Below are 143,495 nucleotides of genomic sequence, written 5' to 3'. Positions count from 1 at the left end.
AGCAATGTGATGACCAAGATACAGGAAAAGCATGATAAATATGCTCACCTCGCTTTTGAAATGTCTCGCTTGAATTCTAGTCGTCAGGCTGCTGAAAAACATAACAATTATCTGTAAAACATTAAATTTAGCATATTTTGGATTTTAACACAAAATAGGGTTACCGAAACACAATCGTGGAAAGGCAATAGCTACACGTGCAGCTGGGAATCTTGCAATAATGTTGGTACTGTTTCATGGACGAAACTCAGGACAGGGATGGAATACTGTTGCTTAGATACAAGTATTGCATGAGGAGGAGACAGGAATGCAAAATAGGTGTTCAAAATGGTGCCAGCATAGGTTAGACGAGTCTGTATGTGATAACGTCCAAGTGACCTTGTATGCGATATTGAAGCCTGTCTCACAGCCCTGGATCATACAAGTTTCCCAGGTATGAGCAACGGTGACATAGATATTTTATCAAAGTTTACGAACAGTTCTTGCAGTTTTGTAATTACTAAAAGAAGTAGACTCGATGTATTGCCCCTGAGTTTAGAAGTTATTTCTATCCAAATTATGTCTTTTCAGTCTAGTAGTTTTGTATAACACACTGTCAGCAACAGAACAACTTTACGCATGCGTGTTGCAAATGGTCACGTCATATGTCTGGTGACAATTCTATGCTTACAATCACGTATACTTTCAAGTCTCAAATAAGGTTAGTACCAATATTTCATAGCGTATTTTTGACTACTAACGACTTAGAACAATGTGTGTAAATCGTTATGTGTGTGTTTCGTTAAACATTGATTTGAGGCACAGTAAAGGACGTTATCCTACATGCATTTACAATAGAGTGGAAAGTCGGCCATGTTTGTTGCATGCAGAAACATGGGATTGTGCACTATTTCAGAGGATCAGTCGGAACCGTACAAGACAAATTAGCTCTTGCCATCCAGTATGATTATGGATGGGTTGTCACCTTCCTAACACCTAAGTGTTCAGGGGTCACTCTGGAAAGGGTTGTTAACAAGGCGTGAAAACTGAGGGGCCACTGTGTTTTGTTTCTTCAGTGAGTCAGTATGATTGCTGTACAATTCATTGGTATAGGTATACACGTCTTTGTGTTATCTCTGACTGAGACTGAGTGAAAACGCCGTTTACCTGATGTGTAATGTACTCCACTGATGGCGTCACATGGCGCGGATAACGTTAGTTAATTCTGGTTCAGTTGATTCAGTAGGTAGACTGAACTGAGCAAGTAAATGTTACACATATTTTATTTAGTCCAGGTCCTGGTCATGTTTGGGTCTACCAAGACGCCGGATGTATACCTAGCTTGACATTTTTCAAACCAGATTAATATATACGTACACCCAAGAATGGACAAATATATTAGCACATAGCACTAGACATGAATACTATGCACGTTTAAAGATTGGCATTGAAGCAGGGAAATAAGTGTACATTTGCAAACGACCTTGCTCGTGCTCAAGGATGTACAAGGCTAAATATTGATACATTGAGACCTCATAAACTTGCAAAGTCTGAAATAGTATGTACAGGTAAGTTAAACAATTTCGACGATCTGTACCATTTCACTCTTATATGTCTATCTTTAAATAACGTTCGACAGCAATACATACCAAATAAACATTTAATTTAACCTTCAGCACAACAATGCATGTGCCCAAGGTAACCACAATTATCAAGATTTATGATTTGTTATGTTATGCTTCAAATGTGCCTTTAAGAGCACAAATGAAATGCTAACCTTTTGTGAAAATATTGACGCATATGCATTTCATGTATATGGGCCTATGGCCTTTGATACAATAAACTTTCGATGACAAGGCGATGATCGGTTGTTAGACTGATAGCGCGTTATCGTGTTCCTATCACCGGTTTATCTGGTCTGGATTTACTGACTGAAATGCTAAAATTTACTCACTCACTCACTGTTCCCCCTTGGCAATATTAGTTGGTTATTGTGCGTATTTGCCTCTACTTCTTTAACACAGATACAACTCGATTGGGGTTTAGGATGAAGAATTACGGAAATAGGGGATGCAAAATTTTACAATATAGAAACAACTAAAATATTCGAGATTACAGTGCAGATCATTGGTGCAACACGTTTCTTTTGGTTTCAGAAAGAGATGCGACGTTGTTTTGGTGACAGACGAAGACAAATTAGGAGTGTGGAGAGAGAAGGAATGCTACACCTGTAAGAGATGGTATAAAGCTACCACAGCCTGGTGCCATCTGCGGCAGGAATAAAGTTGCATCGGATATTGAGATGGACAGAGGTCGGGGTGCTGGTGTCTCCGAAACTGAGAAGGAAAGAGGTCGGAGTGCTAGTGTCTCTGAAACTGAGATGGAAAGAGGTCGGGGTGCTGGTGTCTCCAATACTGAGAAGGAAAGAGATCGGGGTGCTGGTGTCTCTGAAACTGAGAAGGAAAGAGGTCGGGGTGCTGGTGTTTCCGAACCTGAGAAGGAAAGAGGTCGGAGTGCTGGTGTCTGGGAAACTGAAAAGGAAAGAAGTCGGGGTGCTGGTGTCTCCGAAACTGAGCAGGAAAGTGGTCAGGATGCTGGTGTCTCGAAAACAGTGGACAGAGGTCGGGGTGCTGGTGTCTCGGAAACTGAGGTGGAAAGAGGTCGGGGTGCTGGTGTCTTGGAAACTGAGAAGGAAAGATGTCGGGGTGCTTGTGTATTCGAAACTGAGAAGGAAAGAACTCAGTATGCTGGTGTCTCAGAAACAGAGAAGGAAAGAGGTCAGGATGCTGGTGTCTGGGAAACTGTGGACAGAGATCAGGATGCTGCTGTCTCGGCAACTGTGGACAGAGGTCAGGATGCTGGTGTATCGGAAACTGAGAAGGAAAGAGGTCAGGATGCTGGTGTCTGGGAAACTGTGGACAGAGGTCAGGATGCTTCTGTCTCGGCAACTGTGGACAGAGGTCAGGATGCTGCTGTCTCGGAAAATGAGATGGAAAGTGGTCGAGGTGCTGGTGTCTCCAAAACTGAGAAGGAAAGAGATCGGTTTGCTGGTGTCTCTGAAACTGAGAAGGAAAGAGGTCGGCGTGCTGGTGTCTCCGAAACTGAGAAGGAAAGAGGTCGGGGTGCTGGTTTCTCGGAAACTGAGAAGGAAAGAGGTCGGGGTGCTGGTGTCTCTGAAACTGAGAAGGAAAGAGGTCGGGGTGCTGGTGTCTCCAATACTGAGAAGGAAAGAGGTCGGGGTGCTGGTTTCTCTGAAACTGAGAAGGAAAGAGGTCGGGGGTGCATGTGTCTCTGAAACTGAGGAAGGAAAGAGGTCAGGGGTGCTGGTGTCTCCGAAACTGAGAAGGAAAGAGGTCGGGGTGCTGGTGTCTCCAATACTGAGAAGGAAAGAGGTCGGGGTGCTGGTGTCTCCAATACTGAAAGGAAAGAGATCGGGGTGCTGGTGTCTCCAATACTGAGGAGGAAAGAGGTCGGGGTGCTGGTGTCTCCAATACTGAGAAGGAAAGAGGTCGGGGTGCTGGTGTCTCCAATACTGAGAAGGAAAGAGGTCGGGGTGCTGGTGTCTCCAATACTGAGAAGGAAAGAGGTCGGGGTGCTGGTTTCTCGGATACTGAGAAGGAAAGAGGTCGGGGTGCTCTTGTCTCTGAAACTGAGAAGGAAAGAGGTCGGGGTGCTGGTGTCTCCAATACTGAGAAGGAAAGAGGTCGGGGGGCTGGTGTCTCCAATACTGAGAAGGAAAGAGGTCGGGGTGCTGTTGTCTCCAATACTGAAAAGGAAAGAGATCGGGGTGCTGGTGTCTCCAATACTGAGGAGGAAAGAGGTCGGCGTGCTGGTGTCTCCAATACTGAGAAGGAAAGAGGTCGGGGTGCTGGTGTCTCCAATACTGAGAAGGAAAGAGGTCGGGGTGCTGGTGTCTCTGAAACTGAGAAGGAAAGAGGTCGGGGTGCTGGTGTCTCCGAAACTGAGAAGGAAAGAGGTCGGGGTGCTGAGGTATCCAATACTGAGAAGGAAAAGAGGTCAGGGTGCTGGTTTCTCGGAAACTGAGAAGGAAAGAAGGTCAAGTGCTTTTGTCTCTCTGAAACTGAGAAGGAAAAGAGGTCGAGTGCTGGTGTCTCCCAATACTGAGAAGGAAAGAGGTCGGGGTGCTGGTTTCTCTGAAACTGAGAAGGAAAGAGGTCGGGGTGCATGTGTCTCTGAAACTGAGAAGGAAAGAGGTCGGGGTGCTGGTGTCTCCGAAACTGAGAAGGAAAGAGGTCGGGGTGCTGGTGTCTCCAATACTGAGAAGGAAAGAGGTCGGGGTGCTGGTTTCTCTGAAACTGAGAAGGAAAGAGGTCGGGGTGCTTTTGTCTCTGAAACTGAGAAGGAAAGAGATCGGGTGCTGGTGTCTCCAATACTGAGAAGGAAAGAGGTCGGGGTGCTGGTTTCTCTGAAACTGAGAAGGAAAGAGGTCGGGGTGCATGTGTCTCTGAAACTGAGAAGGAAAGAGGTCGGGGTGCTGGTGTCTCCGAAACTGAGAAGGAAAGAGGTCGGGGTGCTGGTGTCTCCAATACTGAGAAGGAAAGAGGTCGGGGTGCTGGTGTCTCCAATACTGAGAAGGAAAGAGGTCGGGGTGCTGGTGTCTCCGAAACTGAGAAGGAAAGAGGTCGGGGTGCTGGTGTCTCCAATACTGAGAAGGAAAGAGGTCGGGGTGCTGGTGTCTCCGATACTGAGAAGGAAGGAGGTCGGGGTGCTGGTGTCTCCGAACCTGAGAAGGAAAGTGGTCAGGATGCTGGTGTCTCGAACACTGTGGACAGAGGTCGGGGTGCTTTTGTCTCTGAAACTGAGAAGGAAAGACGTCGGCGTGCTGGTGTCGTGGAGACTGAGGTGGACAGAGGTCGGGGTGCTTGTTCAGCTGGTAAAAGGAAAATATACAAGGCTTTTGGAGAGGAGCAGGGAGAATGTTTTGGTTGTGGAAGAAAATGGAGGAGAGATCAAAATACTATTGGAGGTGGAAATAGAGGGGACATTGATGATGAAATTGGAGGAGAAGACGTTGTTGATGGCAAGCAGGGAGGAAGGTGGAAGGGATTTCAGTATATGACTGGAGGTGGCGTAAGATCAGTTCTTCGTCGAGGAAGAGAAAGACGAGACAAAGATCTCACTGTTGATGGAAAGCGGGGAGAATATGAGAGGTTTGGATCAATATTGGAGAGAGAAGAGTACATCTTTGGAGGTGGAGGAGGCGCTGTTGTCGGTGGAGGAAGAGAAAGAGGGTTCAGAGATGGCTCTGTTGGTGAAAAACAGGGAGAATATGGTGATGGTAAAATATGGAAGAAATACCATTACAACACTGAAGGAATGGATAAAGGAAACGATGACGTTTGCGGAGCAATAGAGGTGGTACTCGGAGATGGTGCTGTGGTGGGAATGCAGGGAGAATGTGATAGCAATGAAGACGAAAGGAGAGGAGATCGTTGTACTGGAGGAAGAGAAGGAGATGGCACTGTCAAAACAGCGCAGCAACAATACGTTGATGGTGGCAGAATTCGGACAGGAGATTACATCAAAAGAGAGAGAATTACGAAAAGACAGGACAGCGAAAGAGGACAAAGACTGAGCGTACATGATGGCGACAGACACAGGACAGATGCTGTTGATGGAGATGGACAGAACATGATGGTGGACATCGTTGCAGATGTTACCGATGTGCAGAACGGCCTTTCCAACATCATAGTACATCAAACAGTACATGTCAAGAATCTGATTGGTATGTAATTTCGTAATGATTTACCGTATGCGTTAAATTAACGTTAATTCTCTTTATATGATACATGTTATTAGCGCGACAACAGATGTTCAGAGTGTTAATATTTTATAATGTTGACGGAAATAACCTGTTGAATAGAATATCTGTTCATCTAGACCCATATATTTCAGATAGCACATATGCTTTTCTCCTTTTGATATACAAGAAATGCGTTTCGCTAAAAATGACTTAACAATTTTGAAATTGTGTAAATCTGCTTGTTTGAATCTCTGGATGTGTCTTTACTCAACATCTTCTATGAATGACATTGTGTTGATGGAAAGGGTCATACATGGTAGAATTGTAATTACTCAGAATTAGATTTGAATGCAATTACAAACAAAGCCAGGGGGTTTAGATAGCCTAAAGGTCCTCTGTTGATTATTGTTTCAGTAATGCCAAGACGTGTTGGAAGAAGAAGGAAGCTTCGGCCAAGGTCACGGAAGGTAGCCACAAGATGTACACAGACTGTTGGTGAGGGGGCCAAGGTCACGCGAAATACAGAGACGGTTGGTGAGGTGGCCAAGGTCACGCGACGTTCACAGACTGTTGGTGAGGTGGCCAAGGTCACACGACGTACACAGACTGTTGGTGAGGTGGCCAAGGTCACGCGACATATACAGACTGTTGGTGAGGTGGCCAATGTCACGCGTCATACACAGACTGTTGGTGAGGTGGCCAATGTCACGCGACATACACAGACTGTTGGTGAGGTGGCCAAGGTCACGCGACATACACAAACTGTTGGTGAGGTGGCCAAGGTAACACGACGTACACAGACTGTTGGTGAGGTGGCCAAGGTCACACGTCAAACCAAGTCTGTGAGGCGCTACTTGAGGCCACACGGCCAAGATCAGAAGGTCAAAAACAATCTCACGATTTGGTTCCACGTTTTAGTTCAAATCGAGATCCTAGTGGTCCCGATCGTGATGGTGTTCATGCAGCATTAATTCAATCCTAACATTTGCTGCATATAAACGCGTGCGCAGGAGGGTGTATAACAATTCAAGAGTGTGTTATATGCCAGAATGTGTGAACAGTTGTTTCAACTGAAATAGGTATACGACACGTTGATTTTGCAAGTAATATTATAAAAATAGAATTCAGATTGAATTCATACCTTCCGAAAAAATATGTATGAGATTTATGTTCAGCTAAGTGATCTACCTATTTGTAAACAACATTTTCAAGTTCAACATTTTGCCTGGATATCTTCCAATGAAATGTTAAACTTGCAAATATAGTTTACAAATACGTTAGATCACTCAGTTAAACATGAATCTCGGAAATATTTTTTCAGAAGGACAGAGTTCACTCTAAATTCTATTTATAAAATATTAAACAAAATCAAAGTCGCACACCTATTTCAATTAAACAACTGTCGATCGTTCCCGGCATCAATTCTGCGCACGCCGGGGTGGGACGAGGGAGTGGGTGGGTTGGGTGGGATCGGCTCTTGTGGGTCAGGGAGGGTGGGTTAACATATTCCTGTATGGAATACAAGTGTAAGCCGCATCGGCTACATCACTGCGTGTGCAGTACATTGTATTCCTATTGTTAAATAACACATTATTTAGCAACGGAACAGATTCCGTATCCTCAAAGAGGAATTTTGTAGACACGTCCACTTGTTTAGCAAGTATTTTTTCATATCTACGTGCATGTACTGTTATCAGCTTGTCAATGAACAGTATATTGTAACCTTTTATACTGTTGTACCTCACAATAAAACAGTCGAAGAAAGAAAGCCTTTCTGTTTGTGATATGTGTATGATAATATTTAGATATGTTTAAGGATCTCTCCATATGAATAAACAGAGTAATGCATAACAAAGTCTGGATTCTGTTTCAGTGGCGAAAAGATGCCGTCATTTGGAATCTAAAACGTCAAAACAGATTTTGACAAACATGGCGGCATATCAGCTTCACGTGTCAGCTGCCACTTAGTCACGGTCGTTTGCCTGTTTTAGTGAACCTCGTGACCACATGCATGGTGGCGACAAACTAACCAAGGATCATAATCAAATCAGGGTTCGAACTACCAGTATGGACTTGATGTTCCCAACTGTTTCCCCTAAATACATGCGTCATTATCTCATGATGTCAATCACAGGATTGTCTGGTCCAGCCACGATTATTTAGGGAACGCCGTCAACCAGCTGTAAACACACAAACACATATTCATCATATAGTCAGAAGTAGCAGAACTTTTTTGGTGGTAAAGGGATTTGTCACTTTAATTCCTTATATGGTTGACTGGAGCTGTGATTTGGTGGACAGAGCTTCAGTCCGGAGAACAGGATGCCGCTTGCTCGAAACCCGACACATTGTACCAAACACTTGATTGTACTGGAACCCGACCTTAAGATTCGTTTGACCACCGACCCCTGAACACAACTCTCACCCTCACCCTCCTGGGGGTGTTAGCTAAACGTTCTGGTCAAAGCTTAAGTCCATGTGAAAGGTCACCTTGACCCAACTTCAAGACGCGGAATGACAAGTCGAGCCAGATCCAGCACCGAACAACGCTGTATCTCAGCTCCTCCCTATCAGTGCATTGATCTCAGGTATCTGTACCACTCCCGGATGAAACTTTGTAAGCGGAACGAGACGATCGGGTGGTCATGTTTGCCAACATAGCTAAAATGTTCCTATACCTAACAATATACGTAACGAAGCATAAACCAGACGCACTATTATGGCAAGTGGAACCACCACCCGCTACTGGCTCCGATATAACAAACTCTCCCACTGACCAATGGGTTAGGTAAGTTCCAGGGCTGGGACGAGTCCAAATTTTCACCCGTCCCAGCCCTAGTAAGTACGACATCTGTAGGAGTCTGCCAGTCGCATCTTGTCGTCGGGATCGTTTAGGTAGTTATTGTCACCGTGCCCAATCGCTCATATTGTCAGCGTCATAGCTAATACTGTCAGTCATACTGAGACAATTAATAAACAAGGGATCAAAACATTCTTGATGATGTTACTGATCTACAGTTCGTTATATCCGTCGGTTCGTTACAAACGAAATTGATTGTACAGCCAGGGGAGTCCTTTAAAGACACCACAACCTTCTAAAGCCCGTTGAGCATGTGTTACATCTACACCGATCTACAGTAATTATTGATTGTGACTAGTCATTGTTGGTAAAGTATGAATAGATGGTTGACAATGACACGTAAGGCATGACAATAATATTTCCATGTTGAATTGCCGGCCCTTATGAAGCTTGAGGCGGATAGCATCACGTGACTTTATGTAAACGTGCACAGTAACACGCACACTTCGGAATGCACCGAGCTGATTGGTTGACAATGACGTAGCTATTGGAAACAGTACAGTATATAAGAGCTGACATGATACTTATTGCGTGTATATTTTGAAATTATTTAATACGGGGTTTGCAGCTAAGGTTGTTTCGACCAGGCACTGTGGTAGGCAGGACAGGTAGGTGTCATTTTCTTCACTTTACTTTCCTGGCTTGTCCAAGGCAGAATCCGTCATGAAAATTACCTACAAATAATCTACAAGGTAACACACAAATATTGAACATCTACAAAACAATATTTCAGTTATTCTGTGGACATTCTCCAAAGGTTGACTCCACCTAACGACCATAACAAAGGCATTTGTCAGTGATTCACTATAAAAATGGGGGCCCATTTCTTGTGTCCCCGCCTTGATATTGCTTGCATACTGCTACAAGCGGCGTAAAACTGCACTCACTCACTCACTCAAATTGTGTTGGCACATGGCGTTTGCCAGTGTATCCTGGCACCCGTCACAAACACATGCGAGGACGTGGCAACTCTCAAATACCCACGTATACATACACATGTAGCGTTACCGCACAACTCAAATCAATATGTATATTGATTCACCCACTGCAAAGGCTGTAGCAAACAGCTGGTGAGGTGAAACCATGAATGCAGCTCTCTGTCTGGGTTGCTGCCTATTTTACATGTAAACTATACAGGTCAAATTGGATGTGTACGTTTTTATTAAGGGTAAAGGGCATTTTTCAAATGCGGTGTTTCACATTGGTAATTCTTGTTCTTTCGGTTGACACGTACGTAGATTTCTAAGATTAATAGAATAACTTAGTTCAATCAGAGTACTGGATGTGCTTCTCAAGACCTCTCTGGCTCTGGTTTGCAATATAAGTTACTGGGGTCTAGGACAATTGCCACCCGGACAATTACCACCTAGGACAATTGCCACCCAGGACAATTGCCACCCAGGAAAATTGCCACCGAGAAAATTGCCACCCAAAACATAAAAACATAATTCAGTTTCTCTACCAATTTTTATTGAGTTTGACATGGTAGTTCATAACAAATAACAACATATTCTTTCATATAACCAACTTGACAAATCTTGCACAAATCAATGCCCAATTACATTTTTCAATTACACATTTCTTATAGTGACAGCCTGACATGTTGCTTTAGAGGCGCCGGTGCCAGCCCTCAAGGTGATTGTTGGTTGATTGTTGGTAGGCCATCCAGTGTTCTCTGGTGCTGGTTCTAGGATGGGAATGGGAACAGTGGAAGGCGCTGATCTCTGCGTTGTGGGCGTCCAATGTATGTGTCCTCGAAGTAATCCACTACTGGTTGGAGTTCCTCAGGCAGGTGCTCTGTCAGTGACTCGAATGCTTCAACCACCTCATCTTCCGGAATAAATGCCAGCGCAGAAATCATTCGGGATTGTGTTTGAAGCTCAGGTGTTGTGGCGTATTCTGCTTGTAGGCCAAAACTCCTACATCTCCACATCGGGGAACTCTGCCACAGCAGCATTCCAAATGACCATCTCGTAGTCCAGCATGAACGAATCAGGGGCACAATCACTAAAGTCCTTCACCCGTGAAAAGACTTCCCTGTAGGTAACCTCCTGCTTGTTAGGCAAGAGGGCAATATAAGTTACTATTCTATGAAATCGTTTTAAGATTTGTCGTTTGTAAAGCTGATATAATTCTTTCTACATTTCATCCCAGAGACAACGGCGAGTGGTGACATACGAACCAGGGATTTGTTCAAACTCCGGGGCCATGTCTGAAGCTAGGGGGGCATACCACGTCGCACCGTCTGGCTTTCAGACGAACAAACAATTAAAGTACATTTATCAGCATATGAACGCCCAGAATACATGTCTTTCACGGTCAAAGAAAGGTAGAAAAGGAAAGTTGAAACATGCCAACCAGTCTTTAAATCTGACCGAAAACAAGACAGCTGTAAGAAGCGTCTCTGTAATCGTCCTCAAATCGATATACGGCGCATTGTACAAATCGGGCACAAAAACACCATTTATTTTATTCAAAAGAAAGATAGCAATACTAGTGATAGCAATGAAACAATTGTACAACTCGGAGAGAACAACATCGTAAATGTATACTTAGGTGACAAACTCCCTACGAACATACTGCTAGGAAACACGGTCGTCGTGTACGTCCCCCCTGGGTGTGACGGCAGGCCCCGGGTGTTTGTCTGCGAACAGAGAGGACCTGACAACCAGATCGTCACCCATTGTCGCCACAAGTCGCCACGGATCTTTGAACGACAGACATTCGACAACGTCCGGTCACGACACTGTCACGTGATCAGATCTGTCCTGCTGCCAGCTGCTTCCGGCTCCAGTAAGAAAGGTAATTGTTGCCATGGACGGAGGGCACTTTGGGTCTGGCGTTGTCAGTTATGTTACATTGTTAGTAAAGTAAAAAAAATCATTATCAAAGGCTAACGACCCAAATACAGTGTAGATACACGTATAAGGGGGGACACAATAACAAGATATCGAAAGTGTAGTTAACATTCAGTTAACATTATAATAATAAAGAACGTAAGGCGATGACAGCTCAGAACTATTTCGCACATAGCTGTAGTGTATGCGTCTATTATAAATCATAAGGCTTTGCATGGTTTCCCCGAGCCAAGAACGTGACAATAATAAGGATTTCAGTCTTAGAAGTTTGTAGTACGTTCTGAGAGAGTGTACATTTTTTATAGAAAATAGTGTTGGAAAAATATTAATGTGTTAAAACATCATACATAGGGCACAGTTACATAAAATGTAACTCGTCTTTATAACCTTACATATATTTACTGAAAGGATAACATGTAATGTTTCAAGCAATACCCTCCTCCTTAGCTTTTGTTTTCCTAGCTTAAAATTCTCCAATTCTTAATATTGATAACATTAATTGCAAAACTTGAATTTAAGAGTAGAATAAAAATCAAATGTAATCATGTATGTCATGGTAATCCAAAACTGGGAATTGATTCTCATATGATCGACCATTGATTTAATTCAGCTTTATCCCACTCACTCACTGACTCACTAACTCAAGAAGAGTAAAATATATGAACACTTAACCAACATAATAGACATTGGTGTGTACATTGAGTTTTTTCAAATTGTTTATAAACATGTTTCCATTCTGTCAGCTTCGGGCCGTCATAAGCCGTTGACTCCCAGGGACTTCGATGTCGTGACCATCAAGCATGGTGGCTCTCACACAAGGAGAAGAGTAAAGCCTCATTGCAGGAAGTGCACACTTCTTCATCCCATCGGGGTTAAGGTCACCAGAAAGTTGTGAACCCTGTATGCCTGAGGAATCTCTTCCACGTTTTGGCTATATAAGTAGACAGATTCTCAGGCAGTTTCGAAAAGGACGCCTATTCCAGTTAGGGATACCTTGTAAGCCATATCGGTTCAAGTCTAAGACATTTGTACATTCTCTAGGCAGAACTTGCAATGCTAGTATATATGTATATTGTACTGTCAGCTTGTATAACATATACACATGTATATTAATTATATACCATGTGATCCTGTAAGCCATACTGGTTATATCAACGATAGCTGTACATTCACTGTACATAACTTGCAAAGTTAGTACATATAGCGCTGCCAGCTCGTATAACATACACTCATGTTTAATTATTATATACTACGTAAGCCATACTGGCTAAGGTCTAAGTCATGTGTACATTCACTAAGCATAAATTGCAATGTTAGTATAAATATATTGCACATGTATATTTATCATATGTTATGTACCCTTGTAAGCCATATTGGCTACATCAATAACAACTGTAAGTTTAATATGCATAACTTGCAATGTTAGTATATATTGTACTGTTAGATTGTATAACATATACACATGTATAATTATTACATACCATGTATTCCTGTAAGCCATATTGGTTATATCAATGAAAGCTGTACATTCACTTTACCTAACTTGCATAGACGAATGCATGATATACGTCTACAAGACATACATGGATATTTGAATATACCACGTTCTTTGTAAGCCATATTGGCTGCAAATAGTCTTGTATATCGTATCCACATTTTTGTAAAACACACACATTTTTATATTTAATATTACGTTGTACCGCGGTAATTAATCAGCACTGGCAGGCTATGCACAAATCTGTATGTTTTGTATGTAACGGATATCACTGTAGTTCTAGCCTTGCCGTATTAAAGTCATTATGATATGCAGTTTACCACTGTGAGATTGACGGCCTCATGGTGATCAGGAGACAACTGTATACTTAATATGTACATCATATCACTGCAGTCCGTATTGTGAATAAGTCAGGATAAATTAAATCAAACGTATGGTCTACTCGTACCAATTCACTTGAAATCTTTGTAAATTTGTATTTCTCCGTATTCTATAAGGTGTACGTACTGAAAATGTCGTTAAATGGGAGGGGTAGGGATGGATAAGGAGCGGGTGGGACTGGAGAAGAAGGATAAAGAGCGGGCGGGAGGGGAAAAGAAGGATAAGGAGAGGGTGGGAGAGGAGCTGATGGATAAGGAGTGGGTGGGAGAGGAACTGATGGATAAGGAGCTGGTGGGAGAGGAGCTGATGGATAAGGAGCTGGTGGGAGAGGAACTGATGGATAAGGAGCTGGTGGGAGAGGAACTGATGGATAAGGAGCTGGTGGGAGCGGAACTGATGGATAAGGAGCGAGTGGGAGAGGAACTGATGGATAAGAAGCGAGCGGGAGAGGAACTGATGGATAAGGAGCGAGTGGGAGAGGAACTGATGGATAAGGAGCTGGTGGGAGAGGAACTGATGGATAAGGAGCGGGTCGGAGAAGAACTGATGGATAAGAAGTGGGTGGGAGAGGAACTGATGGATAAGGAGCGGGTGGGAGAGGAACTGATGGATAAGGAGCTGGTGGGAGAGGAACTGATGGATAAGGAGCTGGTGGGAGTGGAACTGATGGATAAGGAGCGGGTGGGAGAGGAACTGATGGATAAGGAGCAAGTGGGAAGGGGAGGAGTGGGGGGAAAGTTGGTGGGATTGCTTGGGTTGGAGGGTGGCTTAAGGTGGAAGAAAGACGTGTGAGCTTTTACTGTAATAAAACATTTACTAGATAATGTTTTCGTCTCTATTTCGCCACTCCATGAGTTTGTATTTCACACGCACTACTAAGTAAGACTGAAATCATGCCTACCCATTGACTGTAGGTGCAGTGATCTTTGTGCTACAGACGTTGTTGTGGATAGTTCATCCAAGTGAATATGTCACTTATGATCTAATACCACCAACAGTATTTCTCATATATTCCAACAAGTTGTTCGCTAAAACTGTAAGATGCCAGCGTCACGTAGGTACTAGTTCTTTTGCAAAATCCACGATCACAAAGATAATGCTGACCAAGAGAAAGACATAATCCTGGTGAATGTGGGATTCGAACCGATAACCAAGTACCTTGGTGTCACGACTCCGACAACGGACCAGGTGTACAGGTAAAAATTAAAGTGATGGTATGCATACCGCCCTTTTGAATATTTTAATTAGCTATTTGACATCTGAAACTATTCTGCCTCGTGCGTCAAAACAATGGTGTTTGCAGTTATGGTCAAAGAGTGATAGTTTGGGATGAGTAATCCTCTCCCTTTTTAAGAATGCCACGTCTGTCTAGTGGTCACAGCTTCTGCCAGGAGAGCTGGAGGTCAGTGAACTGATTTCCTGACCGTGTCGTACCACCCGATCGTTAAATTATGGCTCCTGTGTAACTTCTTATCTTGCGTTCAGCAAGGGCCGGTCGACTTTGAGGCAGTATACAAAGTATAGGTATGGTTTCCATGCCGAACTGGGACACAGCATCTCGGTGGGAGAGCATTAAAAAGACAGCATTAGTCTGCGCTAATACAAGCTTTCACACTGACCTGTATACACAGGTGAAAGGATTCTGAATGCGACCTAAAACCCACCAAACAGTCAATGAATCTGTCTCAGAATCGGACGTGAGAAGAATCGTAAACCGCACAACGTAATGGTGCTAATAGTTGTCTCCCATGGGGAGATATTACATATGTATGACACTGTATTTGTATTTGCTGCATATTCACGATCAAACATAATTCATGTTCCAGTGGAAAGCACTTAATTATCAGTCATTTACATTATTGCTAATGAAATGAAAAGCAATTACATTACACCCAGGAATGTAAACACAGTGGGTTTGCCTGGTATCCATTCGTCGCCACTCGCCCCTTACCGTAACCACCAAGAGGACATTCGACTTGTCGCTCAATAACATGAATTGGTCATGAATGCCTGATAACCGTCAAACACGCACTGAGACTGGCTTGGTGGTCCACCGTAGCAAATGGAGCCAGCACTTAACAAACTAACGAGCACTGATAGGTAGAAGGTATCTGACCCTATCACTCTTCTAACCATTAGAGCTTTAATCAAACCCATCTGGGAGGTCGTGCACATCAACGGGGATACATATCACATGCATGGATCGTTGCTTATACTGCCAGCCATTGGCTTGCAGGAATTATTTGCCGGAATGTAGTACAGTGCAGTGAACAATCAAGGTAAGATAACCACTTGTCACTAATCTGCTGCATGTAGGGCAGCTCCCTACTTTCATCGCACTCTGCAGAGTTTGTTCAACATGCATTCGTCCATTTGATCTACATGTATATGTGTTTAGTTGAGACAAATACAGTTCCCTAGATTGAATATTTATTGATGTTACTGAGAGCAAATGATTTAATATCCCACTGTTAAATTGCCAGCCTCTAATAAGCATTTGAAAAAACACAACCACGCCGCCTGAGGTCAAAATCAGTACGTGCCAGTTTGCCTGATAAAGAAACACATTTCTGAATGCGCATAACCGATTGGCTACTGATTGTGTTGCCATGGGGACCTTGACAATATTAAAGAGCTGCCGTCCCGCTATTCTGGTGTTCATGCACATGAACTGGGTTCACAGCTGCAGCTCAGATGCCAGGACAGGTAGCTTCAATTAACTTCTTAGTGGTGCTTACTCGTAGGATGTTCTGTGTTCATATACTCAGTGCTTCATGAATCCTTACTTATATAAACCCGAATTAGGAGGTAAGAAAAATATGAATCAACGAACCCACGAATAATGAAGGAATCCCCAAGGTCTTATTTGAGGAAACTCTAAACAGCTATGGTAGTAACTGTCGGTGACCTCATTACTAGAATTGGGATTGTCGAAACGAGATGAAAACGTCATTAAACTCTTATCAGCAAGTTGACCTCAATATGCTTATGACTGAATACACCCTTGCGTGGTTGCCATTTTCATGCAACGTGGCAACAACGAACCATATGTATGAGTTGACCGAATTATTATATCTGCTTCTTATAAACATATGCTATTCACAGTGGAGTGTGCTCAGCAACATTAACGACTTTAAGACATTCATAAATATTCTGTTCGATATTTTTAGATGTTGGTAATCAATTTTCTTGAATTCCATGAAATCGTTTCAAGCTTTCTCTTTTGTGAAACTTGTGTTCTTTATACTAGGACATTCGATCGAAGAATCAGCAAACACTCGGGGCCATGCCAAGCTCCCAAAACATAAATCAACTCATGAAGGGGAAGTCTGAAGCTGACAATACGCAATTTAGCTGTAATAAGCGCTTAGTGTATCACTATGTAATAGACAGATTACTCAAATTGGGCACGAGAAAAACACAATACCTTTTTCTGCAAAAGAAGAATATGAATTACTCTAAGAGAACATTGTCAACTACATTTGTTAGCAATGCAACTCAAGGTAGAAAAGGAATCCTGAAACATGCCAGCCAGTCTTTACAATCTGACCAAACGCTAGACAGCTGTAAGAAGCCTCTCTGTAATCGTCCTCAAATCGATATACTGCGCATTGTACAAATCGGACACAATTCAAACACCATTTCTTTTATTCAAAAGAAAGATAGCAATACTAGTGATAGCAATGCAACTATTATACAACTCGGAAACAACAACATTGCATATGTATACTTAGGCGACAAACTCCCCACGAACATACTGCTAGGAGACACGGTCGTCGTGTATGTCCCCCCTGGGTGTGTGACGACAGGCCCCGGGTGTTTGTCTGCGAACAGAGAGGACCTGACAACCAGATCATCACCCACTGTCGCCACAAGTCGCCACGGGTCTATGAACGACAGACATTCGGCAACTTCCGGTCACGACACTGTCACGTTATCAGATCTGTCCTGCTACCAACTGTTTCCGGCTCCAGTAAGAAAGGTAATTGTCATGGACGGAAACCACTTTGGGTTTGTCGTGGTTAGCTTACTTATATTGTTATAAAATACATGAACAGTTCTTACCTCAAATATCGTGAGTATTTCCAAACACCTGTCATGGAGAGGTCCTTCAGTTGTGGTACAGTGAAGACTGGTTGGAAACCAGGATGTGTCCGTCAAGATATATATGTGCAGTATATGTCTGTACTTTCAGCTGTAGGCCGTCATAAGCCGTTGCCTCCCGGGTACTGCGATGTCATGACGATCCAGCATGGTAGCTCTCATCGGACTCACGCAAGGAGAAGAGTGAAATCTCATAACAGGAAGCACCTGCTTCTTCATCCCATCGGGGTCAAGGCCACCAGAAAGCATGGCAGCAAACCCTTTGTGCCTGAGAGGAGCAAGCACCGCGACTGAGAGGGTTGTATTCCTTCCTTGTGTTAAGGAAATTGTCCCAAGACGTGTTTCCTTAATTTAAGGAGGGGGGACATCTTTTTGAATATCGTGTGTGAAGGATACTGCACCTTCTCAAGCAGTTTCGAAGAACTTTCCAGTTAGGAATACCTTGTAAGCCATATTGGTTCAATATAACTTACAATGTTAGTATATATATGGTACTACCATAACATATACACATGTATATTTATGATATACCATGTATTCCTGTACGCCATATTGGTTGTATCAATGACAGCTGTATGTTTAATATACATCATTTGCAATGTTAGTATATAGAGGATATTATATGAGTGCCCATGTTATACTATGTTTACGACACGAGTGCCTAAATGTTGGTATTTCCCGAGCGAGAGCGAGGGATATGCCGATATTTAGGCACGAGTGTCGTAAACATAGTATGATATGGGCACGAATATAATATTCTGTTTATTACCGAAGTCGTCAAATTGAGGAAAATAATCCCAAATCTACTTTTAAACACAGGCTGGCTACCCGTCGTCGCCGCATGTAGGACGCAACGTCACAGAAGAAACGTGACGTCATAGCCTTGTTCATGATGTCACGTCACTATGACAAAGTGATATTTTGCCCTAGGGCATCGTATGAAAAATATGAACCCCGATATGTTCTCCCCTCGTAGGTAATAAATATGGATATTGTACTGTCAGCTTGTATAACATATACACATGTATATTTATTATATACATGTGATCCTGTACGCCATATTGGTTGTATCAATGACAGCTGTAAGTTTAACATGCATAACTTGCAGTGCTAGTATACATATTGTACTAACATATGCACATGTAAACTCACGGGCGAAAGAAACGTCACCAAAATGATATTTTTATCTTTTATCGCACACTAAGTGATTATTCATATCTGTAGTTCACATTTTCATCATTCAGAATGTTGTAAATCCATTAATTCTCCACATATGATTTTTAAATTTCCCAAATCTGAGTTTGTTGTTTTGTGACATGTTAAAAAAGCGAGGTGACGTTTCTTTCGACCGTGAGTGTATATTTATTACATAAATTTGTTCCTGTAAGTCATTTTGGTTATTAGAAAAGTATAATACTTTATGGATAACAACTTCTTCATTTATTATGATGCAACGTTTCGGTATAGCTTCTTATACCGTTGTCAAGCAAAAGTAAAGTAATACAGCACAGAACCGACTTATATCCATATAACAGGGATTAAGTAAGACAACATGGGGGAGTACATCAAAGGGAGTAACAACAACAACAATGAAATAGGTAATAATGCAATAACAAAGGGAGGAAGGCAGTGTTCAGGAGGCGGAACAAGGGATTAAGCATATGGGATTAAGTAGCAATGATGGCTGGAGTGCTCTGTTCTATTGTTTTTATCAGTTCATTGTAGGCGGATGGAATGGGGTATCCTTGGTCTCTGTTGATTGAGGGCTTGTGTCGGCGGATTTGAACTGCTTCTGTCAGTTTTCTTTTGGTGAAGTCCTGGAGGTTTTTTAATAATATTTCCACATTGTTCCATTCGATGTTGTGACTAGGACAGTTGATTATGTGTTTTTTTTAATTCTGAGGTTTATGGGACGGGACAAGCGTCCGCATCCGCCGACACAAACCCTCAATCAACAGAGATCAAGGATACCCCATTCCATCCGCCTACAATGAACTGATAAAAGCAATAGAACAGAGCACTCCAGCCATCATTGATATACCGAAACGTATAAATAATAAAGAAATAAAGAAGTTGTTATCCATAAAGTATTTTCTATCATCCATCAACTTCTAAAATGCCAATCAAACAGATCATATTGGTTATGTCAGTTTAATACACATAACTTGCAATGTTAGAATGTACATATTGTATTGTCAGCTTGTATAAGTTTAATACACATAACTTGCAATGTTAGAATATACGTATACATATTGTATTGTCATCTTGTATAAGTTTAATACACATAACTTGCAATGTTAGAATGTACATATTGTATTGTCAGCTTGTATAAGTTTAATACACATAACTTGCAATGTTAGAATATACATATTGTATTGTCAGCTTGTATGAGTTTAAGTATTAGATATACCCACACTTTCCGAGGTGTGTCGCTCAATACTCCTACTGTTTGAGTCGTGTGGCCTCCGAGGCGCTAGCCGAGGAGACCACGACGACTCAAACAGTAGGGTATTGAGCGATTGACCGAGGAAGTGTGGGTATATATTGACTTATACCTCACTTCTGGTCGAGATACGAGTTTACTATAACACTTTATATTCTAAGAATGACAAAAATGTATTTGTTTTCCATCTGTTTCATTTATTTTAGCCCACTGGTTAAGACCCTCAAATGTCCCGCGTCTATAGTCTGTTTGCAGTGAAAACGTACCGATCAATTTCACTTTAAACAAAAAAGTAATCAAATAAAGTGAAATTAAGATTGTGAATCTCATAATCTGACCTTGGCAAATGAACATTCCAGAATTATATTCAACTAAGAATAAAATTTGTTTAACAAATGATCATAGTTTCAAATCAATATTATTGGTTTGTATTACAATTTTAAGGGGGTAAGCGCAGTAGTTGGAACAGTGAAACAAATGCCCGTGCGGTACGTAATGAGCGTTAACTTCGACCAAACCTACATGTTATCGGTGTTTCATTTAATGCGCATACCCCCTTGTAATACAAACCAATAACAGCGCTTTGAAACTATGATCGTTTGTTAAATAACTTTTATCCTAAGCTGAATATAATTCTGAGATTTAAATGTTCAATAGGCAATGTAAAATTATGGGGATTTGCACCTTAGTTTCACTTTATTTGATTTACTTTTTTTAAGTGATATTCATCGGTACGTTTTCACTGCAAACAGACTATAAGCAGTCGATTGCACGTGCATGCACGGGCTTGCACGATTTCACACGATTTTAAAACCAGTTCGGGCGCGAGAATGATTTCAAGTAGCCCCAAATATGCGAAATATTACTGATAATTGACATTTGTATGGGGCAGACCAATGCGCATGCGTTCTCTGACTCGCATGTGGCATAGAAAACATTTGGAAGATCACACGTTCGTCGGCCATGGATGCTGAAGAGTGGACAGAGGATTTTCTTTCTCAAATTGACAGTTCGTTAGTGTCACATTTCGACCTGGATGATAAGGAAGATTTTGAAACAATCGAAATCTCAATGTGAGTCCATTGAAATAAAATTATATTTCGCCGTTTGTTGTGTCTTTATTGCTTCGGTATACCCTAGTGAAAAAGTGTAGGTGTATCATTGATACACCTACACTTTTGACAGGTGTACCGGTCAATACACCTACACTTTTAACAAAGGAAACCATGGCAACGAGACCGGAAGTGGGGTATAATACACATAACTTGCAATGTTAGAATGTACATATTGTATTGTCAGCTTGTATAAGTTTAATACACATAACTTGCAATGTTAGTATATATGTCAACTTAAAAGGGTAATTTTGCTTGTTGGGACCATGAAATTATATCGAGACATCCGTAACGAGTTAAAAGAGCTTGAATAATGATAAATTATGAAGGATTTTGCCGGGGCCGAGATGTTATATTTAGACAACCGAGATATCGAGTTATCAGAGTTCCACACAACGGTGCTCGACTGTATTTTGTCCTGCCAGCTTGTACACCATTTAAACATGTATAGTAATTATATACCATGTGTTCCTGTAAGCCATATTGGTTGTATCAATGACAGCTGTACATTCACTATACCTAACTGGCAATGTTAGTATATATGTATATTGTATTCTCAGCTTGTATAACATATAGTCATCCATATTACTTATATACCATGTGATCCTGTAAGCCATATTGGTTGTATCAATGACAGCTGTAAGTTCACTATACCTAACTTGCAATGTTAGTATATATGTATATTGTACTATCAGCTTGTATAACATATGCACATGTATATTACTTATATACCATGTGTTCCTGTAAGCCATATTTGTTATATCAATGAAAACTGCACATTCACTATACATAACTTGCATAGCTAACTTGCATATTTTAAAAATAGAATTCAGATTGAAGGCATACCTTCCGAAAAATATTCACGTACAAATAAGTGAGCTACCTATTTGTAAACCATATTCACAAGTTCAACATTTTGCTTGAATATCTTCCAATAAAATGTTAAACTTGCAAATATAGTTTACAAATAAGTTAGATCACTCAGTTGAACATGAATCTCGTAAATATTTTTTTCTTCAGGACAGAATTCACTCTAGATTCTATTTTTAAAATATTAAACAAAATGAGTGTGTCGCACTCCTATTTCAACTGAAACAACTGTCACTAGTTCCCTGCATCATTTCACCTGCGCACGCCGTGGTGGGGACGAGGGAGTGGAGTGGGTGGGGTGGGGACGAGGGAATGGGTGGGTTTGGGTGGGATCGGCTCTTGTGGGTCAGGAGGGTGGGTTAACATATTCCAGTATGGAATATAAGTGTAAGCCGCATCGTCTACATCACTGCGTGTGCTTGCATTGTATTCCGGTTGTTAAATAACACATTATTTAGCAACGGAACAGATTCCGAATCCTCAAAGAGGAATTTTGTAGACACGTCCACTTGTTTAGCAAGTATTTTTTTTCATATCTACGAGCATGTACTGTTATCAGCATGTCAATGAACAGTATATTGTAACCTTTTATACCGTTGTATCTCACAATAAAACAGTCGAAGAAAAAAAGCCTTTCTGTCTATGATATGTGCATGATAATATTTAGATATGTTTAAGGATCTCTCAATATGATGAACAGAGTAATCTTTATTATGCATAACAAAGTCTGGATTCTTTTTCAGTGGTGAAAAGATGCAGTCATTTCGAATCTAAAACGTCAAAACAGAATTTGACAAACATGGCGGCATATCAGCTTCACGTGTCAGCTGCCATTTAGTCACGGTCGGTTGCCTGTTTTAGTGAACCTCCTGACCACATGCATGGTGGCGACAAACTAACCAAGGATCATAATCAAATCAGGGTTCGAACTATCAGTATGGACCAGATGTTCCCAGCTGTTCCTCCTAAATACACGAGTCATTATCTCATGATGTCAATCACAGGATTGTCTGGTCCAGCCCCGATTATTTACAGAACGCCGTCAACCAGCTGTAAACACACGAACATAATTTACACAGACTTATTCATTATTCTTTATAGTCAGATGTGGTTTAGCAGCAGATCCTCGGGTATCTGTACCACCCCTTGGTGGCAGGATGAAACTTTGAGCGGAACCAGTCGATCGGGTGGGTCCATGTGGCACACGTTTGTAGACATAGCTTAAATGTCCCTATACCCTAACAATATACGTAACGGACCATAACCCAGACACACATTATTCCCAATACCCTGCAAGTGGAACCACCCGCCTCGGGCTCCGATACAACAAACTCTCCCACCGATCAACGGGTTTGGTAAGTACTAGGGCTGGGACGAGTCCAAATTTTCTACCCGCCCTATTACCCTACCCTACCCGGATACCCAATATGTTAATTCCTGACATCAAATTTGTCAGAAATGACAACATATTCTTTATCTCGGAAGCTAAAATTTCGAGTTTTTCAGTATTTTAATCATGTATTATATTCAAAACTAGTGACTGTAAATAATGTCTAAATGTTCAAAGACAATACAGACTTTCGATAATGAGAGAATAACATATCACATTGTTTAATCTATTCGTCACATGATCATAACGGGTCCGGGTATGGAGACGGGTACCCGGGTCCAACTCATTACCCAACCGTCCCAGCCCTGGTAAGTACGACATACCTAGGAGTCTGCCAGTGGCATCTAGTCGTCGGGATCTTTTAGATAGTTACTGTCACCGTGACCTATTAAGTGTCATCGCTCATACTGTCAGTCAAACTGTGGCAATTAAAATGCAAGGAATTAAAACATACCAGCTTTTCTTAGTAATGTCGCTGATCTAATCGAGTTTACTACGGTAATAACAAATAGGGACCACCTCCTAGTTCGTTCGTTATCTGCATTCCGACTGAAGGTACAGCAAGCATCCGGGACCCCTAAAAGCAAGGGCAGTCCTTTAAAACACCACATGTGTTAAATCTTTACCTATCTCCATTATTTACTGATTGTCACTAATGTGTTGCTAAGGTATGAACAGAAACGACAAGGACAAATGCAGCATGACAATACTGATTATGTTCAATGGCTGGCATCTGCGAAGCTTGAGATCGATAGCATCAGGTGACATGTTGCAAGCCTGCACAGTAACACGCACACTTCGGAATGCACCTAGCTGATTGGTTAACGATGACGAAGCTGTTAGAAACAGGACAGTATATAAGAGCTGACATCGCACTTATTGCGTGTTTTATTCAACACGGGGTTTGCAGCTAAGGTTGTTTCGACCAGGCTCTGTGGTAGTCAGGACAGGTAGGTGTCACTTTCTTCACTTTACTTTCCCAGCTTGTCCAAGACTGAATCCGCCATGAAGGTTACCTTCAATAATTCTACAAGGAAACACACAAATATTGAACAACAGCAAAACAATATTTCTGTTATCCTGTGAAATCTACCCTAAGGCCGACCCCACCTTATCACTATAACAAGAGCATTTGTCAATGATTCGCTATCAAACTGGGGACGACTACAGCGTTCACGCGGAAGGCCCGATTCCCCATATGAGTAAAATGTGTGAAGCCCACGTCTTGTGTTCCCCGCCGTGATATTGCTGGAATACTGTTAAAAGCGGCGAAAAACTAAAGTCACTCGCTCACCATCAAATTGGGGACGATGGGGTAGCCTACCCGGGTTCTATTCCCCGCATGGTAACAACGTGTGAAGCCCGTTTCTTGTGTCCCCCGGTGTGATATTGCTGGAATACTGTTAAAAGCGGCGAAAAACTAAACTCACTCGCTCACTATCAAATTGGGGAAGATGGGCTAGCCTAGTAGCTAAAGCTTTCACGCCGAATACCCGGGTTCTATTCCCCGCATGGTAACAACGTGTGAAGCCCATTTCTTGTGTCCCCCGGCGTGATATTGCTGGAATACTGCTAAATGCGGCGTAAAAGTAAACTCACTGACTATCAAGCTGTGTTGGCATATGGAGTTTTCCAGCGTATCCTGGCACTCGTCACAAACACATGTGAGGACACGGCAACTCTCATATAGCCACGTATACATACACATATAGCATTACGGCATAACTCAAATCAATACGTATATTGATTGACCCACTGCAAAGACTGCAGCAAACAGCTGACGAAGTGAACTCATGTCTGTCCTGGTTGCTGCCTTTTTAACATGTAATTTATACAGGTCAAATTACGTGTGTACGTTTGTATTAAGGGTAAAAATGTACGTAGATTTCTAAGAATTATAGAGTGACTTACTTCAATCAGAGTATTGGATGTCCTTCGCAAGACCTCTCTGGCTCTGGTATGCAATATAAGTTACTATTCTATGAAATCGTTTGTAAAGCTGATATAATTCTTTCTACATTTCATCCCAGAGACAACGGCGAGTGGTGACATATGAACCAGGTATCTGTTCAAACTCCGGGGCCATGTCTGAAGCTAGGGGGGGGCGTACCACGTCGCACCGTCTGGCTTCGAGCCAAACAAACACTTAGAGTGCAGTTCTCAGCATATGAATGCCCAAAATACACGTCTTTTACGATCAGAGAAAGGTAGAAAAGGAAAGTTGAAACATGCCAACCAGTCTTTACAATCTGACCAAAAGCCAGAGAGCTGTAAGAAGCGTCTCTGTAATCGTCCTCAAATCGATATACGGCGCATTGTACAAATCGGGCGCAATAGAAACACCATTTCTTTTATTCAAAAGAAAGACTCCAATGCTAGCCTTAGCAATACAACTATTGTACAACTCGGGGACAACAACATTGTATATGTATACTTAGGTGACAAACTCCCCATGAACATACTGCTAGGAGACACGGTCGTCGTGTACGTCCCCCCTGGGTGTGACGGCAGGCCCCGGGTGTTTGTCTGCGAACAGAGGGGACCTGACAACCAGATTGTCACCCACTGTCGCCACAAGTCGCCACGGATCTGTGAACGACAGACATTTGACAACTTCCGGTCACGACACTGTCACGTGATCAGATCTGTCCTGCTGCCAGCTGCTTCCGGCTCCAGTAAGAAAGGTAAGTGTTGCTATGGACGGAGGGCACTTTGCGTCTGGCGTTGTCAGTTATGTTACACTGTTAGTAAAGTAAAATAATAAATCAACAAGGCTAACGGCCCAAGTACAGTGTAGATACATGTATCATATACGAAGAGGTGGCACAGTAACAAGATATTGTGTAGTGTTGCCATGGACGGATGACATCTTAGAACTATATCGCACATAACAGTAGCGTATGTGTCTAGCATAAAACGTTTTGCATGGGTTCCCCGAGCCAAGAACATGACAATAATAAAGATATAGAAGTTTGTGGTAATGTTCTGAGAGAGTGTACATTTTGTTTTTAAAAATGGTATTTGAAAAATATTTGTGTGTGAAAACATCATACATAGGGCACACTAATATAAAATGTTACTGTCTTTATAATGTATTTTCTAAAAGGATAACATGTAATGTTTCAAACAATACCCTCCGGCGAGCCAAGCTTTTGTTTTCCTAGCTTGAAATTCTCAAATTCTTAATAATGATGAGTATTTTGTTTGGTCTTTTTAAACAAAGTCTAAATACTTTTAGTAAAATTTCAATCATGTCACAATACGTTATCACTGAGTCTGCTACTAGCCGGGCTGTTGTATCATTTGCATTTTAATTACTGTAACAATGTCATGATCATGATACACAATACAATAACAGTAACCGAATTACAACCATGTTACAACATTGTATTAATAATGCTATTTAAGTGTTTGGGACCCCCATTTTGTAGTCCAGGACCCCTGAAAATTCAGAGTATGAGTCCAAGGGACCCTCAAAGAAAATCCTTGTCATGGTAATCCAAAACTAGGAATTGATGCTCAGATGATCGACCATTGATTTAATCCAGTTTCATCCCACACACTCACCCACTAACACTCACTCACTCACTCACTCACTCACTCAAGAAGAGTAAAATATATGAACCATTAACCAACATATAGACATTGAGTATTTTCAAATTGTTTATATACATGTTTCCATCTTGTCAGCTGCGGGCCGTCATAAGCCTTTGACTCCCGGGGACTGCGATGTCGTGACCATCAAGCATGGTGGCTCTCATCGGACTCGCACAAGAAGAAGAGTGAAACCTGATAGCAGGAAGTACCCGCTTCTTCATCCCATCGGGGTCAAGGGCACCAGAAAACTGTGAACCCTGTGTAATGTGTGAACCCAGTGTCCATTTAAAATGGACGCATATTCCAGTTAGGGATACCTTGTAAGCCATATTGGCTCAAGTCTAAGACATTTGTACATTCCCTAGCCATAACTTGCAATGTTAGTATAAATATATTGCACATGTATATTAGCATATGTTATGTACCCATGTAAGCCATATTGGCTATACCAATAACAACTGTAAGTATATTATACATAACACCTTGCAATGTTAGTATATTTTGTACTACCACCTTGTATAACATATACACATGTATCTTTATCATATACCATGTGTTCCTGTAAGCCATATTGGCTATATCAATAACAACTGTAAGTATACTATACATAACTTGCAATGTTAGTATATATTGTCCTGCCTTATATAACGTATACACATGTATATTTATCATATACACTGTGATCCTGTAAACCATATTGGTTGTATCAGTAACATCTGTAAGTTTATTATACATAACTTGCAATGCTAGTATGTGTATTGTACGTCTAGATGACATACATACATATCCTGTATATACTATGTTCCCTTGTAAGCCATAATGGCTGCAAATAGTATTATATTCAATCTTATGAAAGACACACACATTTCAATGCTTAATATTACACCGTACCACTGTAGTGTGTTACATCGGTAAGGCACTGATCTGGATGTTAACGTCCGCTGTAATTTAGTCGTATCGTGAGACAAAAACCTGTAAAATCATGATGATATACAGTTTACCTCTGTCAGATTGAAAGCCTCGTTGTACCACTGTCAGATTGAAAGTCTCGTTGTACCACGGTCAGATTGAAAGCCTCGTTGTACCGCTGTCAGATTGACAGCCTCGTTGTACCACTGTCAGATTGAAAGCCTCGTTGTATCACTGTCAGATTGAAAGTCTCGTTTTACCACGGTCAGATTGAAAGCCTCATTGTACCGCTGTCAGTTTGAAAGCCTCGTTGTACCACTTCAGTTGAAATTTAAGTCACATAGAGAACATGTGTGTCACCATTTGCACATGTGGCACACATTTAGACATTGTGTACATGAATAAAATGTCTAATGAATCTATATCATTGTTATTCTATTATTTAAAAATATCTGTATTGAGACATATAGGTCCAAGTCCTTTCAAACAAACATCTTGACATTGTACCTATATTGCAACCACACAGTAGAACATCGCATTGTACATCTTGGGTATATATAACTAACGGTGCTGCTAAAACCTTTGTATTTGATCGATATCTCACTGGATATATCTCATATATCACACATGCTGCAAGCTAAAAAGTACTCATGGACCGATAAAAACGATTGTCTGAAGTATCCAAGATAACTCCATCACAGCTGTTTTAGAGACATGTCCGGGAAACTATTTCGTTGGTTTGTTGGTTCGTCACACTGCACTCAGCAATATCAATGCTATATGAGGGCGGTCTGTACATTATCGTGTCTGGGCCTGACAATATCGTCATCATCATCATAAGCATCAATCTACGCAATTGGGATACGATGACATGTGTCAACCACGTCAGCGAGTCTGACCACCCGATCCCGTTAGTCGCCTCTTACGACAAGCATGGGTTACTGAAAACCAGTTCTAACCCGGATCTTCACTGGTTCGGGTAATCAATAATCCTGCAGAGTGAAACACAAAGGAATTTTTTTTATCTACATCAGAGCATATGCTATATAAGAAGCATTATCTGATGCCATCTGATACCAAAACAACAATGGTATTTTTGGAATCATCAGTACTCATCAACGACCAAATTAATAACCCACCATAACTGTTAACTCTTTAAAAAAAGTCAAAGCCAACTAAAAAACATTATGCAAACTTGCTGCATGACTGGAAGAAATAGAATCGTGGCGAGAGCATTCGGTGTGTCTACACTTTGGTAAGTGAACCTGTGGCATGGTACGTCACGTGACCGACCTAAATCAGACTGATCCCGCGTCACAACGTCATCCTGTGACAACCCTATCTCCACCATGGCTACACAGCTGAATCATCGACTACAGCAGATTCTGGGATTGCCAAAGACATCAAACCAGACATTGGTGAAACACCTTGGAGAGGTTGGGGTCAGAGCCAGACCTGCTGTAACACGTGTACCGTTGTTCAGGGTACATCTTTACCCTATAAGGCTCTTTTCAGTAGAACTTATCAACGGGTTGTTTTGAGAACGTAATGACGAGAATTATGTGTTTCTTTCAGTTTCATTCAGCTTGATCTTAAAAGGGTTTGTAATTGCAATTTTCATACGAACGTCCTAAAAATAACAAAGCATGATGCATGTTATGTTCCATATATTTTAGGGCGGAACAAATATTTTAAAATATTAAATTTCATACAATCATGTCTTGCATTGCCTTCGTTAGTTGCATATATTCCGTAATATTTCAGTTAATCCCCAAGTTAATGTACAGAAGTGTAAACGACTACCACCTATCTGAACCTGCTGCTGAATCACGACGAATCATAATCAGTTCCAATCTGGGGCTCGAACCCATGACAAGAGGCCCAAATCCAAGCCCAGTTTAATACAACAAGTCACCTATCCTCATCGCACTACTAAGTCGGTGGTGTAACAATAAATGTTATTGTGTCAATGTGTTCTTTCTTCAAAGACTCCATGGTGTCGGTCGGTTCCACCTGGCCTTTCTTAGCCTGACTGCAGCACACCACACTTCCAAATATAATCAGTCCAAGGAGCACCGTGCTCCCGAACCCGCCGACCGCCACCAGGAACCCGCTGCCAAGAACGTCAGCTGACTCCACCGGAGTTGCAGTTGTAGTCGTTGACGTAGTTGTGGGGAATTTGAACATGAACACGGAATGTTTTCTCGTCCTTTCCTTTATCGTTGGCAGCCTGAACTGTCCATAACCCGTCATAAGAAGCCTCAGCAGTCAAAACAGTGCTGACATCCCTTGTTGTCGTATACCGGGGGTCGAAGATGGAGACACTTGAAGCTGAGATTATGGTCCCGTCGGGTCTCATCCAGGTCACATTCGGAAACAGATCACCCTCAATCTGACATGAAATGTGTAGAAGATCTCCCTGTTTCACGGTATAGAGATCCCCGCACTTTAGAATTTGGGGGGGGGAATACAAGTGAAGTCCTTATCTTCTGCATGGTAAATCGTATGGTATTTCAGTACACTTGGAGCAGCGCATACCGGAACATTGCCCGAGTACACGGAGTACATCACGCTCTGGTTGAGGTTCTTCAGCCACTGAATGTCGCATGTACATCTCCAGGGGTTGTCTGAAAGATGGATGATCTGCAGCTTCTGGAAGATCAGCTCGAACAAATCTGGAATAGTTGCTAATTTATTGTCGTACAGATCTAGAGTCTTAAGGCTTGTCAAATGTTGAAATAATTGCAAAGATACCTTTTCAAAATTGTTTCCATGGAGATCAAGGTTTCTGAGATTTGTCAACCCAGTGAACATGGCACTGGAAGCACGTCCAAGGTTAGGGTCACCCAGAAATAGATCATGCAGGTTCTTCAAGGATGCAAATGCGTCATCGGCGATCTTACATCCCGTGTTTCCAGTCAGATCCACGAAGACAACATCATTTCAGCCATGGAAGATGCCAGTGTTTATCTGGGAGATCTTATTATGTTTCAGGGCAATGCGTTTTAGTTTAGTCAATCCTTGGAACAAGTATAGTCCAACTTTGTCACCTCACTGTAAGTAACGTAGAAATCTTCAAGATTCGAGATCGCTGACAAAGCTGAGTGTTTCAATGTTGATACATGTCGGTGTTGAAAATGGGGTCTTTGTTATTGTAACGATTTTCGTGTCTCGAATCTACATAAATAACGTTTGCGTACACGGAAAGATTTACGAAAACTGTCGATGTTTACCGAAGAGAGGCCAGACATTTATTCAAAGCAGAGGGTAGTGCTTATGCGAGGGTGAGTGTTCAAATATCAAAAGCGGGTAGACAAATTGAATACAATGAGCAGAAAGGTAAAAGAATAACCTACAAGCTCAAAACAATGTTTTGTGAAAAACGTAAGTTTTGATTGCACCGCACGTTAAAATAGTCGGGCTGTCCGGTTTTCGATAAGTCTTTGAGCATCGCGAGTGTCACCCTTTGAGTATTGTATGTAATGAGTGTAGCGGTAGAATTTTCTTAAAAATTCATTTCTTCACAGATCTCGTTCAAATTTGAAATATAGGTTATTTATAACATAAAAAAGAACAATATACGATTGCAAAAGTCTAGATTTTTATTTGTATTGTCCAAACAGTGATTCGAACTCCTGTGGTTATATAATGCATACTATAATCAATATTTTAACAAAGCGCGACACGCGACAATGTGACAAAGCGACATTTCATCAAAATGTTGCATTATCGCATTGGCGTGTCGCGTTTTATTAGTTACCGCGGAATTTCAAAATTATAACTAAGGATGATTATGTTTAGATGTTTTTAAAGGGCTAAGATACACAGGGATGGAACTCAGAGTAATAATAAATGTGGCCGTGAAGTCTGTGGGTTAAGAGTTCTTGGTTAATGGAATGGATATGTTGAAACTGGCCATTTTGCTGAAAATTATTTTGATTGAGTAGGTGTATGTTTGAAACGATACAAATACATGTGTATCGCTTGGTATATTATTATTATTATAAATAATATAGGATTCAAATAGAATTCAAAAACAGACATCACAACACATTATTGTAATGAAATATCTTGCTAATTTACCAAGTTCACTAAACCTTGAGTGAGTGAGGAGTGAAAGTGGAGTGGAGCGGAGAGGAGAGGAGTGGAGTGGAGTGGAAAGGAGAGGAGCGGAGAGGAGAGGTGCGGAGAGGAGAGGAGAGAGCGGAGAGGAGAGGAGCGGAAAGGAGAGGAGAAGAGAGGAGAGGAGTGGAGCGGAGAGGAGAGGAGAGGAGAGGAGAGGAGTGGAAGAGAAGAGAAGAGAAGAGAGGAGAGGAGAGGAGAGGAGCGGAGAGGTGAGGAGAGGAGAGGAGAGGAGAGGAGAGGAGAGATGAGGAGAGGAGTGGAGCGGAGAAGAGCGGGGTGGAGAAGAGCAGAGTGGGGCGGAGTGAGAGGAGTGAGAGAGGGAGGGTTGGTTTCTGCCACTCCAAGGGTACGCAACTCTGCTAAGCGATTTCATCGTTTCTAATACCATAATGATAATAGTCCATTTGTATGGCGGTTTCCCAAGTAGAATATCACGTTCAAAGCCGACCTAAACTGTCTTTGAGGTGCTGGATGGTTAAGTGATATTACCATCTCATTCTACCTGGTATCCATCCACTGCTGGTTGAACAGAGGCAGATGTCGGACAAATTCATCAGCGTCGGACAGGACTGTACCAAGAAACTCTGTCAGGAGCCACACTGTCGAACATAGTGACCCATTGGAGGACTTCACCTGATGTTTATGCCGATGTGGCCTGAATTTTAACAATATTTGAGTTTTTTCACAACCTGTGAGCTTGATATAAGTGAAATGTTCAAAGTGATGAATATGTATGGTGCTGGGACTCGAACCTATGATCATAGTTATCTAGTGTGACTAAGAGACACAACCCTGCATAGCAAATTGCCTCGCCTTGAATGACAGGGCCACCGTGTGCCGTGATTACAATGAATAGTAGCGCTAATAATTTGTCTGGCTGCTGAAACACACTTGATTGGCTAAACACAGTTACAATATATAAAATAATGAAGCAACAATGAAAGATTTCCATTAAGTTCAAGAAAAGCAGCCCCATTGCAATTACGAGCACTACTACATTGTAAAAACCATTAGAGGTAACAAAAGGCCAGTGAAGTCTGAAATAGAGTATAATATTGTCTGCACATGCGTAGACTAATTGACTTTCTACACATGCACACCGGTAATCGAAAGGGCGAAAACGCGATTGTCGCGACAATCGCGACAAATATGTCGCATTGTCGCGTCTTAGGCATGTTATAATACATACTATACTCAATAACAAAGACGACACGCACAATGCGACAACGCGACATTTCATCAAAATGTTGTGTTGTCGCATTGTCCTTTTTAGGCTGTTTTACACATCTTACATAGGGCGATGCGCGACAATGCGACATATTTTGACCTTGAAAGTTGTCGCTATGTTGCGTGTCGCCCTTTGGAGGAATGAAAAATATATTATTCAAAACGCGACACGCGACATCGCGACAATGCGACAAATGGGCGAAATGTTGCGTTGTTGCGATGTCACATCGCGCGTTTTGTTTAATTTTGCTTGTATTTGAGAGGGGCGACAACACGACAATGCGACAACGCGACAATGTCCCTTCCAGGATTCCATACAGAATCGCAAAAGCATTAGCTTCAACTTGTTATGTACTATGTCCAGATGTACAAAGCACACGAAAAAAGACAATATAAATCGTTTGTTTTTCATCTCAAAGAATGACAGTTTGAGTGGTGCGCTGTCATAGCTGACACTGCTAAATATATTGCAAGGAATATTTGTTTAAAAAATGTCTTCATCGGGTTCTTATGTTGTAATACCCCCATTTCACTTGGCTGCGATCGGTCCGATTGCATTTGTAAAAAAAATCGCCAGCGATTGCATAATGTCGGAAATATACCTGGAGTAGTCGGCAGAGATAAGCAAGATACGTGAGTGTGTCTGCATAGTAAGCGTGAACGAGTCCTACCATTATTGAGAGGCAGAAACGGCCACGTGTCATCCTCGTAATGCCAGGCTTCACACCCGATCAACCACGATTAACGCCTAATACATCTCCAACATGGAACCGACAAGCTGATTGCCTAACAAAGCAGAGCTGTCAAAAGCCACGAATCAGCACGATTCCTCCCAAATAAGACAAGGTCCACTTACATAAAGTTCAGGCTATACTCACGATTTGCACGATTCACATCAGACTGACAGAAAAAGTATAAAAGCACAGGCGATAAAAGTCAACATCACTCCAATTGCAACTGCTGTAATGGAAACTTTGAAACATGGCCAGAACAAAGAGAACAGCCAACAGGAAGAGGGTGAGATCGCCCACCCCACCACCCTGTTGCGAAGTGTTGAGAAGACATTGCCATCGATTAGCAAGAATACCAAAGGCATTCTCAACGACTCTCATGCACTGGAGATCCTGTAGTTGGCAATCAGTTCAGCTTCTGACAGACCTCTTCTTGAGTAGGGTTTCATTTGACGAAGGACAAATGCATTATCTGCAAGTATAAAGAAAGGCATATCCAGATAACTATTTGGCAATGGTTCAGGTTTGGGCAAGCATTTGTTGTCATTTTCTATGCACTCCTTCGACTCTGCGGCATTGAAGATTTGTGCATCTGACATACGACCCCTTCCGACGTCCACCCACAGAAATCTGTAATTAGCATCTACAAGGGCCAACAGGACAATGGAGAAGAAACCCTTGTAATTGTGGTGGAGGCGTCTACTACCAGGTGGCTTACGAATCGCGATGTGTTTTCCATCGAGGGCAACAACAGCATGAGCGAGATTCCATCTCAGCTCGAATTCCAGAGAGATGATCTTCCAATCCCCTTGAGTGACAGGACATGCCATCACTGTATCCTTGTAGTGGACTACGATGGCTTGGCACACCTTTAGGAGAAAGATGGCTTTGGGATGTCTTGACACTCTGAGTGGGAGGGGGTGCTTGTCTCCAGAGGCTAGGTGTCCAGAGGCTATGGTAACTGCTAACTGCTAACAGACCAGGGTGCAGAGCTAACCTGAAGTTGGTGTCTTTCCTGGTAAGTCTAGGAGACAGCGAATTAAGCAGTTCATCAAACATAGTAGGAGGCATTTGCAGATAGTTTAAGAAGAAGACGTGTCTTCGAATCTGAGTTCAGATAGGAAATTGTCATAGTTTCCAACCTCAACCACGGACGTACCCAAAACCGTTTCTGTTTTCTTCTTCTTTTTTTGGTGTCTGGTTCATATTCATAGATATCTATCTCCAATCCCATACGTTGTTGCAGCAGAAGAAGTAGTTGTGCAGCTGTGAGCAGGTTGCTAGATAATTAGAATCGGCTGTAATCGTCAGGTTTTATGGCCCAGAAACGGGTCCATTTTGTGGTTTGGAGGCTGATTTTATGTCTTCCTCGGCAATTATGTACGTACTTTACTCGGCGTCAATCGGTAACCTTCGCGTGTAATCGGCAATTACGGCAATGGGTCTTCAATATTGTAAGCTTTACATCACTGTGTCGGTGAGGAACAGGGAGTGAATCGTAGATATATCGCCGCAGAAACGTGATTTAAACGTAGCCAATCAGCCAATACTGGGGGAAACCGTATCAACAACGGGTGCTCAATCGCAGTGTTATCGGCGTTTATACACGTAAGATTACAGTCCATTACGTAGGTTTACCGTAGATACTGCGTAGAAAAGGAAAATATAAACAAAAACTGGCCGTTTGAGAACGATAACATCGTAGGTGACGAATCGGCACTAGTCGGGGTAGTCTTGATAGGTCGTAGCCCAGTGAAATGGGGGCATTATATATATATAAATGTCGCTTCTGGGTCCCGATCCACAAAACATCCATAGCGCTACGACATTCGTAAGCCTATGATAAACTATAGATTACGACCTGTCGTAACTTTACGAACGCTCTGTGAATCGGGACCCTGATCTAGTCATTGATAACCAGAATGCTATTCAAACACCTGTGTGCGTCGTCTCAAAAGATTCTACCTACCCCGCCATCATTCGGATGGAGGGGAATAACCCAAGAACTGACAAATTTGGAGTACATTATTAATGTAAAAATCGGTTGACAGGCACAAAAATACAGAAGTCCGGACAACTACGGGTAGTCGGACATATATGTGGCAGGGGCGGATACAGCATTTCGAGAAAGGTGCAGTGCACAGTTCAGTATCACCCGTTTTCACGAGAGAGTTTCAATGGTCATATCAACTTTCAGGACAAAAGAGGGGAGCACCCCAACCCCCCTCTGCATCCGCCTATAATAGATGTGTTGCTGTGTAGCTCAAACAAAACAGCTACCTCACGTTAAACCCCATTCACCTTTTCACCTGATTTAGTTTGAACAGTATGCGATATAAGTCATATCAACTTGCACTGATGTGTGCAGTGTGTTGAGGAGAACGGCAACCATGCCGACTTCTTCGCTTGGATGACGTCTGGCTGGTCTGGTAAGTGAAACAAAAGATTTTCTGGTTGTTGGTAAGGGCCAGTCACTTTCTCCTCAATATGTGATTTATAATGTAAATATGAAATGTAGATGATGTAAAGATTTTCACGAGTCTGTCCAACAGTCAGAGGATTCCTAGCGTTGGCACGAAGACAAGTAATCTAAGTGAAGTAATTGCATGCAACCGTCGTTTTATTACCGTCTTTGCAATGCTTGTGGTTCAACCAAAATACGACCCATAATATGAGGAGGGCGTCAAGGAAAATGACAACAGTAAAATTCTTTGGAAACAGCCCTTATACACTGTCAGCAACAGAACAACTTTACACATGCGCCTTGCAAATGGTCACGTCATAGGCCTGGTGACAATTCTATGCTTACAATCGCGCATACTTTCAAGTCTCAAATAAGGTTAGTACGAATATTTCATAGCGTATTTTTGACTACTAACGACTAACAATGTGTGTAAATCGTTTATGTGTGTGTTTCGTTAAACATTGATTTGAGGCACAGTAAAGGACGTTATCCTACATGCATTTACAATAGACTGGAAAGTCGGCCATGTTTGTTGCATGCAGAAACATGGGATTGTGCACTGTTTCAGAGGATCAGACGGAACCGTACAAGACAATCAGCTTTTGCCATCCAGTATGATTATGGATGGGTTGTCACCTTCCTAATACCTAAGGGTTCAGGGGCCACTCTGGGAAGGGTTGTTAACAAGGCGTGAAAACTGAGGGGCCACTTAGGAGATAAACACACTAGGGTTATCTCCATTCTACCATGACCCATTTAAAATCAAACTTCCTCGCTCTGCGGAAGACACTGCGTAATCCGGCATGGGACGAGAGGCGAATTGAACTCGTCTGTGAAGGGAGTGGTAGATGCTGTTCGTATTTTTTTAACATTACAACATAACAATATTCTGTCCAAAGAAATCAAACTACTGTTTATTCAATGCAATTAGGTAATACCCGAGTAATACCAACTCCACACGACTAAAACCAGCCTATTGTTTTGTGTGCCGTGAAACTGTACCCCCCTGGCCACACTATAATGGAATCGTCTGACCTACGTATTTTCTTGGAAGTAGACAGTTACGCAACAGTTTGAAATGGCGGACGAGCCAGTGTTGTTTACATTTTGCGAAAGGTTGAAATTTGAAGTGACAGTGGACAATACTTGACTGACTGTTGAATCTGAACCCTGCAGAATCGAAGAATAGATCCTTTCCTGATCAACCTACGACCTGTAACTTATCAAAGACTGTTGATTTTTATGACCGGCCGATCATGATTTCACGTACTGCCTCCACTCCGGCATGCGACAAAAGAGTGACAGTACTGCTGCTTATTGTACATGCGACTAACTTGTGATTCCTTGGAACTTTGTATTAATCGTTTGGGACTGGGCTGTGTCCAAGCGTTTTTCAAAGTAGATGAAAATAACAGTGACAACCTTGCGGGGAAACTGGCAGAGAGCAGAATTATTTTGTGAACGATGCAACGGGATATGATGGAGTATGACTATGAGTGGCATAAATGTGGTGTTTCGCCAGACCGTTAGATCTATCTTGCAAATTTCCCATTCTAAACGGAATTAAATATACCATTTACCAGGTAGGTAAAAGTTTACTAAAAATGTTTTGCTGCATATTTTGTATAAATAGGGATGTATTTTTACAAGGCTTTCTGATTTATATGTTAGATATTGTTTTGTTTATGTTTGGGGCTGTGTATTGTAATTGAGTTTGAATATTTATAATAGAAGGTAATATGATAGTGAGGTTCCCTCATAATTGTTGGGGGGGAAATCATATAACTGTATTTTTCGAGTTTAAATAAATGTTTTATCAGCATTTCCATCACGTCTGTTGTGTTGATATTAGTCATGTTGGTGGTCAAACTGAAGTAGTGCGGCAGTGTTCTATACGTGCGCAGTGAAGCGCAATGAAATCAAACGCATTTTTAATCCAAAAATTTCCAATTGCCTGTGTGGAAAATTCGAAAGTCAGCGTCAAAATCCATGGAGTTGTTGTTATGATCCGCCATCATTGTGGTCAAACGGAAGTAGTTCTCACAATAAGATTTGTTAATGCGCGGTGAAGCGGCCTTACAATCAGATGAGCGTCAATCCACAATTGATGCCGTCTGATTTTTCTGAACAACCAATCAGAATCTAGTATTTTCTTGATTCATGGTAAAATTAGGAGATAAACGTACTGTGTTTGGAAATTAGATGAATGTTAGACCGAATCGATAGTCTCTAAATTTTATTTGAAGCCGAACGCGTAGCGTGAGGTTTCAAATGATTAATTTAGAGACTATCAATTCGGTCTAACATTCATCTAATTTCCAAACACAGTATGTTTATCTCCATTCTACCATAACCGATTTAACATCGAACTTCCTCGCCCTGCGGAAGACACTGCGTAATCCGGCATGGGATGAGAGACGAATTGAACTCGTCTGATAAAGGAGTGGTAGGTTCCGTTCTAATTTTTTTTAACATTGCAACATAAAAAATATTCGGTCAAAAGAAAACAAACTACTATTTATTCAATGCAATAATGTAACACCTAAGAGCTTGGTTTTTATAATCATAACTCTACAAGACCGAAACCAGCCTATTGTTTTGTGTGCCGTATTACTGTATCCCCCTGGCCACACTATAATGGAATCGTCTGACCTACTTATTTTCTTGGAAGTAGACAGTTACGCAACAGTTTGAAATGGCGGACGAGCCAGTGTTTACATTTTGCGAAAGGTTGAAATTCGACGTGACAGTGGAAAATACTTGACTGACTGTCGAACCTGAGACCTGCAGAATCGAAGAATAGATCCTCTTCTGATCGACCTATAACCTGTAACTCATCAAAGACTGTTGATTTTAATGACCGGCGGGTGTCGATCATGATTTCACGTACGTACCTCCACCCCGGCATGCAAGGAAGAGTGACAGTGCAGCTTTGTGTACATGCGACTGACCTGGGATTCCTTGGAACATTGTTCTCATCATTTGGGACTGGATTGTGGCCAAGCTTTTCAAAGTGTACGAACATAGCAGTGACAGCCTTCGGGGAAGGTGGCAGAGAACTGAATTTACATGGTTCAGTTTTTGACATTTTGAACGATGCAACGGGACATGATGGAGTATGAGTGGCGAATTTTGTGTTTCGCCTGACCGTTGTCTTGCGAATTTCCCATTCTAAACGGAAACAAATATACCATTTACCAAGTAGGTAAATGTTTACGAACGTTTGCCGCACAAATAGGGATAGATATGGATGTATTTTTACAAGGTTTTCTGATTTATATGTTTGTGTATGTTTGGGGCTGTGTATTGTAATTGTTTTTGAATATTTTTATAATAGGAGGTAATAATTATGATAGTGAGGTCCCCTAATAATTGTGGAGGAGAAATCGTATAATTGTATTTTTCGAGTTTTAATAAATGTTTCATCAGCATTTCCATCACGTCTGTTGTGTTGATATTAGTCATGTTGGTGGCCAAGCTGAAGTAGTGCGGCAGTGTTGTATGCGTGAGCAGTGAAACGCCGTGAAATCAGACGCATTTTCAATCCAAATTGATACCGTCTTATTTTATGGCTTGACCAATCAAATTCGAGCATTTCACGTAGCCATGGTAGAATGAGGGGTTACTGTGTTTTGTTTCCTCAGTGAGTCAGTATGATTGCTGTACAATTCATTGGTATAGGTATACACGTCTTTGTGTTATCTCTGACTGAGACTGAGTGAAAACGCCGTGTACCTGTTGTGTAATGTACACCACTGGTGGTGTCACGGTGCGCTGATAAGGCTACAGAACGTTGCTTAATCTTTATTCAGTTGATTCAGTAGGTAGACTGAACTGAGCAAGTAAATGTTACACATATTTTATTTAGTCAAGGTCCTAGTCATGTTTGGGTCTACCAAGACGCCGGATGTATACCGAGCTTTCTTAGCATTTGTCAGACCAGATTTAAATATACGTACACCCAAGAATGGACAAATATATTAGCATCTAGAACATTATGAATAGCCTTGAAGCAGAGAAATATGTAATAGATTCAATCTTGTGTACATTTGCAACCGACTTTGCTCGGGTTGTAAGTACAAAGCTAACTATTGATATTCAGACATAAAATTGCAAAGTCTGAAAGCGTATGTACAACTTAAACAATGTCGCCTACCTGTATGGCCTTGGCACTTGGAAGCCATGTTCTATCATATTGATCATCACAACAATGAAGGTTTATCCCTATGGGCGATCATTTTACTTGCATCTTTTGCTCTGCTCATAAAATCACACTTCGTTGGGTCAACTGGAAGCTTGTTGACCATTCTAAACAGTTTACAAGAGATGGCATTTATTTGGGTGTGTCAGGATTGACCATTCGGATTAATGGATTAAATCTCTACAGTCACGTTGATCAGTGAAATATGTGCCTATAAAAAGAATGCCTCATTCATTATGCTGCCCTGTGCGTGCTTATTGTTGTATGGTGAGTGCCATACTAGCCAGACCTTCTGATCCAGCCTTCGTTCAGTGCTACAAGGGGCAGCTACGTCCTTGGTCTCGACAGCAATTGGGATCAAAAGTTTAACAGCCTTCTACACAAATGTAGCCTTGACTCTCAATTATACTCGTTCCACAGCTTGAGAAAGAGTGGTGCTTTGCTGGATGCAGCTACAGTGGCTTTTGTGCAATCGTCTTTTGGCCATCGTCGTCTAAAAAGGGATATGTCAAACACTCACCACTCATTCTGTCCCGAGTTTCTGCCAGAATGGCAAAAACATTTAAATAACTTGGTGAATGCAGTGTTTGCGGTGCTTAAATTTTCCCTATGGCCTTCATGGCCTGCTGCCGCCTGCAGGCTATAAAATCTCCAGGCCCATGGTGAAATCTCCAGGCCCATTTTAGAAAGTGGTCAAATGTAACATATGTTCTATTTGGGATTACACTTTCTTAGTAAAGTACCTGATTCTAGTACTTTTGGGTTGTAAAATGCAGGCTATAAAATCTCCAGGCCCATGGTGAAATCTCCAGGCCCATTTTAGAAAGTGGTCAAATGTAACATATGTTCTATTTGGGATTACACTTTCTTAGTAAAGTTCAGATTCTAGTACTTTTGGGTTGTAAAATGCAGGCTATAAAATCTACAGGCAAAGGGCGAAATCTCCAGGCCCATTTTGTTAAAGTCAAATCAATAAAATCAAACTATACTACACTGTACACTTTTTCTCACTGTTTCTACAAAATCAGTTTGCGAAGCCTATGGCGCAGAGAGAGGTTTTTATTTGTTAAAGGCTGGTGTTGACTTTTCTATGCACAAAGCCAGGAAGTGAAACTGTAAGTTATCGTAACATGGTGGATTATGGAGGATTCACGAACGTTAATAAAGAGAACAATTATGGGAAAAATTCCAGTTGAAAAACAAAATGACATAATTTACTGAAGGCCACAAGGGCCTGCACATATGTGAAACTTCCGGCCTGATACAATAACAACCGGCGCTGGGCCTCCGGGCTGGGGAATACTTCGAACAGTCAGTGTACAGTACCTTCCCATGTCGTCACTCGAATTTTTATTCTTAACTTGTCACATCTATATTCACCCATTTCCAGTTTTTGTATTTCCTTGGTTTTCTTTCAGGCTGAAAAACCTTTTAATTTAATTTTTAACGACTGCTCATCAGAAAATGTTTTTTCTTGTAATGATGGATCTGCGTAGCTGTTTGAACTTATATTTTCAACGTGGCTTCATTTTGGTTTAGATGTTATGTTTCACATTTTTACTTTTCAACCTGTTTTGAGAAATAGATATATGGACAGAATGGTGCTCGATCTTTCAAGTGTGTTACCTTTTGGGATCTGTCGGTGGCGATTTCCTTAGTCTACAATCTAGTTTCCCCTTCAATGTTAGTTTCTGCCTACAGTTATATGGTTAATATCACAAGTGGTGAAGTGATGTTTTGTAGACATTTTTACTGTTCAGTTTGGGTTTTTTTATTCTCTCTCCTGTTTGGCGGGCTTTGCCTTGGTGTCTGTGGTGTTTATAGTATTTTAGGTCAGTCTTGGTCTGTGTGATATTTTTCACCTAAACGACGTGTTTACCTATCGTATTAAACTCCACCTAAACCACCAAACAAGTGTTTGTTATCTTCTTAACTGTGTATATGGAGGTCTAGCAAATTGCAAAATCATGTGTCATGATGTCTAATTTGCATATAAACCGGAACTGTCTGTCTTGTTCACTACCACGCATGCGTCCTCTCCTTTCCTGTCATGCATGTGCAGCTTTCTTTTTTATTCCCAACTTATATAATTTTCTTAATCACCCTCCCTCCGTCCCTGCCCTCGTTTTTTTGTATTTAAATATAATAATACTCAGCCTCATGACACATTATTTTATCTTGTTTTTTTTCATTTTGACTCACAGCTCTGTTATTATTTTGAGACATGCTGTGATTATGGTGCCTGTGGTGTTTATAGTATTTTAGGTCAGTCTTGGGCTGTGTGGTATTTTTCACCCGAACGACCTGTTCACTTATGTTATTAAACTCCACCTTAACCACCAAGCAAGTATTTATGTCTGGAGGTCTATCAAATTACGCAAAGAAATAAACTCGATGTATTGCCCCTGAGCTTGGAAGGTATTTCTATCAAAATTATGTATTTTCAGAGACAAAGCGTAAGTCTAGTAGTATTGCATAACAGTCAGCAACAGAGCTCGCCCTGCGCATGCGCAGTGCATATGAACACGTCATAGCTCTGGTGACAATTCTATGCTCGCAGCCGCATATACTTTCAAGTCCAAACAAGGTTAGTACATGTATCAATATTTCACAGAGCATTTTTGCCCACTGACGGACATAGAAGAATGTGTGTAAATCGATAATGGGTGTATTTCGTTAAAACATTGTTTAGAAGCACTGTAAAGGACATGGTCCTACATGCATTTACAATAGACTGACAGGACGGCCATGTTTGTTGCATGCACTGACTTGGGATTGTGGGCTTTTTCAGAGGTTCGGTCGGAATCGTACAATACAATCAGATTTTGTCGTAAATTATGATTATGGACGGGTTGTCTCCTTCCTATTTACAGTAAAACTTTTGATCAATAACACGACACTAAAGAGCGAAAGCGAAAATAGGAAACTTTTCAGAGGCTATTCGCGGAATCATATGCGTCATAGGACCTCGAATGTATTTTATTGAAAATACGAAAAAGTATATTATTCCACTTGTATATCATGTACATACTGACTGAATATTAAATAAAACGAAATATTCTGTCTGTATATTTTTTCAAATTAAATAAAATGTAGTTGTTTCTGAAAATACAAATGTGTGAAAATACACTGGAATTCCGAAGGTACGATGGAAGGAGTGAGAGATGTTTGAGTTGACGTTTAGACTGGATTATAGCTTTATAATACCTATAACGTATACTCTATATCTATGTACCATCTACGTGTACTTCAGACTTTAAACAGGCAGGGCATTGAACGCGTTGTATTTTAATGCACTGACTGCAGTGTTGTCACCGACATGTCTGGCATTTTTAGTAATTTGTGTTTCCTGGGTGAGTCAAAATAATTTCTGTACAATTAATACTTACTGGTACACACGTCTCTTTGTTTATCTCTGACTGAGACTGAGTGAAAACGCCGTGTACCTGTTGTGTAATGTACTCCACTGGTGGTGTCACGGAGAGCTGATAAGGCTACAGAACGTTGGTTAATCTTTATTCAGTTGATTCAGTAGGTAGACTAAATTGAGCAAGTAATGTTAGACATATTTTATTTAGTTCAGGTCCTGGTCATATTTGGGTCTACCCAGACGTTGGATGTATAGCTAGCTTAACATTTTTCAAACCAGATTAAGATATACGTACACCCAAGAATGGACAAATATATTAGCCCATAGCACTAGACATGCACGTTTAAAGATTTGCATTGAAGCAGGGAAATATGTAATAGATTCGACCTTGTGTATATTTGCAAACGACCTTGCTCGTGCTCGAGGATGTACAAGGCTAAATATTGATACAAGGAGACCTCATAAACTTGCAAAGTCTGAAATAGTATGTACATGTAAGTTAAACAGTTTCGAAGATCTGTACCATTTCACTCTATATGTCTATCTTTAACGTTCGACAGCAATACATACCAAATAAACATTCAATTTGACCGTCAGCACAACAATGCATATGCCCATGGTAACCACAAACTATCAAGATTTAAGATTTGTTATGTTATGCTTCAAATATTTCTTCAAGAGCAGAAATGAAATGCGAATCTTTGTGAAAATATTGACGCATATGCACTTCATGAATGTGGGCCTATGGCCTTTGATACAATAAACGTTCGATAACACGGTGATGATTGTGATGTTAGACTGATGGCGCGTTATCGGGTTCCTATCACCGGTTTATCTGATCTGGATTTCGTGGAGGTTGTACTGGAGTTTGCTGATTGAAATGCTAAAATTCACTCACTCACTCACTCACTGTTAGTTGGTTATTCTACCGTATTTGCCTATACTTCTTTAACACAGCAGGTACCACTCGATTGGGGTTTAGGATGAAGGTATACGGGAATAGAGGATGCAGAATGTTAGAATATAGAAACAACTAAAATATTCGAGATTACAGTGCAGATCATTGCAATACGTTTCAGAATACCATCTTTTGGTTTCAGAAAGAGATGCGACGGTGTTTTGGTGACAGACAAAGACATAATAGGAGTGGAGAGAGAAGGAATGCTACACCTGTAAGAGATGGTACAAAGCTACTACAGCCTGGTGCCATCTGCGGCAGGAATAAAGGTGTCTCGGATATTGAGATGGACAGAGGTCCGGGTGCTGGTGTCTCCGAAACTGAGAAGGAAAGAAGTGGGGGTGCTCATGCCTCCAAAACTGAGAAGGAAAGAGGTGAGGATGCTGGTGTCTCGAAAACTGTGGACAGAGGTCGGGGGGCTGGTGTCTCCGAAACTGAGAAGGAAAGAGGTCGGTATGCTGGTGTCTCCAAAACTGAGACGGAAATAGGTCAAGGTGCTGGTGTCTCCGAACCTGAGGAGGAAAGAGGTCGGGGTTCTGGTGTCTCCGAAACTGAAAAGGAAAGAAGTCGGGGTGCTCATGTCTCCGAAACTGAGAAACAAAGAGGTCAGGATGCTGGTGTCTCGAAAACTGAGGACAGAGGTCGGGGGGCTGGTGTCTCCGAAACTGAGAAGGAAAGAGGTCGGTATGCTGGTGTCTCCGAAACTGAGACGGAAAAAGGTCAAGGTGCTGGTGTCTTGGATACTGAGAAGGAAAGAGGTCGGGGTTCTGGTGTCTCCGAAACTGAGAAGGAAAGAGGTCGGGGTGATGATGTCTCCGAAACTGAGAAGAAGAGAGGTCAGGCTGCTGGTGTCTCCGATACTGAGAAGGAAATAAGTCGGCGTGCTGGTGTCTCCGATACTGAGAAAGAAAGAAGTCGGTGTGCTGGTGTCGTGGAGACTAAGGTGGACAGAGGTCAGCGTGCTGGTTCAGCTGGTAAAAGGAAAATATACAAGGCTTTTGGAGAGGAGGAGGGAGAATGTTTTGGTGGTGGAAGAAAATGGAGGAGAGATCAAAGTACCATTGGAGGTGGAGATAGAGGAGACATTGAAGACGAAAGTGGAGGAGAAGACGTTGTTGATGGCAAGCAGGGAGGAAGTTGGGAGAGATTGCACTATGTGACTGCAGGTGGAGATAGAACTGTTCTTCGTGGAGGAAGAAAAAGACGAGACAAAGATCTCACTGTTGATGGAAAGCAGGGAGAATATGAGAGGTTTGGAGGAAGATGGGGGAGAGATGAGTACATCCTTGGAGGTGGAGGAGGCGCTATTGTCGGTGGAGGAAGAGAAAGAAGAGGCAGAAATGGCTCTGTGGGTGGAGAGCAGGGAGAGTACGAGAGGAAGGAAAGAGGTCAGCGTACTGGTGTCCTGGAAACTGAGAAGGAAACAGGTCAGGGCTCTGGTGTCTCCGATACTGAGAAGGAAAGAAGTCGGTGTGCAGGTGTGGTGGAAACTGAGGTGGACAGGGGTCGGGGTGCTGGTTCAGCTGAAAAAAGGAAAATAGACAAGGCTTTTGGAGAGGAGCGTGGAAATTGTTTTGGTGGTGGAAGAAAATGGAGGAGAGATCAAAATACTTTTGGAGGTGGAGATAGAGATAGAGGAGACATTGATGACGAAAGTGGAGGAGAAGACGTTGTTGATGGAAATCAGGGAGGAAGGTGGGAGAGATTGCAGTATATGACTGGAGGTGGAGACAGAACTGTTCTTCGTGGAGGAAGAAAAAGACGAGACAAAAATCTCACTGTTGATGGAAAGCAGGGAGAATATGAGAGGTTTGGAGCCAGATGGGAGAGAGATGAGTACATCCTTGGAGGTGGAGGAGGCGCTGTTGTCGGTGGAGGAAGAGAAAGACGGTTCAGAGATGGCTCTGTTGGTGAAAAACAGGGCGATTGTGGTGATGGCGGTGGTAAAATATGGAAGAAATACCATTACAACACTGAAGAAATTGATAAAGGAAACGATGACGTTTGTGCAGGAATAGAGTTAGGACTCGGAGATGGTGCTGTGTTGGGAATGCAGGGAAAATGTGATAGCAATGAAGAAAAAAGGAGAGGAGATCGTTGTACTGAAGGAAGAGAAGTAGATGGCACTGTCAAAACAGCGCAGCCACAATACGTTGATGGTGGCAGAATGTGGACAGGAGATTACATCAAAAGAGAAAGAATTACGAAAAGACAGGACAGCGAAAGAGGACAAAGACTGAGCGTAGATGATGGCGACAGACACAGAACAGATGCTGTTGATGGAGATGGACAGAACCTGATGGTGGACATCGTTGCAGATGTTACCAATGTGCAGAACGGCCATTCCAACATCATAGTACATCAAACAGTACATGTCAAGAATCTGATTGGTAGGTATTTTCGTTATGATTTACCGTATGCGTTAACTGTAGATCCATTCTCTTTATATGATACATGTCATTAGCGCGACAACAGATGTTCAGAGTGTTAATATTTTATAATGTTGACGGAAATAACCTGTTGAATAGAATATCTGTTCATCTAGACCCATATATTTCAGATAGTACATATGCTTTTCTCCTTTTGATATACAAGAAATGCGTTTCGCTAAAAATGACTTCACAATTTTGAAATTGTGTAAATCTGCTTGTTTGAATCTCTGGATGTTTCTTTACTCAACATCTCCCATGAATGACATTGTGTTGATGGAAAGGGTCATACATGGTAGAATTGTAATTACTCAGAATTAGGTTTTAATGCAATTATAAACAAAGTCAGGTGATTTAGATAGCCTAAAGGTCCTCTGTTGATTATTGTTTCAGTAATGCCAAGACGTGTTGGAAGAAGTAGGAAGCTTCGGTCAAGGTCACGGAAGGTAGCCACAAGATGTACGCAGACTGTTGGTGAGGTGGCCAAGGTCACGCGAAATACAGAGACGGTTGGTGAGGTGGCCAAGGTCACGCGACGTTCACAGACTCTCGGTGAGGTGTCCAAGGTCACGCGACGTTCACAGACTCTCGGTGAGGTGGCCAAGGTCACGCGACATACACAGACTGTTGGGGAGGTGGCCAAGGTCACACGTCAAACCAAGTCTGTGAGACGCTACTTGAGGCCACACTGCCAAGATCAGAAGGTCAAAGAAAATCTCACGATTTGGTTCCACGTTTTAGTTCAAATCGAGATCCTGGTGGTCCTGATCGTGATGATGTTCATGCAGCATTAATTCAATCCGAACATTTGCTGCAAAATACGCGTGCGCAGGAGGGTGTATAACAATTCAAGAGTGTGTTATATGCCGGAAATGTGTAAAACAGTTGTTTACTTGAAATAGGAATACGACACGTAGATTTTGCAAGTAATATTATGAAAATAGAATTCAGATTGAATTCATACCTTCCGAAAAAATATTTATGAGATTTATGTTCAACTAAGTGATCTACGTATTTGTAAACCACATTTTCAAGTTCAACATTTTGCCTGGATATCTTCCAATGAAATGTTAAACTTGCAAATATAGTTTACAAATACGTTAGATCACCCAGTTAAACATGAATCTCGGAAATATATTTTCAGAAGGACAGAATTCACTCTAAATTTTATTTTTATAATATTAAACAAAATCAATGTGTCCTATTTCAACTGAAACAACTGTCACACGTTCCCGGCATCAATTCTGCGCACGCCGGGGTGGGGACGAGGGAGTGGGGGAGTGGGTTGGGTGGCTCTTGTGGGTCAGGGTGGGTGGGTTAACATATTCCTGTATGGAATACAAGTGTAAGCCGCATCGGCTAAATCACTGCGTGTGCAGTACATTGTATTCCTGTTGTTAAATAACACATTATTTAGCACCGGAACAGATTCCGTATCCTCAAAGAGGAATTTTGTAGATACTTCTAGATGTTTAGCAAGTATTTGTCATGCCAATTTTAAGCATGTACTGTTATCAGCTTGTCAACGAACTGCATAGTGTAACCCTTTATACTGTGTACCTCACAATAAAACAGTCGAAAAGAAAGCCTTTCTGTGTATTATATGTGTATGATAATATTTAGATGTGTATTTAAGGATCTCTCCATATGATGAACGGAGTAATGCACAACAAAGTCTGGATTCTGTTTCAGTGGCGAATAGATGCCGTCATTTGGAATCTAAAACGTCATAACAGAATTTGACAAACATGGCGGCATATCAGCTTCACGAATCAGCTGCCATTTAGTCACTGTCGGTTGCCTGTTTTAGTGAACCTCGTGACCACATGCATGGTGTCGACAAACTAACCAATGATCGTAATCGAATCAGGGTTCGAACTACCAGTATGGACCAGATGTTCCCAACTGTTTCCCCTAAATACACGCGTCATTATCCCACGATGACCTGAGTGGCCTCGCCAAGCCGAATCATTCAAGGTGTGGCAGTCATCACTTTGACGTCTTGTCAACGCATATATAATCCGATATAACATGTCAATAGCTCTGTATGCATGTTGACTGTGTATTTAGTACAGTATTGTGACTTCCATAGGTTTCTATAGAGCATGCTAATGGTTACCGTTGAGACGTCGGATTGAGAGCTACTCCACAGTTCAGTACAAGATGTCCTACCTCTGTGACACATGCCTCGGCCTGCTACCAGTTGACGCCAACAGTTAAGATGGCCAGGCTTTATTTACCTGTGTTTACTGTAAGAGGAACTCAAAATACACGTACCACCATTTTCTAACACATACCGACATGTGTGCCGTGAAGAAGAAAGTGTGTTTCCAGATTCCCTCCTGTGCATGTCACAGGAAAGTGCAAGATGGGCGACTGACAGTTTCACTCATGCCACATGACGGATAAGACGTCCTCTTTCAACGTAAAGAGAGTTCTAGATGATATACCTAGAGACATTTTAGCCAAGTTTAACAAGACCAAGTCAAAGTCGAGAAAACCACCCTTGAAGAAAACAAGGGCACCAAACAGGAAGCCGCAGAAGAAGAGACAGGTTGCACCTAAGAATAAGAAGAGACAGGTTGCACCTAAGAATAAGAAGAGACAGGTTGCACCTAAGATTAAGAAGAGACAGGTTGCACCTAAGATTAAGAAGAGACAGGTTGCACCTATGAATAAGAAGAGACAGGTTGCACCTAAGAAGAAGAATAAGAGACAGGTTGCACCTTAGAAGAAGAAGAGACAGGTTGCACCTTAGAAGAAGGACCAAAAGACTGTACTGAATATACAGCCTGTGAAAATACAACATGCGTCGGAGATGAGGGCTGTGGTGGAACGGGAACTAGCTGTCTTGAAGCGTCAACAAGCAGCCTTAAACTATCGCATGGGTGAAGGGTATAAAAGAAAGCTTCAGACCTTCTAATTGCATACCGTATTAGATCACCATGGGGGATGCCACCTGTGAGAAAATATTTTCAAGGAGAGATGTCATGTTACGACACAGAAGAAATATACATAACATAAGACATCTCAGTTACACCCTTCTCCGCCGCCGCCACAAGTCCAGCCACCACCGCCGCAAGTCCACCCGCCGTTACAAGTATACCAACTATCTCCTCCGCCGCAAGTCCACCTGCCGTTACAAGTCAACCCACTATCTCCGCCGCCGCAAGTCCACTCGTCGCTGCCTCATTTACCCAGTACGTCGGATGTTCGAGAACGATTCAAATTCCTGATTCCCTCCAATGTGCTCGTGGTGGGAGCCAGTGGCTGTGGAAAGTCTGTGTTTACCTTTCATCTGATACGACATGGCCATTATATCAACACATCCGCGAACAGCTGCCTCATGTGACGTTTGTGAAAGGAATTCCCTACGATATATTGGACGGGGATTACTTTGATGCTCGTCAACGGAACGTCTTGGTGTTGGATGATTTCCTGGCCGAAGCAAAGTATGACAAGTGTATTTCACGGCTGTTCATTCAAACCTCCCATCACAAAAATGTACTGATCTTTCTTCTACTACAAACCCTGTTTCGAGAGACATTGCTTTGAACGCTCATTATGTCAGCTTATTTCATTCGCCCATAGATAAACATCAAATCAAAGTTTTTGCCTGGAGAACTTTCCCCGAAAACATGGATCACTTTATGGCCATGTATGAAAAAGCAGCCGAAAAACCCTTTGGACAACTCACCATCGATCTGAAACTTAGCACGAAAGACAAGGATCGACTGCATGTCAACCTCATAAATGATGACAACGGGAGAGCAACAGCACAGTCCGAACCCGACCTGCTGACGGACCAGTTCGCCAAGAAAATCGGATATATAGGCAACACAAGCAAACTACTCTTATGGGACTTCAAAATATAAAAATGTACAATACATCTACTCTTACCTATAATGTAATACATACGGTAAACGTTTTATCGCTTCACTGCATGGTTAAACAAACGCGTGTGTCCCGAATAGAACTCGAAGTTAATGTTGTGTCGCTGGTTGTTGAGGCTGGAATGACTCTCTGTTATTTAGGGGTGGTGTTCTTGAGGATGTTTCTCGCGGACATAAGATTGTACATTCAACAGCCCCCAAACCGTTGTGACACAAGCCCGTCCGCTCGGGTGGCATTTAAGTACTTTCAACAAACACACACACACACACACACACACACACACACACTTTGGAGTAGATAGCTGGGAGAAATTAGGTCGGTGCTCACAGGTAAAAATAATGCAGAAGCTGAGGTCGCTAGCTGAAATAGGTAGATTTTGTTTGCCATAGCGCCTCTAGAGCGATGTATGTGTTAAACCACGATTCATCTGTATACGCCACTGAGTGGCAAAGGAACAACTACGCTCTTGTGATAAAGAGAGCTTATCAGGGACCTTGACATACCTGAATTTCCAAGAATTGCTTCTCTTCGATGGTCACGTACATGATAGCTGTTACGGTTAATAATTTGCCGTGACAAAAGGTTTAAGAGTCCCCTTTGAACCAGCAAAATACAACAAAGACAAGTCTAAAATATTCAATAATATATTGAACAACAATCAGCAAGCTACAAAGAATGGCAATATAGATTTCTAGTACAATGCAATTGAGTCACAAATCTAAAATATTGGGTCACAAATATAAAATATTAACTCACCAGAGTCTTAACATTCACGGCGAGAACACATATACTGATTGAAGGTTGTTTAATTATAACTTAATCAATGTGTTATTACAAATTACAAAACACACACTCTCATAACATAGTATTATATTCTTTAAGATATTGAAGAGAAATAAGGAAGGAACTTTCAGTGTGGTTCCGGAGGCTTTCTGCGCTGCAAATGATTCACAATTAAACAAAAATCTGCTTCGTATACTGCGGCTTTGCTATGACGTCATGCATTCATGTGCATATTCATGTGTTTTCATGCCTTATTACGATCACGTGACTTGGATGAGCCAATCAACGTCTGATCCGGGTTGATCCGGCAAAAGGAGGATTGGAGGACCCCTATGGGACACCTTATCAGGATCTGAAGATACATTTGCATATCCATGTTTATTTTCTTACCACATTGTCTGTCGTCATAGCTACGATTCATTAACCTCGCCGACCTATTACATACGGCAATTCATTTGAATATATATTATGAGTTTTCTTACCTTACTGTCGTCATATCTACGATTCATTAACCACGCTGACCTGTGACTATATATAGCATTCATTTGCATATTCACGAGTTTTCTTATCTTGTCGTCGTCGTCATAGCTCTGATTCGTTCACCACCTCGCTGACCTATGACGTCCGGCATTCATTTTGCATATTCATGGGTTTTTCATGCCTTCACTAAGGTCACGGGATTTGGATGAGCCAATCAACATATATCTACGATTCATTAACCTCGCCGACCTATGACGTCATGCATTCATTTGCATATTAATGAGTTTCATGCATATCAATGACCCATATGTTAAATCAACACCGATCTACAGCAATCTACACCGATCTGCATTATTTATTGATTGTCACTAGTCATGGTTGGTAAAGTATGAATGGATGGTTGACAATGACACGTGAGGAATCACGATAATATCTCCATGTTGAATTGCCGGCCCCTACGAAACTTGAGGCAGATAGCATCACGTGACATTATACAAGCCTGCACGGTAACATGCACACCTCGGAATGCACCTAGCTGATTGCTTAACAATGACGTAGCTATTTGAAACAGGACAGTATATAAGAGCTGACAGTCACCCTTAATTCGTGGTGTTTTATTCAGAGAGGGGTTTGCAGCTAACGTTGTTTCGACCAGGCTCTGTGGTAGGCAGGACAGGTAAGTGTCACTTTCTTCACTTTACTTTCCTAGCTTGTCCAAGACTGAATTCCGTCATGAAAGTTACCGACAAGTGTTTCAATATCTCAGTTATATTATTATAGTATAGTATATTTATATAGCGCACATATCCACGCAACTAGAGCATGCTCAAGGCACTGGTATTTTTCCCTCGATCATTGGATGTCAATCTCAACGGTACATCGTATTATCAATCTCATCTCCTGGGGAGTATACAACTCTTGCTGCCACTAGGCGCACCGAGTTATTGTGGCTTTCTCATCTTGATGTGGCCACCATCTGGTCATATACCAACGGATTGGTGGGTTCTTTTAAGTGCACAGGGTTGTGTACTGTACACTAGGGGTTGTGACAACACGGAAAGAGTCTGCACACAAAGTTGACTCCAAGGTTTTTACACCCGCTCACAGGTGGGCTCGATCCCGGCACCTCAACCTCGCTGGATCACTAGCCTGGCGCCTTAGCCAGCTCGCCCACCGCCCACCTTACGACCATAACAAAGGCATTTGACAGTGATTCACTATCAAATTGGGGGCGGTGGGGTAACCTGTTGGTTAAAGCGTTCACGCCGAAGACCTAGGTTCGACTCCCTACCCGGGTTCGAGTACAATGAGTGAAGCTCTTTTCTTGTGTTCCCCCGCCGTGATATTGCTGGAATACTGCTAAAAGCGGCGTAAAACTAAACTCACTCACTATCAAACTGTGTTGGCATATGGCGTTTTCCAGCGTATCCTGGCACTCGTCACAAACACATGCGAAGACACGGCAACTCTCATACACCCTCGTATGCATACACATATAGCATTACGGCATACATCAATACTATAGATTGACCCACTGCAAAGGCTGCAGCAAACAGCTGATGAAGTGAACTCCTGTCTGTCCTGGTTGCTGCCTTTTTAACATGTAATTTATACAGGTCAAATTACGTGTGTCCGTTTATATTAAGGGTAAAAATGTACGTAGATTTCTAACAATTATAGAGTGACTTACTTCAATCAGAGTATTGGATGTCCTTCGCAAGACCTTTGGTATGCAATATAAGTTACTATTCCATGAAATCGTTTTAAGATTTGTCTTTGTAAAGCTGATATAATTCTTTCTACATTTCATCACAGAGACAACGGCGAGTGGTGACATACGAACCAGGGATCTGTTCAAACTCCGGGGCAATGTCTGAAGCTAGGGGGGCGCACCACGTCGCACCGTCTGGCTTCGAGCCAAACAAACAATTAGAGTACAGTTCTCAGCATATGAATGACCAAAATACATGTCTTTCAGAGAAAGGTAGAAAAGGAAAGATGAAACATGCCAACCAGTCTTTACAATCTGACCAAAAGCCAGACAGCTGTAAGATGCGTCTCTGTAATCGTCCTCAAATCGATATACTGCGCATTGTACAAATCGGGCACAATAGAAACACAATTTCCTTTATTCAAAAGAAAGACTCCAATGCTAGCCTTAGCAATACAACTATTGTACAACTCGGGCACAACAACATTGTATATATATACTTAGATGACAAACTCCCCACGAACATACTGCTAGGAGACACGGTCGTCGTGTACGTCCCCCCTGGGTGTGACGGCAGGCCCCGGGTGTTTGTCTGCGAACAGAGAGGACCTGACAACCAGATCGTCACCCACTGTCGCCACAAGTCGCCACGGATCTTTGAACGACAGACATTCGGAAACTTCCGGTCACGATACTGTCACATGATCAGATCTGTCCTGCTGCCAACTGCTTCCGGCTCCAGAAAGAAAGGTAAGTGTTGCCATGGACGGATGACATCTTAGAACTATATCGCACATAACAGTACCGTATGCGTCTACCACAAAACGTTTTGCATGGGTTCCCTGAGTCAAGAACATGACAATAATAAAGATATAGAAGTTTGCAGTAATGTTCTGAGAGAGTGTACATTTGTTTTTAAAAAATGGTATTTGAAAAATATTTGTGTGTGAAAACATTGTACATAGGGCACACTGACATAAAATGTAACTCGTCTTTATAATGTATTTTCTAAAAGGATAACATGTAATGTTTCAAACAATACCCTCCGGCGAGCCAAGCTTTTGTTTTCCTAGTTTGAAATTCTCAAATTCTTAATACTGATGAGTATTTTGTTAGGTCTCTTTAAAAAAATGTCTAAGTACTTTTAGTAAAATTTCAATCATGTCACAATACGTTATCACTGAGTTTGCTCCTAGCCGGGTTATGGTATCATTTGCATTTTAATTACTGTAACAATGTCATGATCATGATACACAATACAATAACAGTAACCGAATTGCAACACTATTACAACATTGTATTAATAATGCTATTTAAGTGTCTGGGACCCCCATTTTGTTGTCCAGGACCCCTGAAAATTCAGAGTATGAGTCCAAGGGACCCTCAAAGAAAATCCTTGTCATGGTAATCCAAAACTAGGAATTGATGCGCAGATGATCGACCATTGATTTAATCCAGTTTCATCCCACACACTCACCCACTAACACTCACCCACTCACTCACTCACTCAAGAAGAGCAAAATATATGAACACTGAACCAACATAATAGCCATTGGTGTAGACATTGGTTTTTTCGAAACGTGTATAAATATGTTTCCATCTTGTCAGCTGCGGACCGTCACAAGCCGTTGACTCCCGGGGACTGCGATGTCGTGACCATCAAGCATAGCGGCTGGATGGCGACTCACAAGAAGAAGATTGAAACCTCATAGTAGGAAATACCCGCTTCTTCATCCCATCGGGGTCAAGGACACCAGAAAACCGTGAACCCTGTGTGGCTTCTCTTATCAGAAATAGAGATATATTCACAGACCCTTTCGAAAAAAACGCATATTCCAGTTAGGGATACCTTGTAAGCCATATTGGCTCAAGTCTAAGACATTTTTACATTCCCTAGGCATAACTTGCAGGCATACAGGCATACTTGTTAGTATAAATATATTGCACATTTATATTAAGCATATGTTATGTACCCTTGTAAGCCATATTGGCTATATCAATAACAACTGTAAGTATATTATACATAACTTGCAATGTTAGTATATGTTGTACTGCGACCTTGTATAACATATACACATGTATATTTATCATATACCATGTGTTCCTGTAAGCCATATTGGCTATATCAATAACAACTGTAAGTATATTATACATAACTTGCAATGTTAGTATATATTGTACTGCCACCTTATATAACATATACACATGTATATTTATCATATACCATGTGTTCCTGTAAACCATATTGGCTATATCAATAACAACTGTAAGTATATTATACATAACTTGCAATGTTAGTATATGTTGTACTGCCACCTTATATAACATATACACATGTATATTTATCATATACAATGTGTTCCTGTACGCCATATTGGCTATGTCAATAACAACTGTAAGTATACTATACATAACTTGCAATGCTAGTATATGTATTGTACTTCTAGATGACATACATACATATCCTGTATATACTATGTTCCCTTGTAAGCCATATGGCTGCAAATAGTCTTATATTCAATCTTATGAAAAACACACATTTCAGTGCTTAATATTACACCGTACCACTGTAGTGTGTTACATCGGTAAGGCACTGATCTGGATGTTAACGTGTGTCACTGTAATTTAGTCGTGTCACTGTAATTTAGTCGTATCGTGAGACAAAAACATGTAAAATCATGATGATATACAGTTTACCTCTGTCAGATTGAAAGCCTCGTTGTACCACTGTCAGATTGAAAGCCTCGTTGTACCACTGTCACATTGAAAGCCTCGTTGTACCTCTGTCAGATTGAAAGCCTCGTCGTACCTCTGTCAGATTGAAAGCCTCGTTGTACCACTGTCACATTGAAAGCCTCGTTGTACCTCTGTCAGATTGAAAGCTTCGTTGTACCACTGTCAGAGTGAAAGCCTCGTTGTACCACTGTCAGATTGAAAGCCTCGCTGTACCTCTGTCACATTGAAAGCCTCGTTGTACCACTGTCAGATTTAAAGCCTCGTTGTACCACTGTCAGATTGAAAGCCTCGCTGTACCTCTGTCACATTGAAAGCCTCGTTGTACCACTGTCAGATTGAAAGCCTCGTTGTACCACTGTCAGATTGAAAGCATCGCTGTACCTCTGTCACATTGAAAGCCTCGTTGTACCACTGTCAGATTGAAAGCCTCGTTGTACCACTGTCAGATTGAAAGCCTCGTTGTACCACGGTCAGATTGAAAGCCTCGTTGTACCGCTGTCAAATTGAAAGCCTCGTTGTACCACTTTAGTTGAAATCTATGCCACAAAGAGAACATGTGTGTCACCATTTGCACATGTGACACACATTTAGACATTGTGTACATGAATAAAATGTCTAATGAATCTATATCATTGTTTTTCTATTATTTAAAACTATCTGTATTGAGACATATAGGTCCAAGTCCTTTCAAACAAACATCTTGACATTGTACCTATATTGCAACCACACAGTAGAACATCGCATTGGTACATCTTGGGTATATATAACTAACGGTGCTGCTAAAACCTTTGTATTTGATCGATATCTCACTGGATATATCTCATATATCACACATGGTGCAAGCTAAAATGTACTCATGGACCGATAAAAACGATTGTCTGAAGTATCCAACATAACTCCATCACAGCTGTGTTAGAGACTGATGTCCGGGAAACCATTTCGTTGGTTTGTTGGTTCGTCACACTGCACTCAGCAATATCCATGCTATATGGCGGCGCTCTGTACATTATCGGGTCTGGGCCTGACAATATCGTGATCATCATCATGAGCATCGATCTACGCAATTGGGATACGATGGCATGTGTCAACCAAGTCAGCGAGTCTGACCACCCGATCCCGTTAGTCGCCTCTTACGACAAGCATAGATTACTGAAGACCAGTTCTAACCCGGATCTTCACGGGTTCGGGTAATCAATAATCCTGCAGAGTGAAACACAAAGGGATTTTTTTTTTATCTACATCAGAGCATATGCTATATAAGAAGCATTATCTGATGCCATCTGATACCAAAACAACAATGGTATTTTTGGAATCATCAGTACTCATCAACGACCAAATTAATAACCCAACATAACTGTTAACTCTTTAAACAAAGTCACAGCCAACTAAAAAACATTATGCAAACTTGCTGCATGACTGGAAGAAATAGAATCGTGGCGAGAGCATTCGGTGTGTCTACACTTTGGTAAGTGAACCTGTGGCATGGTACGTCACGTGACCGACCTAAATCAGACTGATCCCGCGTCACAACGTCATCCTGCGACAACCCTATCTCCACCATGGCTACACAGCTGAATCATCGACTACAGCAGATTCTGGGATTGCCAAAGACATCAAACCAGACATTGGTGAACCACCTTTGAGAGGTTGGGGTCAGAGCCAGACCTGCTGTAACACGTGTACCGTTGTTCAGGGTACATCTTTACCCTATAAGGCTCTTTTCAGTAGAACTTATCAACGGGTTGTTTTGAGAACGTAATGACGAGAATTATGTGTTTCTTTCAGTTTCATTCAGCTTGATCTTAAAAGGGTTTGTAATTGCAATTTTCATACGAACGTCCTAAAAATAACAAAGCATGATGCATGTTATGTTCCATATATTTTAGGGCGGAACAAATATTTTAAAATATTAAATTTCATACAATCATGTCTTGCATTGCCTTCGTTAGTTGCATATATTCCGTAATATTTCAGTTAATCCCCAAGTTAATGTACAGAAGTGTAAACGACTACCACCTATCTGAACCTGCTGCTGAATCACGACGAATCATAATCAGTTCCAATCTGGGACTCGAACCCATGACAAGAGGCCCAAATCCAAGCCCAGTTTAATACAACAAGTCACCTATCCTCATCGCACTACTAAGTCGGTGGTGTAACAATAAATGTTATTGTGTCAATGTGTTCTTTCTTCAAAGACTCCATGGTGTCGGTCGGTTCCACCTGGCCTTTCTTAGCCTGACTGCAGCACACCACACTTCCAAATATAATCAGTCCAAGGAGCACCGTGCTCCCGAACCCGCCGACCGCCACCAGGAACCCGCTGCCAAGAACGTCAGCTGACTCCACCGGAGTTGCAGTTGTAGTCGTTGACGTAGTTGTGGGAATTTGAACATGAACGCGGAATGTTTTCTCGTCCTTTCCTTTATCGTTGGCAGCCTGAACTGTCCATAACCCGTCATAAGAAGCCTCAGCAGTCAAAACAGTGCTGACATCCCTTGTTGTCGTATACCGGGGGTCGAAGATGGAGACACTTGAAGCTGAGATTATGGTCCCGTCGGGTCTCATCCAGGTCACATTCGGAAACAGATCACCCTCAATCTGACATGAAATGTGTAGCAGATCTCCCTGTTTCACGGTATAGAGATCCCCGCACTTTAGAATTTTGGGGGGAATACAAGTGAAGTCCTTATCTTCTGCATGGTAAATCGTATGGTATTTCAGTACACTTGGAGCAGCGCATGCCGGAACATTTCCCGAGTACACGGAGTACATCACGCTCTGGTTGAGGTTCTTCAGCCACTGAATGTCGCATGTACATCTCCAGGGGTTGTCTGAAAGATGGATGATCTGCAGCTTCTGGAAGATCAGCTCGAACGAATCAGGAATAGTTGCTAATTTATTGTCGGACAGGTCTAGAGTCTTAAGGCTTGTCAAATGTTGAAATAATTGCACAGATACCTTTTCAAAATTGTTTCCATGGAGATCAAGGTTTCTGAGATTTGTCAGCCCAGTGAATATGGCACTGGAAGCACGTCCAAGGTTGAGGTCACCCAGAAATAGATCATGCAGGTTCTTTAAGGAAGCAAATGCGTCATCGGCGATCTTACATCCCGTGTTTCCAGTCAGATCCACGAAGACAACATCATTTAAGCCATGGAAGATGCCAGTGTTTATCTGGGAGATCTTATTATGTTGTAGGGCAATACGTTTTAGTTTAGTTAATCCTTGAAACAAGTCATCGTCTAACTTTGTCACCTCACTGTAAGTAACGTAGAAATCTTCAAGATTCGAGAACGCTGACAAAGCTGAGTGTTTCAATGTTGATAGAGAGTTTCTGTTATTAAAGGAGCCAAGCAGGTTAATGCTGGTGGTGTTTGCAGGTAGACCTATCGGAAATGACGTCATCTTTGGCTGACACGTCACATAATCTGAAACAGCACAGATACAGTTGCTAGGGCAGGTTTGTGACGTCATATATCCGAAGACACAGGCCAGTAGGAACGCCACAGAAGACAAACGTTTGACGTAGTAGTTGACCATGATGAACGTCTCTGGACTCAAGACACTGCCACGATGTCGTCATTGGGAATATCGAGAATGTCCTACAATGACAGAATAGTCAATACAACATGTATGACATGACTTGATAATCGCCATTCTACAGTATCATTGGTTAACTGTTGTCAACGAACACATAAGACAAAATAGACATATGTTTGTAACGGATGCTATCATTTAGCAGGATACGCGAACCTCTTTACGAACATACGTTATGACATTAACACAATCCAGTAATTGACACCAAGATGGCAGAGCATGTTTGTAAATCACTTTCAAATAGTGATGTTACCAGGTGTTCGCCCCAATATAACACCCGTCATAAACACACGCAAAGGCTAATAAAGAATATGAAAAGGGTTTTGACACTTCTATATAGCTGTATAGCTGACATGTTTACTTAGTCTTCTCTAGTAGATTGAACTACAACTAATATTTTAATACATATGTTAATGGTCTACATGGCATATGAAATTAATGAACTGATATTGCGGGGGACATTTATCCCGGGACTCTTTGATCACTGGCGTTACAGCCTGGTTCTCACATGTAGCTGTGATCGCGAGGGCAAATGTATTGAGGACAGGAGTGAGTGAGCATCGGGTTTTACGTGCTTTCAACAGTATTTTTGTTGGCATGGCTTTTCTGTTGTATGTGTGGAGGACCTGGTGACGGATATCGGTCTCAGATCGTGAGCCATATGGTGGAAACCTACTACCACGGGAATGTTGCGGTTAGACAAAGGGTTATGATCAGGGGAAGTGCGACACGTTTTCAGCGGATCCTGGCGTTTCTAAGGGATGTGATGTGGGTGTGGGTGTCTACATGTCTCTGTGTATGTTTGAATGTGGTGTGTGCTTGTAATGTGTGTTATTGTGCGGTTTTGGTTTACGTCTTTCTGTGTGTCACACATGTAACTTAACAAACATGATAAATGTTTCAGTTCCCTTCGATACAGCTGCCAAAAATACACACTTCGTCCTTAAGGCTGAAAAGATTTCACGACAACTACCAACAGTAAGGGATCATCCAATAGATTTCTCTCGTAGGGGTTATATACAGAAAAATTCCCCAGATTAATTTGTCCAGAAAATTTCCCTGAAACTGAGTTTGGTTTTACTAATAATCAGGAGAAAGAAATGGGCTTCACACATTGTACTTCATGTTTCGGCGTGAAAACCACTCCCCAAATGTAAATGTTTGTGTTGATAGTGAGAATTAATTGTTTGATGATGCTAAGTAAACAGTTTGTTGGACGGAGCTCTCCTCCCTCTACCCCCACACAAATCAAATGGATCCTTCCTGATCAGTAGGGCGGTCGGGTAGCCTAGTGGTTAAAGTTTTCGCTCGTCACGCCGAAGGCCCGGGATCGATTCCCAACATGGGGAAAATGTGTGAAGCCCATTTCTAGTGTCCATTGCTGGAACATTGCTAAAAGCGGAGTAAAACCATATTCACTCACCCCTGATCAGTATGTCATCACAGTATATGACAAGCCGTTGTTGGTGGCTATGGAGAATAAGGTTCGCCACGTGTGACCGCCGGTTCGAATCCCAGACTCGTCTGATTGATGTTCACAGTTTGTTTCACAAAATCATAAACGTTTCCAGTGTCTGACTTCGGGCTTCCCATAGTAACATAACACATCGTTAACCTTTACTGTAGTCAGTAGTACAGTGCAGGAATCTGTGTTTGGCGTGCGTGTATTTGTGCGTGTATGTGTGGTCTTTAATATTTTGAGTATTTATGGCTAGGAACATTCAGCAGAACGCAGCTAAGCTGACTCAATGAAACAGTGATGCACGTGCAAAGCAAGAACTCATAAAAGTGAACTTATTCACGATAGTTTCGTGCACGTGCACACATGACACACGTGACAAATATTCGGTATAAAAGCTCGTGAAAATGTTTTTGGACATCCACATTTTACGATATCATTTGCGACCATGCGAGATTATCACAAGAAGAGAGAGAAAGGGTAATTGGCATGATTCAGTTTGGCGCTACCCACAATCACGTCGCCAGGATCTTCGGTTGTAGCCGCCTGACAATAACCAGGCTGATGACCCGTTACAAACAGACAGGCAGGACACAGGACAGGCCGAGGAGTGGCAGACCTCGGGTGACGACCCCAGCTGACGACCGTTACTTGCGTACTCTGCATTTGCGCAACTGACATCATCAGCATCGACTGCGCTGGGTCATCGTATCAGCCGAAGGACGGTGTCCAGGGTGCCGTTCCACTAACCGATCCTATCTAAGATCAATCTCAGCAAGTTATGCCAATTTTACAATCGTCTTAGCTAAAAGTTACACCCGTTCCACTAACCGATCTTAGGCCGATCGTAGCCGGTCCCGATCTTACGATCCGATCCAAGCTTAGATCGAAACTCTTTCGTGCGAGAGATAGAGGAATGCGTGGCACGAGTTATCTCCTTGTGCATAGTCTAGCAAATGATAGAAAGTAGTTTACGAACCAACTGAGTGAGTGAGTGAGTTTAGATTTACGCCGCACTCAGCAATAGTCCAGTTATATGGCGGCGGTCTGTAAATAATCTAGCTAAGATAGTTCATGTTAGTGAACGCTATGTATCTTAGTTATATATAATCGAGTCTGGACCAGACAATCCAGTGATCAACAGCATGCGCATCGATCTGCGCAGTTGGGAACCGATGACATGTGTCAACCAAGTCAGCGAGCCTGACCACCCGATCCCGTTAGTGGCCTCTTACGACAGGCATGGGTTATTGATGTTCAATATTCTAACCCGGGCCTTCATGGGTAATTTTCCAACCAAGTGTAAACGTGGAGAAAAAACCTAGAGCAAAATATTAGGGTAGTGAGCACCTTGGTTTCAGGTGCAAGTGCGTGAGAACGCTGGGTATCAAGCATAATATAATAATAATAAATGCATATTTATAGTGCGTCTATTCCACATCTCTGGGCATGCTCAAAGCGCTGTGTACAGATAATTTACACGAGAATTATACGAGAATCTCAACGAGATTATAAGTAATATACTGAGAACAGGTTTAAAGTCTGGACTTTAAAAATGTCAATTGTGTCAGAGCTTGTCAGTCAGAATAAACAAGGCGTGACGAGGCTATAACGTATGTAGAATCTGTCAGTGGTCTTGAATAACACGCGGCCTGCCTTTAGAATCCCCCACCAAATATGCGCAGTGAAATCAAGCATATTTGTATCTTTTTGCTTCAGAACATTGTTCACTTCACGGCTGTCCCTATTCTTAACCATGACGTTGCAATATTGTTGTACAAATGTGTTACACCGATTCGCTCGGTTGTGTTCCCATGACGACAGTGGTCAGACTGGCCTGACATTTGTAAGGCTTCAGTGCAGTGTTTGTTTACATCACAGAAATATACAAATTCATTTCATGGGGGACTTTAGGGGAAGCTCACGGTGAAATGCTCGCTCTTATTTTTCACATAGAATAGGAAAGCCACTATTTTGGTTTCTCTACGATTGATTTTAGCTATCCTAAGTTGGTCATGAGCAACTTAGACTTTGAATCTTAACTTTACGATTGACTTAGGTAAGATTGGTTAGTGGAACGGTATGCCGATCGTAACGTCACGCTAAGGTTGGGATTTTAGGGGTTTACGATTGGCATAGGGCTAAGATCGGCTAGTGGAACGGCACCCAGGAGACTTCATCAGCATGGTATCCGAGCCTACAGACCCTACCGTGGTGTAGCACTGAGGCGCCTACATCGACGTCGACGTGTGAGATGGACACGTATCGTTCAAGGTTGGCAGCGCAAGCAATGAGAGAAGATACCCCCTGAACAGACCTGACGGTAGGACACGGGTGCATCGACGCAGAGGAGAGCGGACGGCACGTTGCAAGAGGTTGAGCAGTTTGGGAGAGGTGGTGTTATGGTGTGTGTGTGGGGGGGGGTGTGGGGAGGTGGATGTGACAGACAGAGAGATCTGGTTGTTGTCGATGGGAATTTGAATGGGCAGCGTTATGCTGACCAAGTCCTTCGGCCAGTTGTTCTACCCTTCCTACAACAGAATCCAAGAACTGTATTTCAACAGGACAACGCCCCATGTCATACAGCTCAACGTGTTCAAGGCTTTCTCAGCGCCAACAACGTTGTTGTCCTGCCATGACCATCACGCTCTCCGGATCTTTCAACCATTGAGCATTTGTGGGGCCATCTTGGGAGACAGATTCGTGCCAGACAGGCCGCCCCAGTGAAAAGACAAATTTTGCAGTTATCTCAATCAATTATTGGCCTTGATTGATGAATTTGATTTTCCATGCTCCATTTCCATGCTCCATGTTACAACTTTGATTTTCTGTTTATCTTTTGTCATCTTTTATTAATTAGCCTCAATAATATGGTATCGTTTCTTTTGCCCCTGGGTGTATATGCGTGCGTGCGTGTGTGTTTGCGTCCAGTGTGCGTTTATATGTGTGGCGCAGCTTATGTTTAGGTGTGAATATTAAATAAGCTGTGCTACATTTAGAAGTTAGTCTGGTACATAACATAATGTGTTAAGATAAACAGTGCACAATAACGTTGACAAGTACCAACGTCTGTCAGTCTGGTTCTAAAGTATCGATGGACATTTAGACATGTGTGAGATCGGTCTAGCAATGCAAGGAATACTTACTGAGCCCGAATATAATATTCTCAATTACGCATAAACAATTATGCTCAGTGTCAATCTAGAATAAAACGTGGACATATTATTTGACAATATGTGGATGCGAGTGAATTTAAAACAATCCTTAAAAATATAAGAGATCGAGAAAACGAAATACAGCTATATATCTGATGACACAGTAAGAGCTGATACCTGTAACAGTTACATATTAATGTAACCTATTACAGTTACATATTAATGTAACCTAATCATTACCTAACACGAGACAATTTACAAAATATCAGAAATTGCATATTAATTGTCTCACGCGCAGTCAGGAACATATGTAATACATTGTTTAATGTTAAAATACGGTTTGTGTCTATGTCAATAGGAAACAATAGCTGTTCTATACACTCAAAGCCAGATAGAACAATCCTTTCGCGATTAGTACAAGATATAATGACTAGAATACTATAGCAGTACAATTAATGTTCATTTTTCAGAGCAAGTGCTGTAGTAATTTCCGTACACATTACAAACAACTCACCATGTTTGGAAAAAAATATCCTCTTGAACCTAATTCCAATACAATGACTCAACCTGTTCACCCTGTGACATCCTTAGTTTGGTCTGATCTCGAATTACCTGGCCCTGTGGGTATGTATTGAAACAGCTGCTCGATTTAGTTATATCTATTCTATGCATCGATATTACGAGTTTTCAGTGAGTAACGAGGGCTGTGATTGTGAACATTAAAGCCCGAGTTTCTTATCAGTGACATTACAAAATACGTATGTTTCCTTGTAAATTGATTGTGACAATGTAATAAATTGATTCATATATTGGCACAGTGTCAGGGACTGTGTATATTAATGTGTGACGGGGTGGCGATAAGCGCGCATCATTCACGTTGATAAGACCACCTGAATGGATGTACTGATATCACAGATCAGACCTGCTACCCGTGTTAATGTCCTGTCTGAAGTGGAGGCTCAGTATACGTGCCCCGGTACTCCAGGATTTGAATGTGTTGAGTGCGGATTGCCGGGTACATGACCATCGGGTGTAGAGATGGCTAACTGTGGTATACCTGTGACTGTGACATCTCGATTACTCTAGTGTCATGACATAGCTATGAGTCACAATCATTCCTTCCATCCTCGAGGTAATAAAATCATCGGGCCGAGCCGTAGATGCATCCAGGATATAGTGGAGATTTCTCGTAACGCATACCCTGGAGATTATAGAGGATGCTCTAGTAATATCACCATGGGAAACATCAGAAATGGGTTTCACACAATGTACCTATGTGAGGAATCGAACCCGGGTCTTCGGTGTAGTGTGCGAAGGCTTTAACACTGGTCCTTCTCATTGCCTTTGTGTGCGTGCGTACTAACGTGCATGCGTGCGTTTGTGTGTGTAACGAGGTTATGATGCTTAAAGACAGTTCGCCGACTATGATCGATCCGACCGGTGCATCTTTTATCTCCTTAACACTCGGGCAGGCAGGTCAACAATAAGTACCATCTTATAATACCCATCATAACCTCTCCGAGGAAGTGCTCTATCCACCGGACAAGTGAGATGGCTGCTTACATTCGGAAACCTTATAGAAAACCAATGTAACTCGAGCAAATGCATACATATAAAAAACAACAACACTGTAATACTGAAACGATTCAACAACATTTCACGATAACTAACATATCACAAAAAGTACAAAAACTTGCTTGCCCTTTGACATTTGGAATTGCAACAGGGAAAGCTTCGTCACTGCTACAGCCATAAAACAATACTACATTATCTAATTTAACCCATCTTGTTCATACAATGTATGTATGGGTGTAGTGTATATAGGGGCAATTGTCAAAGGGCAAGTAGCAATACAATTCTATAAATGTTGGAAGGATTTGCTGCTAATGTTATTTTAGATTAAATGAAATGAAGAAAAACATCAGTTGTCTCCCTTTTTCTACTTTCGTTTTACACTGGACGCCATTTGCATTGAATGAGCTCCGAATTCAGTCAATAACAGGTGAGCATATTTATGTATGTGAGTTTAGAAGTTTTTAGACATATTATTGGGAAGGTCGTTGAATATTTACAGATGAAATGGCACTGCAGCATCACCGATTGCGTGTATACTGGTTATTACTGCACACCGACTAGTTGTTGCTGCACGATGGTGGGCAGACACCTGACACGGTATGGCGCATGGTCCCTGTGTGGTGTTTTTTGTATTTTTTAACGATTCAGCGATTAGACAACGTTGTGTTGATCACATTCTATTACTGCACGAAGCAAAGACACCACATCGAGACGTCTCGCGTAACAATGATCTATAAATAGCCAGACGACTTCCGAGAACAGGGCTGTTTCCTGGAAAACTTCTCTTCCATTGAAATGGTTGTGAGGACTTAATCAATGTGAGCGACTGTAGGCGAGGTAGATCGCCTTGAGTGAGGTATACTGCAGGTGACGTGTGAAGAGTATGTAACCTTGCAAGTAAACATATAGTTGGACGAATATGTTCAACGATTTATTGATACATTGGTTAATGAGGAAGCGTGTGTGTGTGTTGGGGTGTGGGGAAGTGTCGGGGGTGGGGGTGTCGAATGATTTCTCTCATAATTCTAGACGCCAGAATAAAATAGTTGTTTGACAAGCGATCATTATTTTGTTGTCACATACCGCTATTTTTGACGATGGGGGGGCCACTTGCTTGTTGTTGAACAGCCAGGTAATCAACAAGCGTGTGTATTGAAATTTCAGTTTCACACGTGCACCTCGCACACCTGGCTGTTCTACCAGCAAGTGGTGGTGGTGGTGGTGGTGGAATTGGGTTTAACGTCGTGCTTGAGAATATTTCGCTCATATGACGACGTGCATGTGTGTGTATGTGTATGCGCGGTTGCTTGTACAAGCCCAGACTGAAGCTGGTTTTATAGTGCTAGCCCACTGAGATACCATGCCGCAGTGAAGCATGAATACCCCACTCAGACACATTATACTGACTCCAAGCCGACCAGTCCTTGTTGTACCTATTAATGCCGAGCGCCAGGCAGGGACCAACAAGTACCATATTTTAGCGTCTTTTGGTATGACGCGGTCGGGGATGGAACCCGCGACCTTCCGCACTCCGAACCACTACACCACGGAGGCGGTTTCTACCAGCAAGTGGTCCCCCTCATAAGAAATAGCGAAAGTGACAACAAGATAATTATCATTTGATAAACAACTTTATCGCTTTCGTCTTTCCTCCACCACGAAACTGACATACTGTTTTCAGTGTTCAGTTAAACCGAAATCAGTCACTCACAGTGTGTACATACTATTTCCATTTAATCCGCAGTTCTGATCGGCATGGCGTAGACTGGTGACGGAAGCATCAGTAGAAGATGTGGAGCAAGATGGGGACCACAGACAGCCGGTCTGATGGCGGTCCAGGAGATAGACAGGAAAGACGAGATGAGCGCCCAGGAAGTCAAGCAGCAGCTGAGTCCAGGCAAGGACAGGAGAGGGTTCTGGCTGGTCAAAGTGGTGGGTCTCCGGTTGATGCAGAGAGACCGACAAGGTCTGAAGGTCAGGTCCCGCATGCAGCACGAACCATTGTGGATGGACACAGCGGGGATCAAGGTAGGAGCCTTTGTAAGAAATTATGCACTTCAATACAGAACCCGTGTGCGAAATACGCTTTGATGATCTCAAAATCATCATCATTACCATCATCATCATCATCATCATCATCATCATCATCATCACCATCATCATCATCATCATCAAATCTGGATTTTGCCCAAAACTTACACACGTTATTTAAACGTTAAAGAGTAGAGACTACGCAAAATGGTGCAAACTTAATGTCAGAAACATAACGGTGATAATTGTATCAAACATATCACCATCGAAAACATTACCTGTTTGTTCATTTTAGCTGGGGCGGTGGGGTAGTCTAGTGGTTAAAGCGTTGGCTCGTCACGCCAAAGACCCGGGTTCGAATCCCCACATGGGTACAATGAGTGAAGCCCATTTCTGGTGTCCCCCGCCGTTATATTGCTGGAATATTGCTAAAAGCGGCGTAAAACCAAACTCAGTCAGTCAGTCAGTCATTTTAGCTACCGTCAAATACGGGCGTATGTTGTCTTTTGTTTTGCAGTATACTGTCTGAATTATATCATTGTGTTAATAAGCTCCTCGGTAGGAAGGTGCTCCATGTGAGGAATTGAACACTTTAGTTATTGAGTAAGTTATGGTATAATGAAGTTATCTTTAATATTGTACATGATATTTTGTGCATGCATATTGTTCTTAGGAACACTTAACAAAACTCCGTTAATTTATTCCGTATTTAAAGCTTGGTTTAAGCTGCGATATGTGGAGAAACAGCTGTTGTGCTATGTTTTACTTGGGACACAACTGAATTCTTTGTTATAAAGTGTCACGTTGCTAAGTCAGGCTGATATTTCTTCATTAAATACTTACATTTATATGTATGGAGATTATCTACAGAATAAACAGAGAAGAATGTTACATTCAACATTATATTTGTTCGTCATGTTTAGTGGTGCAGGAAATGAAGTCGGTTGAAACTCAGACGTACGCAGATGAGAAAACCAGAGCTTATGCTGACCTACCTGAGCAATTAACGACAGGTAATCGTCTCATGCTCTACAATCTACAGAATAGGGACTTTAATGCTCCTAGCTTCTCAAGGATGTATTGACAAAAGGATCAAAGCTTGGCTCTGGTCGTTGTTAAAAGACTGAGAATATTTACACATTTCACATTTAAAGTTGGACAGCTGAATACTAAATCTTCATAACGCTGGTGTATTTCTTCGTTCAGTGGTGGCGTTCACGTATCACGAAGCTGGGGAGACTTTAGCTCCATCCGTATCATTTTGCCAGGATGTACCTGTGTTTCAGATACAATGTCTCCTGTATTTCTGGAAATGTTCCTTATTCATTCCTCAATTGTCATTCAGGGAGATTTCTGATGTTAAAGAGAATTGGTAAGCACCAACATAAACACAGTGCTGAGAATACTTATTGTTTATCAGAAGGGACCACAGGAGCTCGATACGGGGAACTGGACGTGCCAGTATCCAGACAAGGAGCATTTGGTACACTAGGGCCACAGTACCATCTGCCTATACAAGAATCCAGCCCACAGGCAATGCCTCTTGGAAATCCACCGGCTCTAACTGTTGTTTATGAACGTCAGCAAACGCATAGAAAGGAAACATCATTGGAGAGACAGGGAGGAGAACCTGGGGCTGACGACAGACAGGTTCCAGGTGGGAGACAGGGAGGAGAACCTGGGGCTGACGACAGACAGGTTCCAGGTGGGACACAGGGAGGAGAACCTGGGGCTGACGACAGACAGGTTCCAGCTGAGAGACAGGGAGGAGAACCTGGGGCTGACGACAGACAGGTTCCAGGTGGGAGACAGGGAGGAGAGAACCTGGGGCTGACGACAGACAGGTTCCAGGTGGGAGACAGGGAGAGAGAACCAGGGGCTGACGACAGACAGGTTCCAGGTGGGAGACAGGGAGGAGAACCTGGGGCTGACGACAGACAGGTTCCAGCTGGGAGACAGGGAGGAGAACCAGGGCCTGACGACAGACAGGTTCCAGCTGGGAGACAGGGAGGAGAACCTGGGGCTGACGACAGACAGGTTCCAGCTGGGAGACAGGGAGGAGAACCAGGGGCTGACGACAGACAGGTTCCAGCTGGGAGACAGGGAGGAGAACCTGGGGCTGACGACAGACAGGTTCCAGCTGGGAGACAGGGAGGAGAACCAGGGGCTGACGACAGACAGGTTCAAGCTGGGAGACAGGGAGGAGAACCGGGGCAGACGACAGACAGGTTCCAGCTGGGAGACAGGGAGGGAGAACCAGGGGCTGACGACAGACAGGTTCAAGCTGGGAGACAGGGAGGAGAACCAGGGGCAGACGACAGACAGGTTCCAGCTGGGAGACAGGGAGGAGAACCAGGGGCAGACGACAGACAGGTTCAAGCTGAGAGACAGGGAGGAGAACCAGGGGCTGGCGACAGACAGGTTCAAGCTGGGACACAGGGGGAGAGAGAACCAGGGGCTGACGACAGACAGGTTCAAGCTGAGAGACAGGGAGGAGAACCAGGGCAGACGACAGACAGGTTCCAGCTGGGAGACAGGGAGGAGAACCAGGGGCAGACGACAGACAGGTTACAGCTGGGACAAAACAGAGGTGTAGATGCCGAGACCAGGCCACCCGAAAGAGCCGAGAGCGTTCATACATCTGTTGGAACACAGACAGAAATTAGTAAGTCTTTGATTCTAATGTGCAGTTTCTGTCATGTTTGATTCCCAATATACTGGTGGAGTCTACAACCTAAATGATGTAATAGCAGCAATAGAAGGATGTGATATTGTTGTCTCATGTTTTCGAAACTATATACCTTGTGGCTTCAGTGTACCACTGGATGGAAGAATACTCCTTGGAATAATTGAAAACTTTAAATTGTGTCTGATTATAGATTGGAAAAATGATATAAATTATATTAAAAACTCATACACGAAGCAGAGAGGAAACTATAGTTCTCGGTTCACGGGACATGACACCAAATACTGAATTATTTCCAAAAACGATACTGACAAAGAATATGAGAGGTAGCAGGTATTTTCTGACAAGGTTTAGGCAATTTCTGATGCCTGTATTTGCCCTATTATTAACAAACCAGCTTCAACTACTTGCTGCTATTTACAGTTATAGACATGACTACAATCGTAGTACAAAGGTGATCGTGTGTAGGTCTTCAAAGCGCATAAACCGCGGTATAGACCATGTTGAGCGCATCAGTAGTATAGGGAATGGTGGAACGGGCCACCATGCCTAGGAGCTCCAAACGGCCCAGTTGGGTTCCCAGAAACACTAGTTTTTTCACAAAACTATATCGGAAGACAAAAAGTGTCCCGGTTGAAGTGCTCTCCAATTAGAGATATGTAGGTGTATGGATATAGAAAAAAAATGCCAGGAACCAAACTATCGCCCGATGCCTATGTTGAGATCCGTTCGGGTCGTTTGTCCCTTCGGGAGGCGAAGAAGTACCAAGCCAGATATACACGGTTCTGAGTAGTATAGACCCCGAGCCACAAACAAAGACATGACAGAAGTCTTCGAGACCCTGCTAGAGAAGTGTCCCCATGTCTTGCTTTCCGACAGAAAGAAACAAATCCTGGAGCGATCGGGACACACCTAGTCTGTCGTACAGACCCTGAAGCAAATATATCCAAGAAAGCCCACTCAAGTCTAGAAAATGTGGCAAGTCTAGATTTCCTCAGCTTCAGGGTCTGTACCAATCTGCTGAATTCACAAGCCAGAATATGGCTTGTAATTATCAGTTGATCTCTAGCTGTCACTAGTGTTTAATATTAACTCATGGGGAGCCTCCCCCACCACTCCCCAAGACCCCACACTGAGCCAAGACCTCCTGCTTTTGCCTGTCCTCTCACTCCAGACAAACAACATGTGTGATTACACTAGAGACCTGATGACTTATAAAATCTGAGTATTTTCTTTAACTGTTTCATTTTACACTGGTGAGGAGAGGGGATCATTTCGAAAAGTTTTCCGTCTCAGGGTAAAAATGAATTGGAACTTTGATGAGGATGAAAGCAAATATACATAGCATTTGTCCAAATCAGAATATAGTGATTGAAAAGTACTTAAGTGGTGAAAATGTCTTGTATTGTTCTCCATCCAGGAGTGGAAAATCACTGACATTCGAAATTCTCCCTATTCATACAAGTCAGTAGAAAATACAAGCCATGCTATTGTTATTGTTGTGTCATCCTTGATTTGCATGATGAAAAACAAACAGAGATATATAAATCATTAGGCTCAAAGCAGTGTACCTCAACGATGTAGGCATTTGTGACTTTATCCATAAACTTTGAAAAGATCTGATGGCATATTGTTTTCCCCAGCACCAACGAAGTTGCGGGGAATGTAGAAACGTGTTCCGTCCGTCCGTGCATCCGTCACGCTTTGTCCAAAGCATATCTCCTAAACTATTTGTGATAGCTTAACCAAACTTGGTACGCATGTGAACCATGATCCCTAGATGTGCCTTTTGGGGGTTAGACCCAGATATGATTTTTATTTTGAACTTGGCACATAGATAGGTCTGACGATATACTGGTGCCTTTTGGTAGTTTTGGATTTCTGAAGAAAACATATTTTGCGTTTCCATGGCAACAAGTTTGACTTTGACTGAAATTGGTGGTAGTGCTCTTTTCTGGAGCAGAACTTAAAAAACCTTTCAATACTCTCCTTCCACTTTGTAATATAGTCACAGACTTGGTTGAGACATATCATTGCATCCCATTTGTGTAGATTGATGCTGATACTGTTGATCACTGGATTATCTGGTCCACATTCTATTATTTACAGACAGCTGGAATATTGCTGAGTGTGGCATGAAACTAAACTCACTCACTCACTGCTATATACACACCAAAACATTTGACATAGTCGTAACTAACTGACATATACATGAAGAGTCATTGCGGGGGATATTGATGACTTTTTCTCCTTGTTACATTATATATATGCGACATCAATTAAACTTCCACATATAGTGCAGACACAACCTTTGGATTTTGGAGAATATAAATAAATTTGGAATTTTTTTGGGTGAGATCCAGTTGTCCAGCCATAGGAATATCAAGAGATGCTACCCTTAGCTGGTATCCCTGCTTGCTCTCAAAATAGATTTGGCGACACTTGATACTCATTACCCCACATCGGCCCACACCACTGACAGTAGGACCTGGAGGCGGTGGGGGCAGTAAATATTCCTGTCACACACAATTAAAGCAGTAATGGGTGATAAGAACCTTTGTACATGTTGTGAAATTCCAAGAAATTATCCCTCTGCAGATTTGTTTAGTCTCTGAAAATGAAGAAAGTCTCAGGGCTCCTTTTCATTATATTATATATTTTTTTACTATGAACATTTTTCAGTAAAATATGTTCATTTCAGTGACTAGTTGTTAGTCTAGGGACACACCTTCTACAAGCGATACCAGATCCCTCAACAGTTTCTTGCACTCTATTTGCTGTGCTTTCGCCAGTTCGTAGAAGACGGTAAAATAGTCGATTTTGTCTACCTCTACCCGTCCAACCTATTTCGACCTGCAGCCGGCAAACTCCGAATCGATCTTGCCAGCGACTGCCCGGAAACAAGGGACACAACCGATGCACCGACTGCCTCTCATCTATATCGGAACTACCCATCCTCGCAAGTGCGACGCCATCGACCACTGCATTCTGGAAAGGCAAAGCGATAGACTATACACCCCAGGTTCCGGAAGAAATCGCGATCCCCTACTGTTTCTCAAACGTAGAAAACCTGCCTCTTCTGGTGCGACACAAACGCCTCCTCAACAAATTGGTGGACAGTTGTCCATGCGAGGAATATTCTTGTATCTTCCGGCAGCTAGCGGGAAAATGAGTGTGGTTTTACGCCGCTTTTAGCAATATTCCAGCAATATCACAGCGGGGGACACCAGAAATAGGATTCACACATTGTACCCATGTAGGGAATCGAAACCGGGGCTTTGGCGCGAATAGCGAACGCTTTAACCACAAGGCTACCCCTGTCCAAAAGATATAGATGTAGGACATCTGTAGAACCAGTGACATCACAGCTGAAATTAAATCATGACAGGTAGTTTCGACACGCCCCCCTTGATAGTGGAAATATGGGACAAGCATATCAACATGTTAGCGGTCCATACAGAAAGGTTTACCCATCACCAGAATGAAAATACACGTGTTTTGTAATCTATTGCCCAGGTCTGCAAAACCTAGGATTGGCCTTTGAACATTGTTTCGTGATCTCTAAGTTCCACTTGCGACGGACACGTAACATTTTTAATTGTGTTTTACGGATGGTGTTGAAGTTTGAAAATATATTCTTTTAGATGCCGAAAGATGCAGAGCGTCTGTGAATCTGTTATTGGACCATTCTGGGAATGATGCCCAGACGATTGAACACAAGGAGGTACGTACACTGTGGACGTAGCTGATGCAAGGGATTCAGCTGTCTTCGCGTAATGGTGGTGCATCTATCCGTGTTTTGCGTGGGTGAACTGTTCGTTTGTTTTGGTTTGATCAATACATTCACTGGTAGTGCGATCGAACCCTAAATTCGAAACCGATTATGATCCTTGATCCTTGATCCTTGGACGGTGTGTCCACAACAAATTGACAACCTATGATAGAGGATTATGTTGGTGATTAACCCGTTACTCGCTCGCTCACAGGGTCGGTGGAGTAATCTAGTGGTTAAAGCATTCGCTCGTCATGTCAAGTGCCCACATGGGTACATTGTGTGAAGCCCATTTCTGGTGTCCCACGCCGTGGTATTGCTGGAACCTTGCTAAAAGCGGTGTAAAAGCATACTCACTCATTCATATATGACCTTTATCGTTATTGGAATTTATTCCATATACATTCTTAGGAACAGTAAATCCGCGCGTTTATATGACACCAAGTCACCCCTTTGTTCCAGCACATCATTCATGAGATGTCACAAGGTAGTCGCCAGGTGTTCCAGAACAAGACGGCCCATGGACTGGCTGTTCATGTGCTGAAACAACAGACATGGAAGACTGATAAACTATGGTATGAAACGGATCATATATATAGATGGCAGTGTATAATGATTCCCATCTTGTTTTTACAGATATACTGACAGTGTGAATATCAAGAGTTGAAGGTCGATGTCGTTCTCTAGCATGATAAAGTGTAATAACTTTTCTAGCTGTGATAGTTGCGATAAAATTTTTTATCCCCCGCAACACGTTTTGCGGGGGGTATTAAAATGGACTCCGTCCGTGCGTCCGTCCGTGCACATTTGTCTTTTCCGGAGCAGAACTCTTAAACCGTTCAATATTTCTTCACCAAACTTGGCACATAGATAGATCTGGTGGTGTACTGGTGACTTTTGGTAGTTTTGGAATTCTGAATAAAACATTTTTGGCGTTTCTGTGGCAACAAGTTCGACTTAGAATGAAATTAGTGGTTGTGCTCTTTTCCGGAACAGAACTCTAAAACCGTTCACTATTTCTTCACCAAACTTGGCACATAGATAGATCTGGTGGTGTACTGGTGCCTTTGGTAGTTTTGGATTTCTGAATAAAACATTTTTGAATGGCAACAAGTTCGACTTAGAATGAATTTAGTGGTAGTGCTTTTCCAGAACTGGCCGTTCAATATTTCTTCACCAAACTTGGCACATAGATAGATCTGGTGGTGACTGGTGCTTTTGGTTTACCTTTTGGATTTCTTCTGGAGCAAAATAGTTTTGCATTTCCATTTAAAAAGTTTGACTTAGACTGAATTGGTGATACTGCTCTTTCTTTCCAACTTTTTCTATATACACACCTAAATATTTGACATAATCATAACTCGTAGACATAATCATGAAGAGTATTTTGCCATTGCGGGGGATATTGATGACTTTGTCTTCTTGTTTATCTTGCAATTCAAATCAGAAAATATGAACTTCTTACTATTAGTTATTCTATTCTTTTTTCTAGGAGTAGTTGCACTGCAGACAGCAACGTGTCTGAGGCCGGCGTCCACAACGTCCTCAAGGAACTGGATCACCACAATAAGAAGATAGGCCACATCGTGGAATATTTCTCGCTGGAACACAGCAAGCGGTTGGATATTATTCGGCTGATCCAAAAGATTCACGATAAATGTGACTTCTGTGAGACGATATACAGTTCTGTAACCTGACATTTTATCAGAGAGACACAAGAGACGCTCATTTCTGAAAGGTGTTGCCAGGATGTACCTATGATTCAGATACAATTTCCCCTGTATTTCTGCCCTCAGTGATGGCTGAGGCTGCTGTAGTAGACGTACCCGGGGATGCTGGGGAGACCGTAGCTCCACCCTTATCATCTTCAAAAGATCTGTTAATGATTTTGTCTTCATTATTATTATTAAGATGAATACGATCATAACTGATGTAGACTCGGCAATTCACAACATAAAAAGGATCGCCCAGTTTGGAATACAAGACTGGAAATATGTGTATTACCTGGAATATCCGTTTGAACATTCCATCTGCTGCATTCTAACCAGTATTATCCACATATCAGAACCTTCTTAGCTATTATCATCGCCTTTAACATCACCGAAGAAGCTATTCCGCCACTTGATGCGGTGGGATAGCCAAGTGATAAAAGTATTCGCTCTCGTCCAGCTGAAGACCCGAGTTCGATTCCCAACTTGGGTACAATGTGTGAAGACCATTCCTGGTGTCCCCCGCCTCTATATTACTGGCATATCGCTGATAGCGGCGTAAAACTAAACTCACTCACAACTTCCTTAAAAGAAGAGAATAAATTAGTAGTAGCTTGTACTGAGGCAACGGTGCAACTTACAATCATGACCCCAGACTGTGCAACTACCATAGGTGGAATAGGGCTGTAACCTGGGTATAACTCAAGAATGCTGTGATCTGGTTGACTGTGTTGAAAGTGGTTGTGTAGCTCAGTGTACATATCAGTGGTTTGTCTGCTGGTAGGGACCATGCTGGTGGGGACCATGCTGGTAGGGGGGTGGGGATATAGTTGATGCCTATGATACACTAATGATGGGGTGGGGGTGGGGGTTTATATCTTGGTATCTGCACAGGGTATGTCTTTCGTTTTGCCAGATTATATTGTCTTTGTTAGAAGCCGACCTTATGAATAGTCTTTGTTAGTGAGCCTGCGGTATGGAAAGACAACTTTACAACTGACATATATTTCTGATGAAATATTTTCTAACTATTACGTTCTAGATTAGTGTCATTTTACCGAAATAGTGAAAATAAAGTCCTTCAAATTATTTGTAATTTTGGTGTTGAAAAGAAGGACAACGATATTTCTGTAGCTGTTTGAAACTTGTGTGCGCACTTATAACTATTAATACGTTTGATTAATATCGATCTCACTGTTAATATGTAGGGTTTTAAACACATACTGATAGGGCTACACAAAGGGGAAATTTCACATATCTGTATTGTGTCCGGGAGGTCATAACATCTGGCTCAAGCACTGAAGAAGTCAGAAACAACTGAAAGGTATTACTGCAGCTACTCAGAAACAAGCATTATATTCAAAGTTATGTCTTCACCTAGTCGGGCAGATTCGTCAAGCAAAAATCACTTCATTCAGTGAAAAACAATACTTCATCTGGTCAGACTGATTGTCAAGCTGTAGTATGTATATGTCCCTAAACCGTCACATAAGGGAATGTATATTAATCGTTGGTGGACAATATTTGATTTTTCCACTTCCAATTTGCTTTATATACAATATGTTTCTCTGACAGAGACAATTTGACTTAACGAGGACTAACCCATTCCGAGCAAAACATAATCACAAATTTAACACTGATTAGCAGGTGATCATTTATTATCATCTTTGAAAACACTAGAATATCAGATATTATGAGATGCTATTCACATGTACCACAGATTTAAGTTTAATGAAATTCCGGAAGGACATAATTAGTCCCTAATCTGGATTCATCTGAATGATCCACCTCAACCTCAGCCCCAGCATGATCACTCTTCACACCTGAAGTAATATCGGCACGTCTCGTGACTTTCCGTAATGTCCCGAAGTTGGTCTAAAATTAGATCGCGGGAATTTCATAGGGGATTTCTTCGTTGCCTGCCCGTTGGTTTGTCGTGAGTAACATGCTAAATATTTGTGTAATTAGTGCTTTAGTGATGAAACAAAGGTGATTAAACTCTTGCGAAATGTCGTAGAGATTAACTGCGTGACACATTGGCGGATCCGGGGGTGTGGTGTGCGTGTGTGTGTGTGTGTGTTCGAACACACTCACACACACGCCCTTTTAAAAATGACTTCAGACTACATTGAAGACTTTTTTTGCGTTGGCGGAGCCTATAGGGGGTTCGAAACCCCTGAACCAAACCCCCACCCCCACCACCCCCTTTCAAACTTCCTGGATCCGCCCATGGTCACATATATCACTAATAGGAACAAGAAAGCGTCATATAACATCCTCGTAGTGCTATATATAGTGCAGTTTAATACAGCCACGGCTATATACGATCTTATATGGGGTTTAACGACCCCATCTTAAGTCTCTCTCTCATTCTTGCAAAGTGAGTACAACAGTATCTTCGAATTCCCTCCACTCCACCCAGTCGGTTTACTGAGACATTTAATTACAAAGGGAATTTTATGTACGCTTGGCAGATCAAGACGAATGGCTGTGTTGCTGTTTGTTCCTTGTGTCAGCCCGCAATGTCATGCATTAATCGACTCTAGACTCGATAATCTCGTGATTGACATTATGAGCATCGATGTACGCAGTTGGAGAATGTTTTGTAATAACAACACAAGGATTCATCATATATTGGGGTGGGTGTGAGATAAGTGAAAGAGCCGAGGGGCCCAAGGCTTCGAGTTGAATAAAACCCCGCGAGGACCCATCATATATTGGGGTGGGTGTGAGGGTGGTGGAAGAGCAGGTGGGGCCCAAGGCTTCGAGTTGAATAAAACCTCGCAAGGACCCATCATATATTGGGGTGGGTGTGAGGGTGGTGAAAGAGCAGATGGGGCCCAAGGCATGGAGTTTAATAAAACCCCGCGAGGACCCATCATATATTGGGGTGGGTGTGAGCGTGGTGAAGAGCAGATGGGGCAAAGGCATGGAGTTTAATAAAACCCCGCGAGGACCCATCATATATTGGGGTGGGTGTGAGGATGGTGGTGAAAGAGCAGAGGGGGCCCAAGGCTGGGAGTTTAATAAAACCCCGCGAGGACCCATCATATATTGGGGTGGGTGTGAGGATGGTGAAAGAGCAGATGGGGCCCAAGGCTTGGAGTTTAATAAAACCCCGCGAGGACCCATCATATATTGGGGTGGGTGTGAGCGTGGTGAAAGAGCAGATGGGGCCCAAGGCATGGAGTTTAATAAAACCCCGCGAGGACCCATCATATATTGGGGTGGGTGTGAGCGTGGTGAAAGAGCAGATGGGGCCCAAGGCATGGAGTTTAATAAAAACCCGCGAGGACCCATCATATATTGGGGTTGGTGTGAGGGTGGTGGAAGAGCAGAGGGGGGCCAAGGCTGGGAGTTTAATAAACCCCTCATATATTGGGTGATGGAAGAGCAGCGGGGGTCAAAGGCCTGGAGACATCAAATGATTAGGTCACTGCTTCTATCTCATTATACAATGTTAATGCTAATAATAAACATTCAGCTTGCGCATGGAACTATATCATGTGGTTAAAACATACGTACCCTTTTTTAAAAATTATCTTCAAGAGAGACATGTTCCGGGATTAATTAATTAATTAATTATTTATTTATTTATTTATTTAATTATTTATTTATTTATTTATTTATTTATTTATTTATTTATTTATTTATTTATTTATTTATTTATTTATTTATTTATTTATTTATTTATTTATTTATTTATTTATTTATTTATTTATTTATTTATTTATTTATTTATTTATTTATTTATTTATTTATTTACCGTGGGGTGAATACATTTCAACGCGGCTTCCGGACATAAGAGTAACTTCTTTGAGTTAAGCCAATCCCACAAAAGAAATGAGGTTTCTTGAGATTCTCGCTCCATTTATTCGCTTTATTAGTGTTTTTTTGTTCTACCAGCAATATTCTAGCAGCATCACGGGGGTCTGTGAGGTATTAAGTCAGACTAGTGGCTACTATTATGAGCGGATATCTGTTTTATGTTGTCCAGGTGTCCGATCCTTCACGCTGACGACACTGCGCAGAACCTGCTGCCAGACTCAAGACGAAGATGCTTGTTGAGGAGTCACCCACCAGCAGACGCAGTCTGTCGCACATCTTTATACAGTGGGTTACACTGGGGCTGTACCTCATCCTACTAGCTGCATCCAGGGGGATCGGGGTCTGTCAGAATATGCTCACATGGCTTGTCCAACATGCTACATGTCACGGAAGCGTATATGGAATGATAAGTAACGACGATGTAGTCGTAAACAATTCTCGGGTGGTGAGAGTTGAAAGTCTGCGGTCATTTCTGAAAGGTTCACCATTAAAAATGCATAACGTCTTCAATATGTCGGAAGGGAAATGGAATGCGGCCGACTACTATGGCATCGCGGAAAATGGCCATGACATAATCACCGAACAACCCATTTCGGAAATTAAATGTATGCATTGCAAGGCAGGAATAGATGACGATCAATCCCATACTGGTTATCAAAGCATCCGCTCGTTCCGTGACACTATTCGGAAGAATCACATGGTACCTCCAGGCGATGCCTGTACCTTGATGTCTGCCTGTGAAGACGTGCCTGCCTTGCCGGAGAGGTGTATGCAGTGGTTCCTCCTGAACTGCATTGCAATGGTGGCAATATACGAGCTTCAGATGATAAATTTCAGAAACATTCAGGACCCGGAGTTCAAGACCGATGCGCATGGATCGTCTTTCAGAAACATGGTGAATTGGGAAACGGATTTTGCTTCAAAGAAACCTTGTGTGTCGTCCAGCGGTGCTGGTTCCGAGCTGAAAAACCAGTCAGATATGAAAAGCAGAAATCAGGTGTCAGATTCCTGTACAAATATGATCCAGGACACAGACACATCTAATGTACCAAAACATCCCAGAAACTCGGACACGCACCGTCAGGAGGGTGAACATGGATATCATTCTGCGGCTGCAGCACCAAGGCCTGGTGATACATCGCGATGCTTGTGGAACGTCACCGAGGTTATCAATAACGTGTCAGAGACAGATTCTAACGTGAACAAGGATGACAAGCCAGAAGGCTCAGACAATCGGGCTGATGGCATGGACGAGGCTGATGGCATGACAGTTAGTGACAAGAGGGAGTCAGAGATGCGCGTTGACGACAAGAGAGAAGGTTCAACCAGGCATGTCGGTGGCAAGAAAGAGGGTTCAGACACTCAAATTGTTGGGAGGAGTGGGGGCTCGGATAGCAAAGCTGGCCTGACACAAGATGATATAGAGGTGCAAGCTGATGGCAAGCAAGAACGTTCAGACATACAAGTTGATAGCAGGCTAGGAGGATCAGACATGGAAGTTGATAGAACGCCGGAACGTTCAGATATACAAGCTGGGAGTATACCTGAAACTGATGTCTACACTTTGACAGGGGCAGATCAAATCCCAAACATGAAAACATGCCTAAAGAAACCGAAAAAGCAGAGGAAGGGATCGACCCACTGTTGCGTAAGCGCCAGGATTTTATCTGGTCTCCTGAGGATGTATAAACAGAAGCTCCGTACCTCGATGGTAAGTGAATGTATAAACAGAAGCTGTGTGAATGTAATTCTGTGACAGCGAGTGAATATTACAGGATGTCGTAAAATTGGGGAAAAGAAATTATCCCACTGACACACTCAGTTTCAAATATATATTTTACCCGATAAAGATTTGAGACCATTAGCAGTCCAAGAATCCGTACATTTCTGGTCGTATTTCTGAACAGCACGACACTCAACAAACAGTAATCCATTTTGTATAATCAGATTTACAGGTTCAGAGATCGGAGAAAACGTTTTTTCGTCAATCAAGGAAAACGTCCTCAGCCGTTTCGAGGATCCAAGAACATTCCCTGCAGCACCTCAGGGGAAACATGGAGTTTCCAGTTCCTTTCCACGACAAGATCACTGCCCAGGTCCTCACACACGTCTCAAAACTTCGAGACGAACAGACAGACGGAAGAAGCATTTTTCAAAGGGCAAGGTCACCACCGATGTGCAGGTCAGTCTCTATTTACTATGCATGATAGCAATTATGAAAACGATAGAGGCCCCTCACAGAATATCCACTATTTACAGATAGTATATTCAATGTAAACAGTTGTAATCAAGGTAAGCCCTGTTGTATATAGCATCAGTGCCCAGTGAAACAATGTCCTCTCCGCGATACCCGGCGCATCTGGTGAGAATACAGTCAAAGGGAAACAACTCTTCACAATGTAGACACCTGATGATGGGAGCATAAAAGCCTTCCTGGACACGTTAATACATAGACTTACTGCTACTGCAGCTGCTACTGTTACTACTACTACGTTTTGTTTATCTTTAATAATAATATTCCAGTTATTTGGCGGCGGTCTGTAAATAATCGAGTTTGGACCAGACAATCCAGTGATTATCTTCTGCTGCTAATAACACCAATGCCAATAATGCATGTATTATTGCCCGTTTTTAAATACATTTCCCCCTGAGTTAACTACCCCCATGTTATTTATGTTATTATACTATCATGTACTCATCATATATTCTATGGACGTGTCAACGGTGGTATACGTGTCGACTGGGGAATTAGCTCATAATTAAGATGAAGTGTGCGTTGATGAAGACGAAGGCATAGTTGAGTTCAAACTTCTTTAGTTACATGTCAAACAAATACACAAGACATACATGTGGTGAGCGGAGTACCTGCTCAACCACAGGGCGTTTCCAACGAGCGGCATTCTCCTGCTCGTGGTCGTCCCTACAGACCGTCGGAATACCGGACTCGTACCCAATCACTGTATAGATGTGAGCATACTAAGTATATATATATACAGTTTTTGACAACAATGGAAAGGCGACGACTCATCAATGGACAGACAGAATTAAAAACAATAGCACTTCCTTGACCAGTTGATGTGATGGCAGACACGGCCAAGGGGAATTTTTTACCAATGAAGGTTATAAATGTCTTATACAATAATTAATGGGTTGACAAGTCAATTTACAATGCGGTAGTGATAAAGATGTACAGTAGTGATTAAAAATACAGCTTAGCGTCATATATATATATAGTCTCACATGTCTTGAGTACATAGTTTTGGACTTTTTAAATATTTGGACGATGGGTGTCCTGAATTAGTCCCTATAACAGACGTATCTTCAGCTAAACGTCCGTCAGTAGATACGGTCGCCCTAGTAACGCTGCCCACCGTACGGTGATTCCCTGGCCATTCTAGGTTCGAATCCAGGTGTCGCCCCTAAAACGATTCTTGTTCTCTCAGACTTCATCAAAGTTGTAAGTCATGCAGTGTTCTTACTTTGGTATTTGAATTCCTCTCTCACTAAGCTGACATACGTGCATTCCCTTGTACTATTGTAACAGGTAATCCCAAAGCTTGCTCCGACTTTGTTGAGGGGCTATTGTATCAAGCTGGCGACAACACCAAGACATTCAAACTGAAGGAGGTATGGCTTTATCACATTGAATATATTGATAAACTCACAATGGTTCATCGTCCATTCAAGAACCCCCTGTTAAACTTGTCTTTTCAATGCTGTGAAGAAAACATTATACGGGATTCTACGTTAAAAAAACTTGTAATATGCGGTCACAGTTCTTGAATTCAATAGTGATAATGTCATGGCCCGTCTGTTGTCTCGTTGACCGTCGTGAACTTACATTCTGAAATGAAATTTTGTGTGACGTCTCTAAAACAATGGCGTCCTTTAAAACTTGACTTCGAAACAAACTGTCAACTGACATTTTCTACAGAGCTACAGAGACAGCTATTGAGACTTGTGGGTCAATTGTTAATTATTCGCAGTTCAATTTTTCTTTAAAGAAACTGAAGTTCTTGCTCCGCCCAGATCAACAATTGTGTGAGCTCCAGACAGTGAAAGGTCTCGCCATGCACTGTCTACCAAAGAAGGAACCATGGGAAATACAGAGACTTATGTAAGGGAGAGAACTCTGCCAGGACCCAAGAGCAAGATTTGTATTGCCTTTTAAACATTTTAACGATTTCTCATTTTGCCGATCTGCTTTTGTATGAACGAGTGCTTATTTTTTAGAAATGAAATAGTAATTATTTGCGGTTTTGAAAGATAAACGATATCGTGCAGCAGGTTGTTTAATCATCTCATTTGCATTTCTAACTTTGTTCTTGTTTAAACTCATTTGATGTGTTTGGCGCTTGATAGACCTTCAAAGGTCCAAGTCACCCTCAAACCCAAATACCATAGCAAGAGCAAGATCCGACTTGCTGTTGTCTACTTTGCAGGGGCGGATACAGCTTTTTGAGAAAGGGGGGAGGCACACTATTGAGAAAAGGGAGGGTGCACTCTTCATTTTCACCCGAGTTTCCATGGTCATTTAACAAACTTTCAGCACAAAAGGGGGGGGGGGGGTGCACCCCTACGCAACATATGACTCGAATGATTGTATAGTAGGTAGTTTCTCCAAACATTTGTTCTGCTATTTCAGTGGTTATTTTCACCTTGTTGATTTTATGTCTAATGCTATGGAGATATGAAATACCATATACCGCGCTGTTTCCCTGAAGAGGGTATGACGTGAAGGGCAGGTTTGAGTGTACATACGTCACTCTCCGGGTAGATGAGGGGGATGCGGGTGTGTGGGGGGAAGAAAGTGTACTTCTACCATGTCTGATGACATGAAACATACCAGCAATCAATACTCGACGACGGCGGAGTTTGTAGCTGGGGGTTTGACCTTACATTTGCACTGGTTTGGCGACTCCTTGGAAGGTTTGGCTATGGTTTACAATTCTTTGGTCGAACACAATTTTCACTTATATGACTTCCTTTGTCGGCCAGTATGTTTTGTCGGCCATTGTAAAAGTAGAGAGAAGACGAGAGTGACCAGGTCAAATCATAAACACGAAAAGAAAGAGGTTAAATGGGCTTGCACCTGCATGCACATGTTTATGTGTGTGCTAGCGAGTGTGTGTGTGTGTGTGTGTGTGTGTGTGCGTGCGTGCGTGTGTGTGTGTGTGTGTTCTTGTGCTCGTTCTTACATACGCCTGTTTAATAATGCTAGCCCACTGTGATAGCATGCCGATGTGTCCCTATTTCATCCCGTAATGCGCCCGGCAAAGTTACAACAAGTCCCACACTTTAAAGTGGTATAAGATCGAACCGCCGACCTCTATCGTGCAGACGACCATTGTTGCATGTTACGGAAGAAAAGACGCGCATAATTAAATGGCAGTTATTTTGCGTGTTTGTGTTTTTCAGGGAGATAGAGAGAAGGGGGCGCCCTCACGAGACATGTGTGGACCACGTGCTGCAGGAACTGGTAGCGCACGGACTGAAGGTGGGACACGTTGTGCAGTACTTCTCTCAACACGACAGCCGGCGACACGACGTCGTCCGGGTCATTGAGAAGATACACGTGGACTGCGAGTTCTGCACCTGCCTCTACAACTGGTGACTACAACTGAACGTCCGGTATATAACCACACTTTCCTTAGTCCTGTCACATTTCTTTAGTAGCAAGTCGTCATCAACTCTTCTGAATAGACTGGTTTATTTGAAAAACCTTTATTCATCACCATGTCAGTTTCCAACAGAATAAAATGGCGGGGGTAGCCCAGAGGTTAAAGCGTTCGCTCGTCACGCCACATGGTATGTATTCTGGCCCCTGACGTGATATGGCTGGGATATTGCTAAAAGAGGCGTTAAACCGCTTGAGTCATTTTCTATCGGTCCTGGCGATTATTTTTTCACTCGATAGATATTTCCAGGACACGGGTTCCCGTCATTGGTTCAGTTAAGAGCTGGTGTCTAGAGACGTCATCCAGGGTCTAGTTTGGTGCCGGGATTCGGTATGATCTCTTTTAATCATATATTTTATGTTTCCTATTTTCTTCAAGATGGTTCAGGTGTTTTCTTTCATCCCTCTAATGTGCTGTTTACTCAGTCTGTTGTATTTACTTTGCTGTTGTACCGTAACGGTATTTATTAATGTTTATTTTTCTGGTTCTTATATACATGTAGCTGAAAATATTGCGGATTTTATTTATTTATTATATTCTTGCTCTTAACTGTTCCTTGGAGTAGTGGGACGGTGGGGTAGCCTAGTGGTTAAAGCGTTGGCTCGTCACGCCGAAGACCCGGGTTCGAATCCCCACATGGGTACAATGTGTGAAGCCCATTTCTGGTGTTCCCCGCCGTGATGTTGCTGGAATATTGCTAAAAGCGGCGTAAAACCAAACTCAGTCAGTCAGTCAGTCCTTGGAGTAGTTTTAGGTGTATTTTCAAAATGAAGACGTGCATCCATGAGAACGCTTTTATAATCACCATATAGATTCTGAAAACAGATTTTCAGCAACATTCGCTAACTTAGTTATGATTAATCAGAGTTCAGTATTCACATAAACCTATGTCCTGGAGTCAGTGGTGTGAGCATATCCAAGACAGTGTTCCTTGTTAATGTTCGTTGATCAATACAATTGCGAAGTTATCTAGACGTTTTCATATTTAGCGACACTTTCTAGCTTATTAGTTAGAATATATGCGTTACATACAGGTAGGTAGAAGTAGTTTAAATTGTTTCTGTTGAGTTTTCAATGGGTAGTTATGTCCGTGCTTTCACAAGGGAGATAACTGTGTTTCATGAAGGGTTTGGGTTTTCCTGGGTATGACACATATGTTACTTTATACTTTCCACAGTAGTGCGCAATCGTCACTGATTAAACATCTTATAGTTTGTAATGTTCAGCTGTATATGGCTGAGAATAAAATAAAGTGAGCAGTATTCCAATGTTCGTAGAAGATACAGTTGTTGTTTCTTTCTCAAATTTGTGTTTTTAATATCATAGATAATAGACATCATATTTTTACATGACATGATTAACACGTACATTACTGGTTATAACTCAACTTTCCCCACAACACAGCGAAAGCAATTATAAACTCTAAAGCTATCTGCCAAAATTGAGTAATATTTCGAAGGCACAAGTCTTCAAAAGACAGGTAAAGCGTCGTCTCCATATTAGGGAAATTGGATATATCATACAACAGAGGGTTCAGCTATATCAGCACCAGGGTCTGAGCCATCATTCTAACCCTGGAATCTGTCTGTTTGTGTTAAGGTGTGGAGAAATAACCAACTTCAAGTATTTTGGTTATAAACCAAACATCCTCCGACAAATTGGGATCACAACTTAATAATCATTATGGTTGGTGTAAAAGCCAAAATATGAACCTGTGGAATGCCAGTGCGTGTTGTTATCGTTCCTCAGATACATGAACTGAAAAAGAGGAAACAGAATTGGAATAACCCAATTTGTCCCCTCCAGCTGACATTCCAAAATCTGGAGGGGCGGTGGGGTAGCCTAGTGGTTAAAGCGTTGGCTCGTCACGCCGAAGACCCGGGTTCGAATCCCCACATGGGTACAATGTGTGAAGCCCATTTCTGGTGTCCCCCCGCCGTGATGTTGCTGGAATATTGCTAAAAGCGGCGTAAAATCAAAACTCAGTCAGTCAGTCCAAAGTCTGGATACCTTGCATGAAATGTTTCTAACTGAAAACACACGACTACTACATGTAAACATCGGTACTGTACATTGTATGATCAAAGAACATGGTATGTGTGATATATCAAATTATGCCACATAAGAGGCCATTGTGTTAAATGAGGAAGAAATCTGTTAATACAATTGATCGTTACTGTCAGCTTTTAGCGTGACTCCTAAACATGACGAAATTTCCGTTCCTTTTTCTACCGGATTCTAAAGCTCAACACAAAACCACAGCAAAGCCATATCGTGTATTTGTAAACGATCAGCGATTAGACAACGTTGTGTTGATCACATTCTTTTATTGTACGGAGCAAAGACACCATCTCCGACGTCCCGCGCAACAATGATCTATAAATAGCCAGACGACTTCCGAGAACGGGCTCTTTCCTTGAAAACTTCCCTTCCATTGAAATGGTTGTGAGCATTTAATCAATGTGAGCGACTGTAGGCGAGGTAGATCGCCTTGAGTGAGGGATACTGCAGGTGACGTGTGAAGAGCATGTAGCCTTGCAAGTAAACATATACTAGTTGGACGAATATGCTTATGTTCAACGATTCATTGATGCATTCATGATTAGTTGATGAGGGAGGGAGAGGTGTCATTTTAGCTGTCAGAATCAGTTCGTTACCGTGCATGAGGAGATTCTTTGATTCCGATGATGACGATGATAATAATGATGACGATGATGATAATCCGGGCCCAGTTACCTGTCTGGAAGTGAGGTGTGTCTACATGATTGAGCGAAAGTGGCTGTTCACAGAAATGATCAAATGAATCCTGAGCGAAATGTCTATAAATAAACGGAAAGCGGGACAACAAGGGTCGGTATAACATTAATCTACATGACACACCTGTTACGAATACATGTCAAACACTAAATATTCCGCACGGCGACCCCAGTATAGCATGCAAAAACACACCACAATCATTCTATGCAAGTCCAAACAGTACAACAAAGGAACCCTCCCAAGGAATGGGTTCACCTGCACCTTCAGTCATCAGCTTCGAAGGTGACCTAATTACGGACGTCAACATTCCTACTTTCGATATAAAGACTGGCAGACATTTGCATTCATTGAAAAGCACAGAGCTACATTTGAGTAAGTAGAAGATTCACTTGTATTACACCCCTTCTTGATCCCCTTCCATGGTTCTATGCGCATTTTGGGACATGTGACATTGGCGGATCCAGAGGGGGGGATGGTTTTTTTTGCGTTGGCCGAGCCAATGGGGGTTTGAACACCCTGAACCACCCTGCCGATGTGTGACTGTGTCGAGAACGATACAGGTGTGTTACAGGGGATCGATGGTGTTCACGCTTATGCATATTACGGAGGCTAGGAGCGAATCGATTATAGTTATGGCGTGTTTGAAACAGATCCCTCAAACACCAATCTAAATACTTATCGTAATAGAAATATGATATATCTATATGTTAGTAATTACCTCGGACTACACGGAAACAACATGTGAGTTTCGCGGTATATAAACGTCGGAGGCGGAACTGTAGAAATCACCAGAGTCCATTGTCGTTGTAGTGTGTTATCTTTTGGGAATATGTAGCAAATCTTTATAAATTATTTTGAATTTGAAATTAAACTGTAAACCCGGAAGTAAAAACCGCTCAATGTATGGCCATGTCCTCTAAACTGATATATGGAGTCTATACACCTTCCGATATTCATAAAACGTGTAGCTCATGCATGGTAATGCGGATGTCATCCCGTGTTCATCTGTGGTGATTCACAACAGGGAGCGACATGAACACATCTTTGAACTACGTTTCATTCTTCCTACAAACGCATCATTCATTTTTTCTGTATATTTCTACCACTGTATCAATTATGTAGGGAGACAGAGTAAATACATTGTGTTCAGTGTGCAAAGAAGTATCGATGCAAAATTTACACATACGAGGTGTTAATGCAACATTTATGTAACCAATAGCTTAATGATAACACACCGTAATAGACATTAGAATAGGGGTGTTTCAATAACACTTCAGTTTCTAAGTACCAATCTTATACTTATTCATTTTATGCATGTTTCTAAGCATAATTTTCGCATAACAAAGAAATGAATTTCTTATTTCAATCTTTCTAAATTGTCGTCGATCCATTATTATTCTCAAATAATGTCCTTCTCTTCATAGCCTTGTAGGGACTGCTTCCACACACAGTAAAAGGTTCAGGATATAAATAACTCGGTTCTGTCTGAACTATTGTGCGAAGCAGCAGAGGATGTCTGATCTAGATCCGGGCACAACGAGTGGGGAAGATCTTGTGGAAGAACCCCAGCCTGCTGGCGCAGAAGGGGGCGTGGCACAACCACCAACTGCTCAACAACAAGGTGGGACAAAGTCCATTTATAAGGAACATAGCTTGAGTGAGTGAGTGAAGAAATATCGTCACATCGGCAATATTCAGCCATATCGTTACAATGACATATGTTGAGACAGGTGTACAAGACAATCGACAGGGTCAAGCTTGCACGGTGGCTCCAGGATATATAAATATCTCCACAACAAGTACGTCACCTGTACTGAATTAGGAGAAAAATACTGTTTACATTTTTTGGCATTCACTTTGAAGATGAGATAACCGTATTTCAATTTGGACCAAAGGGTTTTTAAGATAGAGTGTATCTTATTAAAAATGATATTACCTTACACGTCTAAAGTGTCTTAATATACACGCTTATACCATTCTCCAAAGTGTGTATGCATGTCCTTTCGTCGAGTTTTCTGGTCGATTGATTTGAAAAAAATAAATATTATAAATCATTGTCATTTGTTTGAAATACGTCATGACAATATATTGTTCCCTGTCGTGGCTTGAAACAAAATCAAAATCTAGCTGTTAACGATTATTTTGATTCTTTTAGCGGAGTGAGGCAGGGGTGCATTTTCAGTCCGTTGTTGTTTTCCTTATTTATCAATCTGCCTCATGGTGGAATGGAGAAATCGGATAGGTGTATCTTCATTTGCAGAGTTTTGGGAATTATATATTTTGCTGCATGTAGATGACCTGTGTTTATTTTACGATAGTGTTACTGGTTTGCAAAGGAAAATCAATTAATTGGTAAAATCTTGTCAAAGATGGGGATTGACTGTTAACGTTGACACAACAAGTCTTGGTTTTTCGAAATGGTGCCAAACTTAGGAAAAGTGGGTTTGTTTGTTTGAGGGTCAAAGATTGAAGATTTCAACGTATTGCAACTATTTAGGTTCGCTGTTTTCCAGTAAGCTTTCGTGATCAAAGTCTGTTCAAAATCGTGTCAATAAAGCTGCTAATGCTTTATCCTCATACAAACTGAGAAATATATTTCCAATAGTTCTCTTTAAAATATTTGATGTTTAGATAAAGCCAATTATATTATATGCATCAGAAATATGGGGTTATCAAAGGTGATCCATAATTGAACAATGTCATGTAAGGTTTTCCAAATTTGTAATGGGTTTGAGATATAAAGCTACTAATGTTGCTGTTTTAGCAGAGTGTGGTAGACTTTATATTTATTTTGATTCGTTGTTGAGAGTAATTAAATATTGGTTTAGATTGCTTGACATGGCCGTGGATAGGCACCCTAAACAGAGCTACCTTATGTTGTATAATTTAGATAAAGTTGGACGTTGAACGTGGAAGTATTATGTTAGATCTATCTTAAATTTAGTGGGTTCGGATTTGTTTAGGAGAACCAAGGTGTTGTTGGAGTCAAGGAGGCTTTTCTATTCAATTTTGAAACAAAGATAAGGAATTACCACGTTCAATCAATAATGGCTGAAAATAATTCATGTTCAACATTACATTTATATCTTAAAATATAACTGTGTTCTGTTTAGAAAAGTATCCTGTAAACATAAAATCAAAGAAGTAAGTGAGTGAGTTTAGTTTTACCCCGCACTCAGCAATATTCCAGCAATATAGCGGCGGTCTGTAAATAATCGAGTCTGGACCAGACAATGCAGTGATCAACAGCATGAGCATCTATCTGCGCAATTGGGACCCGATGACATGTGTCAACCAAGTCAGCGAGCCTGACCAAAAATCAAAGAAAATAGACGTAGGATTACTGTACTAAGAATTAGTGAGCTACCCATTTATTAACATATTGGAAGACGAAACGGTATTCAAGTATCGCCGTTGTAAGATATGTAAATCAAATTATGTAAAGGAGTTTTTATTAATGTCCAGTATATAAAGAATTACGTGTTAAATACTTTGAAAATGTACCTATGTACATCAATGAAGATGTCATGATCTATAATCTTCAAAATGATAATCCAATTCATTTAGTGTCCATCTCAGATTATGTTAAAGATGCCTTGATATTGCGCAATTCATTTGTCAGCAACTCATAAATGTATTTCATATGTTTGTACTTGGGCCGAATGCTTTTCTACTGAATAAAAGATTTATATAAAATCTAGCCCATGTTCACGTGTTCATGGGTTTTTCTTTTAGAGATAAGCAGTAAATCAATAACATCATCAACATAAAAATAGGAATATTGGTATTTTTATGATTGATATCTCATCAATATGTCAATGAATAGATACATCATTATTCATAATTTCAAAATTTACATATATCCCTAACTATTTTTGTCAAGTACAAGTGCAGAATGTGAACCTAATAATGAATGTGAACCTAATAATGACACACACATGCAGTCAGGAATGAAATTGTTTCACTGTATTGTGTGATATTGTTCTTACACTGATATTTAGTTACATATAACTCCAGTCTGTTTACTTCCAATCAGATTCATCATGCTGAGTTCAAGATGGAATTAAATTGTTGCTTAGGATGTCCTTCCCCCACTCACCACCTGAGGTTATTGACAGCAATGTGACATGTGACCGGGGTTTATCTCAATACACAATAATGCTGTATTGTCTTTATCAGGGCAAGAGGGGGGTAGATGTGACCTGACCCCAGATGTGTCCCCGTCTCCAAGACATGAAAGGTTTAGAAGTTCCAACCAGATTGAAAATTGGATACTCGTGAGCAGAGGTACTTTTCTCCGATTCTGATATTAATGTTGTTCGAATTTGTATCAAGTATTTCACATCCTAAGTTAACGAAGTCAAATAGCCTCGTATACACACGCACACACACTTGCACACACACACACACACACAGAGTGAGAGACTCACACACAGAGAGAGTGAGAGAGACTCACATACAGAGAGAGTGAGAGAGAGACTCACATACAGAGAGAGTGAGAGAGAGACTCACATACAGAGAGAGTGAGAGAGAGACTCACATACAGAGACAGTGAGATAGAGACTCACATACAGAGAGAGTGAGAGAGAGACACACATACAGAGAGAGTGAGAGAGAGACTCACATACAGAGACAGTGAGATAGAGACTCACATACAGAGAGAGTGTGAGAGAGAGAGAGAGAGAGAGAGAGAGTGAGAGACTCACATACAGAGAGAGCGAGAGGGAGACTAACACACAGAGAGGGTGAGAGTGAGACTCAGGCACAGAGACAGTGAGAGAGAGACACATACAGAGAGAGTGAGAGAGAGACTCACATACAGAGAGAGTGTGAGAGAGACTCACAGAGAGAGAGAGTGAGAGAGACTCACATACAGAGAGAGTGAGAGAGAGACTCACATACAGAGAGAGTGAGACAGAGACTCACATACAGAGAGAGTGAGAGAGAGACTCACATACAGAGAGAGTGAGAGAGAGACTCACATACAGAGAGAGTGAGAGAGAGACTCACATACAGAGAGAGTGAGAGAGAGACACAGAGAGAGAGAGTGAGAGAGTGACTCACATACAGAGAGAGTGTGAGAGAGACTCACATACAGAGAGAGTGAGACAGAGACTCACATACAGAGAGTGAGAGAGAGACTCACATACAGAGAGAGTGAGATACTCACATACAGAAAGAGCGAGAGAGCTGCTCACATACAGAGAGAGTGAGAGAGAGACTCACATACAGAGAGAGTGAGAGACTCAGACACAGAGAGAGAGAGACTCATATACAGACAGAGTCAGAGAGAGACTCACATACAGAGAGAGTGAGAGAGAGACTCACACAAAGAGAGAGTGAGAGAGAGACTCACATACAGAGAGAGTGAGAGATACTCACATACAGAGAGAGTGAGAGATACTCACCTACAGAGAGAGTGAGAGACTCAGACAGAGAGAGAGTGAGAGAGATAGACTCACATACAGAGAGTCAGAGAGAGACTCACATACAGAGAGAGTGAGAGAGAGACTCACATACAGAAAGAGCGAAAGAGAGAATCACATTCAGTGAGAGAGAGACTCACATGCAGAGAGAGTGACAGACTCAGACACAGAGTGAGAGAGAGACTCGCACACAGAGAGTGAGAGTGAGACTCAGACAGAGAGACTGAGAGAGAGACACATACAGAGAGAGTGAGAGACAGACACTGACATACAGAGAGAGTGAGAGAGAGACTCACACTCAGAGAGAGTGAGAGACAGACACTGACACACAGAGAGTGAGAGAGAGACTCACACTCAGAGAGAGTGAGAGACAGACTCACACACAGAGAGAGTGCGAGACTCACATACAGAGAGAGTGAGAGTGAGACTTAGACACACAGAGAGTGAGAGAGACACATACAGAGAGAGTGAGAGAGAGACTCACATACAGAGAGAGTGTGAGAGAGACTCACACACAGAGAGAGTAAGGGAGAGACCCACATACGGAGAGAGTGAGAGAGAGACTAAGACACAGAGAGAGTGAGAGAGAGACTCACATACAGAGAGAGTGTGAGAGAGACTCAGATACAGAGAGTGAGAGAGAGATTCACATACAGAGAGAGTGAGAGAGAGACTCACATACAGAGAGAGTGAGAGACAGACTCACATACAGAGAGAGTGAGAGAGAGACTCAGAGAAAGTGAGAGAGACTCACATACAGAGAGAGTGAGAGAGACTCACATACAGAGAAAGTGTGAGAGACTCACATAGAGACAGAGTGAGAGAGAGAATCACACACAGAGTGAGAGAGAGACTCACATACAGAGAGTGAGAGACTCAGAGACAGAGAGAGTGAGAGAGAGACTCACATACACAGAGAGAGAGAGAGACAGAGAGAGAGAGACTCACATACACAGAGAGTGAGAGAGAGACTCACATACAGAGAGAGTGAGAGAGAGACTCACATACAGAGAGATTGAGAGAGAGACTCAGACACAGAGAGAGTGAGAGAGAGACTCACAGAGAGAGTGAAAGAGACTCACATACAGAGAGAGTGAGAGAGACTCAGACACAAAGAGACTGCGAGAGAGACACTCACAGACAGAAAGAACGAGAGAGAGAATCACATTCAGAGAGAGTGAGAGAGAGATTCACATACAGAGAGAGTGAGAGACTCAGACACAGAGAGAGTGAGAGAGAGACACATACAGAGAGAGTAAGAGAGAGACTCACAAACAGAGAGAGAGAGAGAGAGACTCACATACAGAGAGTGAGAGAGAGACTCACATACAGAGAGAGTGAGAGAGACTCAGATACACAGAGGAGAGAGAGGAGGCTCACATAGAGACAGACTGAGACAGAGACTGACATACAGACAGAGTGAGAGAGAGAATCACTCACAGAGTGAGAGAGAGACTCACATACAGAGAGTGAGAGACTCAGACACAGAGAGAGTGAGAGAGAGACTCACATACACAGAGAGTGAGAGAGAGACTCGCATACAGAGAGAGTGAGAGAGAGACACATACAGAGAGAGGGAGAGAGACACTGACATACAGACAGAGTTAGAGAGAGACTCACACTCAGAGAGTGAGAGAGAGACTCACACAGAGAGAGAGAGTGCGAAACTCACATACACAGAGAGTGAGAGTGAGACTTAGAGACACAGAGAGAGAGAGAGACACATACAGAGAGAGTGGGAGAGAAACTCACACACAGAGAGAGTGTGAGAAAGACTCACATACAGAGAGAGAGAGACTCACATACAGAGAGAGTGAGAGAGATACTCACATACAGAGAGAGTCAGAGAGAGACTCAGACAGAGAGAGTGAGAGAGTGACTCACATACAGAGAGAGTGAGAGAGACTCACAGAAAGAGTGAAAGAGACTCACATACAGAGAGAGTGAGAGAGACTCAGACACAGAGAGAGTGAGAGAGAGACTCACATACAGAGAGAGTGAGAGAGAGACTCACAGAATCAGAGAGTGTGAGAGAGACTCACATTCAGAAAGTGAGAGAGAGATTCACATACAGAGAGAGTGAGAGAGAGACTCACATACAGAAAGAGCGAGAGAGACTCAGACACAAAGAGACTGCGAGAGAGAGACTCACATACAGAGAGTGAGAGAGAGACTCACAGACAGAAAGTGAGAGAGAGACTCACACACAGAGAGAGTGAGAGAGAGACTCACACACAGAGAGAGAGAGAGACTCACACACAGAGAGAGTGAGAGAGAGACATACAGAGAGAGTGAGAGAGAGACTCACAAACAGAGAGAGAGAGAGAGAGACTCACATACAGAGAGAGTGAGAGAGAGACTCACATACAGACAGAGTGAGAGAGAGACTCACACACACAGAGAGTGAGAGAGAGACTCACATACACAGAGAGTGAGAGAGAGACTCACATACAGAGAGAGTGAGGGAGAGACTCACACACAGTGAGAGAGAGACTAACATACAGAGATAGTGAGAGCGACTGAAATACAGAGAAAGTGACAGAGACTCACATACAGAGAGAGTGAGAGAGACTCAAACAGAGAGAGTGAGAGAGAGAGACTCACATACAGAGAGAGTGAGAGAGACTCACAGAGAGAGAGTGAGAGAGACTCACATACAGAGAGTGAGAGACAGACTCACATACAGAGAGAGTGAGACAGAGACTCACAGAAAAAGCGAGAGAGAGAATCACACTCAGAGAGAGTGAGAGAGAGACTCACATATAGAGAGAGTGAGAGAGAGACTCACACTCAGAGAGAGTTAGAGAGAGACTCACACTGAGAGAGAGTGGAAAGGCTCACATACACAGAGAGTGAGAGTGAGACCTAGACACACAGAGAGTGAGAGAGAGACACATACAGAGAGAGTGAGAGAGAAACTCACATACAGAGAGATTGAGACAGAGACTCACATACAGAGAGTGAGAGATAGACTCACATACAGAGAGAGTGAGAGACTCACATACAGAAAGAGCGAGAGAGCTGCTCACATACAGAGAGAGTGAGAGAGAGACTCACATACAGAGAGAGTGAGAGACTCAGACACAGAGTGAGAGAGAGACTCACATACAGACAGAGTCATAGGGAGACTCACATACAGAGAGAGTGAGAGAGAGACCCACACAAAGAGAGAGTGAGAGAGAGACTCACATACAGAGAGAGTGAGAGATACTCACATGCAGAGAGAGTGAGAGAGACTCACCTACAGAGAGAGTGAGAGAGTCTCAGACAGAGAGAGAGTGAGAGAGAGAGACTCACATACAGAGAGAGTGAGAGAGACTCACAGATAGAGAGAGTGAGAGAGACTCACATACAGAGAGTCAGAGAGAGACTCACATACAGAGAGAGTGAGACAGAGACTCACATACAGAAAGAGTGAGAGAGAGAATCACATTCAGAGTGAGAGAGAGACTCACATACAGAGAGAGTGACAGACTCAGACACAGAGTGAGAGAGAGACTTGCACACAGAGAGTGAGAGTGAGACTCAGACAGAGTGAAACTGAGAGAGAGACACATACAGAGAGAGTGAGACAGACACTGACATACAGAGAGAGTGAGAGAGAGACTCACACTCAGAGAGAGTGAGAGAGAGACTCACACACAGAGAGAATGCGAGACTCACATACAGAGAGAGCGAGAGAGGAGACTCAGATACACAGAGAGAGAGAGAGACTCACATACAGAGAGAGAGGGGACTCAGAGAGAGACTCACATACAGAGAGAGAGAGAGAGAGACTCACATACAGAGAGAGTGAGAGAGAGACTCACATACAGAGAGAGTGAGAGACTCACATACAGAGAGTGAGAGAGAGAGACTCACATACACAGAGAGTGAGAGAGACTCACATACAGAGAGAGTGAGAGAGACTCACTCAGATACACAGAGTGAGAGAGACTCACACACACAGAGAGAGAGAGAGAGAGACTGACAGAGAGAGTGAGAGAGAGACTCACATACAGAGAGAGTGAGAGAGACTCAAACAGAGAGAGTGAGAGAGAGAGACTCACATACAGAGAGAGTGAGAGAGACTCACAGAGAGAGAGAGTGAGAGACTCACATACAGAGAGTGAGAGACAGACTCACATACAGAGAGAGTGAGAGAGAGACTCACATACACAGAGGTGAGAGAGAGAGACTCACACACAGAGAGAGTGAGAGAGAGACTCAGATACAGAGAGAGGAGAGAGACTCACACTACAGAGAGAGTTAGGAGAGAGACTCACACTGAGAGAGAGAGTGAGAGAGGACTCACATACAGAGAGAGAGAGAGACCTCACACACAGAGAGAGTGAGAGAGAGACTCAGATACAGAGAGAGAGAGAGAGAGAGACTCACATACAGAGAGAGTGAGAGAGAGACTCACATACAGAGAGTGAGAGAGAGACTCACACACAGAGAGAGTGAGAGACTCACATACAGAGAGAGCGAGAGAGCTGCTCACATACAGAGAGTGAGAGAGAGACTCACATACAGAGAGAGTGAGGAGAGAGACTCAGACACAGAGTGAGAGAGAGACTCACATACACAGACAGAGTCAGAGGGAGACTCACATAGAGAGAGAGAGAGAGACCCACACACAGAGAGAGGAGAGAGAGACTCACACACAGAGAGTGAGAGAGACTTCACATGCAGAGAGAGGAGAGAGACTCACACACACAGAGAGGAGTGAGGAGGAGAGAGACTCAGACAGAGAGAGAGTGAGAGAGAGAGACTCACATACAGAGAGAGTGAGAGAGACTCACAGATAGAGAGAGTGAGAGAGACTCACATACAGAGAGTCAGAGAGAGACTCACATACAGAGAGAGTGAGACAGAGACTCACATACAGAAAGAGTGAGAGAGAGAATCACATTCAGTGAGAGAGAGACTCACATACAGAGAGAGTGACAGACTCAGACACAGAGTGAGAGAGAGACTTGCACACAGAGAGTGAGAGTGAGACTCAGACAGAGTGAAACTGAGAGAGAGACACATACAGAGAGAGTGAGACAGACACTGACATACAGAGAGAGTGAGAGAGAGACTCACACTCAGAGAGAGTGAGAGAGAGACTCACACACAGAGAGAATGCGAGACTCACATACAGAGAGAGCGAGAGGGAGACTTAGACACACAGAGAGTGAGAGAGAGACACATACAGAGAGAGTGAGAGAGAGACTCACATACAGAGAGAGTGTGAGAGAGACTCACATACAGAGAGAGTGAGAGACTCACATACAGAGAGAGTAAGAGAGAGACCCACATACGGAGAGAGTGAGAGAGAGACTCAGACACAGAGAGAGTGAGAGAGAGACTCACACACAGACAGAGAATGAGAGACTCACATACAGAGAGAGCGAGAGAGAGACTCAGACACAGAGAGTGAGAGAGAGAGAGACACACATACAGAGAGAGTGAGAGAGAGACTCACATACAGAGAGAGTGTGAGAGAGACTCACATACAGAGAGAGTGAGAGAGAGACTCACACAGAGAGGAGAGAGAGAGACTCACATACAGAGAGTGAGAGAGAGACTCAGACACAGAGAGTGTGAGAGAGACTCAGATACAGAGAGTGAGAGAGAGAGATTCACATACAGAGAGAGTGAGAGAGAGACTCACACACAGAGTGAGAGAGACTCACATACAGAGAGTGGGAGACTCAGACACAGAGAGAGTGAGAGAGAGACTCACATACAGAGAGAGTGAGAGACTCACATACAGAGAGAGTGAGAGAGAGACTCACATACAGAGACAGTGAGAGAGAGACTCAGACACAGAGAGGGTGAGAGGGAGACTCACAGAGAGAGTGAAAAAGACTCACAAACAGAGAGAGTGAGAGAGACTCAGACACAGAGAGACTGAGAGAGAGAGACTCACATACAGAGAGTGAGAGAGAGACTCACATACAGAAAGAGCGAGAGAGAGAATCACATTCAGAGAGAGTGAGAGACTCACATACAGAGAGAGTGAGAGAGACTCAGACACAGAGAGAGTGAGAGAGAGACACACACAGAGAGAGAGAGAGAGAGACTCACAAACAGAGAGAGTGAGAGAGAGATTCACATACAGAGAGAGTGAGAGAGAGACTCACATGCAGAGAGAGTGAGAGACAGACTCACATACAGAGAGAGTGAGAGAGAGACTCAGAGAGAGTGTGAGAGAGACTCACATACAGAGAGAGTGAGAGAGCCTCACATACAGAGAAAGTGAGAGAGAGGCTCACATAGAGACAGACTGAGACAGACTCACATACAGACAGAGTGAGAGAGAGAATCACTCACAGAGTGAGAGAGAGACTCACATACAGAGAGTGAGAGACTCAGACACAGAGAGAGTGAGAGAGAGACTCACATACACAGAGAGTGAGAGACTCACATACAGAGAGAGTGAGAGAGAAACTCACATACAGAGAGAGTGTGAGAGAGACTCACACAGAGACAGAGTGAGAGACTCACATACAGAGAGAGTGAGAGAGAGACTCCCATACAGAGAGATTGAGAGAGAGACTCAGACACAGAGAGGGTGAGAGGGAGACTCACAGAGAGAGTGAAAGAGACTCACATACAGAGAGAGTGAGAGAGACTCAGACACAGAGAGACTGCGAGAGAGAGACTCACATACAGAGAGTGAGAGAGAGACTCACATACAGAAAGAGCGAGAGAGAGAATCACATTCAGAGAGAGTGAGAGAGAGATTCACATACAGAGAGAGTGAGAGACTCAGACACAGAGAGAGTGAGAGAGAGACACATACAGAGAGAGTAAGAGAGAGACTCACAAACAGAGAGAGAGTGAGAGAGAGATTCACATACAGAGAGAGTGAGAGAGAGACTCACATGCAGAGAGAGTGAGAGACAGACTCACATACAGAGAGAGTGAGAGAGAGACTCAGAGAGAGTGTGAGAGAGACTCACATACAGAGAGAGTGAGAGAGCCTCACATACAGAGAAAGTGAGAGAGAGGCTCACATAGAGACAGACTGAGACAGACTCACATACAGACAGAGTGAGAGAGAGAATCACTCACAGAGTGAGAGAGAGACTCACATACAGAGAGTGAGAGACTCAGACACAGAGAGAGTGAGAGAGAGACTCACATACACAGAGAGTGAGAGAGAGACTCAGCATACAGAGAGAGTGAGAGAGAGACTCACATACAGAGAGAGAGGAGAGAGACACTGACATACAGAGAGAGTGAGAGAGACTCACACTCAGAGAGAGTGAGAGAGAGACTCACACACAGAGAGAGTGCGAGACACACATACACAGAGAGTGAGAGTGAGACTTAGACACACAGACAGTGAGAGAGAGACACATACAGAGAGAGTGATAGAGAAACTCACATACAGAGAGAGTGTGAGAAAGACTCACACACAGAGAGAGTGAGAGACTCACATACAGAGAGAGTGAGAGAGAGACTCACATACAGAGAGAGTGAGAGAGACTCACACACAGAGAGAGAGAGAGAGAGACTCACACACAGAGAGAGTGAGAGTGAGACTCAGACACAGAGAGAGTGAGAGAGAGACTCACATACTGAGAGAGTGAGAGAGAGACTCACACACACAGAGAGAGAGAGAGACTCACATACAGAGAGTGAGAGAGACGCACAGATACACAGAGAGAGTGAGAGAGAGAGACTCAGGCACACAGAGAGAGAGAGAGAGAGACTCACACACAGAGAGAGAGAGGCTCAGATACACAGAGTGAGAGAGACTCACACAGAGAGAGAGTGAGACAGAGACTCACATACGGAAAGAGCGAGAGAGAGACTCACATTGAGAGAGAGTGAGAGAGAGACTCACATACAGAGAGAGTGAGAGAGAGACTCAGACACAGAGAGTGAGAGAGAGAGACTCACATACAGAGAGAGAGAGGAGACTCACAGACACAGAGAGTGAGAGAGAGACTCACATACAGAGAGAGAGAGAGAGACTCACATACAGAGAGAGAGAGAGAGACTCACACACAGAGAGTGAGAGAGAGACTCACATACAGAGAGTGAGAGAGAGACTCAGACACAGAGAGAGAGAGAGAGACTCACACACACAGAGAGAGAGAGAGACTCAGATGAACAGAGAGAGTGAGAGAGAGACTCACATACAGAGAGAGTGAGAGAGAGACTCACACACACACAGAGAGAGTGAGAGAGACTCAGATACAGAGAGAGTCAGAGGGAGACTCAGATACAGAGAGAGTGAGAGAGACTCACATACACAGAGAGTGAGAGAGAGAGCTCACATACAGAGAGAGAGAGAGAGAGACTCAGATACAGAGAGAGTGAGAGAGACTCCACACACAGAGAGAGTGAGAGAGACTCACACACAGAGAGTGAGAGAGAGACTCACACACAGAGAGTGAGAGAGAGACTCACATACAGAGAGAGTGAGAGAGAGACTCACATACAGAGAGAGAGAGAGAGAGACTCACATACACAGAGAGTGAGAGAGAGACTCACATACAGAGAGAGAGAGAGAGACTCACACACAGAGAGAGTGAGAGAGAGACTCAGATACACAGAGAGAGAGACTCACATACAGAGAGTGAGAGAGAGACTCACATACAGAGAGAGAGAGAGAGACTCACACACAGAGAGAGAGTGAGAGGCTCACATACAGAGAGAGTGAGAGAGACTCACACACAGGGAGAGTGAGAGAGAGACTCACATACAGAGAGAGTGAGAGAGACTCACACACAGAGAGAGAGAGACTCACACACAGAGAGAGAGGACTCACATAGAGAGACTCAGAGACAGAGAGAGTGAGTGAGAGAGAGACTCAGATACAGAGTGGAGAGACAGACTCACACACACAGAGTGAGAGAGACTCACACACAGAGAGAGTGAGAGAGAGACTCACATACAGAGAGAGTGAGAGAGACTCACATACAGAGAGAGTGAGAGAGAGACTCAGATACACAGAGAGAGAGAGAGACTCACATACAGAGAGAGTGAGAGAGAGACTCACATACAGAGAGAGGAGAGAGAGACTCACACAGAGAGAGAGAGAGAGAGACTCAGACACAGAGAGTGAGAGAGGAGTCGACTGAGAGAGAGACTCACAACACAGAGAGAGAGAGAGAGACTCAGATACAGAGAGAGTGAGAGAGAGACTCAGATACAGAGAGAGAGAGAGAGACTCACATACAGAGAGAGTGAGAGAGAGACTCACATACAGAGAGATTGAGAGAGAGACTCACATACAGAGAGAGTGAGAGAGAGACTCAGATACAGAGAGAGTGAGAGGAGAGACTCACACACACACAGAGAGAGTGAGAGAGACTCAGATACAGAGAGAGAGAGAGAGAGACTCACATACAGAGAGTGAGAGAGAGACTCAGACACACAGAGAGTGAGAGGGAGACTCAGATACAGAGAGAGTGAGAGGGAGACTCACACACAGAGAGAGTGAGAGAGACTTCAGATACAGAGAGAGAGAGAGAGACTCACATACAGAGAGAGGAGAGAGAGACTCACACACAGAGAGAGTGAGAGAGAGACTCAGACACACAGAGAGAGAGAGAGAGACTCACACACAGAGAGTGAGAGAGAGAGACTCACATACAGAGAGAGTGAGAGAGAGACTCACACAGAGAGAGAGAGAGAGACTCACATACAGAGAGTGAGAGAGAGAGACTCTCACATACAGAGAGAGTGAGAGAGACTCACACACAGAGAGAGAGAGAGAGACTCACATACAGAGAGAGTGAGAGAGACTCACACACAGAGAGAGAGAGAGCCAGAGACTCACATACAGAGTGAGAGAGAGAGAGAGACACACATTGAGAGAGAGTGAGAGAGACTCACATACAGAGAGAGTGAGAGAGAGACTCAGACACAGAGTGAGAGAGAGACTCACATACAGAGAGAGTGAGAGGAGACTCACATACAGAGAAAGTGAGAGAGAGACTCACACACAGAGAGAGAGAGAGAGAGACTCACATACAGAGAGAGTGAGAGAGGAGACTCACACACAGAGAGGAGAGAGACTCACATACAGAGAGAGAGAGACACTCAGACACAGAGAGTGAGAGAGAGACTCACATACACAGAGAGTGAGAGAGAGACTCAGATACAGAGAGAGAGAGAGAGACTCACACACAGAGAGAGAGAGAGAGACCTCAGAGACAGAGAGTGAGAGAGACTCACATACAGAGAGAGTGAGAGGAGACTCAGACACAGAGAGAGAGAGTGAGAGAGGAGAGAGAGACTCACATACAGAGAGAGAGAGAGAGACTCACACACAGAGAGAGTGAGGAGAGAGACTCAGATACACAGAGTGAGAGAGAGACTCACATACAGAGAGAGTGAGAGAGACTCACACATACAGAGAGAGAGAGAGAGAGACTCACATACAGAGAGAGAGAGAGAGACTCACATACAGAGAGAGTGAGAGAGAGACTCAGACACAGAGAGAGTGAGAGAGAGACTCACATACACAGAGAGTGAGAGAGAGACTCAGATACAGAGAGAGAGAGAGAGACTCAGATACAGAGAGAGAGAGAGAGGGACTCAGGACACAGAGAGAGTGAGAGAGAGAGACTCACATACACAGAGTGAGAGAGAGACTCACATACAGAGAGAGTGAGAGAGAGACTCACACACAGAGAGAGAGAGAGAGACTCACATACAGAGAGAGTGAGAGAGACTCACACACAGAGAGAGAGAGAGAGAGACTCACATACAGAGAGAGTGAGAGAGAGACTCACATACAGAGAGTGAGAGAGAGACTCACATACAGAGAGAGTGAGAGAGAGACTCTCAGATACAGAGAGAGAGAGAGAGACTCAGATACAGAGAGAGTGAGAGAGACTCACACACAGAGAGAGAGAGAGACTCAGATACAGAGAGAGAGAGGGAGACTCACATGCAGAGAGAGAGAGAGACTCACATACAGAGAGAGTGAGAGAGAGACTCACACACAGAGAGAGTGAGAGAGAGACACATACAGAGAGAGTGAGAGAGAGACTCACATACAGATAGAGTGAGAGAGAGACTCAGACACAGAGAGAGAGAGAGAGAGACTCAGACACAGAGAGTGAGAGAGAGACTCACATACAGAGAGAGTGAGAGAGAGACTCACACACAGAGAGTGAGAGAGAGACTCACACACAGAGAGAGAGAGAGACTCACACACAGAGAGAGAGAGAGAGAGACTCAGATACACAGTGTGAGAGAGAGAGACTCACACACAGAGAGAGAGAGAGAGAGACTCACATACAGAGAGAGTGAGAGAGAGACTCACACACAGAGAGAGTAGAGAGAGACACACAGAGAGAGTGAGAGAGAGACTCAGACACAGAGAGAGAGAGAGAGACTCACACACAGAGAGAGAGAGAGACTCTCACATACACAGAGAGTGAGAGAGAGACTCACATACACAGAGAGAGAGAGATTCATAGAGAGAGACTCACATACAGAGAGAGTGAGAGAGAGACTCAGATACAGAGAGTGAGAGAGAGACTCACACACAGAGAGAGGGAGAGAGAGACTCACACAGAGAGAGTGAGAGAGAGACTCACACACAGAGAGAGAGAGAGAGACTCAGATACAGAGAGAGAGAGAGACCTCACACACAGAGAGAGAGAGAGAGACTCAGATACAGAGAGAGAGTGAGAGACTCACATACACAGAGAGTGAGAGAGAGAGACTCACACACAGAGAGAAGAGAGAGAGAGACTCAGATACAGAGAGAGTGAGAGAGAGACTCACATACAGAGAGAGTGAGAGAGAGACCAGATACACAGTGTGAGAGAGGGAGACTCACACACAGAGAGAGAGAGAGAGAGACTCAGATACAGAGAGTGAGAGAGAGACTCACACACAGAGAGAGAGAGAGAGAGACTCAGATACAGAGAGACTCAGAGAGAGAGAGAGACTCACACACAGAGAGAGTGAGAGAGGAGACTCAGATACAGAGAGAGAGAGAGAGACTCACACAGAGACTAGATAGAGAGAGACTCAGAGGGAGAGACTCAGATACAGAGAGAGTGAGAGAGAGACTCACATACAGAGAGAGAGAGAGAGACTCACACACAGAGAGAGGGTGAGAGAGAGACTCACACACAGAGAGTGAGAGAGAGACTCACACACACAGAGAGAGTGAGAGAGACTCAGATACAGAGAGAGTGAGAGAGAGACTCACACACAGAGAGAGAGAGGGAGACTCAGATACAGAGAGAGAGAGAGACTCCACACACAGAGAGAGTGAGAGAGAGACTCAGATACACAGAGTGAGAGAGAGACTCACACACAGAGAGAGTGAGAGAGAGACTCACACACACAGTGTGAGAGAGAGACTCACACACAGAGAGAGAGAGAGAGACTCAGACACAGAGAGTGAGAGAGAGACTCACACACAGAGAGAGTGAGAGGAGAGACACACACAGAGAGAGGAGAGAGACTCACACACAGAGAGAGAGGAGAGAGAGACTCAGACACAGAGAGTGAGAGAGACTCACATACAGAGAGAGTGAGAGAGAGAGACTCAGACACAGAGAGAGTGAGAGAGAGACTCAGACACAGAGAGAGAGAGAGAGAGACTCAGATACACAGAGAGTGAGAGAGAGACTCACACACAGAGAGAGTGAGAGAGAGACTCAGATACAGAGAGTGAGAGAGGAGACCACACACACAGAGAGAGTGAGAGAGAGACCTCAGATACAGAGAGTGAGAGGAGAGACTCACACACAGAGAGAGAGAGAGAGAGACTCAGATACAGAGAGAGAGAGAGACTGAGACAGAGACTCACACAGAGAGAGAGTGAGAGAGAGACTCAGATACACAGAGAGGAGAGAGAGACTCACACACAGAGAGAGTGAGAGAGAGACTCACACACAGAGAGTGAGAGAGAGACTCAGACACAGAGAGAGTGAGAGAGAGAGACTCAGATACAGAGAGTGAGAGAGAGACTCACATACAGAGAGAGAGAGAGAGACTCAGATACAGAGAGAGTGAGAGAGAGACTCACACACACAGAGAGAGAGAGAGACTCACATACAGAGAGAGTGAGAGAGAGACTCAGACACAGAGAGAGAGTGAGAGGGAGACTCTGACACACAGAGAGAGTGAGAGAGAGACTCAGATACAGAGAGAGAGAGAGAGACTCACACACAGAGAGAGTGAGAGAGAGACTCAGATACAGAGAGAGTGAGAGAGAGACTCAGACACAGAGAGAGAGAGAGAGAGACTCACACACAGAGAGAGGAGAGAGAGACTCACACACACAGAGAGAGAGAGAGAGACTCAGATACAGAGAGTGAGAGAGAGACTCACACACAGAGTGAGAGAGAGAGATAGATAGAGAGAGACATGAGTGAGAGATCACATACAGAGAGAGAGAGACTCACACACAGAGAGAGAGAGAGGAGACTCAGATACAGAGAGTGAGAGAGAGACTCACACACAGAGAGAGAGAGAGAGAGAGACTCAGATACAGAGAGAGAGAGAGAGAGACTCACACAGAGAGAGTGAGAGAGAGACTCAGATACACAGAGTGAGAGAGAGACTCACACACAGAGAGAGTGAGAGAGAGACTCAGATACAGAGAGAGAGAGAGAGACTCACACACACAGAGAGAGAGAGAGAGAGACCTCAGATACAGAGAGTGAGAGAGAGACTCACACACAGAGAGTGTGAGAGGGAGACTCAGACACAGAGAGAGAGAGAGAGACTCACACAGAGAGAGAGAGAGAGACTCAGACACAGAGAGAGAGAGAGAGACTCACACACAGAGAGAGAGAGAGAGACTCACACATACAGAGAGAGTGAGAGAGAGACTCAGATACAGAGAGAGTGAGAGAGAGAGACTCACATACAGAGAGAGAGAGAGAGAGACTCAGATACAGAGAGTGAGAGAGAGACTCACACACAGAGAGTGAGAGAGAGACTCAGATACAGAGAGTGAGAGAGAGACTCACACACAGAGAGAGAGAGAGAGAGACTCACATACAGAGAGAGAGTGAGAGACTCACATACAGAGTGAGAGAGAGAGACTCAGATACAGAGAGAGTGAGAGAGAGAGACTCACATACAGAGAGAGTGAGAGAGAGACTCAGATACAGAGAGAGAGTGAGAGAGACTCAGACACACAGAGAGTGAGAGAGAGACTCAGATACAGAGAGAGTGAGAGAGAGACTCACACACAGAGAGAAAGTGAGAGAGAGACTCAGATACAGAGAGTGAGAGAGAGACTCACATACAGAGAGAGTGAGAGAGAGACTCAGATACAGAGAGAGAGAGAGAGACTCACATACAGAGAGAGAGAGAGAGACTCAGATACAGAGAGTGAGAGAGAGACTCACACACAGAGAGTGAGAGGGAGACTCAGATACAGAGAGTGAGAGAGACTCACACACAGAGAGTGAGAGAGAGACTCAGATACAGAGAGTGAGAGAGAGACTCACACACAGAGAGTGAGAGAGAGAGACTCAGATACAGAGAGAGAGAGAGAGACTCACACACAGAGAGAGTGAGAGAGAGACCTCAGATACAGAGAGTGAGAGAGACTCACACACAGAGAGAGAGAGAGAGACTCAGATACAGAGAGAGTGAGAGAGAGACTCAGATACAGAGAGAGAGTGAGAGAGAGACAGATACAGAGAGAGTGAGAGAGAGACTCACACACACAGAGTGAGAGAGAGAGACTCAGATACAGAGAGAGTGAGAGAGACTCAGATACAGAGAGAGTGAGAGAGAGACTCACATACAGAGAGTGAGAGAGAGACTCCACACACAGAGAGTGAGAGAGACTCAGATACAGAGAGTGAGAGAGAGACTCACACACAGAGAGAGTGAGAGACAGACTCAGATACAGAGAGAGTGAGAGAGAGAGACTCAGATACAGAGAGTGTGAGAGAGAGACTCAGACACAGAGAGAGTGAGAGAGAGACTCAGATACAGAGAGTGAGAGAGAGACTCAGATACAGAGAGAGAGAGAGAGACTCAGATACAGAGAGAGTGAGAGAGAGACTCAGATACACAGAGTGAGAGAGAGAGACTCACACACAGAGAGAGTGAGAGAGAGACTCAGATACAGAGAGAGTGAGAGAGAGACTCACATACAGAGAGAGTGAGAGAGACTCTCAGAGAGAGAGAGAGAGAGACTCAGACACACAGAGAGTGAGAGAGAGACTCACACACAGAGAGAGAGTGAGAGAGAGACTCAGATACAGAGAGTGAGAGAGAGAGACTCAGATACAGAGAGAGAGAGAGAGACTCAGATACAGAGAGAGAGAGAGAGACTCAGATACAGAGAGAGTGAGAGAGAGACTCAGATACACAGAGAGAGTGAGAGAGAGACTCAGATACAGAGAGAGAGTGAGAGAGAGACTCATACACAGAGAGAGTGAGAGAGAGACTCAGATACAGAGAGAGAGAGAGAGAGACTCACATACAGAGAGAGTGAGAGAGAGAGACTCAGATACAGAGAGAGTGAGAGAGAGACTCACACACAGAGAGAGAGTGAGAGAGAGACTCACATACAGAGAGAGTGAGAGAGAGACTCACATACAGAGAGTGAGAGAGAGACTCACATACAGAGAGAGTGAGAGAGAGAGACTCACATACAGAGAGAGTGAGAGAGAGACTCACATACAGAGAGAGTGAGAGAGAGACTCACACACAGAGAGAGTGAGAGAGACTCACATACAGAGAGAGTGAGAGAGAGACTCACACAGAGAGAGTGAGAGAGAGACTCACATACAGAGAGAGAGAGAGAGACCCACACACACAGAGTGAGAGAGAGACAGACAGACACAGAGAGAGAGAGAGAGACTCACACACAGAGAGTGAGAGAGAGAGACTCAGATACAGAGAGAGGAGAGAGAGACTCACACACAGAGAGTGAGAGAGAGACCCACATACAGAGAGTGAGAGAGAGACTCAGACACAGAGAGAGAGAGAGAGAGACTCAGATACACAGAGAGTGAGAGAGACTCTCACACACAGAGAGAGAGAGAGACTCAGATTACAGAGAGAGTGAGAGAGACTCACATGCAGAGAGAGAGAGAGAGAGAGACTCACACACAGAGAGTGAGAGAGACTCACATACAGAGAGAGTGAGAGAGAGACTCAGATACAGAGAGTGAGAGAGAGAGACTCAGATACAGAGAGAGAGAGAGAGAGACTCACACACAGAGAGTGAGAGAGAGACTCAGATACAGAGAGAGAGAGAGAGACTCACATACAGAGAGAGAGAGAGAGAGACTCAGATACACAGAGTGAGAGAGAGACTCACACACAGAGAGAGAGAGAGACTCACACACACAGAGTGAGAGAGAGACTCAGATACAGAGAGAGGAGAGAGAGACTCAGATACAGAGAGAGAGAGAGAGACTCACATACAGAGAGAGGAGAGAGAGACTCACACACAGAGAGAGAGAGAGAGACTCACATACAGAGAGAGTGAGAGAGACTCACACACAGAGAGAGTGAGAGAGAGACTCACATACAGAGAGAGTGAGAGAGAGACTCACACACAGAGAGAGTGAGAGAGAGACTCACATACAGAGAGAGTGAGAGATACTCACCTACAGAGAGAGTGAGAGACTCAGACAGAGAGAGAGTGAGAGAGAGAGACCTCACATACAGAGAGAGAGAGAGGAGAGACTCACATACAGAGAGAGTGAGAGAGAGACTCACACACAGAGAGAGAGAGAGAGACTCACACACAGAGAGAGAGAGAGACTCAGACTCACACACAGAGAGTGAGAGAGAGACTCACATACAGAGAGAGAGAGAGAGACTCACACACAGAGAGAGTGAGAGAGAGAGACTCAGATACAGAGAGTGAGAGAGAGACACTCACACACAGAGAGAGAGAGAGAGACTCAGATACACAGAGAGAGAGAGAGACCTCACACACAGAGAGAGAGAGAGAGAGACTCAGATACACAGAGTGAGAGAGAGACTCAGACACAGAGAGAGTGAGAGAGAGACTCAGATACAGAGAGTGTGAGAGAGAGACCACACACACACAGAGAGAGAGAGAGACTCTCAGATACAGAGAGTGAGAGAGAGACTCAGATACAGAGAGTGAGAGAGAGACTCACACACAGAGAGTGAGAGAGAGACCTCACATACAGAGAGAGAGACTCACACACAGAGAGAGGAGAGTGAGATACACAGAGAGTGAGAGAGAGACACACACACAGAGAGAGGAGAGAGAGACTCAGGACACAGAGAGAGAGAGAGAGAGACTCACACACACAGAGAGAGAGAGAGAGAGACTCAGACACACAGAGAGTGAGAGAGAGACTCAGACACAGAGAGAGAGAGAGACTCAGATACAGAGAGTGAGAGAGAGACTCACACAGAGAGAGTGAGAGAGAGACTCAGATACAGAGAGTGTGAGAGAGAGACTCACACACAGAGAGAGTGAGAGAGAGACTCAGACACAGAGAGTGAGAGAGAGACTCACACACAGAGAGAGAGAGAGACTCACAGAGAGAGAGAGAGAGAGACTCACATACAGAGAGACCCACACAGAGAGAGAGAGAGACTCAGACACAGTGAGAGAGAGGACTCAGATACAGAGAGTGAGAGAGAGACTCACATACAGAGAGTGAGAGAGAGACTCATACAGAAAGAGAGAGAGAGAGAGACTCACATACAGAGAGAGTGAGAGATAGAGACTCACAGAGACAGAGAGAGAGAGAGAGAGACTCACATACAGAGAGTGAGAGAGAGACTCACATACAGAGAGAGTGAGAGAGAGACTCACATACAGAGAGAGTGAGAGAGAGACTCACATACAGAGAGTGAGAGAGAGACTCACATACAGAGAGTGAGAGAGACTCACACACAGAGAGAGGAGAGAGAGACTCAGATACAGAGAGTGAGAGAGAGACTCACACACAGAGAGAGTGAGAGAGACTCACATACAGAGAGAGTGAGAGAGAGAGACTCACATACAGAGAGAGTGAGAGAGAGAGACTCACATACAGAGTGAGAGAGAGACTCACAGAGTGAGAGAGAGACTCACACACAGAGAGAGAGAGACTCAGATACAGAGGAGAGAGAGACTCACATACAGAGAGAGAGAGAGAGAGACTCACAGAGAGAGAGAGTGAGAGGAGAGACTCACATACAGAGAGAGGAGGGAGAGACTCACACAGAGAGAGAGAGAGAGAGATTCACATACAGAGAGAGAGAGGGAGAGACCTCACATACAGAGAGTGAGAGAGAGACTAACATACAGAGATAGTGAGAGCGACTCGCATACAGAGAAAGTGACAGAGACTCACATACAGAGAGAGTGAGAGACAGACTCACATACAGAGAGAGTAACAGAGAGCCTCGCATACAGAGAGAGTGAGAGAGAGACTCAGGCACAGAGAGAGTGAGAGAGAGACTCAAGACACAGAGAGAGAGAGAGACTGAGATACAGAGAGATAACATACAGGAGAGAGAGACTCACATACAGAGAGAGTGAGAGAGAGACTCACATACAGAGTGAGAGAGAGACTCACATACAGAGAGAGAGTGAGAGAGAGACTCACACAGAGAGAGAGAGAGAGACTCACATACAGAGAGAGAGAGGGAGAGACTCACACAGAGAGAGAGTGAGAGAGAGAGTCACATACAGAGAGAGTGAGGGAGAGAATCACATACAGAGAGTGAGAGAGAGACTAACATACAGAGATAGTGAGAGAGTTGACTCTGCATACAGAGAAAGAGACAGAGACTCACATACAGAGAGAGTGAGAGACAGACCCACATACAGAGAGAGTGAGAGAGCCTCCTGCATACAGAGAGAGTGAGAGAGAGACTCAGACACAGAGAGAGTGAGAGAGAGACTCACATACAGAGAGAGTGAGAGAGAATAACATACAGAGAGAGTGAAAGAGACTCACATACAGAGAGAGTGAGAGAGACTCAGACAAGAGAGAGTGAGAGAGAGTCACATACAGAGAGAGAGAGAGAGACTCACATGCAGAGAGAGAGAGAGAGACTTAGACACAGAGAGAGTGAGAGAGAGTCACATACAGAGAGAGTGAGAGAGAGACTCACATACAGAGAGAGTGAGAGTGAGAGTTAAACATAGAGAGAGTGAGAGAGAGACACATACAGAGAGAGTGTGAGAGAGACTCACACACAGAGAGAGTGAGAGAATCACGTACAGAGAGAGTGAGAGAGAGACTCACATTCAGAGAGAGTGAGAGTGAGAGTTAAAGATAGAGAGAGTGAGAGAGAGACACATACAGAGAGAGTGTGAGAGAGACTCACATGCAGAGAGAGTGAGCGAATCACATACATAGAGAGTGAGAGAGAGACTCAGACACACAGAGTGTGAGAGTGAGACTCAGACACAGAGAGAGTGAGAGAGACTCACATACAGAGAGAGTGAGAGAGAGACTCACACAGAGAGAGTGAGAGAGAGACTCACACACAGAGAGTGAGAGAGAGACTCACACAGAGAGAGTGAGAGAGAGACTCACACAGAGAGAGTGAGAGAGAGACTCACATACGGAGAGAGTGAGAGACAGACTCAGACACAGTGAGAGAAGGCTCACATACAGAGAGTGATAGAAAGACTCACATACAGAGAGAGTGAGAGAGAGACTCATACAGAAAGAGCGAGAGAGCGTCCCACATACAGAGAGAGTGAGAGATAGAGACTCACAGAGAGAGAGAGAGAGTGAGAGAGACTCACATACAGAGAGTGAGAGAGAGACTCACATACAGAGAGAGTGAGAGAGAGAATCACATTCAGAGAGAGAGAGAGAGACTCACATACAGAGAGAGTGAGAGAGAGACTCACATACAGAGAGTGAGAGAGACTCACATACAGAGAGAGTGAGAGAGACACTCACATACAGAGAGTGAGAGAGAGACTCGCATACAGAGAGAGTGAGAGAGACTCACATACAGAGAGAGTGAGAGAGAGAGACTCACATACAGAGTGAGAGAGAGACTCACATACAGAGTGAGAGAGAGACTCACATACAGAGAGAGTGAGAGAGAGACTCACATACAGAGTGAGAGAGAGACTCACATACAGAGAGAGTGAGAGAGAGACTCACACAGAGAGAGAGTGAGAGAGAGACTCACATACAGAGAGAGTGAGGGAGAGACTCACACAGAGAGAGAGTGAGAGAGAGATTCACATACAGAGAGAGTGAGGGAGAGAATCACATACAGAGAGTGAGAGAGAGACTAACATACAGAGATAGTGAGAGCGACTCGCATACAGAGAAAGTGACAGAGACTCACATACAGAGAGAGTGAGAGACAGACTCACATACAGAGAGAGTAACAGAGAGCCTCGCATACAGAGAGAGTGAGAGAGACACTCAGACACAGAGAGAGTGAGAGAGAGACTCACATACAGAGAGAGTGAGAGAGAATAACATACAGAGAGTGAAAGAGACTCACATACAGAGAGAGTGAGAGAGACTCAGACACAGAGAGAGTGAGAGAGAGTCACATACAGAGAGAGTGAGAGAGAGACTCACATGCAGAGAGAGAGAGAGAGACTTAGACACAGAGAGAGTGAGAGAGAGTCACATACAGAGAGAGGAGAGGAGGACTCACATACAGAGAGAGTGAGAGGAGAGTTAAAACATAGAGAGAGTGAGAGAGAGACACATACAGAGAGAGTGTGAGAGAGACTCACGCACAGAGAGAGTGAGAGAATCACGTACAGAGAGAGTGAGAGAGAGACTCACATACAGAGAGAGTGAGAGTAAGAGTTAAAGATAGAGAGAGTGAGAGAGAGACACATACAGAAAGAGTGTGAGAGAGACTCACATACAGAGAGAGTGAGCGAATCACATACAGAGAGAGTGAGAGAGAGACTCAGACAGAGAGAGTGAGAGTGAGACTCAGACACAGAGAGAGTGAGAGAGACTCACATACAGAGAGAGTGAGAGAGAGACTCACACAGAGAGAGTGAGAGAGACTCACATACAGAGAGAGTGAGAGAGAGACTCACACAGAGAGAGTGAGAGAGAGACTCACACAGAGAGAGTGAGAGAGAGACTCACATACAGAGAGAGTGAGAGTGAGAGTTAAAGATAGAGAGAGTGAGAGAGAGACACATACAGAGAGAGTGTGAGAGAGACTCACATACAGAGAGAGTGAGCGAATCACATACAGAGAGAGTGAGAGAGAGACTCACACAGAGAGAGTGAGAGAGAGACTCACACAGAGAGAGTGAGAGAGAGACTCACATACGGAGAGAGTGAGAGACAGACTCAGACACAGTGAGAGAAGGCTCACATACAGAGAGTGATAGAAAGACTCACATACAGAGAGAGTGAGAGAGAGACTCATACAGAAAGAGCGAGAGAGCGTCCCACATACAGAGAGAGTGAGAGATAGAGACTCACAGAGAGAGAGAGAGAGTGAGAGAGACTCACATACAGAGAGTGAGAGAGAGACTCACATACAGAGAGAGTGAGAGAGAGAATCACATTCAGAGAGAGTGAGAGAGACTCACATACAGAGAGAGTGAGAGAGAGACTCACATACAGAGAGTGAGAGAGACTCACATACAGAGAGAGTGAGAGAGACACTCACATACAGAGAGTGAGAGAGAGACTCGCATACAGAGAGAGTGAGAGAGACTCACATACAGAGAGAGTGAGAGAGAGACTCACATACAGAGTGAGAGAGAGACTCACATACAGAGAGAGTGAGAGAGAGACTCACATACAGAGTGAGAGAGAGAGACTCACATACAGAGAGAGTGAGAGAGAGACTCACACAGAGAGAGAGTGAGAGAGAGACTCACATACAGAGTTAGAGACAGACTCACATACACAGAGAGTGAGGGAAAGACTCACACACAGAGAGAGTGAGAGAGAGACTCACAAACAGAGAGAGTGAGAGAGAGACCCACATACAGAAAGTGAGAGAGAGACTAACATACAGAGATAGTGAGAGAGACTCCCATACAGAGAGAGTGAGAGGGACTCACATACAGAGAGAGTGAGAGAGAGAGACTCACATACAGAGTGAGAGAGAGACTCACATACAGAGTGAGAGAGAGACTCACATACAGAGAGAGTGAGAGAGAGACTCACATACAGAGTGTGAGAGAGACTCACATACAGAGAGAGTGAGAGAGAGACTCGCATACAGAGAGAGGAGAGAGACTCACATACAGAGAGTGAGGAGAGAGAGACTCACATACAGAGTGAGAGAGACTCACATACAGAGTGAGAGAGAGACTCACATACAGAGAGAGTGAGAGAGAGACTCACATACAGAGTGAGAGAGAGACTCACATACAGAGAGAGTGAGAGAGAGACTCACACAGAGAGAGAGTGAGAGAGAGACTCACATACAGAGTTAGAGACAGACTCACATACACAGAGAGTGAGGGAAAGACTCACACACAGAGAGAGTGAGAGAGAGACTCACAAACAGAGAGAGTGAGAGAGAGACCCACATACAGAAAGTGAGAGAGAGACTAACATACAGAGATAGTGAGAGAGACTCCCATACAGAGAGAGTGAGAGGGACTCACATACAGAGAGAGTGAGAGACTGACTCACATACAGAGAAAGTGAGGGAGAGACTTACTCACAGAGAGAGTGAGAGAGAGACTCACACAGAGAGAGAGTGAGAGAGAAAGTCACATACAGAGAGAGTGAGAGAGAGGCTCACACACAGAGAGAGTGAGAGAGAGACTCACAGCGAGAGAGAGAGTGAGAGAAACACTCAGACAGACACATACAATCAGAGAGAGGGAACTCACACACACTCACACACACACACATACACACACTCGTACACACACAAAGACACACACAGCGGCCATTCGCATCACATAAGAAATTTCGTACTTTAGTTTTTCGTAACTGATACCAGAGAAAATGAATTCGACAAGCCTGCGTCGCCATCATGTTTACATTTAAACACTTTCAAGTTTCCTATAAATAATCATGATAATAACGACGATGCCATGGAACGTATTTAACAATTCAAATCTTTCTTTGATAACAACACATACGTGTTTTCTGTACTAAATACAGCCTGGTCAGGTAAAGCACACACCTACTACGTAGATATAACGATCGGCCCTTTCAGTTGATGTAAAAAACGTTTGTCTGTCTGTCTGTGTGTGCATACATGCATGCGTGTAATGTCAAGTGAAAGGCACACTACTGACTACCGATCTCTTATTCTCCTGTTAGTTTCCATCCACTACACCTCGGAGGAGGGTCAGTTGTGGGTAAATTATATATAATCGATGCTTAGTTTCACGATACATTGAAATGATGTTAACTTTACGACAACAATTTGTATGATATTGCATGAGTGAGTGATGATTGCTCACCGTTGCATCAGCAATATTGTAGTTCTTCGGGTGTGTCTTAGAACAGGCCACATCTTTAATAGTGAAATTGACATGGTGAAAGAGCATCATAGAAACCTTCACATCTGTCCTACATCTAGATGAAGCCCGAGGGTCAAGCTCGGAAGACTCAGGACACGGCGATGATTACAAGAGTAACCTTGATGCAGATCAAGATGATCCAAGTACTTCGTCAGCGAAGAGGCAGAGAACGGGTATGACAAACAGAGACGGTGCAGGTGATGAAACAGCATTGAAGACAATGACTACAGCCAAACCACAACAGCCACATCTGGGACCAGCAGGCGCAGTGGGAAATGTCCTTGGGGTTGTACACGCTAGAGACCAAACCTACACTCAACAGCCACATGAGGAACCAGCTGATATAAGACGTGAATCTGACCCAACTGGTGCTAAAGTGGCCGAGGATCTGTTGATGTCAGGCCCAAACAAAATCCTACACAGAAACGTCCAATCCAGGCAGATGCAACACAGACCCAGAAACAAGAACTAAAGGGTGAAATGAATAAGAGACGCGACACACGCATAGGGGCCTCGTCCTTTCAAAGATTGACGGTAGCTGAGAGTAGCCCAGAGAAAGAATAGAGGGAAGTAAACCTGCAGACCTTTCAGAAATGCAAAATCGAAACACAGATCGTGTGCGGACATCATCACCTATGCAGATGAGCCCAGCCGGGGAACAAGTGGTTGGAAAGAATATAGAGGGAAGTAAACCTGCAGACCTTTCAGAAATGCAAAATCGAAACACAGATCGTGTGCGGACATCATCACCTATGCAGATGAGCCCAGCCGCGGAACAAGTGGTTGGAAAGAATATAGAGGGAAGTAAACCTGCAGACCTTTCAGAAATGCCAAATAGAAACACAGATCGTGTGCGGACATCATCACCTATGCAGATGAGCCCAGCCGGGGAACAAGTGGTAGGAGGGTCATCTGAGCCACTTGGACAAGAACACGGACCATCGGCTACAGAGGTCATTACACCCTCGGGGACTATGGAACGAAGTACATGCGTCAAACAGTCTGGAGGTACCACTGAAAGGGTCCAGACACCGCTAGAACCTGGACCTACACAGTCTGGAGGTACTACTGAAAGGGTCCAGACACCGCTAGAACCTGGACCTACACCTGCAGACTCGGGAGAGGCAGACAGAGGTGAGATGTTCAATAAAACATTGGAACAAGATTCAACATGCGGTAATGTTCGTACCATTGAATGCATCGTTGAAACAAAATAAAACCCTACATCAAAAGTGTACTGAAGGCAATAGGTGACGATTGATATTGAGACTGTTGTCACACTAGTCACTACCTCAGCCAAATCCTGGTGCTAGAGGAAGTTGGTGTAACCATAAAATACGCGTATGGGGTTAATGGGTTACAGTTCAGTTACTGATATAAGTGTACTAACCGTGTACTAACGATGATGTCATGTAGCAAGGTATGCAGATTGATTATATATCTCGAACTCTTACTTTTCTAATTTTAGCAGTCTATCACAGGGTACATTGTTTCCAGTGAATATAAAATAATAAACCGAAATTTCACTGCCTGATTTATTGGCGATTTGTGCGAAAACATTTTTTGTCGGTATGTTTTGTAGATACCGATGTTCCTTGTACGACTTCAGTTGGGTTTCTGCTTGATCTTACGGAAGGCGGACGTAATAACACGATAAAAGAGGTAATGTTGATGGTCTTCCGATTTCTGACATCAAATGGTATTAATGGAACCTGAACAGTTTTCGATTCGCTCATCACTTCGAAGCTCCAGGTTCTGTTCCCTACAGGGGTACAATGTGTGAAGCCCATTTCTGGTGTTCCCCGACGTGATATTACTGAAATATTGCTAAAAGCGGCGTAAAACTAAACTCCCTCACTTACTAATTAGTTTCCGCAATCGGTTGAAAGTGTGATGATATGATATATTTTTGTTATTTTCAGAACATAATGTTTGAAATGTCAGATCATCCTGTCAGCAGACTGCAAACTGCGTATGGGCTTGGGGCACAGTTGCTGGGATATGAACACTGGCAGCTGGAAAAGTTGTGGTAAGGTGCATGGAAAATATCATCATGACACATAGCCCGTCGATATTGTATTTGCTGGTTTCTGTTTATATAGACTGATATATATATCTATGTATGGCTGCTGTTTATATGCATGGCAGGATATTGTGATGAGGAGGTTACAATCTGTTCCGTATAACTAAAGCATTACTATCACCATCTTAAAATGTGAAAACAGGGTCATATGAAAGTGAGGCTCCTGTTGTTGAAATATAGACAAATTATGAGTTACTAGTTTAAATAACGTCACTTATATCAGTATCACTGAAGTTGGTTTGTTTTGTTTTTTAGTATTTTAAATGATACTCTTAGACAAACGCCATAAAAAGAAATTACATGAAACACATGAAAAAAGACACGTTAAATGGCCTTTGATTATATCAATCAACACAAGTCCATTGAAATATCTTACAATGTGACATTTGATAGTTTGTTTGTCATCTTAAACTGGCAATCAGTTGGCGATATCTCCTAGAAGGTACAGATACAGTGAAACTGCAGTGACGTCACAATCAAAGGATGCTCTACTTTGTAGTCTGGGTATCCAGGTTCTAACTGTTTACAAAGTGAACAGGATAGAAGAATGATTTTGGATAGGTCTGGGTATTTCAAATACATAAGGGGCGGTGGGGTAGCCTAGTGATTAAAGCGTTCGCTCTTCACTCCGAAGACCCGGGTTCGATTCCCCACATGGGTGCAATGTGTGAAGCCCATTTATGGTGTCCCCCGCTGTGCTATTGTTGGAATATTGCTTTAAGCAGTTTAAAACTATACGCACTGACTCACTTATAATGCATAAACACTTTTCGATATAAGTGTAAATGTCTTGGGCTAGCCTTGATTGCCGATTCATGCTGATATATTAAAAATGCACTTGCACTTGCATTAGATTCCTTGTATGTTCTCACAAGCATATCGCACTATGTTCCAGGGAAGCTCAAATGCCTTGTTGTGACGCCAAGGTGGAGAGAGTTAGAAATATCTTGAAAGCACTCAAAGCAGAGGGAAAGACCATGAACGATGTACTGCTCTACTTTATCCACGAAGCTAGTAGACGCTTGGACATTGTGAAATTGATTATGGAAATACATCAGTGTGAATGCTGCAAGAAAGTTTTCAAGAATGTGAACATGTAGATATGTCAGCATGAGGGGTCATTGTATTTCAAGACCAAGTGGAGACGTTAAAATATGGTACTTGTTGGTCCCTGCCTGGCGCTCAGCATTAATGGGTACAACAAGGACTGGTCAGCTCGGAGTCAGTATAATGTGTCTGAGTGGGGTATTCATGCTTCACTGCGGCATGGTATCTCAGTGGGCTAGCACTATAAAACTAGCTTCAGTCTGGGCTAGTACAAGCAGCCGCACATACACATACACACGCATGCACGTCGTCATATGAGCGAAATATTCTCAAGCACGACGTTCAACCCAATTTCACCTCACCTCAAGACCAAGTGGCATTAACCTGAAACAAGGTAACGCCTAAATACCACCAGTTCCAAATCCAGTCAGAGTACGAGAGGAGCTACCGTTCCCTAAATGTATGCAAGGTTCCAAGTGATAAAGTGTATACATACACCAACGTGGAAAACAAGTTATAAAATGTGAATTTATATTGTAATTTGTGCCTCAACTATTATTTGTCCATTTCCATAGTTTGTCCATTTCGCTTTCTTTAGTATTTGTATGTACCGGTACATGTCACAGTACCACCTAATGTATACTGGGTTGCCATTTCCATAAATTGTCAAATTCGCCTTCTTCATGTTTTTGTATTTACCGGTGCCGGAAATGCGTCACTGTACCTACCTACACGTGGCCTCCCTCTTGCGCCATCTTGCTATTTGACGAGAACAGTTCAGAACGACCACATGTAAAACTGGCCACAGACACTCTAGTCAAAACGGCTTCGAAAATCTGCCGATATTTCCACAAACCAAGAATCATGTGGCAACTTGAACGGTGTCCTCTCGTAACCTCTACATCCCACATCCTAATAACAATATATTTTGTAGCTCACCGTTGAGTCCACAGCTTATCTCATGTCTATAACCGTCTTAATTATATCGACACCCGTGAAGGTCCTGGTTAGAATGAACCTTCAGTAACTCATGCTTGTCGTGTGAGGCGACTAACGGGATCGGGTGGTCACACTCGCTTACTTGGTTGACACGTCATAGTATCCCAATTGCGTAGATTGATGCTCATGATGTTGATCATTAGATTGTCTGGTCCAGACTCGATTATTTACAGACCGCCGTCTTATAGATGGAATATTGCTGGATTGCAGCGTTAAACGTCAAACATATATTTTGATATTGATGTACCTCAGCAAATCACCATCTCTACACAGATTGGTTCATGTGTTAATCGATATAATGAAGTTAATGAGTGAGTGAGTTTAGTCTTACGCCGCACTCAGCAATATTCCAGTAAATAATCGAGTCTGGACCAGACAATCCAGTGACCAACAGCATGAGCATAGATCTGCGCAACTGGGAACCGATGACATGTGTCAACCAAGCCAGCGAGCCTGACCACCCGATCCCGTTAAAAGGCTCTCACGAGAAACATGGGTTACTGAAGACCAATTCTAACCCTGATCTTCACGGGTCACTTGTTGATTCCGAGCAAGTGCATGCCTATCCACAGTATGTCTCAGTTTAATAACAAAGCCTGCAGCATTCACGAATTGAAAGGGTGTTTTAGTCCATTTTCAATATGTTCTTTTAATCAACACATGTGATTCTCTACCTCGTTTACGATCTCTGCTTACTTTATTTTTGACCTCGACTCATTCTTTTTCAGCTTGTCCTTACTATCATGTGTTACCTAGCTGTAACCTTCACGGAGAGAAGAGGGATTCACACATTGTACCCATGTCGGGAATCGAGCCCGGATCTTCGGCGTGACGAGCGAACGCTTTAACCACTAGACTACCCCACCGCCCTCTTGAGAAAGTAAACCCCAGTAAAGGAAAATTGAACTGTTTAGGACAGATCTACAAATTCCTCTTGGTTAATCAAATTTGCATCTTACATTCCTGTTACTTGCACATTCATTTTAACCACTAGGCTCCGCCATCACCCCTTGGGTGTAGAGATTTGGGCATGTGATTATTTAGGGAGATAATCCTTTTGAACACTAACTAGTACAATAAAACAAAGCACTGTCAATGGTCAGAAGGAATTCCTTCAAAACATCACTTCATTTCTGAAACTGTAATAAAGGAAAACTTTATTTAGATAAGAAACATGCATCGCCATAGGCACCAACTGTGCTTTTTCTCATTGCAAATCAGTTTCTTCATGCTTAAGAATCGAATTTCTGCTCGGATTGACAATATCAAAACAAGGTATTCAGGCCAAGACGTTTAACTTAATTTACCTCGATGATAAACAACATTCAAACAACCAATTGCCTTTCACTGATATATCGTCCTGAACCCGAAATAAGCGAGGCCAGTGAGACCGTGAGCTTCATGTGTTTCATATTTAACATTAAGATTCAAAGTTTAAAAAAAGCTCTCCACAAAGCTTTTAACGCGGGAGGACACTTTAACTTTCCAGTGCCCCCCTTTCTCTATATGTCAAGTGATATCCCTGCACCTCCAACCTTTGGTGTTTACTTCTCACAAAGATCTCCGGTCGCGTCGTACCAAAAGAGGTTAAAATATGGTACTTGTTGGTCGCTGCCTGGCGCTCGGCATTAATGGGTACAAGGACTGGTCGGCTCGGAGTCAGTATAATGTGTCTAAGTTTGGTATTACTGCGGCATGGTATCTCAGTGAGCTAGCACTATAAAAAACCAGCTCTAGTCTAGGCAAGTACTATAGCAGCCACACATATACGCATGCATGTCGTCACATGAGCGAAATATTCCTAAGTGCGACGTTAAACCCCATTTCACCTCTACCCACCTCACATCTCATCAACTGAGGTAGAATCGAAACAGGGTGATTCGACGCTTACTCAGAAGTTGTTCAAGGTTAGAACATCATAAGCCTTAGTAAAACGTTCAAGATCGTTTCATGATGAATATGTGGAGAACAGTTCTGCATTTGACGGAAGTGTGACAAATATTATGTCCGATGCCTCTTCAGCCTAGTCTTAAACATTTCACTTGCCTTTGCACGTGTTTGTGACAGGTGGCACCTGTGGGACAGGAGACACTCACTTTTTCTGGAAAATCTGGTAACATATCACTGTTTGATAGTAAGAGACTATTACATGACAGTTTTCCTTTCGGCTTCGGCCCTCGGGCTGATATGGTAGGCTAATGATTGGCGAAAGGGAAATTGTTATATCATAAATCTATTTATCATATACCTCATCTGTGAATATTGGAACAGTCGTATTTCGTCTAACTCGATGATTCTGCCGGCAAGAGCAGCCAAAACATCGTCGACAAAATTAGTACTCATACTCCCATCATTTTTTTGATACACGGCAACTCGAGCAAAGGGGAGTAACTCTAAAATAAACTAGGTTCCGTCTATTAACTTTACGCGCGTTTGCGTGTATTCATTCCGGACCAGTTTAGTAGCCAGGCAATACGGCTGATATGGATTTTCGGCCCTAGGGCTGATATGACTGATAAAGCTGATATGCATTTTTGTCCCGGGTGGTCAGTATGGCCATATGCCGACAGCAAAATGGTCCATATTATTCATAGGTATATAATAATGATTCATATTAAACACATGCTCATGATATAGTCAGCATCTTACAACCGACTCTTGGCGCAGTTTTGATCTAGTTTCATAGCTTGACCACTGTTAGTCAATGTTATCAACAATGATTTTACCGCATAGGCGCCCGACTCTGATATATTTATAAGCATGACCTATATATATAAGATATAAGATATCTATATATATATGTCATGCTTATAAATATATCAGAGTCGGGCGCCTATGTTTTACCGCTATTACCACTGCTGTCACTTTTCATACCGTCATTGAAACACACTGTCTATATAACAGTACTGCCATTGGGATTACTTTGTATTGATTGTATTGATTGCAAACCTGGTTTGATTGCAAATTTAACGTTATATCGGCTCCGCTTACGCGTATATCCACTGGTATACGTCCCGAATTCGTCAAACAGTACAGTTATCCCCTAATTGTTAACTGTAGAACATTCCTTTTCTGGGGTAACGCATAGTTTCAATTTGGGAATTTAACATCTAACAGTACCTGTTATATTAATAGTCACGACCTGATCAGTGTACAGTCACACTCCAATTTGGGTAATACAGTCATTTTCTGTGGTTCCTGCGACGTTACTATGTAGCAATTTCTACTAACTCAATATCTATCGGCCTTTTTATGCGTGATATGCCATGTACATCTCATTGTAGGGTAACGAAGTAACACTGTCAGGTGAAGTAGGGCGTGAATGAATGTCTCCTGTCCTATAGCTACAGACTACTGCTTTGTCATCTGAATATGCGACAAAAATAGATACAGGTCACACTCGTGAAAAGATTTACTTTCGGTTTAGCATTTCCTGTATTAGATGGGATGCAAAGGCAGGAAATATTTGATGCCGCTATATTGCTCGTTGTCATTGATCTTGGGATTCATGATCATCTCGCATGCGTACTTGTGATTCAGATCAATGAAAAGACAGGGTTTGGGGAGACAGCTGACGTTTCGATGAGGAAATAGGTAGGTGTTTATTTTCATTTTGTTGACCCTCGGCGTACGAGAATGTTGCATGCTTGGACTAAACATTTAAATCTTAATTTCGTCATTAAAATGTCAGCTTCTAACATATTTACATGACCCATGAGAGATCACACAGTTCTGTTTTGTTAAGACTGAGATACGAATTTGTCGTTTCACTTCATGATTGATCTGGTGTTGGGCTAGTACTGCCCTTCCGGGTCATGGTGACCTACCTTATCCTGACGTGTACCTGAATATAGGTGTTCTATTTTTAGAATCACTTTCCACGTAAGGTATAAATGAGTTCCCTTAACTGCATTAGCTGGCTTTTATAGACGGGGTGTGGACAAACAGGGTATAAGTCACTTTAAGTCTACTTCTACCAGACTGTCAAGTTGATTCGGGTCAAACTGAGTACAAAACAGAGACATTTCAAGATTCTTTTGCCCATGCCTCAGGGGCGGATGCAGCTTTTTTTTAGCAAGGGGTGTGTGTGGGGTGGGGGTGGGGGTGCTTACTTTTGAGAAAAGGGAGGGTGCACATTTCATTTTCACCCGAGTTTCAATGATCATTTAATAAAATTTCAGGACAAAATGTGGGGGGTGCGCACCCCTGCAACCCCTTTCTGGATCCGCCTATGTGCCTCAACATACATATTCAATGAATCATTCACTACACGATCGTTAAGTGTTACTGTTACTATAATATTTAATACTAGAGTACAGGTTTCATGCATAATTGAAGTGAGCTATAACGTTATTTTTAGTGTGTCACGAAAAATGGAGCAACAGACACACGTGGCCTACAATTACACCCGGAAAATAACAACAAAAGTTATATGTCTTATCCCTGCAAATTTATCCATCACAACAAATAAATATGATAAAATTACATTTCACACTGAGAAAATATTTAGCCCATGTAGCCACAAATGTTTGACATAGACTGTGACGCCCTGCAGTGACCATTGTTTACTTCTGCATACCAGGCAATATACATTTGTAAAATCCGGACCAAGCAAGGCATAAACTGTAAAGCTGTCACTAAGGACTCTACTTTTTTAACATATGTTATATTTGGGATTACACTTTCTTAGTATAGTACAAATCTAGTACTTTTTTAGTTGAGCTCAACTCAAAAGTACTAGAATTTGTACTTTACTAAGAAAGTGTAATCCCAAGTATAACATATGTTACATTTGACCACTTTCTAAATGGTATTGTGTATTTCTAGTTTTTTAGTTCAGCAGATCGGAATGATTCATCATGTACATGTTAAAAAGAGTTCTCATAACATATCGAGACGAGTAAAAAATAAAATATACTTTCGATAGCCAAAAAAGCGGCAGAGAATATACTCAATGGAAACCATGACAGCCGCTATGTAGCCAAACGTACGTGTGTAGTTTTGAATCTCTCATTGTGTATGGTCCTGTCTCTATCAAATCCTTCTCTTTATTGTACACAGGTCTGTTGATGTGAAAACTACCGATACACATTTTACAGTGTTCTGAATAACTCACATAACTCATCGATCAAATATCAAAACCAGCTTCCGGAGTGTTTAACGCTTAATGGAGTCATCTATGAGAGAGATACGACCTGCAACAGTGAAAATTAGCTGTTGTAAAACACGATCGATTGTAACGATGCTCCAGCTACCATCTGCTCACTGTCACTAGTTTAGGAGTTATGACTGAAAACCTGTTTCAAATACAAGATGTTCATCTACTTATTACTCATCATCTCCACGTTTCAGTGACCGGTGAATCACACTCGGTGTACCCAGGGAAGTAGAAGCCGCTGACCCCGTTACAGAGTGGTAGATGAACGTTTGTTGAAGCGGACTGTACATGCATAGGGGACATTCATTAGCACACATCTATAATGGCAAAGTGTCGTCCACACACAAATCTACAGGAAGTGAGTGTCAAAGTTGGCACAGAGACTGTCTGTACCATGTTGGCGAGCAACATTAGCGACATTATCACAACACACACAGATGCAAGTGTAACCTTGAAGACTGTTCCAAAGGATTTTCAGGAAGAAACCTTGATGCCTGTGATGAAAAACGTTTGTATCGAGAACACTGTTGAGACCATAGAGAATACAAAGGAGGACGAGGAACCAACAGAAAGCAACGATGACACCATTGATTCCTTATTGCGGCTGACGGCTCGTATCAATGCAAATATACAAAACGGCTCGATCCCACGTAGCGTTTCAATCTGTAACACAGAGCTCAGTGTTGAAGACGGTCATGGCGGACAACCTGAAAATGGCATGGTTGAAGATGGTATTACAGTGTATTCTCATTGGCCAGTATCACTCCAATTCTCTGACCCACAACTGCGGGTTGACAGAATGTTGAGCGAAGACCTCATTGAAACTCCCACTGCGGTGCCCAATGAAATGTTGATGGTTATACGTCACGTTGCGGTTCAACAAAAGATGGGTAGCGAGCTGCTCGGCCTAGCGAGGCAGATTCCAGATGTCAGAATGCTGCTGCTGCTGCTGCCGCTACGTCTCTACCTGAAATGGGTTTTCTGGACCCTAGCGGAGCCTCATATGGAACGCAGTATGGATAGATGGGATATGTCCCCAGAAATAGAAGCACACCTGGTTATTATGGCTTCATGTTGCGTTCTGGACAGGCCAGCTATATCCCCAATCGCTGCCACAACACAATCAATATCAGATCAGTATTGTGTCGTAGTCTTTGTGGTAACAACAGCCCTGATTAATCCAACTGACCATGTATCATGGACGGTGGAAAGAGAAACCTGGTCTGCGCCGTGGCTTCAGGACAACCAGGCAACAGCTGACTCAGTTGCCATGGAAACTCAAGCCTCTCTTGGACAAATGCCGGTAGACAACCAGATTGCTGCCAGCTCAAAGGCTATGGAAAACCAAGCATCTATTGTACAAGGATCTGTAGAGAACCAGATTGCTGCCGGCTCAAAGACTGTGGAGACCCAGGCCTCTCTTGGACAAGGATCTGTAAACAACCAGATTACTGCCAGCTCAAAGGCTGTGGAGACCCAGGCCTCTCTTGGACAAGGATCTATAGACAACCAGATTGCTGCCGGCTCAAAGATTGGGGAGACCCAGGCCTCTCTTGGACAAGGGTCTGTAGACAACCAGATTGCTGCCGGCTCAAAGATTGTGGAGACCCAGGCCTCTCTTGGACAAGGGTCTGTAGACAACCAGACTGATGCCAGCTCAAAGGCTATGGAAATCGAAGCCTCTCTTGTACAAGGGTCTGTACATAACCAGATTGATGCCAGCTCAAAGGCTATGGAGACCCAGGCCTCTCTTGTACAAGGGTCTGTAGACAACCAGATTGCTGCCGGCTCAAAGGCTATGGAAAACCAAGCCTCTCTTGGACAAGGGTCTGTAGACGACCAGATTGATGCCAGTTCAATGGCTATGGAAAACCAAGCATCTATTGTACAAGGGTCTGTAGACAACCAGATCGATGCCGGCTCAAAGGCTATGCAAATCGAAGCCTCTCTTGGACAAGGGTCTGTAGACGACCAGATTGATGCCAGCTCAAAGGCTATGGAAAACCAAGCATCTGTTGTACAAGGGTCTGTTCACAGTCAGACTGCTGCCGACTCAAATGCTATTGAAATCCAAGCCTCTCTTGTACAAGGGTCTGTTAATAGCGTGGTTGCTACCGTCTCAAAGGCTATGGAAAACCAAGCCTTTCTTCAACAAGGACCAGTAGACAGCCAGATTGCTGCCGGCTCAAAGGCTATGGAAAACCAGGTCTCTTTTGTAGAACGACCTGTAGAAAGCCATACTGCTGCCGACTCAAATGCTATTGAAATCCAAGCCTTTCTTGAACAAATGCCTGTAGACAGCAAGACTGCTGCCGGCTTAAGGGCTGTAGAAACCCAGGCCTCTCTTGTACAAGGACCTGTAGACAGTCAGACTGTTGCCGCCTCAAAGGCTGTAGAAAACAAAGTCACTCTTCAACAAGGACCAGCAGACAGCCAAATTGCCGCCGGTCCGAAGGCTATGGAAAACCAGGCCTCTCTTCTACAACGACCTGTAGAAAGCCAGATTGATGCCGGCTCAAAGGCTATGCAAATCGAAGCCTCTCTTGGACAAGGGTCTGTAGACGACCAGATTGATGCCAGCTCAAAGGCTATGGAAAACCAAGCATCTGTTGTACAAGGGTCTGTTCACAGTCAGACTGCTGCCGACTCAAATGCTATTGAAATCCAAGCCTCTCTTGTACAAGGGTCTGTTGATAGCGTGGTTGCTACCGTCTCAAAGGCTATGGAAAACCAAGCCTTTCTTCAACAAGGACCAGTAGACAGCCAGATTGCTGCCGGCTCAAAGGCTATGGAAAACCTTGTCTCTTTTGTAGAACGACCTGTAGAAAGCCATACTGCTGCCGACTCAAATGCTATTGAAATCCAAGCCTTTCTTGAACAAATGCCTGTAGACAGCAAGACTGCTGCCGGCTTAAGGGCTGTAGAAACCCAGGCCTCTCTTGTACAAGGACCTGTAGACAGTCAGACTGTTGCCGCCTCAAAGGCTGTAGAAAACAAAGTCTCTCTTCAACAAGGACCAGCAGACAGCCAAATTGCCGCCGGTCCGAAGGCTATGGAAAACCAGGCCTCTCTTCTACAACGACCTGTAGAAAGCCAGATTGATGCCGGCTCAAAGGCTATGCAAATCGAAGCCTCTCTTGGACAAGGGTCTGTAGACGACCAGATTGATGCCAGCTCAAAGGCTATGGAAAACCAAGCATCTGTTGTACAAGGGTCTGTTCACAGTCAGACTGCTGCCGACTCAAATGCTATTGACATCAAGCCTCTCTTGTACAAGGGTCTGTTGATAGCGTGGTTGCTACCGTCTCAAAGGCTATGGAAAACCAAGCCTTTCTTCAACAAGGACCAGTAGACAGCCAGATTGCTGCCGGCTCAAAGGCTATGGAAAACCAGGGTCTCTTTTGTAGAACGACCTGTAGAAAGCCATACTGCTGCCGACTCAAATGCTATTGAAATCCAAGCCTTTCTTGAACAAATGCCTGTAGACAGCAAGACTGCTGCCGGCTTAAGGCTGTAGAAACTCAGGCCTCTCTTGTACAAGGACCTGTAGACAGTCAGACTGTTGCCGCCTCAAAGGCTGTAGAAAACAAAGTCTCTTCAACAAGGACCAGCAGACAGCCAAATTGCCGCCGGTCCGAAGGCTATGGAAAACCAGGCCTCTCTTCTACAACGACCTGTAGAAAGCCAGATTGATGCCGGCTCAAAGGCTATGCAAATCGAAGCCTCTCTTGGACAAGGGTCTGTAGACGACCAGATTGATGCCAGCTCAAAGGCTATGGAAAACCAAGCATCTGTTGTACAAGGGTCTGTTCACAGTCAGACTGCTGCCGACTCAAATGCTATTGAAATCAAGCCTCTCTTGTACAAGGGTCTGTTGATAGCGTGGTTGCTACCGTCTCAAAGGCTATGGAAAACCAAGCCTTTCTTCAACAAGGACCAGTAGACAGCCAGATTGCTGCCGGCTCAAAGGCTATGGAAAACCAGGTCTCTTTTGTAGAACGACCTGTAGAAAGCCATACTGCTGCCGACTCAAATGCTATTGAAATCCAAGCCTTTCTTGAACAAATGCCTGTAGACAGCAAGACTGCTGCCGGCTTAAGGGCTGTAGAAACCCAGGCCTCTCTTGTACAAGGACCTGTAGACAGTCAGACTGTTGCCGCCTCAAAGGCTGTAGAAAACAAAGTCTCTCTTCAACAAGGACCAGCAGACAGCCAGAATTGCCGCGGTCCGAAGGCTATGGAAAACCAGGCCTCTCTTCTACAACGACCTGTAGAAAGCCAGATTGATGCCGGCTCAAAGGCTATGCAAATCGAAGCCTCTCTTGGACAAGGGTCTGTAGACGACCAGATTGATGCCAGCTCAAAGGCTATGGAAAACCAAGCATCTGTTGTACAAGGGTCTGTTCACAGTCAGACTGCTGCCGACTCAAATGCTATTGAAATCCAAGCCTCTCTTGTACAAGGGTCTGTTGATAGCGTGGTTGCTACCGTCTCAAAGGCTATGGAAAACCAAGCCTTTCTTCAACAAGGACCAGTAGACAGCCAGATTGCTGCCGGCTCAAAGGCTATGGAAAACCTTGTCTCTTTTGTAAAACGACCTGGAGAAAGCCATACTGCTGCCGACTCAAATGCTATTGAAATCCAAGCCTTTCTTGAACAAATGCCTGTAGACAGCAAGACTGCTGCCGGCTTAAGGGCTGTAGAAACCCAGGCCTCTCTTGTACAAGGACCTGTAGACAGTCAGACTGTTGCCGCCTCAAAGGCTGTAGAAAACAAAGTCTCTCTTCAACAAGGACCAGCAGACAGCCAAATTGCCGCCGGTCCGAAGGCTATGGAAAACCAGGCCTCTCTTCTACAACGACCTGTAGAAAGCCAGATTGATGCCGGCTCAAAGGCTATGCAAATCGAAGCCTCTCTTGGACAAGGGTCTGTAGACGACCAGATTGATGCCAGCTCAAAGGCTATGGAAAACCAAGCATCTGTTGTACAAGGGTCTGTTCACAGTCAGACTGCTGCCGACTCAAATGCTATTGAAATCCAAGCCTCTCTTGTACAAGGGTCTGTTGATAGCGTGGTTGCTACCGTCTCAAAGGCTATGGAAAACCAAGCCTTTCTTCAACAAGGACCAGTAGACAGCCAGATTGCTGCCGGCTCAAAGGCTATGGAAAACCTTGTCTCTTTTGTGGGAACGACCTGTAGAAAGCCATACTGCTGCCGACTCAAATGCTATTGAAATCCAAGCCTTTCTTGAACAAATGCCTGTAGACAGCAAGACTGCTGCCGGCTTAAGGGCTGTAGAAACCCAGGCCTCTCTTGTACAAGGACCTGTAGACAGTCAGACTGTTGCCGCCTCAAAGGCTGTAGAAAACAAAGTCTCTCTTCAACAAGGACCAGCAGACAGCCAAATTGCCGCCGGTCCGAAGGCTATGGAAAACCAGGCCTCTCTTCTACAACGACCTGTAGAAAGCCAGATTGATGCCGGCTCAAAGGCTATGCAAATCGAAGCCTCTCTTGGACAAGGGTCTGTAGACGACCAGATTGATGCCAGCTCAAAGGCTATGGAAAACCAAGCATCTGTTGTACAAGGGTCTGTTCACAGTCAGACTGCTGCCGACTCAAATGCTATTGAAATCCAAGCCTCTCTTGTACAAGGGTCTGTTAATAGCGTGGTTGCTACCGTCTCAAAGGCTATGGAAAACCAAGCCTTTCTTCAACAAGGACCAGTAGACAGCCAGATTGCTGCCGGCTCAAAGGCTATGGAAAACCAGGTCTCTTTTGTAGAACGACCTGTAGAAAGCCATACTGCTGCCGACTCAAATGCTATTGAAATCCAAGCCTTTCTTGAACAAATGCCTGTAGACAGCAAGACTGCTGCCGGCTTAAGGGCTGTAGAAACCCAGGCCTCTCTTGTACAAGGGCCTGTAGACAGTCAGACTGTTGCCGCCTCAAAGGCTTTAGAAAACAAAGTCTCTCTTCAACAAGGACCAGCAGACAGCCAAATTGCCGCCGGTCCGAAGGCTATGGAAAACCAGGCCTCTTTTGTACAACGACCTGTAGAAAGCCAGATTGCTGCCGGCTCAAAGGCTATTGAAAACCAAGCCTCTCTTGGACAAGGACCAGTAGACCACAAGAATGCCACAAAATCGAAGCCTATGGTAAACCAGACTCTGGATAGTACTGTTGTCATGGCTGTTGAAGCCCACGCCTCTTTTGTGCCGGGACCTGAAAGTGGTCAGGTTCCCACGGTGTCTATGGAAAAAAAAAACACCTCTCTGGCGATGGGGGCTACAAATAACCAGAATGATACTCTGTCCAAGATTGGGGTAAACCAAACATCTCCAGCTGCAGACTGGGCAGTAAACCACGCTGATAGTACATGGCAGGCTTCTGAAAACCGAACCGTCCCAATACCACAACAGACTGACACTGAAATGATGATGCTGAAATCGGCTGTCATGGCAGGATCTTTGGATATCAAGGCAGGTGCGTGTCCAAGACTTTCGCCACCCCAGGCATTTGTTGCATCAAGTGATAATTCTCCAAGGGATCAAATCCACGTGGTAGACCAAAAGACAAAGACACCCATCACTCAGGTGTCATTCAAGGACCAAATCCATGCCTCCAAATTTAATGAAACTCGGTCCAACCAACATACCTGCAATACAGCTTTTCCTTGCAATGTTGAGACAGTGTCCCGTCACGCAGTGTCAAGTCGCACAGTGTCCAGCCGCGCCAGAAGGAAAACATATAACAAGCATGACGCCAGGGATCTTCACCAGCAAGACAGACGAAAACGTCACAGGAAGACGAAAGCACCATCCACTCTCAGACGAGACAGAGCACGAACACAACAATGGCTACAAGATGAGAAGGTAAAGAAACAGTTGCTAAACACCGGATCAACATGGTATCTCATGAATAAATTCCTTTTACATATTTACACCATCTCTACTTTCTAAGATAAACGTTTTATATCTACATTCAAAAGAGTTGAAAGTAAAGTCATTTCCTTTGCATTGTTAATGCACTCGTCGTTTTTACATCTTATGACATATTGTCACAGATAAGTATTCATGGAGAGAAGAAAAGTTCAGAAACGTCCATGACTCAGAATAATTCAGGCCAGCTGCCCAGACTGGAAGAACGTAAGTAATATCCGCATGAATCCTGGCAAACTGTTAACTGTTAACTGTCGTCATGTCCGGCCAGGGTTATCGGAAATCATCACGTCTTGCGATCAGAGGGTTCTTCATGGCGGTCTCATAATACTGCCACCTATTAGTAACGTTTGAAAATCAGAAACTATTGATTTTAGAAATTTTCACTGCAAGTCCAGACTTGGTAAGTTTCGTATAAATTTATATTTCGAGACGTGACGTCACAAATTTTACTGGCTTTGTCAAACCACTTATAGATACATCAATACCATTTTCCAGATATCATATCACATCAAGCTACCTTCAGTCTGGTTCCCGGGTCTGCTGCGCTACACTTGCCCGGGAACCAGGCTCCTCACCTCAGCATCTTTCACAGCTGTGAATCACACACACATATATGTACATTTGTTATTGTTTTTACCAGGTACCGCCCGCTCTTGCACCGCCTGTGTTGGCACTTTGCTTGAACACGCTGGTAGCAGCATTGACTTGATCGAACTAAAGCAGGTACTGTGTTATTCACTATTATACCTCACTTCAGTAAACAGAGTATGGTGTTTGTGATGTTTGTATCGTGTTTACTGAAGTATTGCCTGTCGTGTGGTATGGTTTGGTATGACAATCTGTAAAGATCTGTCAACAGCTTTCATTGTTTGACAGATATTTTACATTTAATAAATTTTTTTTATATATTTAGAGCAAACATTGACATACAGGTAACTATATAGTGAAAAGGTATTACAGACATAGATGCGTATATATACATAGTTATGACGCATTATTTATCCCACTATTGAACATATTTGTATTCTGAATTGAAACGTAAATATGGACTGACGTGGGTTTTTTTTCGTAATTAGAACATTGTCTTGGATTTGGGACCAGACCAGTTCCATGACGAAACAAGGACTATTTATGGAGCAATGGTTCATCTTCTTCCAAACAAGAAGGAATGGCAGCTGAAACGGTTAATGTAAGTTCTCCAGGCTGTTCATCAAGATATCAGGGTTTCATTGTTGTGCAATATGTTGTATAAATGGGGGCTTGTGACTTTAAAATAATTTGTTTCCCGTGATAGGAATGTAACATATGAACACAGGGGCTTGTAACCCTAGACACTGCCACCAAGGTATTTTCTGTCACTGACGGGGTTTTAGTACTAGTTTTTAGCTTTACAAGCCACTCTGCATACGAATATGATTAACCCAGAGGAATTTGTTTATCTGTCCAGAACAGTTCAGTGTTTCTTTACTGGGGCTTACTTTCTCAGGAGGGCGGTGGGGTCACACCGAAGACCAGGTTTCGATTGTCAACTTTGGCACAATGTGTGAAGACCATTTCTGGTGTCCCTCGTCGTGATATTGCTGGAATATTGCTAAAAGCTAAAACTAAACTCACTCACTTCCTCAGGCATGCCCCAGGTAATGGACGCCATGAGACATGTGTCCACAACATGGTCAGGGAACTGAAGGCCGAGGGCAAGAAGATGGGGCATCTGCTACACTATTTCTCCCAGGAGAAGACGAAGCGAGCGGATATCGTTAAGCTGATGACCCAGATACATCAGTGTGATTTCTGCACAAACATTGCAGCGGATGTCATCTGAGCTACATTTAAGACCACACTGGCTTTTGTTCATCGATGGCCTTTAGTATTTGATGGCCTCACTTCTTTCATTGTCGTAGTTGTTTAATCAGAATTATAAATATCAAGCCTTTGTTAACTACATTGATAGTTGTCAACATGCAGTAAAGCTTCATGCTAAAGTGTCTCCTTTATGAGCACATATGCACCCTCTCATCATAGTTTTGTCTGCTTTCGAATTAGGAGTATGTAAATTATCTTTAATTATTTAGATTACGGTTACAAATATATGTTTATTATGGTCCTTAGTCTCAAATGTAGGTTTACCTGGCAATAGATTATACAACGTGGATTCTGAACCAACATATGATGATGAATTTCAATATTCAGTTTAAAGAAAGAATTGCATCAGGCCTTGGCTTCTTCAGAGAAGCAGATTTCGACTGGGTTCCTGATGACGTGTGAAATATAGTTTGACACAGTGCGAATTATGTAACTGATAAGGTTCAGACAGTTTCCAAGTATTCGTCTTTTCTATTTGTTATGATTAAGGAAATGGTTTAGTCTTTTTTATTTGTGATGATTAAGGAAATGATATAGTCTTTTTTATTTGTGATGATTAAGGAAATGGTTTAGTCTTCTTTATTTGTGATGATTAAGGAAATATTTTAGTCTCTTATTTGTGATGATTAAGGAAATGGTTTAGTCTTTTATTTGTGATGATTAAGGAAATGTTTTAGTCTCTTATTTGTGATGATTAAGGAAACGTTTTAGTCTCTTATTTGTGATGATTAAGGAAATGGTTTAGTCTTTTATTTGTGATGATTAAGGAAATGTTTTAGTCTCTTATTTGTGATGATTAAGGAAATGTTTTAGTCTCTTATTTGTGATGATTAAGGAAATGGTTTAGTCTCTTTTATTTGTGATGATTAAGAAAATGGTTTAGTCTCTTATTTGTGATGATTCAGGAAATGGTTTAGTCCTTTATTTGTGATGATTAAGGAAACATTTTAGTCTCTTATTTGTGATGATTAAGGAAATATTTTAGTCTTTTTTATTTGTGATGATTAAGGAAATGTTTTAGTCTCTCTCATTTGTGATGATTAAGGAAATGTTTTAGTCTCTTTTATTTGTGATGATTAAGGAAATGGCTTAGTCATTTATTTGTGATGATTAAGGAAATGTTTTAGTCTCTTATTTGTGATGATTAAGGAAATAGTTTAATGTTTTATTTGTGATGATTAAGAAAATGTTTTAGTCTCTTTCATTTGTGATGATTAAGGAAATGTTTTAGTCTCTTTTATTTGTGATGATTAAGGAAATATTTTAGTCTTTTATTTGTGATGATTAAGGAAATGTTTTAGTCTCTTATTTGTGATGATTAAGGAAATATTTTAGTCTTTTTTTTGTGATGATTAAGGAAATATTTTAGTCTTTTATTTGTGTTGATTAAGGAAGTGTTTTAGTCTCTTTTATTTCTGATGATTAAGGAAATGTTTTAGTCTCTTATTTGTGATGATTAAGGAAATGGTTTAGTCTCTTATTTGTGATGATTAAGGAAATGGTTTAACGTTTTATTTGTGATGATTAATTACATGTTTTAGTCTTTTATTTGTGACCATTAAGGAAATGTTTTATTCTCTTTTATTTGTGATGATTATGGAAATGGTTAGTGGAAGGAAACATGTGTCTTTGTCAGCCAAGCTCACATAGATACGGCTAAATATCAGGATATTGTAGTGGTCCTTATGTACCTTTATTTGATCAATTAGATACTTTTACTAGTTACATTATTTTTGTATTGTGATGATTTATATCGTTTTCTAAACAGGCTTTTTTCAATGTGTGTTTCTTTGTGATGTAAAATCTCTCCTTTCTTATTCGCTATGTCAGATTTTTTTTTATAATTCAATAAAAAATAATCTTTGCTTATTAGCTAGCATTGATGCGTTTGTTTCTTGTTACTTTTACAAGATCGTACGTTTTGTTTGTGGTTGAAATCCTTTTATTGTCACAAAAGACAGCCTCCTGATATGCACATGTACATTAAATACAGTTTCAGTAGAAATAAACGAATTGATAAGAAATAACTTTCTTTGGGAAAAAATAACCAAGATCAAACTTCACTTCACTAAGTCGGACTATGGTTTCGGGTCCACTTGAAAAGGAAAAAGGCGGCCTTGTGGCATTATTTGGGAATTTTGTTAAATCAACTTACGAGCGGTAAACTGTGTCAGAGTGTGTCTGGAGTTTGAATCTTACCTAATTGGCTCTGTATTGTGAAATATGGTAATAAGGAACAAAATATTGGTGGAAGGGAGATAACTCCATTTTCTTTAGCGGTATGCAAGGTGAGCATGCTGCTGGATAAAGGGGAATAACTCTGGGGTTTTGAAGGATATTAGAAGGTTGTAAATTTTTCTCAAATATAGGCTCAACTGCACAGTATCAACAACCTGGACACTAACGCCAAACAGAGGTCGTATACCAACCCCCCCTTTTGTCCTGAAAGTTTATTAAATGACCATTGAAACTCGGGTGAAAATGAAGTGTGCACCCTACCTTTTTCTCCAATAGTGTGCACACCCACCCCCACCCACCCCACCCCCACCCCTCTCAAAAGCTGTATCCGCCCCTGTGGTGGTCTGTAAATAATCAAGTCTGGACCAGACAATCCAGTGATAAACAGCATGAGCATCGATCTACATAATTAGGATACGATGACATGTGTCAACCAAGTCAGCAAGCCTGACCACCCGATCCCGTTAGTCTATTTTACGACAAGCATGGTTTCTGAACATTAATTCTAAAACAGATCTTCACGGGTTGTGGGTATATAAGTGCTTCAATGGTGTCATCGTGTCACAATGCACAAAGTTTGCCTTCATGTTTCGATTCAGGAAGAACAGCCAGAAACAGCCAACTAAGCACTGTCACATTTAGACAGATACAACAGTTTAGCTTTCAATAAGCTGCAGTTGCAATGAGCCAGATGAAGCGACAGAGACCTTGGCTATCTGCAATGGTGCATGCCTCTTTCACACAGTTCCTCAGACTGTTTATTGTCTGATTATTATATGGAGACCTTTAGCTTGTAATAGAGATAAGATGAAGCTGATGAGGCTAGCCTTAGCGTTGTACGCATACCAGATGAAAGACTACACAACGCATAATGTGGATGACAATGAGCGCAGTGTGGATGGCGCCGACGGGACCGGATATATAGTTTAGCTATTTGCAGCCCTCCGCCGTGGAAAAGCAGACGGGCAAAGCATAGGCAAGTTTGTACTTCCTCCCTTGGGGATAGCAGTAAGGCATTGCACTTCTTCCTCCCGCGGAGACAGCAGGCAGGAAAAGCAGGCTGGTAAGGCTAAACTTTGGTACTTCCTCCCTTGCGGAGACAGCAGGCAATAAAAGCAGGCTGGTAAGGCATTGGAAGGTTTGTTCTTCCTCCCGCGGAGACAGCAGACAGGAAAAGCAGGCTGCTAAGGCATTGGAAGCTTTGTACTTCCTCCCGCGGAGCCAGCAGGCAGGAAGGTTTTGGCTGCACTGTAAAGGTAGGAACCAAGTATCCATATTTTAAACTGATTTGGTGTTACGTCCCGTCGGCACCATGCCAAACGGCCCACATGCTGCCCTGCTGCTGGACGGCGGTCGGGGCTGCCATCCACAATGAGTTAAACAGTTAAAGGGGGAGTAGGGGATAGGGCGCAAAGAGGTTTCTCTAATGCTTAGTTGCCATGCAGTGCTGCAGAATGGCCCGATGTTGGGCCGCCATGCCCAGCTTGGATAAGTGCACTCCGACGAGGTACTGGGCGAAGGCCCAGGCTACGTCGCTGCAGCCCGAGGTGTTATAACTGGAGCCAGTCACCCACGATGGCCATGCAACCTGTTAAGTTATATGTCATGTCTGGAGATGTCCTAGGAAGACTCCAGATAACATGAAACTGTGGTGGGAGACGAGACACTTTATTCCATGTTGGTTTTGCCTTGGCCTACACAGACGCACGCTGCCCATGGACCAGTCGTTGTGTACAGACTCTTAGGGAGTAATCATTATGCAACATCTCCCTTTCTTTAGAAAAGTAAAGATAGCAATTAACACTATCAGCAAACGAATTTAAACAAATGCTAAACAAGTTAAAATGAACAAATTAAAGTCTATATCTCTTTCTTGAGAAATTAAAGTTTTTGCTGAAAAGCAGGACCACACGTCATATCTTCCTCCTTTTTTTTCTTTTAAGGCACAAAGTCCTGTATCCCAGGGTGGTGGTCTGACCACCCCTGCCTCCTCTCGTTCTGATCTCATGACCAGGTGCTGTGCCATGAACAGAACTGTCCATGATCTAGGAGTGTTCACAGGAGTGTTCACATCAAAGTCTACAGGAGTTTTCAAAATTTTTCTGGGAGTTTTCACAAGGGTTTCACAGGAGTGTTACCAGGAGAGTTCACAATTGACTGAAACTCTTTGTCGTGACCTTTCATCCATTCTCTGCTCTTCCAAATCCAGTTCGACATCTTTAGTCTCAGGGGCAGTCTCTTGAGATTTTCTTAGATGACGTCTATTTCTCCAGAAGAGATCTTCCATCTTCTGTACGTATGTCATACGATCGTACATCCACTTGCTGTTCTACAACAGCTTTCTTCCATTTCTTTTTGTCGACTGAACCCGGCTTCACCGGAACTATCTCCATCTCTCAGTTCTGAAAGTTCAGCTGCACCGCGATGTGTAGTAGTAAAGCTTGTTTGGACCTCTTGCTTGAAAGTGCGGCAGGGACGTTTTCAATAGTTTTTGGCTGCAGCAATCGACTTGACGTTGGTAGCCGTTCTCGTTCTCGCTTAAACAACCTTTGAACTGGCGAGCTGCCTACACCGTCGCCAGTCGGCACATTTCTTAAGTCAAAAGGGCCAGAAGGGTCTGACTGTGCATGCTGAAGACTTACTCATGGGTCTTTTGACGATCTTCACAGCACTCTCCACTTTCCCATTCGACTGTGGGTACCTGGGTGATGAAGTGATATGGTCAAACTCATACTCTGTTGCAAATGTATGGAAAGCTTCAGAATTAAAGGGAGGTCCATTGTCTGACACAATCTGATTGGGAAGTTAATGCCTCGCCAAATGGGATTTCAACTTTTTAATGATTTCAGGTGCCCTTTTATCATGCAGTCTGTCAACCTCAAAATAGTCAGAGTAGTAGTCAACAGTTTCTCCCATGGACGACTAGGTATTTCATGACTGACCAATGGCTCTCGTCTTTGATCCTGTTGCAGCGTATTGCAAGTATCACACTTGCTGATGAAATCTGTGAGGTCAGCGGCCATATTGGGCCAATACACAGACTCTCTGGCTCTTCTGATACAACCTTGTATCCCCAAGTGACTGTAGTGAATTCTTTCCATGATGCCAGGGCGGATACTGACTGGCACAACAACACGTTCACCCTTGAACACTATGCCGTTTTGAACAGAGAGCTCATCGCGAAAGGGGAAAAAGACCCTGGCACACCATGGCACATCATCTGACGACGTTGGCCAGCTGTCCTGAATCAGATCCTTCAGTATCGTCATTGATTTGTCTTCCAGAGTTGCTTTTTGTAACTGGTCAATTCGTTCCTCAGATATTGGCACATACTCAACCATGTTGATGGATTCAACGTCAAAAGCTGTCTGACATCGAACATCAACAGCAAACTGTATCTCCGTCATCAGTCTCAGTATGTTTCACATGTGGAAGATATGCTCTACTCAGAGTGTCAGCAAAAGAACATTTGAGATCCCGTTTTGTAGATGACCTCAAAATCGTACTTCTGAAGTCATTACATCATGCGTTGGAGACGCTTCAGAGCACACAACAGACTTTTGCGCAGTATTGACTCCAATGGCTTTGTGGTCCGATTCCACGACGACCTTCCGTCCGTAGACATACTGTTCAAATCGTTCCATGCCAAAGACAATCGCCAGCATTTCTTTCTCTGTATCTGAGCATATTGTTTCTCAGTGTTGGTCAAGATCGAGATGCATATGCTACAGGCCGACCATTTTTGGATCAGACAAACTGCCAGTCCATTTTTGTGATGCATCACGCTGAAGGCTTGTCTCGCCGGTCATTGTCAAAGTACTTCAGTACAGGTGGTTTTCAGACAGAATATGTTTGATTTTTCCAAACAATTGCCATGAACTTGCTCATCCACCTGAAGTTCATCGCTTTCAGCAGATCCTCAGAGGTGCAGTCACTTCAGACAGGATTGGGTACAAATTTCTGAACAAAGTTCACCATCCCTAAAATGCCTGAATACCCTTAACTATCAGTTGGTGTGGGCATGTTTGTGCATTGCTTCAACTTTCGTGTGATCAATCATTTAATCCATCACGGACGCATTACGACATGTCCCAGATGAGCACCTCAGTCAGTTTCAGTTTCAGTCTCTGGATCTGTTCAGTTTGATATTTCTGTTCCTGCATCGATCAAGGAACTTTGACAACTTCCTCATCATGATCAGCTTCAGCCACTTCATAAGTGTCTCAGCAACATAGATCAGAACATCATCATGTACAGCACGTACTCCATCCAAATACATATTGCCTCATTCAAACGGCGCTGAAACTCCTCAGGTGCTGAAACTGACAACCCGAATGGCATTCGTGTAGCCACCTGTAACGGCCCAAGGTGTTTCAAATGTTGTCAAGAAACTGCTTTCCTCCTCAAAGCTGGATATGCCAAAATCCATTTTTAGGCATCTGCTAAAGTAAAGAAGCACTTAGTTTGATAATTCCGGCAGAATGTCATCAATTGTCTTTATTGGATAATGATTCCTCTTGAGAGCTTGATTCAGTGGTTTAGGATCTATGCAAATCCTTCATCTTGTCAGTACCCTGTTTCTTGACCACAACAAGAGAGCAGAGATCCAGTCAGGTAGGAACATTCACAGGGGTGATGATCTTCAAGATCAGCCAGTCTTTCAAAGTTCAGCCTTGAGTTTCTGTTGTAAGGCAAGTGGAAACTTACGACATGGTAGCTGGACTGGTGTCACAGTCTCATCTACTTCAAAACGCAACAAGCCATCAAGTGTGCCCTCTCCCTCAAATACATCCTTGTAACGATGGATCATGTCGATCAGGTCCAATCTTGCTAACTCTGTAGAAACATCTCCACTACCTGAGATCTGGAAAATGTTCTCAAAGTTCACAGTGATCAACATTTGTTGAACAGCTATTGCACCAAGTATTGGTGGTGAGCCTCTGTCCTCGTTATCAAGAATTCAATGGTTGTATTCACCCTGATTCCTGGGATTTTTTGACAGTCACTTCACACTTGCCAACAGTTTGAGATTTCACTCATTGTACATTCGAAGAGTAGTGAAGTCATTGACCTGTGTTTCCAACTTTCCAGGTGGGGATCCTGAAACACATTAGCGTAGATAGTCTCTGGCAACACATTGACAGTATTGATCCACAATCTAACTGAAATTTGACCTCAGTTTCCTTGATGAAGAGGACAGCAAAATCTTCCGTAAATACTGTTGACTTTCACAATGTAATTGAACACTGTTCACA

The 143,495-nt window shown here is 43.0% G+C and overlaps 11 protein-coding genes and 2 long non-coding RNA genes across 21 annotated transcripts; 10 read left to right on the top strand and 3 right to left on the bottom strand.

The window, feature by feature from the left end:
* The first annotated feature begins 2,209 nt into the window (after nucleotides 1-2,209).
* LOC124270387 (octapeptide-repeat protein T2-like) lies at nucleotides 2,210-3,279 on the top strand. Of its 2 annotated transcripts, none has more exons than XM_046705423.1 (2): nucleotides 2,210-2,564; nucleotides 2,868-3,279. In XM_046705423.1, the coding sequence occupies exons 1-2, from the start codon at nucleotides 2,282-2,284 to the stop codon at nucleotides 3,272-3,274; spliced, it is 690 nt and encodes a 229-aa protein (XP_046561379.1). In that variant the 5' UTR covers nucleotides 2,210-2,281; the 3' UTR covers nucleotides 3,275-3,279. The 2 variants fall into 2 exon arrangements, with proteins under 2 accessions (XP_046561379.1, XP_046561380.1); XM_046705424.1 differs by having other exon boundaries at nucleotides 2,210-2,629; nucleotides 2,969-3,279.
* Nucleotides 3,280-5,055: 1,776 nt separating this feature from the next.
* LOC124270386 lies at nucleotides 5,056-7,067 on the top strand. The gene is made up of 2 exons (XM_046705422.1): nucleotides 5,056-5,725; nucleotides 6,158-7,067. The coding sequence occupies exons 1-2, from the start codon at nucleotides 5,056-5,058 to the stop codon at nucleotides 6,712-6,714; spliced, it is 1,227 nt and encodes a 408-aa protein (XP_046561378.1). The 3' UTR covers nucleotides 6,715-7,067.
* A 17,078-nt stretch (nucleotides 7,068-24,145) lies between these two features.
* LOC124270395 lies at nucleotides 24,146-28,184 on the top strand. The gene is made up of 3 exons (XM_046705438.1): nucleotides 24,146-24,206; nucleotides 25,287-25,940; nucleotides 26,947-28,184. Exons 2-3 carry the CDS (start codon nucleotides 25,424-25,426, stop codon nucleotides 27,105-27,107), a joined length of 678 nt encoding a protein of 225 aa, XP_046561394.1. The 5' UTR covers nucleotides 24,146-24,206; nucleotides 25,287-25,423; the 3' UTR covers nucleotides 27,108-28,184.
* A 14,848-nt stretch (nucleotides 28,185-43,032) lies between these two features.
* Nucleotides 43,033-48,534, top strand: LOC124270393 (protein IWS1 homolog). Its single transcript, XM_046705436.1, has 3 exons — nucleotides 43,033-43,097; nucleotides 44,981-47,228; nucleotides 47,661-48,534. The coding sequence occupies exons 2-3, from the start codon at nucleotides 44,987-44,989 to the stop codon at nucleotides 48,059-48,061; spliced, it is 2,643 nt and encodes an 880-aa protein (XP_046561392.1). The 5' UTR covers nucleotides 43,033-43,097; nucleotides 44,981-44,986; the 3' UTR covers nucleotides 48,062-48,534.
* A 3,930-nt stretch (nucleotides 48,535-52,464) lies between these two features.
* LOC124270394 lies at nucleotides 52,465-56,034 on the top strand. Its single transcript, XM_046705437.1, has 3 exons — nucleotides 52,465-53,100; nucleotides 54,240-54,885; nucleotides 55,744-56,034. Exons 2-3 carry the CDS (start codon nucleotides 54,294-54,296, stop codon nucleotides 55,845-55,847), a joined length of 696 nt encoding a protein of 231 aa, XP_046561393.1. The 5' UTR covers nucleotides 52,465-53,100; nucleotides 54,240-54,293; the 3' UTR covers nucleotides 55,848-56,034.
* A 506-nt stretch (nucleotides 56,035-56,540) lies between these two features.
* On the bottom strand, nucleotides 56,541-57,492 carry LOC124270397. Its single transcript, XR_006896750.1, has 2 exons — nucleotides 56,945-57,492; nucleotides 56,541-56,832 (listed from the first exon to the last, which is right to left on the bottom strand). It is a non-coding gene; the product is annotated as an uncharacterized LOC124270397 (long non-coding RNA).
* A 1,521-nt stretch (nucleotides 57,493-59,013) lies between these two features.
* LOC124270385 (leucine-rich repeat-containing protein 15-like) lies at nucleotides 59,014-60,414 on the bottom strand. Its single transcript, XM_046705420.1, has one exon. It carries the CDS (start codon nucleotides 60,412-60,414, stop codon nucleotides 59,014-59,016), a length of 1,401 nt encoding a protein of 466 aa, XP_046561376.1.
* An 8,073-nt stretch (nucleotides 60,415-68,487) lies between these two features.
* LOC124270384 lies at nucleotides 68,488-77,947 on the top strand. Its single transcript, XM_046705419.1, has 8 exons — nucleotides 68,488-68,688; nucleotides 69,978-70,063; nucleotides 70,276-70,492; nucleotides 70,532-71,163; nucleotides 71,211-71,356; nucleotides 75,022-75,101; nucleotides 75,612-75,724; nucleotides 76,642-77,947. The coding sequence occupies exons 1-8, from the start codon at nucleotides 68,488-68,490 to the stop codon at nucleotides 76,844-76,846; spliced, it is 1,680 nt and encodes a 559-aa protein (XP_046561375.1). The 3' UTR covers nucleotides 76,847-77,947.
* Nucleotides 77,948-78,056: 109 nt separating this feature from the next.
* LOC124270390 lies at nucleotides 78,057-87,645 on the top strand. The gene is made up of 6 exons (XM_046705433.1): nucleotides 78,057-78,798; nucleotides 80,861-82,397; nucleotides 82,634-82,868; nucleotides 84,231-84,313; nucleotides 84,691-84,803; nucleotides 86,105-87,645. The coding sequence occupies exons 2-6, from the start codon at nucleotides 80,916-80,918 to the stop codon at nucleotides 86,298-86,300; spliced, it is 2,109 nt and encodes a 702-aa protein (XP_046561389.1). The 5' UTR covers nucleotides 78,057-78,798; nucleotides 80,861-80,915; the 3' UTR covers nucleotides 86,301-87,645.
* A 1,396-nt stretch (nucleotides 87,646-89,041) lies between these two features.
* On the top strand, nucleotides 89,042-121,718 carry LOC124270391. 2 transcript variants are annotated; one of them, XM_046705435.1, is made up of 9 exons: nucleotides 89,042-89,493; nucleotides 90,546-90,742; nucleotides 93,301-93,408; nucleotides 117,972-118,920; nucleotides 118,975-119,046; nucleotides 119,495-119,574; nucleotides 119,835-119,941; nucleotides 120,891-121,123; nucleotides 121,406-121,718. In XM_046705435.1, the coding sequence occupies exons 4-8, from the start codon at nucleotides 118,506-118,508 to the stop codon at nucleotides 121,093-121,095; spliced, it is 879 nt and encodes a 292-aa protein (XP_046561391.1). In that variant the 5' UTR covers nucleotides 89,042-89,493; nucleotides 90,546-90,742; nucleotides 93,301-93,408; nucleotides 117,972-118,505; the 3' UTR covers nucleotides 121,096-121,123; nucleotides 121,406-121,718. The 2 variants fall into 2 exon arrangements, with proteins under 2 accessions (XP_046561391.1, XP_046561390.1); XM_046705434.1 differs by having other exon boundaries at nucleotides 120,891-121,133; nucleotides 121,416-121,718.
* A 3,739-nt stretch (nucleotides 121,719-125,457) lies between these two features.
* On the top strand, nucleotides 125,458-130,486 carry LOC124270383. Its single transcript, XM_046705418.1, has 5 exons — nucleotides 125,458-125,635; nucleotides 127,394-129,108; nucleotides 129,175-129,290; nucleotides 129,753-130,412; nucleotides 130,477-130,486. Exons 2-5 carry the CDS (start codon nucleotides 127,522-127,524, stop codon nucleotides 130,484-130,486), a joined length of 2,373 nt encoding a protein of 790 aa, XP_046561374.1. The 5' UTR covers nucleotides 125,458-125,635; nucleotides 127,394-127,521.
* LOC124270388 lies at nucleotides 130,463-136,611 on the top strand. 7 transcript variants are annotated; one of them, XM_046705429.1, is made up of 10 exons: nucleotides 130,463-130,593; nucleotides 130,922-131,037; nucleotides 131,169-131,234; nucleotides 131,565-131,711; nucleotides 131,910-132,305; nucleotides 132,505-134,070; nucleotides 134,262-134,343; nucleotides 134,780-134,862; nucleotides 135,216-135,328; nucleotides 135,766-136,611. In XM_046705429.1, exons 1-10 carry the CDS (start codon nucleotides 130,515-130,517, stop codon nucleotides 135,959-135,961), a joined length of 2,844 nt encoding a protein of 947 aa, XP_046561385.1. In that variant the 5' UTR covers nucleotides 130,463-130,514; the 3' UTR covers nucleotides 135,962-136,611. The 7 variants fall into 7 exon arrangements, with proteins under 7 accessions (XP_046561385.1, XP_046561388.1, XP_046561384.1 ...); XM_046705432.1 differs by having other exon boundaries at nucleotides 131,565-132,305; nucleotides 132,505-132,819; nucleotides 133,216-134,070; XM_046705428.1 differs by having other exon boundaries at nucleotides 131,565-132,305; nucleotides 132,505-132,819; nucleotides 132,952-134,070.
* A 696-nt stretch (nucleotides 136,612-137,307) lies between these two features.
* LOC124270392 lies at nucleotides 137,308-137,575 on the bottom strand. Its single transcript, XR_006896749.1, has 2 exons — nucleotides 137,511-137,575; nucleotides 137,308-137,476 (listed from the first exon to the last, which is right to left on the bottom strand). It is a non-coding gene; the product is annotated as an uncharacterized LOC124270392 (long non-coding RNA).
* Between the last annotated feature and the right edge of the window lie 5,920 nt (nucleotides 137,576-143,495).

The sequence above is a fragment of the Haliotis rubra genome, unplaced genomic scaffold (genome assembly GCF_003918875.1).
Source record: "Haliotis rubra isolate DU_JTF1 unplaced genomic scaffold, ASM391887v1 Scf1511, whole genome shotgun sequence".
Classification (NCBI taxonomy): Eukaryota; Metazoa; Mollusca; class Gastropoda; order Lepetellida; family Haliotidae; genus Haliotis; species Haliotis rubra.
The sequence above is the reverse complement of the archived record's forward strand: the minus strand, read 5'-3'. Positions and strand labels throughout refer to the sequence as shown.

Bases quoted from the DNA above. Each gene is read 5' to 3' on its own strand.
- LOC124270387 (XM_046705423.1), top strand. From the start codon at position 2,282: ATGGACAGAGGTCGGGGTGCTGGTGTCTCCGAAACTGAGAAGGAAAGA. The intron at 2,565-2,867 runs GTCAGGATGCTG...AGAAGGAAAGAG, and splicing joins CGAAACTGAGCAGGAAAGTG to GTCAGGATGCTGGTGTCTGG.
- LOC124270386 (XM_046705422.1), top strand. From the start codon at position 5,056: ATGACTGGAGGTGGCGTAAGATCAGTTCTTCGTCGAGGAAGAGAAAGA. The intron at 5,726-6,157 runs GTATGTAATTTC...TTATTGTTTCAG, and splicing joins ACATGTCAAGAATCTGATTG to TAATGCCAAGACGTGTTGGA.
- LOC124270395 (XM_046705438.1), top strand. From the start codon at position 25,424: ATGAATGCCCAAAATACACGTCTTTTACGATCAGAGAAAGGTAGAAAA. The intron at 25,941-26,946 runs GTAAGTGTTGCT...CCATCTTGTCAG, and splicing joins TTCCGGCTCCAGTAAGAAAG to CTGCGGGCCGTCATAAGCCT.
- LOC124270393 (XM_046705436.1), top strand. From the start codon at position 44,987: ATGCGACGGTGTTTTGGTGACAGACAAAGACATAATAGGAGTGGAGAG. The intron at 47,229-47,660 runs GTAGGTATTTTC...TTATTGTTTCAG, and splicing joins ACATGTCAAGAATCTGATTG to TAATGCCAAGACGTGTTGGA.
- LOC124270394 (XM_046705437.1), top strand. From the start codon at position 54,294: ATGTCTGAAGCTAGGGGGGCGCACCACGTCGCACCGTCTGGCTTCGAG. The intron at 54,886-55,743 runs GTAAGTGTTGCC...CCATCTTGTCAG, and splicing joins TTCCGGCTCCAGAAAGAAAG to CTGCGGACCGTCACAAGCCG.
- LOC124270385 (XM_046705420.1), bottom strand. From the start codon at position 60,414: ATGGTCAACTACTACGTCAAACGTTTGTCTTCTGTGGCGTTCCTACTG.
- LOC124270384 (XM_046705419.1), top strand. From the start codon at position 68,488: ATGGCGGTCCAGGAGATAGACAGGAAAGACGAGATGAGCGCCCAGGAA. The intron at 68,689-69,977 runs GTAGGAGCCTTT...CCTGTGTTTCAG, and splicing joins TGGACACAGCGGGGATCAAG to ATACAATGTCTCCTGTATTT. The intron at 71,164-71,210 runs GTTCAAGCTGAG...GACGACAGACAG, and splicing joins CAGGGGCTGACGACAGACAG to GTTCCAGCTGGGAGACAGGG.
- LOC124270390 (XM_046705433.1), top strand. From the start codon at position 80,916: ATGCTTGTTGAGGAGTCACCCACCAGCAGACGCAGTCTGTCGCACATC. The intron at 82,869-84,230 runs GTCAGTCTCTAT...CTATTGTAACAG, and splicing joins AGGTCACCACCGATGTGCAG to GTAATCCCAAAGCTTGCTCC. The intron at 84,314-84,690 runs GTATGGCTTTAT...TTTTCTTTAAAG, and splicing joins AGACATTCAAACTGAAGGAG to AAACTGAAGTTCTTGCTCCG.
- LOC124270391 (XM_046705435.1), top strand. From the start codon at position 118,506: ATGCAAAATCGAAACACAGATCGTGTGCGGACATCATCACCTATGCAG. The intron at 118,921-118,974 runs GTACCACTGAAA...CACAGTCTGGAG, and splicing joins ATGCGTCAAACAGTCTGGAG to GTACTACTGAAAGGGTCCAG. The intron at 119,047-119,494 runs GTGAGATGTTCA...TATGTTTTGTAG, and splicing joins CTCGGGAGAGGCAGACAGAG to ATACCGATGTTCCTTGTACG.
- LOC124270383 (XM_046705418.1), top strand. From the start codon at position 127,522: ATGGCAAAGTGTCGTCCACACACAAATCTACAGGAAGTGAGTGTCAAA. The intron at 129,109-129,174 runs ATCGATGCCGGC...GTAGACGACCAG, and splicing joins AAGGGTCTGTAGACAACCAG to ATTGATGCCAGCTCAAAGGC. The intron at 129,291-129,752 runs GTCTGTTAATAG...TCTTGGACAAGG, and splicing joins CAAGCCTCTCTTGTACAAGG to GTCTGTAGACGACCAGATTG.
- LOC124270388 (XM_046705425.1), top strand. From the start codon at position 130,515: ATGGAAAACCAAGCCTTTCTTCAACAAGGACCAGTAGACAGCCAGATT. The intron at 131,235-131,564 runs GCTATTGAAATC...GCCAGCTCAAAG, and splicing joins ATACTGCTGCCGACTCAAAT to GCTATGGAAAACCAAGCATC. The intron at 134,863-135,215 runs GTACTGTGTTAT...TTTCGTAATTAG, and splicing joins ACTTGATCGAACTAAAGCAG to AACATTGTCTTGGATTTGGG.